The 141,431-nt window shown below is 50.2% G+C and overlaps 3 protein-coding genes across 6 annotated transcripts; 1 reads left to right on the forward strand and 2 right to left on the reverse strand.

Annotated features, from left to right (window-relative positions):
• Positions 1-20,133: 20,133 nt before the first annotated feature.
• Positions 20,134-22,625, reverse strand: CST3 (cystatin C). Its single transcript, XM_074817595.1, has 3 exons — positions 22,348-22,625; positions 21,676-21,789; positions 20,134-20,541 (listed from the first exon to the last, which is right to left on the reverse strand). Exons 1-3 carry the CDS (start codon positions 22,579-22,581, stop codon positions 20,464-20,466), a joined length of 426 nt encoding a protein of 141 aa, XP_074673696.1. The 5' UTR covers positions 22,582-22,625; the 3' UTR covers positions 20,134-20,463.
• A 33,531-nt stretch (positions 22,626-56,156) lies between these two features.
• DSTN (destrin, actin depolymerizing factor) lies at positions 56,157-68,433 on the forward strand. The gene is made up of 4 exons (XM_074817596.1): positions 56,157-56,360; positions 65,159-65,466; positions 65,708-65,784; positions 67,087-68,433. Exons 1-4 carry the CDS (start codon positions 56,358-56,360, stop codon positions 67,194-67,196), a joined length of 498 nt encoding a protein of 165 aa, XP_074673697.1. The 5' UTR covers positions 56,157-56,357; the 3' UTR covers positions 67,197-68,433.
• A 4,588-nt stretch (positions 68,434-73,021) lies between these two features.
• Positions 73,022-100,160, reverse strand: RRBP1 (ribosome binding protein 1). Of its 4 annotated transcripts, XM_074817601.1 has the most exons (24): positions 100,059-100,160; positions 92,884-93,585; positions 88,956-89,104; positions 88,607-88,729; positions 87,435-87,587; positions 86,992-87,110; positions 86,034-86,187; positions 84,037-84,175; positions 83,503-83,690; positions 83,274-83,311; positions 82,003-82,093; positions 81,187-81,279; positions 80,716-80,808; positions 80,531-80,611; positions 80,349-80,438; positions 79,818-79,910; positions 78,220-78,291; positions 77,940-78,035; positions 77,407-77,490; positions 76,008-76,109; positions 75,060-75,143; positions 74,468-74,566; positions 73,824-73,967; positions 73,022-73,552 (listed from the first exon to the last, which is right to left on the reverse strand). In XM_074817601.1, the coding sequence occupies exons 2-24, from the start codon at positions 93,563-93,565 to the stop codon at positions 73,514-73,516; spliced, it is 3,006 nt and encodes a 1,001-aa protein (XP_074673702.1). In that variant the 5' UTR covers positions 93,566-93,585; positions 100,059-100,160; the 3' UTR covers positions 73,022-73,513. The 4 variants fall into 4 exon arrangements, with proteins under 4 accessions (XP_074673702.1, XP_074673698.1, XP_074673699.1 ...); XM_074817597.1 differs by lacking the exon at positions 76,008-76,109; XM_074817598.1 differs by lacking the exons at positions 76,008-76,109; positions 100,059-100,160 and adding an exon at positions 94,683-94,791.
• Between the last annotated feature and the right edge of the window lie 41,271 nt (positions 100,161-141,431).

Here is a 141,431-nt window from a genome sequence, read left to right on the forward strand (position 1 = left end):
ACAGCTAGAGTCACAGATTAATGCAGGCTGCCAGAGAACTCTGGAGATCTTTGGTCTCACACCATGCTCAAAGCACAGCCAGCTCAAGTAGGTTGCTCGTGGACCTGCCTGGCCAGGTTTTGAATATCTCCAGGGATGGAGACCCCACAGCCTCTCTGGGCAAGCTGTTGCAGTTCTTGGCCAACCTCAAGGGGAAATCCAGTCTCATCATCTCTTGTTTCAATCTATGCCTGCTGTCTCTCATCTTCTCGCCATGCACTGCTGTGAAGACCCCAGACCCATCTTCCAGATGACCTTTGTGTAGTGCTGGAAATCTGCTTTTAGGTCCTCTTGTACCATCCCTTCTCCAGGCTGAACCTCACAGGGCAAGTGCTCCAGCCCAACCACCTCTCTGATAAGCATGGTTTAGGACCATATCAGCACCACAGAAATGTACAGAAGGCAAAAATCTTCCCCTGTGCAAAAGGGGCGAGCCAGAATTTGTCCTGCTCCATGAACATCACTGTGCATGCAATCCAGTTTCTCCTGATTCATCCACCACCCCATATCCCAGTTACATTGCAGCAGCCAGATTAATGTGGAACAAGTTTCCCTCTAGGATCAGAAATTTATCTTTCCTTGGCAGCTCCCCAGCTCCTGCCAAAACACTTTGTTCAGGCCTGCAGGGCTGGGAGTTTGGAGAGATTTTACTCTAGCTCCAGCACAGCCCAGTAGATGTGATTTGTGTTGTTGCTAGTAAAAGGCCACAAGCTTGCTACTGCCCTGACATGCAAGATCTCAGGGCGTGCCTTGGCCCAGGCTAACTTTGCCTTCTTTTAGCTGTGACTCTAGATGCAAGGCCAAGCGCATGCAACAGTGATACCTGAGGTCCCAGTTCACAAACACAACCCACAGTGGCCAAAGAGCAGTCACTACTGGAGTGAACACGTAAGAGCATGTAAGCAGACAATGTTAAGAAATTATATAAAAGAAAATCTAGCACTACTCTCAGACTCCTCCATGTCAGGATCGCAGGATAACTCACTGTGAACACCCAGTTTCTCCATGCGGCTCAGACTGAAGTCCCAACTGAAGGACCCAGAGATGGAAGCGTGAATGTGACACCCACAGAAAGGGACAGAGACTCAGAAGCTTTTGCATACCATGTTAACCATTTCATCAATGAAGCTTTTCTGATTGAGTTAGGGCAAAGCCCACTAATACAAGTGGAAGTGCGCTAATAATAACAATGCCGCTTTGTGATATTTGGGTTATTAGGGTTTTATGAAGGACTACAGATAAACACAGTTCAGGCAACAGTTTGTGTATCCTTGCAGGAGTGGTGGCATTCAGTCATGGAGAAAAAGTGGCACTGCTATCCCTGCTCTAACCTATGCCAAATTTGTGTAAACGTCCCCAGAACCCCGCTGCCTCGTTTTCCACCCCTCACAGAACAATGGCAGCTTTAATCACCCATAGTGGCTGGGGGCACCCCTGTTTGCAAGAACAATAAAGTACCATCTGAAATGCCCCCCCAGATAAGATGCTATTTTAATACACAGAGGGCTTCTGCCTTGGAAACCACTGCTACCTGTGTCGGGCTCTGCCTTGCAAGGGAAAGCCAAGAGTTTAGGAGAATCAAGTAACCAGAAACCATCCTTAGACATCCTCCATTCTCAAAACTATTTAGTTTTGGTACAGTCTGAAGGCCTTATCCACTTTTTATGGTACTTTAGGATAATAAAAATAGAACATACCAGCAAAACTGACCTATGATAACATTAACCTCATTAAGGGCAAAATGGGCAATTAAGGTAAAGTTACATCTGAGATTAACTCAAATTAGTGAATTAAGCATTGTTTCAGATCTCCAAATCCTCCAAAAATGGCAGCAGGTAATCAAATCCAAAAGGGGACAAAACAACCCATTTCTTGCTCTGGTCTTCGTCTCCAGATGGGTGTGAAAAGATGCTTTCCCTCTGCTCTGGCAATGGCCTCAGAGTACAACATTAGCTTTGACCAAGTGTCAAACCATTCTGGTCTTAAGCAAGAGAAGTCACCCACATCAGGCACAAAACAAACTCAGCTACTAAACACAGAAACCAAAAGGTTTCCTTCAGTCTCAATGTATTGTTCTCTCCTTAAATCAAAGAGTAGCTAAAATAATCATCGGTCTATCTGCTCTTATTGAAGCTTTCTTTACAAACACAGTAACTTAGGGTTGAGATGCCACTGATGACAAAACAACCCTCAGTATAAACTTTCAGCAGGTGTTTAGTAGCTATTTGGCTTCCAGGGAAGCATGATTTAGCCTTCCACCTCCCCAAGCAGATGTTGAAGAGAGCAGGATCTTGTGGCAGAGCTCTCTGGGGACTCTAAAAATGCAAATAGTTTTCCCAAATGACCATGGGAGGGCTCAGAGGGGATGACCTGCCTCCCCCAGACACTGCCCTTGTAGCACTGCAGCCGGTGCTGTGTCGTGCTACCAGGAGCCCCATGTCTCTTACTCAACATCTTGCGTTCACTCACAAGCTGCCTCATTAAAGTCTGCCTGACTGTTAGCAGAAAACGAGGAATTTAGCCATGCCTGACCTGGGCACAGCCAGAACTATCCCCAGGACTCTTAGCCAAGCACTCCCAATTAATACTTGTACCCTTGCAACCTTTTCCATTTGGTACAACATAATTTGCAGTTTTCCCGTTCTTGCCTCAAAGAGGGGTCTGTCACCCTTACAGGGTAGAAATGAGCTCTTAATTGATGGCACAATATCCCAGGAGCAAGAAAGCAAGCAGCAAGCAAACAAAATATGATCCTGATTTTCATTTCTTCTGCACAATGATCCCAATTATACCATATATCACATCATTTGCATTGCCACAACACAGCCTTTTATATCTGCTTGAGTTGCAAGCCATTTAATCTCAGCCTACCTTTAAAAAAAGGCTTGTGGAAAACTAGACGCTTTATGCTGATGCAGTTAAGGGAGCTAATTGCAATTCCAATGCAAACAAGATTTATGCAAGTTAATAGCCTGAGGGGTCCAGGAACCAACCAGAGTAAAGCTCTTGTTGTTCTGTTTTAATAATCCATGGGACAATCCCAGGTATTTATATAAATTGAATCCTCCAGATCTCATCTATTTTCCAGGTAATAATTTCCTAGTAGGGGAGGACATTTACCATTAATTTCAGGAGTGTGCATACGACTTTTGCTGGCTTTGCACGTGGCCCTGAAATATATTTGGGGCAGCATAAAGAGAGTTTCCCACTTGGTGCTTATTTGCCAGGATTAAATGCCACCAGTATCAAAAAAAGGTGGTTTCAGAGTCTGCAGTCAATGGTTTACTCCCCCTCATTGCAGGATCTGCCAGTACAAGAAACTGGTGTTCAACAGCTCCAAAATTTACAAGCAATGCAGTGGCATGTGTCAGCAGCTGTTCTTGGGAAAGCCATGCAAAGTTCTACAAAAGCATAATAGACTGCATTTCTATTAGGCCAAAGATCTGAAGAATCTGTCATTAATATATTATAACTCCTGCAGTTTGTTGATCATGTTGGAGAAACATCCAGTTTCTGCCTCTTTTCTTATGGCAACAGATTGAAAAACAGTGAATTATTTTACCAGCAGAAGGGAATATTTTCTTATGCAGAGCCTGGTTTTCCTGAGGAGCTAATCACAATGAGATCTCTCCAGTGTAACACTTTTAGCAGAACTCAGGAAAGTTCATAGCCTTTCCCCACAAACATTTATATTGGTATTTGTATAAAATTTGTAACAGCCACAAATGCAATTTGTCAATCTTTCTGTTTGATTGCTTCTCCAAGCACCTGCCAGGTAGGAGGGCAGTGGAGAATCTGTGGTCAAGGATGCACGTATTTCAATATCCCAGGTCTCACGCTTGCTTACACAGCCTCAGGACCTGTGCTCGCAGAGGCACGATCAAAGCTCTGCAACTATTTTTGTCACATCTCGGCTGTCTAGCAAAACACATTTTCTGTTGCAAAATGAATGGAAATCACAAAGCAAATAAAAAAAACAAATCCACATACAATCACTCAACAACCTAGCACCAAAAAATGAGCGCACAAGCCCCTCTGCCACTGAGCAGTGGGGAGGTGCAGGACAAGGCATCTCCCTGCTCACTTTCTCACCTCTCTGATCCAGCTACAGCATCAGTATAAAACTCACGACTCATGGCACACAGCCCTTTGCCCAGTGCGGGCTCTGGCCACTGTCACAGTCGAAGGTGCCACTGAAGCCACCGGAGGGGTTTTGGCAGAACAGAAAAGCCCAGTGTTTGCTCTTGGGCTGCTTCTGTAGTCTTAATGCATGCCACGGGAGGAGTTTGCTGGCTGCAGTGGCATTTGATGCCCCTCAGATAAACCATGTCTCTGAACCAGCAGGCAGGGCTGATTGTGCCTGCCTGGAATGTAGATGGGGAGATGTTCCCTTCTTGCTCCTGTCTGAGCCGATGAATAAGAATGTGCTCACAACACACCATGCATTTTTGAGGGCTGCTGCATGCTAAGCCCCAGATCACAAGCACAGAACATGTTTCAGGGCATACAGCTGTGGAAGACATGTATGTTCATATCAGCATTCCTCAAAAGATGAGGAGAAAACTCAGAAGCACTGAAGACTCAAGAATTATCTGGATCTCAAGGAATGTGATAAATTCTCTTCCCCACCTAGGGACAGACAAATGGGTTTTGCCCTTTATACTTACACAAACAGCTTAATTATCCTCAGAAATAGGACAAGAAGATGGGGTCATAACGTTAAAATAATTTCTTTCAGTATAAGGACCACCTGGGGACAAGATGCTCAGAGGTATCTGTTAGCAATGAGCTGCAAGGCTCAATCTGTAGGCAAAGAGATGCAAAAATGGGTGATGATCCTGCAGGAGAGCATCTGTTTGGGACATCCCGGATTTTGAGGGCCTGACTGAAGCAGTGTCAGTCCCTCTTGTGCCTGGATGATCAAAGCAAAATGTCTGATGCAGGCTGTATCAGACCTTCCTCTGGAAGGCACCTGGAAGGAGGTGAACATATACCTGCTGGGATAAGGGACAGGGTTGTAGCAGATGCCTGGCTCTGCCTTGCTTGTGCTAAGGATAAGAAACCAGCCTTCCTTGCATCCCCAGTCCGGTCCTGCATCCCCTGTGAGATGGTGACCCCCTGTGGAAAGCTTTCAGGTTACACATACGAGGCTGCAAGAGGTGAGAGCTCAGCACTGGGGAAAGGAAAGCTTTACTTAGGCCCATGTATCTGGGACCACTTTTCACTGCTGGAAATTCATCCACTACTTTCACTTGCTCTACTCCTCCCTGTTAACCATGCCATGTCACCTTTCTGAAGATCAGTAGAGACATAAAAGTGGGAAAGGACCACAGCATCACCTTCCACTCATCACCTGTCTCCTATGGAGGCAAGAACCACCAAACAAGTCCCACCACAGGCTCTGTGCACCCAGGATTTGGAACCTCAGCAACCCAATGTCAAACACATCTGAGCAATCACCAACGGGGAAAGTCACATAGAGCCCAACCCAGGGGTTTGCAGCCAAGAGCAGGCCTCCATCCTTGTCCTGCTCTCTGAAAACAGAGACTGGGGTTGTTTCCCAAAGGGCATGAGCGAAGGGAGCCTGCATACTTCATCTCCCTGAAGCTGACCTCTTCAGGGTAGACAACTCTGCAAACAAGATCTTGCCATGCAGCTCTGGCACAGGGACCCGCTCACAGGCAGCATCCCACCCACAGGAGGAAGCACAGAGGGCCCTGCAGCCCTGGTGCAGAGCAGAGCCCAGGCCAGACCACAAAAAGGAGTGAGCGGGGTTTCCTCCAGCCTTTGTGCAGCAGCAGTGCCTTTTTCTCTCTTTCAGTCCTGGGACACACAAGTGCAATGATCAGACATTATTTGTTTTTCAGGAGGGCTTGTGGGACGGCATCTTCCTTCCACAAGACAATACAGATACCCCCAGAAAATGCAGATGGTGATGATCAAGCCCAGGAAAGAGCAGCCCAAATGTCAGCAGAGGGACATTGTGGTCACATCTGCAGCTTATGGGCTGGTTTCAGACCCCATCACACGGCGTCTTCTCTAAAGGTAGATATTCCCTCAACATTCCCTATAAAATAAAAATAAAACTTAGAAAAGTAAAAATAAAAATATAAACCTTGCTTGCTTTTGTCAGTATTTCAGACCAAGGTCCAGTCTATACCTCTCTGATGGCCAAAGCAGGGTTTCTGCAGTACCCTGCTCCCCTCACAGCAGGTACTTTGGCACCATATGAAAGTTTCAGAGGTACCTGAACAACCAAAGTGCTTAGAGACATCAGGTGACATACAGCCCCTCATATGGGGCATCACCTGGTCCAGCAGTGGATACCAAACACAAGATTCAATGAAAGGCTGAAAAACTCTCTGTGTCTTCAGGTGGATTTGGGAGCCCATCTCAATGCGAGACCTTTTGCTGCCTGCACTGCCAGTCCCAGACACCGAGAGCCCTCACAGACAGCAAGGTGTCCTGCCACAGCTCTTGTGTTGGCTGCATGTGCTTTGGGCAGTGTCAGGGTGAAGGAGCAGACGCCAGCCCCATGACCACTCACAGGGTTCACTGACAGGAGTCATCCCTGGGACCAGTCCCTGCTTTCCAGCTCAACTGGGTTAGCATGGTGTGAGATGAGTTGTAACTCCCTGAAACAGGGCCTGAGAGAAACAGGCCTGCAAGAAAAAAGAGCCTGAGAGAGATAAGGGATGGTGGGAAGCAGAGGCCCTGCAAGGTGAGGAATGTCTCGAACATCATAAGTAATGAAGCTATAGTCACAGGGTGGATAATGTGGAGGCTGGAGCTGATAAGGCTGCCTGGATAGCACAGGATGCAGCTGGGGGAGGGAACCCTGTGGAGACAGGACAGTTCTGCTCTGGTGCAGCTTGTAAAATTTCAAGGGCCATCTGTCCGGTGAATGACCTTTGCTTCATTATCCATGAAATGGGTATTAAAGCTGACACCCCTGCATATGCTAATGAAGATTAACAAGATCATGCTACTTACATCATCCCATGAAGCACCTTACTCCTCCCCATACATGTGATACATAGATAAGTAGGTTGACCTAGGGGATGGACCCAAGGAAAGTGTGTACAAATTGAGGAGTGAAAAGGAAGTGAAGCAAAGAAGATGGATGCATCCTTGAACCCTCACTGGTGGGACTGACACAGGGACCTGGACTGGTGATCTCTATTTCTACCTCTCTCTCTATCTCTCTTTTTTTCTTTTTTCCCTTTTTCCTTATTTTCATTAGGTAACACAAGGGATACTATATCACTTGCCTTAATTCGTTATATACCTAGTCAATTATCATGTATCCAATTAGTACATTATGGGAAATTAATAAATGTCTGGGCTTTGAGACTTGTCTCACTGTAGTCCATTCCGTTGGGGATTTACAAATCTAAAAGTCACTTGTCTCCCTCGTTTGAGTGGGATGTGACACACAGCCCTGCTGGCACCAGGAGGGAAGAGGATGCTCACCAGGTGCTGCAACCCTTTCACGGGTCTCCTCTCAGCAGCACCCAGGCAGCACTGCTTCTTTAAAGTAACTGAAGGACAATTGAAGTGCTACAGATTTCTCCAATCCTCTTTAAAAAGTAATTTTAAAAATGTTAAGGCTGACATGCAGCTTATAGCACAGGCCCAGAAGCAGGCTCATTTCCAGGCAAGTCACTTCAGTGCACAGTATTGCTTTAGATCGAAAATTGTCTTCCACACCAGGCTCTGTCATGAGCATCACCCCCAGAGTGGGCAAGGATGCTGGGGACCGCATGCCTGAGACATGGCTTTGCACCAGCCTGGCAGTCCCCATCCCGTCCCTGCGCAGTGCAGCGAGCACCAGTCCTGACTGGAAGCTCTCCAGACAGCCAACATATGGGGAGGCAATGTGGTCATCCTCCTTTCTCCCCTCCTAGCCTCAGATGTGGTGAAGCACTGAGCGCTTTTTCCCTTCTGAGGACAAATAGGCTAATTTCAGTGCATCCAATATAAAATGTGTAGGTATCTGAAATGTGACTAAAACATGTCACTCTGGGGCCAGTGTTTAATTTCTCACTCACTCTCACTACTTCCCAATCGAATTGGCTCTGTGGATAGCCAGAGGATGCTGGGTTTTTCTAATTGCCAGCGCCACAAACTCAGTGGAGGATCTGAAAATCTGTCAGGCATTTTCCCTCCCACCTTCCCCCTGCTATCAGCCGAGAAGCTCTGCAGTTAGTACTGAGCTGACAATCTTTGCGATGAGGTGGAAAAAATTGGTTTACGGCAGCCATGACTCTTCCTTGGAGAATCCTACTGTACCAGACTCAAGCACGGACCAGCTCTTCTTCCTATGAGCCCTGCCTGCACATCAGCCTGTCCCACCGTGTCTACAAACCACGCTGGCTCCCCCTGTGCAGCTCCAGGCACAGCAGACCCCCATGACATCAGCTTGGGGGATTAAATATCCAGCTCCACCTTCCTGTGCTGCTGGCTGCATTTCTCTACAGCAGCTGCTTCCCCCAGTGAGTGCAGGCTTTCTTTATTCCCATTAGAGGTGGCAATCAAGGGGTCAAAACAAGATTTTTCTGAGAGCTCTTGATTTGCGCTGGATTGCTGAAAGCATGTCTTTGCTCCTTTTCCTCTAATATCTGAATTCTGCTGCTTCTTGCTTTCCCAGTGCAAGCATCTGCAAGAAGCATTTGCTATATTTGGGAGAGAGTAGTTGAAAACAGCACAGAGCAAAAAAGTCTCTTGCAGTTGTCCAACTTCCTATCAAACCGAAACCCCAAAGCCACTTTTCTTTGAAAGCCTCTGAGCAAGACAGCTGGGCAGAAAGCATGTCAAATCCATGGAAACATTATGTTTCATTATTCTCCCAAAATTTTGCAGAAGAAATAAGTTTCACTGAGTTACGTGGGGTGTGCAGGAGACGGACAAAGTGTCGGATTGAATAGGAAAAACATTTCCACCAACTATGTTATCCCGCTAACACAGAAAGCAGAGAAAAGACCTACTATTCGAGGAGGAAAAATAGGTAATTAAAAATCTGTAGTCATCTTAACAAGCCCCATGACTTTTAACAAGGAAAGGTCAGTGTAATTAGCCAACCTCACCAGCCAAGCCATGCTCAGAGGTCCAAAGCTAATTTCATTTTATAGGCTACTGCTCTTCTTGAGGGCAGCCTGTTCCTGAAGAGTCCCCAGACATCCCTTCTGGGACGAGCCCTGTGACCCCTAAGTTCACCAAAACGAACCTCTGCACAGCCAGAGCTTGGTACATCCAGCTTTACCCAGACAAGTTGCAACATGGTGTGTGAAGAGTATCTTTTCAAATGGCTCTGGTGCCCACTCTCCTCTGGAGATGTGCTCAGAAATATCATGGCTGCGTTTGCAAACTGAAGTCACCCAAAAAGTCCAACCAAACTTTTCTCCATCCTCTTCCTCATCAGCGCGGTTTGCTACATCCAGCTGTGTTGGCCATCAACAAGCTAACCCCAGGCTCACTAACCACAGAACTCTCCTGATGCTGCTGTGGGGGGGAAAATAGCTGTGCTTTTGATCTTTGCTACACACAAGTAGGAACTTCCCTGGGCAGCTGCTCAGGATAGGCCCTGGCACAACTCATCTTGCACCTTGCTCGGTCCAGGACTAAAACATTGAAAGAGCAAACAGCAGGTGCAGAAATCCAACAGCATCCTGGCTTGTATCAGCAATAGTGTGACCAGCAGAAGTAGGGAGGTGATAGTCCCCCTGTACTGGCGAGGCCATACCTCGAGTATTGTGTCCACTTTTGGGCACCTCAATACAAGAGAGATATCGAGGTGCTGGAGCGAGTGCAGAGGAGGGCAACGAAGCTGGTGAAGGGCCTGGAGAACAAATCCTGTGAGGAGAGATTGAGGGAGCTGGGACTCTTCAGTTTGAGGAAGAGAAGGCTGAGGGGAGACCTCATCACTCTCTACACCTACCTGAAAGGACATTGTAGAGAGGTTGGTGCTGGTCTCTTCTCACAGGTGATTAGTGACAGAACAAGGGGGAACGGCTTTAAACTGCAACAGGGGAGGTTCAGACTGGACATTAGGAAAAAATTTTTCAGAGAAAGAGTGGTCAGACAGTGGAATAGGCTGCCCAGGGAGGGGGTGGAGTCACCATCCCTGGATGTGTTTAAGGGTCGTTTGGATGAGATGCTGGGGGATGTGGTGTAGGGGAGAACTTTGTAGAGTAGAGCTGATGGTTGGACTCGATGATCCCAAGGGTCTTTTCCAACCTGAATGATTCTGTGATTCTGTGATTCTGTCTGTGAGTCCTGCAGGAGCCGTCTGTGCTGGGTCCCCTGCCAAAGGGCTGCTTTCCCCAGGGAAGGTGCCGGTGGAGCCCCCCCCAGCCATGGCCTGTCCCGCTGGCGCTGGCGGTGGCTCAGCCCTGGGGGTGGCCCGGTACCATTTGGGGCTGGCCGCCTTTGCTTTGGGGCTCAGCGGGGCTTTTGCAGCTCTTGGGTGCCGTTTCCCGGTGCCCCCCAGGCTCCCTCTCCCTCCCACAGAGGCACAGCGTAGTTGAGGTAAAAGGGCTTTTAATGGGAAAAAAAAAAAAAAAACACAACAGGAAAGAAAATGCTCCTCGAAGCTCTTGGCTTCTCAGAGCAGGCGGTGACCCGGCCCAGATCCACCCTGCCCACGACACCCCCCTGCCCTCCTTCTCTTCCCTCTGGTGGGTCTAATCCCCCGCTCGGAGCCCGGTGCCGGCTGCTTGCTGGGTGGGTTTGGGCAGGTGCTCTTGCGCTTCTGGCCCCGCTTTTCTAGGCTGGCCCCGGTGCTGGTGTCCCCCCTGCCAGGCTGGAAGATGGCAGGCCGGAGCGGTGGCCGGTCCCTCTGCGCGTCCCAGCACAGGTCCTGGGGCCCCATCCCGATGGTGTTGAAGAGCTGCAGGCTCAGCATGGGGTCCTCGCTGGTCTCTGGGACGCTGTAGCTGGGCGAGAGCAGCTCCTGGGGCAGCGCGAGCGAGCGGATGTCGCGGTGCGGGATGGCTCTGGCAGTGCCACCAGGGTCCCCGGGCGTGGGGCCACTGCTGGGACCGTGGTGGCTGGCCAGGGAGCAGCGCAGCAGCATGTCCTGGAGCAGTGCGGTGTCACCTGGCTGTCGGCAGCGGGGAGCAGCCCAGGGGCTGAGGAGGACGTCACTGCGCAGGGGGCTGTTGGTGCCCGGGGGTGTCCCCGCGGGGGTGGCCGTGTTGGAGAGGCTGAGCTGTGCCAAGTGCCTCTCCATGTGCTGGCAGCCAGGGAAGGCCAGTGGCAGCCCTGGAGGGGCTGGGGTGTCTGCTCTCCCCCGAGAGTTGTGTGGTTGGCTCTGGGGGGTGCCAGGAGCTGCCCAGGCTGGGGGGGTCCCGCAGTCGCCCCACAGGGCAGCCCCTGGCAGAGAAGCGGAGCCTTGGCCGAGCGTGGCAGTGGCTGGTGGAGGCAGGTTGGTGTCCATCCGCCAGCTGCGGGAGAGCGGTGGGGGAAAGCCAGAGCCGCCGGGAGCCCTCTGCAGCCCTGTGCGGGAGTGGAGCCGTGCTGGGCCAGGGGGACCCTCGAGGGGCACCCGCCGAGCCGGCCCCCATTGCCAACATGCCCCGGCTCTGCGCCAGGCCTGTGGGAGCTTGTGGCAGGGGTGCTCCCCCGCCACGGGCCGGGGTGTCAGAGGAGGGAGGCTACTCACTGCTAGGAGAGGAGATGGGCGAGCTGGCCGTATCTGCTGGGGGTGCCATCCTTGCCGGGGTGCCCCCCCTGCGGGGGAAGTGCTGCTCCTGCCCGGGCAGTGGGCACAGCTTGGCCGAGCCTGAGCGAGAGGCAGGAGCGATGGCCGGTGGTCACCTCCGCTCCTCCCCCCCAGAGCGTCCCCAGGCTGCAGGAGTCGGGGTCAGTCCCTACCTTGGGAGGAGAAGGTTTTGGGGAGCCTTTGGGGAGGCTGAAGCAGAAGATGCTGGCGTCTCTGCAGTGGGAGCTGCAGTGGTGGCAGCACCGGGGAGCGCTCTGTCCGTTGGTTGCTAAGGACTCTCCGGGGTTGCCAGCTGTGGCCTTCTGCTTGGGGGTCTGCCTGCCCCACCCGGAAGGAATGTGGAGGCTCCATGTATGGTGTTCCTCAGGGCTCAGTGTTGGGGCCACTTCTGTTTAACATCTTTATTGATGATCTTGATAAGGACATAGAGTGTATCATCAGTAAATTTGCAGATGACACCAAGTGAAGCGGGAGTGTCGATCTACGTGAGGACAGGGAGGGTCTACAGAGGGACTTGGATAGGTTGGATCGGTGGCCAACGTTAACGGGATGAGCTTCAGCAAGGCCAAGTGCCAGGTCCTGCACTTGGACCACAACAGCCCCATGCATGGCTACAGGCTTGGGGAAGTGTGGCTGGAGCTGTCTGGAAGAGAAGGATCTGGGGGTTCTAATTGACCAGCAGCTGAACATGAGCCAGCAGTGTGCCCGGGTGGCCAAGAAAGCCAACGGCATCCTGGCTTGTATCAGCAATAGTGTGACCAGCAGAAGTAGGGAGGTGATAGTCCCCCTGTACTGGTGAGGCCACACCTGGAGTATTGTGTCCACTTTTGGGCACCTCAATACAAGAGAGATCTCGAGGTGCTGGAGCGAGTGCAGAGGAGGGCAACGAAGCTGGTGAAGGGCCTGGAGAACAAATCCTGTGAGGAGAGATTGAGGGAGCTGGAACTCTTCAGTTTGAGGAAGAGAAGGCTGAGGGGAGACCTCATCACTCTCTACACCTACCTGAAAGGACATTGTAGAGAGGTTGGTGCTGGTCTCTTCTCACAGGTGATTAGTGACAGAACAAGGGGGAACGGCTTTAAACTGCAACAGGGGAGGTTCAGACTGGACATTAGGAAAAAATTTTTCAGAGAAAGAGTGGTCAGACAGTGGAATAGGCTGCCCAGGGAGGGGGTGGAGTCACCATCCCTGGATGTGTTTAAGGGTCGTTTAGATGAGATGCTGGGGGATGTGGTGTAGGGGAGAACTTTGTAGATTAGAGCTTATGGTTGGACTCGATGATCCCGAGGGTCTTTTCCAACCTGAATGATTCTGTGATTCTCTGATTCTGTGATTACCAGCCCTATAGCCACTGTGGCTGGTGTATGATTGAGGGGGGTGTTTCATTTTCCTCTCTGTCATGTAGGAATTTGCAGCCTGGCAATACTCATCACTGCAGCAATTCAATCAGGAGACAACAGAGGGTTGAAGATGTTCAGAGAGAAGTGGTTCCTGCTTTCCTCATCACTAGTGAGGGCAGGATGTCTCTGCACAGGAGGTCTTTGACGGTGATCGCAGTAATCTCACCACCCACCCTATAGTCAAGGGTGGGCAACATTACTGGGAACGAGGAGGATTCATGCATGTTAATGTCACAGGTTTTGAGCTGCTCTTAGCCACTTCTGGCACTTGGAGATGGTAACTTTTCTCCAGGGATGTCAAGGCTTCCCTCCTGTCATGGTTTCAGCCCAGAGGGCAACTAAGCACCACGCAGCTGCTTACGCACCCCTTCCCTCTCAGGAACGGGAAGGAGTAAATAAAGCAAAAGGCTTGGGAATCGAGATAAGGACTTAGAGGGGTGACTCACCCATTACTGTCATTGGCAAAAGACAGACTCGTTAGGGGAAGAAAACAAACTTCAGTTTAATTGAAACATTAACAACAACAACACTCAACAGAGGAGGACAGTGAGAAGTATTACCACATCTTAAAAACACCTTCCCCCCACCCCTCCCTTCTTCCCAGGCTCAGCTTTGCTCCAGATTTCTCTACCTCTTGCCCCCTCTGCAGTGCAGGGGGCAGGGAATGGGGGGTGCAGTCAGTCCCACCGTTCCTTCCTCCCTAGGGGGAGGACTCCTCGCACTCTTCCCCTGCTACAGCGTGGTGTCCCTCTCACAGCAGACAGTCCTCCATGATCTTTCACCGACGCGAGTCCTTCCCACAGGCTGCAGTCCTTCCCGAGCTGCTCCAGAGTGGATCCCTCACATGTGTTGCAGTCCTCCCAGCACCGAACTACAACAGCGAGGGCTTCTTCCCACAGAGTACCAGCCTTCTTCGGACAGAGCCACCTGCTCCAGCATGGTGTCCTCCAGGAGCTGCAGGTGGGCATCTGCTCCACTGGTGACCTCCATGGGCAGCAGGGGCACAGCCTGCCCTCTCACCACGGGCTGCAGGGGGGTCTCTGCTCTGGCACACCTCCTCCCCTTCCTTCTCTCTTCCGCTGACCTCGGTGTTCATACAGATGTTCTCCTCACAACTTCTCCTCACAACTCCCACCACTTCTCCCAGGTTTCCCTGCTTAAATACATTATCACACAGGCACAGCCACTGTCACTAATTGGCTCAGCCTTGGCCAGAGGTGGGTCCGACTTGGAACCAGGGGAGCTTCAAGAAGCTTCTCACAGGGGGCCACTGCTGTAGTCCCCTCCCCTGCTATCAAAAAACCCACCACACACACAAACCCAACACACCTCCTTGGCCCTGTAAGGAGGGAAGAAAACCACTGCTGACCTGTACAGATGGGGGAACTTAACCTAGGACAAGGGAGAGGGGTATACTTAGTGTAAACTTCACTACTTCACCTGAAACCACTCTTTTCTTGCTAACTTTTGTATTCAAGATATAAAATCAATTCCCTGGCCAGGCCTGAGTCCCAGTTTCTTCTGCAGCTGGGCACAGTGCCCTTTGTGGTACCTGTACTCCACAGGAGGACAGAGAGGATCCTGCTGGGTTTGGCTCATCTATGGGATCATCTTGAAGCTGAGAACATGCACACACGCACTTCAGAAGAGTCACTTAGGGAGACAGTTTCACTTTTTAGCACTCATATTGGTTCCTATCTGCTCACGTGATTATTTTTTTAATTGATGTAACGCTTACACACCCAGATTTTATTTTAAGCTTCTTTTGCTTTTTTCCCCTGACATTCTCTAGGTTAAGGGGAAAGGATGAAGTGATGTTGCCACACAGTGTCCCCTACAGATTGTTGCTGTGAACAGCCAGGATGGCTGTTCAAGGTGAGCAGCAAGAGCCACCTCCAGCACCACCCACCTGCAGACATGGGCCAGGAGGTAAGTACAGGGAGGAGATGCCTTCGCTTGCTGATGATGGCCTCACCCCAGATACAGCCAGATCACCCCGGGGTGCTTAAAATAAAAGGGGTGGAGATGGCATGACACAAGGTATGACGTTTCTCAGCTGGTGGGGAAGAGGGGACAGTGCCTCCCAGCAAGGCATGCTACAACGAGGGCATCGTGAGTCACTGGTGTTTTTTTCTCCAGCTGGAAGCAGAGAAAGGTTTCCCCATCGTCAGTCCTATGCACGCACATACCCACACCCACCTCTGGCAAGGTCAGAAATAGCACTCAGCACACACCCATGCACTGGCTTATCATGGAGACGAGAAGCTGAGCTTCTCCTTTTCTTCCCTGTTGCAAAACCCTGCAGTAGGAGCCTACCAGCTCACAGAGGTTGAGCAACACCGTGCCCCATGAGTAACAACACAGAAGACAGGCTTTAGCAAGTGTCACCTCGAGCTTCAGGTCCTGTCCCAGGGTCCACCGCCACACTGAGCCGTGCCCTGTGTCAGAGGGGGACAGCAGGGATTTGCACTGTGGAGCCTGCAGGTTGGCTGCTCTTCTCATCAAGCCAGGTGGGCACCAAGAATCCTCCTCACCCCTCCTTGCCAAGCCTGGGACTATGCTGCCTGGAGAGGAGAACCAGGCACCTGCCCTGCCACCTTCTCACCAGCATGCCACCAGCAAAGATCGGCAACAAGAGCCATGGAGGGGCCCAGCATTGTCAGCAATGACCTAACTTCGGACTCTCTCCTTCCCTGCAGAAATGATCTCCAGATCACCATTGCGTCCCGTGAGGAAAGGGATCTGAAGTCTTACCTCTCTGCTGTCATCATCAAGAAATAAAGCACCAAGATTCGAACTGGGATGTGGGTTTGGTCAGTAAATTTGATCTCCTGAAGGATCCACACTACCGTGACTCTAAGGCATTGCATGTTAATGATAAATACAAACAACCTAGCATCTTCAAACACTCACTAAGAGGTCTCTGTGCCTTAGGCTAAGCAATATTGTACATCCCGAGCACATGCACATTGGTGACAGCACTGGCTGGCCCAGCCCTAGGGCTGCAGGGCTGCAGGGTGACCTGGATCCTCACATGATCATTTCCTTTCATAATTGCAGGAAATCGTGATTTAGGCTGTGTGCAAAGGGAAGTGTCCATACCTGGCAGGAGTGCTATTATAGCTTCAAGGATCTCAGAAAGACCCTGCAGGGTCAGGTCACAGGGAGCAGCACGAGGAGGGGATGAGCCAGGAGCTGGGGGGTCTCCAGCGCTGGCCATGCCCTTCCCAACTGGGCACAGTCCCATGGGATCTCAGCATGGCCAGTAGAGCCAAAGAGAGGACAGGGTCCATCAACAGCCCCAGACACAGCGAGGGGGTGAACCAGGACCAGGGTCCCTCCAGGAAGCCCAGCCTGGAGCAGAAAAAGGGGCTGGGAGACAAAGCTACAAGGCAGGTCCAAGACCCATGCAGCAGCCAGGGCAGGAGATACGGACATACCTAATGCAGCTCAGACAGGGACAGAGGACCCAGGCTTAGGCTTAAATGAGGCCTTGAGCCATGGGCAGAGGACATGTGTGGGTGAGGGTCCCAGGTAAGGTAAAAAAGCCAGAGGCAACCTGTACCACATTTCTCAACACTGTCTGGGCTCTTCAGTTCTCGTGATAAAGCTGCTTTTTATCACAGACTCACACATCTAAGATGGTCTTCAAAAAGCTAGATAGGCTGAAAGCTGTCAGGTGGGATCAATACTTCTGCTTGTTCACGCTCGTGAGAGTATAGCCCCATTGTCTTCATCTGAGCATGCCGCAGTTGTGGCACACTGGTAATGCCCACAGGCTCCATAAACACGATGACTTCCACAGGTCTGGGTCTCAGTTGTGCCTTGCAGAGCTGGGAGCTACAAGTCCATGTGAGTACAGGTCTGCAGGTGCAGGCACTGCTAAGGAGAGCTACATTTCTCAGCCAGCTGGCCCTAAATCTCTCCTTGAGTCCCAGAGCCAGAAAAAAACTTTGGGTTCATAATCTGTAGCAGCAGCAAAGCTCTGACCCCCCTAAGTTTGAGGAAGCATGACCCCAGAATCGATCCGTCAGATGCAAGCAAAGCATAACAAGAGACAACATGAAATAAGGACTTCCCTGGTCACTAATTCACGTCTGTCACTGACATTTGAGAAAGTCAGGTAGCGAATGCAGCTAAAAATGAGGGCTCAATGTTCAGCTGACCAAGCTACCACCAGCCAGCCAAGCAGAAAGACCTGCCAAGCAAAATGCTCTTGGCAGGGGAACGTCCATTAATGCTCTCAGCCTGTTGCAAATGCAAAGTAACACAGTCCACAGTGGAAAGTGACTAAATTAGGTCAGGCTTTTTTGGCATTTGCTCCGAGTGAAGAGCACACAGGGACAATCACCAAGGCTGACACTCAGCAGCTTGTGAGGATGGGGTAATCTGTGCCATTCATTCGTGCCCTTGGTCATTGGCATTTCAACACGAAAATGCAATACCTCTGAATTCAGGAGCTCAGAACACTCAAACTTGGCCACTCTTTCCCACATGCTGTTCAGAGCTGCTGGCTAATAAATACAGCTAAAGTGGTGGAAATGCCTGGTTACATCCATCTCCATCCTCATTTCTCTCCTAGTCTCCTTATGAAGGAGACCAGTGCAATCATCCATCCAGGCCTCAAGCCAAGATGATAAAAGGGAAACACAGGCAAACCCACTGGCATAGAGCCCCTTCACCACTGCCTACTGCTTGTATAGATAAACTGGAAAACAGGGAATAAGCATGCACAAATGAAGGGAGTAGTTAGAAAAATGACAAATGAAGGCACCTGAGCGGCTTGGCACCAGGCTTTCCTCGGTCAGCAGGATCACCCAGCGACGTGGCAGACGGAAACCTGCAGTCACTGACCTGGCTGGGAAGAGAAACGGGCCATCTTTGTGCACGGCCTTCAGAGGGAATGGGGCAGTGATGGTGGGGAAACAGGGGGAATAATTCCTATCGGATCTGAGCACGTCCTGGATGGAGATCCTTGGTGTCAGGCAACCAGCTCATCCCCCTGACAACGTCAATCAAGATCTGGCCTTGGGCTCACCAGAAGCTCATCAAACCCCAGCAATGATGGGAAGTGGCATCTCCCTTGGGAGAAAGAGCAGTCCACAGAAGATGCACTCCCAGGGAGCTGTATTTCCACTACAAGTCTGTTTTCTGGTTACTCTCTTGCTTTGCTCTCCTTCAGATCTGAGCCCCCCCCATACCCAAAGATGTGGTTGTGTTAGTTCTCATCGAAATACCATTTTTTAGGCAAAAAATAAACAGCATCTTTACTCTTCTCACCTCAAGCTGCTTTCTCCAGGCATCAGACCATTTCTGCAGCTCTTCTCTGCACCCCTCCCACCTTCCTTTCAAAACAGGACCACCAGAGGTGGACACAGGACTCCTGGGCTTGAGGATTAACATCGGGTGTGACACAACACTGGACTCACTTTATCCCTGGGAGAGATTTACACCAACCAAAAGAAATATGTTTACTTCAAAACACAGAAAAGCAAAGACACAAGATAAAGTAAGAAATGTACTATTAGGATTATGCAAAACAAGGAGCATCCCCATTGTTCACCTCAGCACCTTCACCCACTCCTGAAACTCCTTCTCTTGACCTGGCACATTCCCCTATTACCTGAAGATGAAATTTCTTTCAAGGGGATCCTGCTCCTTACTTCCAGTCTTCCCCCAGGAGTGAAAACCAGAAGACCCCTCTTATGCACGATCCCAAGCTCCAGCCTCACTTGCATTCTGCTCAGGGAAGCTTCCTTGCCTCTTTCGCTTGGGTTCTGGGACATCACATGACATTGAAAAGCTACGGGTTTTTTTCTTAGATCTGGAGCTGTCTGTGTTTCCCTGTGACACTCACACCAGCCCCAGACATGGTGCCATACTTACTGCAACTAGCAGCAGTGCACTTGACTGAAAGACCCCACCAGGCTTGTACACGCACTTGGATTTAGGGGGTTGCTTCTGAGGAATATTGACACTCGCAGAACAAAGCCAGGTTTTGTGGATGATACCCATCTGCTATAGAACTACACCAGCTGATAAAAACATTTCTTTCTTTCTTATCAGTTATCCACTTAACACCAATTACTAACTTTCCCCTTGCTTTTGCACTAGGCTGTCCTCAGGTTATGGGTGTCAGGGTCATCTGTCCCATCCCATGCAGGCAGAGCATCCCCGATTTCTCTGCAATACAAATTCATCCCAGTTTAATAAGAAACACTTCAGCCAGTTCTCTTAAGAGTTCTTGAGTGCTGACCCTCTCTGCCTGCTGATTTAAAGGTATTCACCCAGATCAGACATCATTCAAATTCCTCCCAGTTAATACACAGCCAGAGTGCAGCTTAGTCTCCCTGACAGGCTTGTCACCCATCCACTCCACGCATTTCTGCAGCCATCTCTACTTGTAAACAGAAGCTGTCACGGGTCAGGCACACGTGATGAAGCTGTCCCTCCTGCTCCACCAGTCACCGTTTAGGTTATAAATGAAGTGAGACATGCTACTGCTTGGACTGAAGGGAAAGCCCTGAGGCCTTCCGCTCACAAAAAGCTAGGGATACAGCAAAGAGCAGATGCATCAGAAGCAAGGGTTCGTAACACACCTCAAGGGCAGTGCAGGAATACACTGCCGTGGTTAATTCTTACACAGCACAGTTGCATAAACACAGCCAGCCTTGCAACAGAACAGTATAGCAGCCAGCAAAATGAGCACAGCCTTAGTACAAGCTTTGGCTAATCTTCCCAAGATTAAGTGTTGCATACAGCAGTGTTTTCAAAAGCAGAGTATTTCTTCAGTGAAACGCAAAACAAGAGGACAGGTTAAGGGACAAGGAGGCATGGTTTATATCCCCTGTGATTAGGGCCCCACATTCCTTCCCACCCCATTCACTGGGCATGATAGACTAGGTCACACATAAAAGCAAACCCTCCCTCCAAGACAGGAGAAGCTCAAAGAAAACCACACATCACAGCAAATATTAATTAGGTTTTTATGTTTACAATAGTCACTTAAAGGGATACCAAGTTGGTTTTTTTTAAATCAGAATTCTGATGTTGGAGTTCCTTTATTGGGAAAGCTGTAGGAAGACCAAAACAGCTGCTCTAAAATGTAATTGCAAAGAAAAACAAAGTTGAAATCATACTGTGCTTTAAAGGAAAGTTACATAGTTTAACTTGCATAAGCATATACATAAGTAGTCAGGTTAACAGGCACTGATAAAGCCCATCTCAATTTGTGTTATTGCCTTTTTTTTTTTTTTAAGTCTGAGCAACTGGTTGCTGGTCTCTGCTGGAACCAAGGTAGGCTTACTGACACTCACTGGTCAGTAGTTTAATCTGGTTTAGCCAAGGAATATTGTACACTACGAAGTTGCAAACGGTGTGCTAAGGAGAAAAAGAAAAAAGCAGTTGTCAGATTAAGAGCATAAAAGTGTCATTGACCACTGTTCTACACTGATTTACTACCCCACATGATCCAGAATGTATGATGTCCATGGCTCTCTAGATCTGCACTTGGACTAGTATTCTGGAACACCACTCTTGTTAGTGCCTGCTCAGGATCAATCATCCCTCTCAAATAAGTGCTAACGGAGAAGCTGAACAGTCAGCACTTCTGACCAGGTTACCTCCTTTACCCATTCACAGGCAGGAAAGCTTTCAACATGGGTAATTCCAACATAAGCTCTCAGGCACAGGTAAGCACTCCTGCACGGTTCATCTGTACGTGCCTGTGTCAAACCACTGCAACTGCCATAATGGTACACACAAGCTTCTAGCTAAGTGCTTAACAGACCACTTGTGGGCGGTTACACTTCTCATCCATTCCGGCAGAAAGGGCATGTACACAGGAGAAGCTAAGCCTGTCACTGTGATTAACAGAAGTAACGAAATACTACTGAAGAAACACACTCAGGGCAGATCAAGGCAAAAATATTTGGTGCTCTCATCTGAAAAGCTAACATACTCCTTAAAGAGCATTGCTATTAGACAAACTCCCATGTACAGCCTGATGGGCACAGAGAACAGGGGTAATCTGTCTCCTGTAATCAGTGCTTAGCCCAAAGCACTATTCACAGTAATGTAAGTCCCCCAGGAAAGTGTGTCAAGCCAAGCATGTTTACATCACCATGGGACATGAGGCACTGAGAATGGTATGGGGGCTCAGGACACTGGACTGAGAGCCAGGAGACCTGCAAGTTTGGCAGAATTTTCTCCATATATCTATGTGATCCAGACCACAAGCACTTTTTTTAAGAGGACTGAGGCACACACAGTCTTCCATGCACTACAGCCTCAGATCCCCACTTACAAAACAGGCTAAAAGGCCCTGCCTTCTCTGTCACCATCACCTGGCAAGACAAGTTCTGCAAGGGCAGCATCTTGTTAAGCATAAAGGCATAAGGTCTCTGATCTTGGCTGGGGCAGACAGGGGACACTGCTCATACCTCTCTGTACTAAGCCAGCCGGAGGGAAGGGGCTGGAAACCCAGGGGCCAGCACGCAGTGCTCTGGAGCCTACCTTAGCCATCTGCGGCGCATCATGGAAAGCACAGCTCTGGAGATCAGCTGCTGGCTTCGGGCAAGTTGTCCGTCCAATCTCAACTTCCATTATATACTTGACTCCAGACACAACCTGCAACAAGACAAGTGGGCAGAAGCAGCTTTATTTGCGGCACATACAGAAGGGCTCTCCGACAAGAGAAGCCTAGCAAAAAGGCACACAGTTTTCTGGTTACATGATGGAAAGCAGACTCCAGAAGGACAGAGGGGATTGTTTATGGCAACCTCCACAGAAGAGGTGCTTGGCACACTGTCAAAAACAGGAAACAAAATCCAAGTAAACAAGACTCTCAGTGCAGCTTCCTTGTCAGTAAGCAGAGATGTGTTAGTACATCAGCAACATAAGGAAGTTACTAGCTTCTTTAATAACACACAGCACTCAGGGGCATTCAGATCGACAAGACCCAAGCTATCAAAAAAGCTTTTATTCGTTTTCTGTGGAAAAAAACAGCTTGAACAACCCCTCAAGCTTGAGGCCTGCTCTTTCTCCCAAGGAATCCCACAGGCCGCCTTTTCCGCTGCTCCCGGGCGGGTGCCAGGGCCGGCCCTAACGCACCCCCGGCCCGGGGCCCACCCGGCGGCCGCCGCCGTTTACAAGCCCGTCCCGGGGAGGGGCCGCCCCGGCACCCACCTGCCTCTTGGCGCTGATGATCCGCACCACCCGGCTGGAGTACATGTCGTTGCTGGCCTTGTTGTACTCCGCGATGGCGAAATGCAGGGCCCGCTGCAGGCCCTCATCGTTGCCGGTGTTAGCGATGTCCACCGGGGCCCCCAGGAGCCGCGGGCCGTGTTCGCCGCCCAGCACGGCGCCGGTGAACATCAGGGCCGCGGCCAGCAGCGCCAGGCACAGCCTCACTCCCGCCATGGCTACTCACTATGACGCCCTCCCTGTCGCCGCCGCCGCCATTTTAAAGCCGGTGGGGCGGGGCGGGCCGCGGCCTCGGCCCCAAAACACCCCGCCCCTTCCCGCCCCTTCCCGCCGTCCCGGGGCAGTCCCGCGGCGGCGGCGCTGCCTTGTGCCCCCGCTCGGCAGGAGGGGGCCGTCGGGGCGGGCAGGGTCAGCCCCCAGGCCGCGGAGCAGCCTGTGCAGCGTCAGGATGGCGGAGGGGCAGCCCGAGCGCCCGGCTCGGCCGCCCGGCTCAGGGCTGCCCTGTGAGGGGGCTGGGGGTGCCCTGGGCAGGCTTTATAGTCAGGCAGGGTGCTCCCCTGCGAAGTCCTTGGTGCTGCTCTCTCTTTTCTTCAGAAGGGTTTCAGTAACGCCTGAAACAGCTCTGTGCTGGGGAAAGGCCTGTGCCCTAAAGCCATCTTGCTTGTGGAAACACACCTGTGTCCCCTGTCCCTCAGGGAGGGGACGGAGGTAGGTGAGGGTGTGGCACTGGCATTACACAGCCCACAGCCCTCCACAGGGGTACGGGTGGAGGAGGATGTTTTCCCGCACGGGTCTGGGAAGTTGGAGGCTTTTTTCCAGGCTCTGCCTCCTCATGGGTTATTCTAGCACTTATTTCCCTCTACTGTGGAGGGAAAATAAAAACCACAGAGCATTTTAAGCTACAAATGTGGCTCCCAGCACAAAACACCATGTCATTTCCTGTATCTGCCCCCACAGCGTTGGTGTTACCTCATCTATGCTAATTGCTCAGCTGAAGTTCAGAGGGGCATCTGCGGCAGGGGTGACTTCCCAGACAGATCACTAAACTTCCAGTCTCCTTTCGTAACCGTAAGCCTATCTCCTCCATACTGTCAGGAAACCTAAGTTTGGAAAGATGGGACCTAATGTGGCATGAGGGAGAATCTCCAGTGATCTCCAGTGAGATTTAAGGCCTCGTGGAGTTGTTAGGCTAAGACAGGGCAACATTTTGCGCTTGAATATCCACAGCACGCCTCACAATGGAAAGGAAGGGGTTTGTGCACTGACTGGAAAGGCTGCCTGCATGCTGGCAATATCCAGCATGAGACTTATCACTGGAGAAATCCCCGCGGTTGGCAACAAGCTGTGCGACTAATTCAACAATGACAGGGTGTTGGGGTAGTTTTTACAGCTAGACAAAGGCATGGGCACCACTGAAAGCACCAGAGAGGAGTCCAGGATGTGAGTATTGGGACACGAGCCAGAGCTGCTAGCAGCTGCAGGAGTCTGTCTCCATTTATATTGTCCCTAATTGGCCTTGGATTCAAACTGGATCAGTTTAAAATTCAAGTTTAGAACTTTCCTAGTGTCTTTAGAAGCGAAGGCTCTCTTTTGTGCTGTCAGTGACTGCTGCTAACGGGAACAGCTGGCTCTGGCCTAAATCAGTCACTGCACCTCCAAAGTACCTGCCAGGTCTCTCCCCACCACCCTGCACTGACCCTGCCAGCTCAAGCCTCCATAGAGCAGTGCCCCGGCTCCCAGCCGCTGGAGATGCTCACCAGCCCCATGCAGCACACGCAAGGATCTGTGCCTCACGCTACCGCACAAGGGAAGCACCGTGAGAGTCAAAAATAGTGCCTTTGGGATTCAGGGAGCTTTGACCTTGCAGGCAAACAAGCAAGCAAAGTCCTAGCTCTGCTCACACTGGCAGGCAGTAGGTCTGCTCTCGGTATAGTCCTGGTGATCTCACTGTTACTTCTGCAAGTGGACATTGTGTGAGGTACAGGATGACACAACTCTGTTCCTTCTCACCTCTGCTTCAACACCACAGCATGCCAATTCAACCAGCCCTGTTCTGCATCAGAAGCCCAGGGTTTCAGTTTCTCCTCACATGCCAGTCTGTCACTGGCCCAATGAATAATTGATGCCACAAAACCACTTCAGCAGAAGAGACTGAGGAAGCAGATGAGACTTGCTACAGTAATGTGAGGGGTGGTGACACCTTTTGGGAGGAAAAGGTTCATCCCCCTCCTTAGGCAGATAATCATTCACGCACTATGGAAGAGGCTCAGCACAGAGAGGGACCATCTTGCCCCCAGAGAGGTGAGAGCCTGGGCACAGATGTGGAAAAGTTTCTGTCTTGAGTTTTATGAAGCAGAGCCTTCAGCCTGGGTTTCTCCTCTCCCTGGGAAGCGCCCTGTGTACTGGCTTTGCACAGGTGGGGCAGTGTCTCTATGGAGTTTCAACCAAAAGTTGCCTCCTCATCAAACCACTGCCTACAGCTTCCCCAAGCTGCGGCTGAGGCAAACAAATGTTTTCCGAAGAATAATTCCCAACCCCTTCCCACACGCTGCAGACAGGCTTTCCAGAAATGCTCTCTGCCCTCCTGCTCACACCACCAACTTCTGAACATAGAGGCAATGTTTCCAGTCAGTTCGAGAGAGGGGGAGAGGTCTCAAAGATTGCAGCTTGCTGGCCACAAGTGCTGCATGACAGGGGAGGGCAATCCCATTGCCAGTACCAGCAGCAGTGCCCAGGCTGCCACACCCTGCTTTTTCAAAAAAAAAAAAAAAAAAAAAAAAAAAGTGCACTGGGCACTTAAGTATTACTGTGATACTTAAGGTCACTGGTGATCCCCACTTAGAGTTTCCTCCCCAGGTACAAGTGGACCAAGCAAAGGAGTTTGCTGGATTTTCAGCTCAGAAGTCAGCTTGGCCCCTTTCTGCCAAGTGACAGCCTGGTGCGAGAGGTCCTGAGCACCGATGGTCCTCCAGCATCAATATCAAAACTCCATTCTCTTCCCTGATCCTTCTGCGTTCCTGCTCCTTCCCACTGAAAACAGGCATATCTGGAGACATGGTAGATGCCTGACAGCTTTTTTAAATGTCTGAAAGGGGTTGCACATTGGTCAATGTCATGTTGACCTCTTCCTTGGTCAGCAACACTTCTCTCAGTTGAACACATATAACTGCAGGAAGCAGAGCTGGCCTGTGCTCACCAGTGTCAGACCCTGGAGTTTCTTCAGCGCCAGGATTTATCTTTGTCTTTCCTAATAGATGCACCAACATTTATTCTGCAAAAGGGTGGCTGACAGAGTCCCTCTTTGACACAGTTCATGCCTTGCTCCACTGTGCAGAATGGCTAAAAAGGTAAACTTGCCCTTCGGAGTTCCTGGTTCTCCAGCTTGGGCAGTGCCAGACAGACCCTGCAGACCCACAATGAAAACAGAAGCAAGCTGCATGTGTTGACTATTGCCAGTCCAAATCTCACAAAATCAGGACTTGAACCAAAGCAATTTTGAGAAAAAAAGGCTTGGCAAAAAAATGATGCTCTACAATTGATGAATAAAGGGCACCTGGTTCATGAAATAAAACTGCATTTTGTCCTTTTGTTTCTGAAGGGCACAACCATTTTTCTCTGTCAGAGGTGCTTTTTTTTAATACAAATAAAACAGAAATTCTCAAATAACCAGATGATCAAAGGAGCCAGTAATTTAAGGAATATACCAAGCAGCAGGAGACTCATAATAACATTGCAAAAGTTTGTGATACTGTGTGCTATCAGTATAACAAGAAAAAATAGGTTTATTGTCTTTGTACATGGTTGGTTCAACAGCATTTGTGCAATATCCAATATATTTTCATCTACCCTTTTGTCTATGTTTCAGTTTCACTCAGGACTGGTGATCTTTTTACGTTACCAGGCATACTCATTTCTCCAGAGAACTGCTACATTCCTTGCCCTTGCTGTTGATATCCCTCATCTCTCATTTAACATCCAAAGGAACAATTATAGATGTCTCTACTGGGTAGCTAACTGAAAAGCTCTGTAATACTGTGACAAGTCTTTCTAAGTACAATTAGACAAGGATGTTTAAAAAAGCAGCTAGTCCTTTAATTAATAACAGCAGTTTCTCCACAGAGCTGAACTCTGAATGACCCTCAAGAGAGAGTAATTACTGTGATAGAGGCAGGAACAATGGGAAAAGCATGATCAAACACTAAGCATCTGGTTTCAATTTCTCTTAACCGAGGGACAGCAGGCCAAATCTATGCTGGGGTCAGTGCTTTGCATCCCACAAAGTGAACCTAGAGCAGCGAGGAGTGGGGTGCTGACATGGTTCCCCCTTCTCCTCCCACAGCGCTGCGTAACTAACACAAGGTGATGGAAGGTATTTCGTAAAAGGATCACTTTCGAAGGCTGAAAGCCTCTTGAGCAAGATAGTCAGCAGTTTATGAGACGGGGCTGAGAGTGATTCAATACCAAAGGCAAAGCTGTTTCACTGCTGTTGAAGAGTGCCCTGTGCTTCCCATACCAGCCTATATTCAGTGATGGTGGGAGAAGTAGGAACCTCTGCCTTCCTTCCAGACTCATGGCCACCTCTGTCCACTCCCTGCTCTGGCATGCAGAGGCATTTTTTTTCAGGAGACAAATGGAGGCAATGCCGTGACTTGTCCACACAAGGAAAATCAGGGCCCTACCTTCGCTCTCAGCTTCAGAAGGGGGGCCTCTGCAATCTAAGCAGCGAATTTGAAAGTCCCCAGGGAAGCAGAACCATGGCCCCATCTCTTCTGCATCTACACACACCTTCAGGTGCTGGCAGGCTCTCGCCACAAGCAGCCAGGGGTGGCTTTTCTGGATAGATTGCAAGGCAATTCTTCAGCCAAAAACCATGATATGCCAGGACAGGCTTCAAAAGTACCAAAGGGCTGCTCTGAACATATCTCAGTCCTGGCAGTACAACCAGATTAGCAAAGACCCTCCCTCCAGTGCCTCCGAGACACAACCGTGCTTCCTTTGCTCTTCACAGTAGCCTGGAAGGAGCTGATGACTGCCTGCTGTAAACAAGCTTCGTGCTGAGTGCACCCTTCAGGCAAGTCAGTGGGAACAGAGCTATTAGAAAACAGGCCCTCAATACAGGTGTTGAGCTCTCTTGAAAGCACAGCCCTAGACATCTTAGGAACAGAAGAAAAAAAAAAAACAAAAAAAACCCCACAGGAAGCAAGTGCAAGTAGCACTGAGCCCTGTTCAGTCACAGGCAGTCTCTTTTAGGAATTAAATGCCAAGAACTCTCAGGACTGATCTCAGTAAGGTCAACAATTATCATCCTGCAGAGAGTGACTCCTGTGAGATGGAGCGCTCTCTGCTGAGTCCCATGCTGCTCACTCGCGGGATGACAGCATCGCCGGTTTGAATCCCTTTCCCTTACAGCAATGCAGAAGATAATCTGCCTCTAAGAAATGGGTATTCGCATACAAACATCTGTGGTAGTAATTACTGATGTTAATCTGCCTTTGTGCCCACAAGGGAAGGCATTATTGGTTTACAGGCAAGCAGTAAATAAAGTAATTGCCAGCAAAAAAGATGCATTTCAAATAACTGCAAGCAATCAGTTATGCTCAGATTGTGCAACTGAAGCAATGAAGCCACGGTGTTGATAGTGAATGCTGATTTAAGTGAAGTACTTGGACACTTGGGATGTTAGCAAAAAAAAAAAAAACACCCTACACCAGCATCCTTTTTTACTCTGAGAAATATAAATGCTGGCACAGCGATAACATATATTCAAAATTACTGCCAGAGATTTTATGCAATCTGGTGTCTTTCACTGCTGCATTAGCTCGTATTTACTAAAAATCATTCGGCCATTCCTTCTTCTTCTGTATTCTTCATATGCATTTGTTCGCCTCAGCCTGCAAGAGAAATAGCTTTACTGCTCAAGATTTGTATTCGTTAGTTCTTATTAGATGTTTTTTTCTTCCCGAGGAATTGTTTGGTTCAGAGCTGACAAGAAAATGAGTTCTGTCCTCTGTCTCCAGTCCAATCAGAAGCACAAAGCACATGTTTAAGCTTAGCTTCTGAAGAATACCAGTGACTTCACATGGCTAAAAATAAGCCTAAAATTAAGTGTATTTTTGTGTGCTGTGCTGAAACTGGCCCTCCAGCAGCCTGCTGGGGTACTGTCCATTCCTGCTTCTTCCAGCAGCAAGCTCTAAAGTTGGAGTGAAACGATCAGATGTTTCAACAGAAGTTTGTTTAGTGGAGAAGAAAAGCCAGGCCATAAAGAAGGAGTATTTCTTCAAGTTTGGGCCACAGTCTGCACACGGCAGAGAAGCAAAGCGTAGCAGAGAAGCCTGCAAAGACTAGAGCTCATGCTCTGAGGCTTCACAGGTCCCAGGAACCCAGAGAGGAAAGCGTTTCCTCTACAGTAGCGTGGTGTCTGTGCAGAGCTCTCCCCAGGAGAAGGTGGTTTACCAGCCACACTACTTTTGTCTTTTCTCAATAAATCAAACCACTCCTGTCCTCCCTTGACAACAGCTCATAGCCATAACTTCACCACAGCTAAGTCCAAGGGTGTTAGGACATAGCACAAATTTGGGTGTTCACTAAGCATGATATCACCCGTAACTATACATATACATATTTATGATGAAGGCCCTTTGTGGGGAGCAAGACTACAAATCTCTAATGCTTGCAAGAACCCACAATTAAAGGGCCATCTGGAACCTCAAGCTTTTGTCAGTTGAAGTGAGCTCCTCTGCCATGTTCCCAGCAGAGCCAAGCAGCTGGCAGCCAGATGCCAGACTGCTCTGGGTTGCATGGCGCTGCGCAGACAGACACAACAGTCACAACTGGTTTTTGGTTTCGGTTTTTTGGTTTGTTTTGGGTTTTTTTGAAGAGACAACTGTTGTGCTGTCAAATAATTGCAAGGATTTCTTGTTGGAAGACAAACCAATGGTGCACAGCCTGGGTGTATTCACAGTCTCCATATATGTATGACCTCTGTGTTGGGTTTTGAAGTGGTTACAGCTTCTGCCTGCTCAGCATTTCAGAGCAGCAAATTCTGCCTGGTTAAGGCTTTTTTTGGTCTGGGGAAGCAAAACGCTGGTCTATGAAAGTTCTGAGTGCAGAGAACAGCCTGTTCTCAAGGGATTGACTTGCCAGCATGATTCCTGGCTGCTTCTCATTAGAAAGGACTTAAGCTCTTTTCTACATTGTGCTTGTTGGATTTGAAGCATTGGGAAGGGGCAAGGACATCTATTATGTTTAACAACTGCAAGAGAGAAATCCTAAGAAAGTCAAGGCAGCTTGCAAACAAAACCACAGTCACCCATACCAGACAGACTGGGATACTTGGCCATTGAGACTTTTCCCCCACGAGGGAAGTGAAATCATGAACAACCCCAAAATTCACCCAGCCAGCTGTTCCCATGCTGCTCTACACATGTACATTCAGCAAAAAGACCAGCCCACTCCAAAACATCAAAGGGCCTTTCAGTAGAGTACATATCACTAATTAAACTAATACATAGAAAGTGCCCACAGTTAATCCTTACGCCATGCTGCATCCCACATTTATAGCTAGTCATCCTTCAGGTTTCAGTAAGCTCAAGAGCACAAGCAAAGACTCACTTTCAGAGCAGTACTTTTACTCAAACAAGAACATGGTTATTTGGGAGTGCACAAGACTGCTTCACATCCAGTGGCTGGCAGTTGGTTTGCTCCAGTTCAAAAGTTTTAGTCATCCAAGCAGGAAGACGGAAAGCCAGATCACAGCACGCAATGCAGCTGATGACACAGAGCTGTAAAATGCCACCAGCACAAAACTTAGAGAGGAACCTTAGAAGGGTGCAAGGAATAGCAAAGAATGAGTCTCAGCACCTAGGAGGCCAACACTTACCTGTGAAGCTGTTCAAGCAAAAACTTGCACAACCTTTTCCCAGCAATCTGAGTAACACATACTTCTGTAAAAAAGGGACAGAATGCACTTGGCTGGCTAGTTTACAAGGATCCATTTGAGCAGGAAGAATTAAATTGTGTGAACATATCCCTTCTCAGATTGCCAGCTGGGTAATACTTAAGTTTTTATGAACATGACAGCAGGGCAGGAACAAGAAAGATTTAGTTTCATTGCGATTTATTGGGGGGTCAAGTGCCCGGCTCCTGTAGGAAAAGCTGCGTGGATCAGGCCTTTCACTTAAAATCAGCCACAATGCCATGGTGTTGGTGGACCCCAGTTCCACCCTGGCTGGATATTTTGGCCTCCTCACACACCTCAGTGCACAGACTTGACACAGTCACAGTTCTTTGTTCAGCAAATGCCTTCCACTGAAATAATTAAGATCAGGATTAAGGAGCTTTGGTATAGCTTTGCAAGGAAACGTGCAGAGACCCGCTGCAGAATCCCCTCCATTGTCTCTGGCATGCTGCTGGTTTTATGAGCATTAAGTCTTTCACAAGCATTCAGTAATAAGTTAGGTAACATTTTCTTCATTCTCTACCACTCAAAAAATGTATTTCTCAAACATGAAAGCTTTGCTTTTACAAGTCCAGTTATTAGAATATGTTCATATTTGCAGAAAATCCTTCAGATAAGATAGAGTCCTTTAGCCTCTAGCCAAAGTCTCTTGCCATCTGTATGGGCACAGAGAATCCTGTGAAATACAGTCTGCCAGACCATTTTCCAGTTAGATAGTTATATGGGCAGCTCTGTCTCAGTTGGACTGAAAGACAAAATCCCCAGTTTAATTCAATGGTAAGATTCATAGGATCAAGCACACAAAGACATGGACAATAGAAATGGCAGGTGAAAGCATGAAAACATCAGTAGGTAGTGCTGCTATGGGCCATGTTCCCAAGTTCGCTTTCATAGTATGAAAATAAACATGGGGGCATGTGTTCTTTTGGAAAATAATATATTTAAGTGTGGGAGATTTTGTCATCTGCTCTCAGCCTTGGCGATTGCTAACCTGTACGCAGAGCTATTCTCTGGGCACAGAGTTTCAGAGTTGGGCTGCACTTCCCAGAAAAATCACCATTATTGCAGTCCCTTGCACATTATCTAAGTACCTCCCCTCCAGGCCTGCTATCCACATTTGTCTAAAGATAATTACACTTAGCACAGCCCCGCGCTGGTTCCTGCAGGGTTGGAAAGCCAGCCTGCAAGGCTCTAATCTCTGCACGGCACTCAGGACAGAAACCAGGGCCTGCAAGAGGGACAACAGTTTTTGCCGTCACTAAGCAACGAGATAGCAAACCTCAGATGTTGAAAAATGAGTAATCATGCTCCCTTAAGGTAGGAGATTACCTTTGAAATACCGCAAAACCAATACAATCTAAATGCTTTTTTAATCTGCTTTTTGATTCCTTTTTTTAATTATATCCATCATCAATCAGGGTTAGATATACCAGTTTTCCTCTGCCAAACTGGCAGCCAGAACCAAACGCAGTATAATGAATAACAGGGCTTACATATGTTCACAGAAGTCTAGGGGCTAGAGCTTGAAAAAAAATCTGGAAATTATTGTGAGATCTCTGAGAGGAAACCAAATCCATAAGGGTTAGCAAGGCTGTGATGATACATCACTGCACCAGTGCAGCTGCAACCTGTAGTACTCAGAGATATTTATTAGGGAAAAGGTGTTTCTTGCTAGACTAAGAATAAACTAATAAACCCACGCACATATGAACACCCACACACAGACACCTACCCAATAAACAAATAACTACCTGAGTAACTGAGAGCAGCATGGGGAATAAAAATGATTCATGAGCCTATATTCTTGAGAGATCACTGTTTTTAAAAGCTAAATTACCACTCAGATGTTTAAACAGTTACTTCCCCATCAGGCAGGCAGTCTCATTTGGAGAATGCGCTGACATTACACGTTCAACCCTTCCTCTTTTCAAATGCCAGGGACCTCTAAAATCAGCGGGGACAGAATGAGGAGAAGTTAGGCAGCTGGATGCAGAATTAATTAACCACACTGACACTTGATATTTTCTCTCCAGTTATTCTGCATCATTTCATGTCAGGTCAAAGTATTCCACCGGGCACTTAGACGCTGGCTGTTAAACTTCAGGACTCCAGCTGAACAGTTTTTTTACCTAGTTGGAAATCACTCAGCAACAAAAGGGCCTTATTTACCACGGCTGCACTTCACTGAAAATAGAGAGCAACTAAGCATGCCTCGAGGCAGTCATTACAAGTATGCCAGGGCCACTTCAGCATCAAGCAGTACTATCTACCTAGAAGTCCCACTGTGCCGAGCAAAGCAAGCACAGTCCCGCTGTGCTGAGTCTATACAAAGCAAGAAGCCTGGAGTCTGTACAGTCCAGCACTCCAATTCTGGGCTTGAAAACACACAGGCCACCAAATAATGCCACTCTGCCAGGTGGGGTAATGCTTTCTTGATGCAAACAGCAGAAGCAGGACTAACACCTTAGCTATCCCTCACTTTCAAAGATATGAGGACATGTCTCCTGAACCCTTTGTTGGCTTCCCAAGGAAAAATTCAATTCTCCTCCAAAAGTATTCATCTAAACTACTCCCAAGCCCACCTTCTTTTTCTTCTTCAAATTCCAGGATAATACTTTGCTTTGATAAATAAGGCACTGGACAGAAAGGTAGCACATTAAAGCCCTGTCTTTCTGCTGCTTGCCACTGTGTCCCTCTGCCTAGGTCTTGCTGCTCATGTCACACGGTAATTTGAAGCTCTGAGTGGTAAGAGCTCTCTTCCTTCTCCTCTGCTGGTACAGCATCTGCAGACACAAGCAAGGAGTTTAGTGCTTACGCACCACAATACCACAAATCATTTGGAGTTCACTGAACTGAAGTCAGCTTGCACTGGGTGAAGACCTGTCCTGTATGATCTTTCTGCATCTTTCTTGAAGATCAGAACTTTCCTGGAGAAGTAAACTGTGAATTTGAGGGAGCTGTCAATATGGCTATTAATTGAACTTCTAATACAACTGATGGCTTGCAAAACCAGCACAAGCAAGGTTATTGCTCAAGAACACACAGCATAGCTGAAAACATTTAACGAGATTTGAATCAAGGCCCAGAATCAGAAGAGGGAGATCAACAACATGCCTAATACCTCTCATTTAATTGCATCTTTTCTTTTCTTTTCTTTTCTCTTTTCTCTTTTCTCTTTTCTCTTTTCTCTTTTCTCTTTTCTCTTTTCTCTTTTCTCTTTTCTCTTTTCTTTTCTCTTTTCTCTTTTCTCTTTTCTCTTTTCTCTTTTCTCTTTTCTTTTCTTTTCTTTTCTTTTCTTTTCTTTTCTTTTCTTTTCTTTTCTTTTCTTTTTTTTCTTCCCTCAGCGTATTTCCTTTCAACCATAGGGGGAAAGTCCCTCCAGGAGGTCATTGTTAACAAAGGAAAAAGCACATTCCGTGTATTTCTGATTGATTAACATTAATTACTTGTTGCATGCCACATAGTAATCCACCCTCATACATAATTAACAATGTCCACTTTAATAATGTCAGGAATGCAGGCTCTCATCCCCCCACCCCAAAGGATTTCAACTGTAAAAGGGTCCAATATTTCAAGGTAACCCCAGCAGTCTCAGTTTTGGACATAATTCACCCCTCTACTTGCACAGAAGAAAAGGAGTGGTTCTAACTTAGGTCAAACCCAGGACATTCTCTCCCCACTGCCAGATGAAGGCACCTGCTAGGGCCCTAGTTTCCAGAATCACAGGAGAAACTAAAACAGTCTCTTTCTATTATGAATGCTAGTTTGCAGGCTGCTTTAGAAGAGAAAAAGAAGGTTGCAGACCTCTTACAATGACACAGATTATAGCAGAAAAGATGCAGAGAACATCTACACAGTACTTCTGCTGCCTGAAACCCAGGGGCTCTCACATCTGCTTCTACAAGTCCATTAAGAGACAATTTAGGCTGCTTAGAAACTCCATCTGCCTCATCATGAGCAAGACTGGGGCCCTCCCAAGGGGGTTTCCATAGCCAACATGGGTAAGGGAACATCATGTCAAAGGCAGGTGGAACAATGTGGATGATCAGTGAATTAAGCCAAGAGGCTGTTCTTAAGAAACAGTGTCTGTGTAACTGGACATCCCCTAGCAGAGGGTACAGGGAAGGAAGAGCAGAGAGGGTTCTCACTATGGGAGGAGCGGTACCGGGGGAAGCACAGCCCTTTGCACAAGGCAGAGCCGCGGTTTGCAGGGAATCCACAGAACAGAAGAGGCTGAGAGAGTGGCCATGGGGAAAAGGAAACATGAGGAACCTCTAAACTGCCCCTGTTCTGTTCCCCTCCTGACTCCAGCCTGGGGATCAGGCAGGGTCTGGAGATGCCTCCAACTCTGATCCCTTGCTGTTTTCCCTTCCCTGCCTGGGCCTAACCGGCTCAGTCACAACATGTGACTCACTGTTGGGGTGAGATGAGTTGAAACCTGTGGCAAGCGTGGGCAGTCCCACTGAAGACAGAGTAATTGCCTCTGCAGTCCTCTCTGACCCTGACCCCACATGAAAGCCACTTTCTCCAAAACCCTCTCACCCATGCTCAAGAGAACAACAGCCCAACCAGTCCCCACAAGCAGCCATCCTCTGTTGTGAAGCCTGCACTCTTGGATTTAAGTGGTGAAAGTGTCTGCCACTCTAGGAGTCATTCAGTCGCCAAACAGTTGAGATTAGAGATTCTGGAAAGAAAAAAAGCAAGCAGAAGTAAACCAACAGTTGGTCTCAGGATCACAGAGGAGTCCCAGGTCATGTGGGCATTCGGGGACATGGCCCATAAGATGAGAGTGGTTGACTAGCTCTCAACTTCATGAGACAAATCTTGTCCCAGGGAGCTCCCAGTGTAAGTGACTGGAGAGAATGGGAAGAAAGAAGTGAGATGATTTACCTAGGGCTCTCAGGCAACCATTAGCAGGGCTGAGCCCTGGGACCCAGCTGCTGAATCCCAGCCTCATGTATTTTCTTTCTCTTGGGCACACCATGGTCTTGATAAACAAGTAATACTTGTTTCTGCAGCTGCTGCTTCTAGGCTGGAAGTAGTTCTCACATATCTCTCCCCATGTGTCTATTCCATTAATATCAATTTTAAAAGAACCTCACTGCTTTCTTATTGACATCCTCGCTGCCAGCCATACACAATTAAACAGAAGAAATAAGAGGCTTTAGCTGTAATTACGGTTTTGCCTGTTTTGTAAAGAAGTCGTCCTGTGAAGACTGACACAGCTGAATACCTGCTCTGGTCACCAACCAATTCTGTCAGTGGGAGTTTTAAGAGGGAAAAATTGAATTGCAGTTGTATAATACATTGAGTGCTCAGAGGCAGGCAATGCCAGTGATTATCCAGCAAAATGACATCTAAAAGCACAGGCACCAACAATGATAACTTTCAAGGGGGCATAAAGAATTCTGAAGAGTTACCCTGCAAAGGACAACAAGGCCCTTCAAGAACACTGTCCAAATCTAACCACTGTCCTTACGATAGTCAGCAAAACCTGCCAAGCCACTGAAATGAAGTAGTAACTACAACAAGCTCTATGCTTCATATGTAGGAGTACTGCACTTTCAGTAGACAAAAAAAGAAGGGGCAAGGATGTGTACAGAACCACACATATATTTCATCCGCTTTACTCTTTGGCTTCTCTGTGAGACCTATAGGACCAGACCAGTCCTATAAAACTTTGCAGACCCCTCACATTTGCTTGCAGGTACTCAACACAAGCTGGCAAGTCCCTCCTTTTCCTCTCCTTCCCAATCCATGAAAACACACTGGCTGATGTCCTGGTTCAGTCCCTGCCTTAATTCTGTTCACCTCAGTGCTCGGGCACCAATCGGACCCTTCCTCTGACCACATGACAAGGGAGCACTCCTTGCAACTCCACTGCGTGTCTCACTGAATGGAAGCCTGTCATCTCCCCTTCCCAAAAACCCACATATGTATCTTTTCTCTAAAATTCACAGCATGGCCAGGAAGTTGCCTTCTTTCCCTTCTTGCCCACCCTGGCAATCAGGCAACCCTCCCCGCTGTTGCAAGCGGCCAGGTACGGTGTGATATGTAAGCCCTGTGGCTCAGCCAAGCTCAGCACTCCTCCTCAGCTGGGATCAGGCTGGGTAAACCCACCTGACTGACAGTCCCAGGAAGGCTTGTTATTTACCTGGAGCTGCAAGCCCATGGCAGAGAGTGTGATGTGAAGCAAAGGCAGCTACGGATCTACAGCAATAAACACAAACCAGGACACATGGAGCTGGTCTGGTAACCTGCCACACCCTGACTTGGGACATGACCGTGAGGAAGTGCAGAAATGCTCTCCAGTGAGATATCTTTGCAACACAACATCCCCAATGCCGAGTACAGAGGAATCAAGATGAACCAGGCACAGAAGGGGAGGTAGTGCAGAGAGGTGCCAGATTCTGTAAAGGCATCTGGGGTCATGGGTGAGATCACATTCCTTGCAAAGCCCCAACAAGCACAGTCCTGTCCACAGCTGTGCCAAGGCCAACATTTTCTGAGTCTCCATGACACCTGTTGGAAAACAAGGGAACATAAGACCCACTTGATTATCCTGTGGCAGAAGTCCAGGCATGAGGATACTTCAACAGCATGTCCCATGGCAAGTAAACGATCCAGCCAGTGCAGGTGCCAGAGCACTACTTCTATTGCAAGAACCCACTGCCTGTTTAAGCAAAGGCCCTGGCTTATAAAAGACAGGACTTCTCCACCACTACCCCCCCACACACCCTTAAATGATAAGCTTTTATCATCCGTTTGCCATATATACTTTACCAAAGACAGAGACCTAGCCTGGAAGTTCCCCAGATGCCAACAGGTCACATCCAGCCGGTGTCTGAGACAGAGCTGAAGAAGCAAGCAGAGCCAATTCTCCTTCATCTGGGGACTATCTCCTTGACTCTTCTGGATGCTTCAGGGATATACCTCCAAAAACACATGCGCCCTGGGGGCTACCAGGAGACATAAAAGCTAGGGAGCCATCTGCTCTTTCTGGACTGACACATCTCCTGGCCTAAAGTTCAGCACTGCTCCTGTGTTCCTACTTGGCTCCACTCATTTCAGCTGAGTTCACAGAGTCCCAGGATGCATGCAAAGGTAGATTCCTTTCCTTCCAAACCTACACTTTCTGCATATTACCCTAAAGAGTTTTACTGGAGGCGAGAGATGGAAATAGATTTCTAACAGTTATTTTTTCCACACTTTTTTCTTTCCTGCTACAAATCAAACCATCTGCCTGTTTTTCTCAGGCTCCTCAGACTTCAGAAGATTCAGAACAACGTTCATATCTGCTGATGCATACCATGGGACAACAGGAGCACCCTGGAATGCAAAAATCATTGCATTACATCTCATTTAGCAGAAGACAGAAAGCCCTGGCTTCACCTCCGTCTACTACTTTCTGCCTCTGCCCCAGGTCATGGGGCCTGCGCACCAACCCTTTGCACCAGGTGGCACACAGTCTCCAGGTCTATAGCAACCCAAAACTGCAGTCTTCCAGATTATTGGCCTCCTGCTGTTGCAGTATCAAAGTTACTCCTCACCTGCTGTCCCTAGGACAAAGTCAGAACCCAGCTCCAAAAGCCCTGATCTTCCAATGCACATCAGTAAGTAATCCTACCAGTCAGGACTCACTTCTTAGGCCCAGAGCATACTGCAAATGAAGTACATGAGCTACCTCTAAGCTTAATGAACTGAAGAGGGGCTTGTACAGATAGCAGAGGGGGGTGCAGAGGACAGTGGAAGGAAGGGTGGTGGGAGACATCATGAAGAACACGGCAATGCCTCAGCCACATGTGTATTCTGTAGGACAGAAAAGCATCTCCTAGCCTTAGGAAGGAGAGGGCTAACCTTCCCTCCTTTGCACAGCACAAAATGTGCAAAGACTAGGGCTTACAAAAACAATCCAGACAAGGAATGGGGTCAGAAATGTAAATATTTGCAGTATTACACTGTGAAAATACATCGTGACATTTCACCTGAGCATCTTTGCAGTAAAAACACCCTGCCAAGCCATTCAGTAATTCTCAAAAAACATTCTGCAGCTTTTATCATTCCCAGGTCAAACTTTTCCCCAGCTCATTAGAACAGCGATGTGATGCTCCAAAGAACAATTGCTGACAAATGCTCACAAATCCAAAAATTCTGGGAACACGGAGAGAGGAGGGGACCACCATGAGGCAGTCACTCAAGCACGGGTTTGAAGCACAAACGTGCAGACAAATAAACCACATGCATGCTCAGTTTATTCTGGAATGAATTCATGCCTTTCAGCATGCAATGAAACAACAGATCCAGATTCCCTACAAACACCGCAGGAAGAGGCACATCTGGTTTATCCTGTTCAGATGTGGAGCCGTTTGCCAGGAAAGGGGATGGACTCCATGCCGCTGGACAGACAAACGGCTATTACGAAGTTTTACTTAGGTTAACCCCGCATGTAGACAGGGAAATGGACAAAATGGACACTCAGGGTCTCCTCCACTTCTGATATGAAGGAGTTGTATTTTATCTGTTCTGTCCTACCCATATTCTAACAAGAAACTAGACATTTTAGTAGATCCCTTATACCCCAACACTGAAAAAGTTTCTTACTATACCCCATGACAGAAATTCACTCTCTGTTGACACTCTCAAGTTTGTTGGCAAGAATATTTATAAGACCAGCCAATTTCAAGCAAATATTACAAAACATGGCCAAAAATCAGATTTTCTGCATGCTCTTACACAGCAAACCTGGTATTAAAAGAAAAGGAAAACCCAGACTCCTTGCAGAGAACAAATATCCCCACAGGAGATGTTTCTCAGAGAAGAGTATTCCAGCAAGCCGCTCCCAAACAAACCCAGCAACCAGGCACAGGCATTACTGGCAAATATCAAGAACATTGCTGAGGAACATCACAGACACCTTGCAACAACACCCTGGCTGGGCAAGGAGAAGGAAGGAGAAATAAGCACTGAAGACATCAGATCTGTCAGAAACCACTCCTCTCAGATCTACCCCAGCTCACGGATTTGGGCTCTGATGGTCAAACTTCAACACTTCAGAGTTTGAGGAGAAGCTGAGAAAGCCTGTAAAGAAAAATAAAAATTGGGATTTTTCACTCGTTCTGCTACTGCATCTTGCTCCAGCAAGCATTCTGAGTCCCACCAGCCCCATTCTAAGGTCATGCTTTCTGCAAATTCCTCACTTAGGAATTTTAAGTAGCAGTTCAGAAATGAGTGTTTTGAGAAGTGGGCAACCAGTTGCTCTGGAGACCAGCAGTGCCACAGTATCTTCACAGACCTGGCCATGCCACCTCTAACCTTTCTATATCTCTCTGTGCCTGCTCAAGTGCTTCTAATCACTATATGCCACCCAACAGCTTCCTCTGAAATGTGTGCACACATCACTTACTTATTAAAGCCTGGCAAACACAGATAAGTCAGTCTGTACTATGAGGCACGGCTCAAAGGAATGCCTCTCCCTACTTCTCTCTCTTCCCAGCTATGCCTCTCTTGCTTTTATTTATTCAAGCTGGGATAGCTCAGCCTAGGGCCTGCCACAGCCTCACTCGGTGGCAGGATGCAGGGTCTGTTACCAGATGCACTGGTTCTGTTACAGATTTCCTACGTGGCCCCCTGCAATATAATGCTGCTGAATTTATCATAGAGTAATATAGGTTGGAAGAGATTTCTGGAGGTCATCAAGTTCAGCTCCCTGCTCAAAGCAGATCCAGCTTGATTAGGTTACTCAGGGTCTTGTGCAGTCTGTGGCAGCTAAACTTTGGAGGCACCTCTCTTTGTTGGTTTAAAATGGGAGTAAAGCTACCCCTGCCCCTACCTTCTGGCAGCCTGTCATATACATTGCTTAATGCATGGATCGGCCCTTGCCTTGCACCCAGCACATACAGGGCCACCTGAGGTTAATAATACTGGAAAAGGCCTCAATTAGATGGGATATGAAGAGCTTGACTGCTAATTATCCATATGGCCTCGAAGCCCTGGACAGCCTTGAGTCTACTACAGGATAAACTACAGGATGATAGATACAGATGCTTAAGCTCTGAAGAGAAGGACTCTGACAAATAAGCTCTAGCAAGCCTGCCTATGGTTAAGACATTTCTAGCTCATATATATGATACTCAGAGCTGCTGATCTTATTCTGACCTTAACAAAATAACAAAAGACATCTGGAAAAGAAAAATCACACCAGGGATAGTACTTTATCTCATCTTAAACACTGGATGGTCCAGGTCTAAAAACATTTCACCTAGGTGAAATTTCCCTGGGGGAGAAATGGTCCTAAATGCTGAGATCCTGACTGCAGAAGCTGAGAGATGTCAGTCTGCAAGGGTTGTTGCAGAGTTCAATTGTGTGTGGAAGTACTTAACGCCCACCTGGGGTTTCTCCCCTAAATGCAGACACACGGGAAGCCATCTGCCTCCCACAATCTAGGGGAGAAACCATACCCTTTCCAAAATAGTCCGGGACAGGTTTAGAGCAGGATGACGGTCTCTGGAAAAAAGCCGCTAGCTGTACAGGCTCCAAATAAAGTATTTCATCTGCAGCTGGGCCATGCAGAGATATAGTAGCTTTGCACCATTGTGCCTTTCTTTCATTCATGCATCCACAGCTGTCACCCGTACCTCAGGATCCTCTTCAGCTGGCTGTCAGCCTTGGACAGTGCTATATCCTGGTTCCTCACCTTCCCTGGACCACGACCTCCCCAACATGTACTCCTGCCATGAGCTTCCCATGTAGGTCATACTCATCCCGCTGCTGTTCCTTGGGACTCCACTAACCAGGGCTTTGCAGAGCCTTTATTTTCATTCTGCAAATAGAGAATACAGTTCATGACATAAGATCTGGAGTCAGTCAGTCAGGTCAGAAAAGGGAACTCTTCTGCAAGACAAAGGGCGGGGTGAAGGCCTGGGATACAACAGGGTTTCTGTTCTCATTGCTGGCTGCTAGCTTGAGCTCTAAATAGTCATGCTGGAAGGACTAAACTCAGACTAGCTGCTGTGGATGGGGCTGTGCCCAATCCAGCCAGCTCCTAAGAACAAGACCTTAGGCCCACAGCAAGTGTGTTTAAACCTACATCTTCCAACTTTCAGAAACCACCACAGTGTGGGCCAAGGCAGCAATTGAGCTTGAATTTGCCTGTTAGCTCCAGAAGTGGAGTGCAAAAACAACCTGGTCTGAAGGCTGCAGCATGGATGAAGATACACAATCATCATTTCCATGTCACACAAGTTGGGGATAGGAGAGAGAAAGATCTCTAGTTTTCATCCTCCAACTTCATCCTCTCACACCACCCAACAGCTTCACCAGCCACAAAGTTCACCACTACAGACCCTTAGAGCCAGCTCTGCTTGGAGAACTGAAATTCCCTCTCCATGAATTCCTGCATTGTGCATGTCTTTCACCAAAAATTCAGTCATCTCCTCTGGAAAAACAAAGCAAGACAACTTCCCCAGTCATGAGAAGATGAGCTCAGATGTGACTTTGAGTGGCTGCACTGAGCCACTCGGAAACATCACGCACTCAGCTGATAAAAAGCAATATCCAGGCGCAACATCACCCACTACCCAAGGTGGAATTTTCCAGCACCAGCTCAAAACAAGGCTGGAAAGCAAAGAACAAGATGAAGAAGCCAAAATGAGAAAAGGAAGAAAACACCAAATCCAAGGGCAACATCAAAACCTAACCAAATGGAAATCTCCAGATAGAAAAGTTAAAGTCAAAAGGGAAAGAAGCATGAACCAAAAGAGATTCAGGATGGAATTCTCAACTCAGAACAAAACAAAATTAGTTGAGAAACAAAACAAGAGACAAAATGAGACACAAGCAATGCTAAATAAAGTTTTTTAAAAGGTCTTCTCACCAGAGAAAGACTTTAAAAATATTTTATTTTACAGAAATATTTACTTTTTATAAAAATCAGTATTGCCTAACCAAAAGACTAAACTCTGATTCCAAAATCACATGTGCCCTCATGCCAGCAGTCAGGTCCCAAAAGTCAGATATTGGTACATTTCCAAACTGCAGAATTTCTAAGCCAATCTAAGACTGTTTACTTGCTGTCTGGATTTTAAAGCTATGAACCAAGTTTTCCATTGTGTTTGGTTTTGATTTCAACATCCTATCTGGAACATTCAGCTCATGTTTTCATGTTTTTCTAAGCAACCATGAGGGTTAGAAACTTACTTTTTTTTTTTTTTTTTTTTTTTAATGAGAAAATGGATATTCTTATGCAATAGCTTCCTTCCAGCATCTAGGATTTAAAAAAAAAAAAATATCACAGAATCACAGAATTGTCTAGGTTGGAAAAAACCTTGAAGATCATCCAGTCCAACCATCAACCCCACATTAACAAAATCCTGACACTGCAATATGCCATTAAAAAAATGCTGTCCATTTCCCCTCCACATATAACTCCCTCATCTGTATACTTCAGTCTCTCTTTGAAAGAGTTTACTGCAGTGTTTTCTGAACCAGTGCACTAAAATGAACGATTTGTAACTTCTTTAAAGAATGAGTTTTCATTAAAGCATGGCTCTTATGGCTCAACAAGCAAATATCGATGCTACACCTGTCACAGACAAACAAACAACATCTGTGCTTGGATGTGATCAAGACATTGTTTTGTGGAGAAGCAGTGCTCCCAAGACCATCACAAATCCACATGGTGCCTCTGAGTGCCAGATTTTATGTACACATCTCAAAGTACACTCAAAGATGTGGAAAATCACAAGTAGACACGGAGCCCCTTAACGATTTCATCAACAGCTTAGAAGAGTCTTGTGCTGTGTTTGTTCTGGCAAATACATGAAATATCTAAGCCTCATGAAAATGCAAGTATTGGAGCATATAAATAAATGATGAAGCAAGTTCTCCCACTCTAGAAGAGCCCTGGCTCTTTTATGCCTGTGGATATTCACACACAGATGCACGCTAGCATATGCTGATCTTCCAATATGTGTGTCCCCAAACTCACCCTAACTTTTGAAACATTTCCCCTGACCTGCACCAAGTTTACACCTGCAGGAGTCTTGCTGCCTTGAAGCACCCTTACAGGTCAGACAGCCCTCCAGGATGCATATCTCCATACGAGGTTTTGGTGCTGTGACACAGTTGTGTTCCAATAATGTTGCAAAAGCAGGATACCTCCAGGCTAAGAAGCTTTTTTGATGATCACTGAAGATATACATTCTTTCAATATAAGTTTCTAGTGAAAATCTGGATAGCAAAAATGCTTCAGTCAAAACGCAACCGATTTCAGCTAGAAGTGGAACTCATTTCGCAGCTGCTACAGCATTGGAGCCAATTCTCATTCATGCTAAAGATCCTTTACACTGCTCAGGAGAAAGACAGGACACTTCATATGGCACCAGCATTAATTCACAGCCCATTTAAAGTGCCTGCATGCTGGAGTGAGAATCGGGCTCTGCACCCCGAGCAGGGAGCTCACCAGGAGGGAGAGTGTTTTGCAGATGAGATCTCTCTCTCAGCCGGCTGTTCAGTTCTGCTGGTTTGCTTCTCAGCGAGACGGAGCTCACTGCGTATGTCAGAGAGCGCAAGCGGAGCTTCTGGCTTGCCTTGGCAATTCTTCCTAACCCAGCACTCCCAAGACAAACCCAAAGCCCTGGGGACCGCTTGCAAACTACCGAGAGCTGCTGCAGCCTCTTGTTGCAAACAGGGACATACACAACCCATCTGTACTCAGGACTGCTACAAGCTTCTATTTCTAGCTTGGGGTGATCTTGTTTGATGTAATGCTACTGCCCGGTGCAGCCAGAGCTGGTCGTGACCAGAGAAGGGATAACGTTGCAGAACAGGCTTGTCTCCCCAGGCTAGGATAATGTTTCTGGGCCGCTAACTCCAGCCAGGGTCAGAAGGAAGCCAGGTTGGACTGAAAAGTGCCAGAGCTGTGTCCTTGGTTTCCTGGGATGAAATTATTCTCCTGGTAACCACCTGGATTTTGAAGGACTTCCTTCTCTTCCCTGGCACTATGTGACTCAGTTTCCAACAGACACTGCACAATCTTTGTGGATCCATCACAGGAAAGATCCTAGGCCTAAGATGAGGGGACTTGCCAGGACAGTCTTTGGAGGTGTGTGTTCTTCCACTCTCCTCTCTCTATGCCACAAAACTTTACCTGAGAACATCCTTTGCTTTGACAGACCAGCTGAGGACATGGATGGAAGTTACACTGTTCTTGATGCTGCTTTTTAAGAACCTCCAAGAAAGGACATTCATTTCTTTCCCAGGTAACCTAGTCCACTGGTTTGCTATCCTCAACCTTGGAAACATTTTTCTGATCCCAAACATGATGTCCCTTGCTATGATCTAAGGCTAATACAGCTTGTCTTCAGCTAGCAAGAACACAAAGAATACACTACTCTTCCACAGCTGACCTCACATATGTTTGCAGATCTTTACAACCTCTTGACTCCTTTCTTCCCTAAACTAAGCAACCTTCCAATTCCCTCCATCTTGCCTTGAAGATCATGCCTTTCAGACTAACACGAGCTTTTACTTTTACCTACAGTCCCCATTTCCCCTATCCTGTGACCGCACACCAGTGCTCAGCATAATGAAACCTGCAAGGAACCTTCCTCCCAAGATGACGTGCAAGACAAAGCAGTGAAAAACTAGCCTAGATCTCCACCAGACCCTTTTCAGAACACAATAAATTGCAATAAAAACTCCCACAACAAAGCTGTAGCACAGTGTGCCGCTCCAGGAAGCAGAGAGACTGACGATTCCGCACCATCTTCCCCAAGAGAGCACCCTGGCTTTGAACAGGACTGCCTCTTGGCCCACGCTGCAGCCAACCGTGGCTCTCACTCATCATCTCCAGCCAACAAGGTGAGGAGGGGAAGGAGCCGGTCTTTGGGGCACAGTCGCACAGCTAACACCTACTGGTCTGAGGCTCTAGAGGAAAGGGCTTTTTTAAGTATCAGGCTACTGCTGCTTTTTGAGGTATGGGCTTTAGGTACTGCTGGCAGAGAGGTCCTTTGTTGAAGTGGTTCTAAAGCAGGACAAGAGAGACTAGATCTGGTAAGATGTGACTGTTTTGAACTCTAGTGCCCTATGCTCCCTAACCCTCAGTTCCTTTGGGATTTCTGTCAGGTGTAGGGAACCACAGAAAAGGAGTGTCTGAACAAAAACGGAGGAGATTAAGCAAACTGAGAGCAGTTGCAAGGGCCCTTTAATCTCTGCTGGAGCAGGCAGCTGAGACTATTAGTTTGCAGATTCATCTCCACCAAGATGCCATGGGGGTGGCCACAAAGGGAAGAACTACCTCTCGGCTGATGTCTCACAGGCTCCAGGTGAGCCAGGGCTTCCTCAGGCTCTCAGCACGTGTAAGGGGCGGGGAGGAGAAGTGCAGAAGGAAGGCAAGACATCACACTGGCCCCAAGGAAGGGAGCGCAGTCATTTTTCCAAATTCACTGTAGCATTCAGACTGCTCATTCAGGACTAATTTTTCAGTTACCAGTTTCACAGATTGAGAGAACTAAACCAATTACCCATCTTTTCCTCCAAGTGTGGAAGACTGGTCTCCTCAGCAAAGCAGAAATGTGGGAAGATGGAATAGGTGTTTGTGAAAGTGCCAGGTAAGGGTGGGGAAAGGAGCCAGGCATCGGAAGGGAGGAGAGTGGATGGAAAAGGCCAGAATTACGTTGTCTGGAGGCGTTAATGCTTCAACCCTGTAATTAAACAGGAAAAGTGATATCACTGGTGATTACAAACTCAAATTAGTACAAAACTAAACCTACTGCATGTGCCAACACTCTTTCTAGAAGCACAAGTAACAGATGCAAGCAGAAGTGCCACATTCTTCTGTAGGACTACTAGCAGTGAGGGTGTGCTTCAGGCAGACCCTCTCAAGCCCTGCTATTCCATCAGCAAGAGTGTCCAAAACCACAAGAGAGAGGAAAACTGCATTGCTGTCACCAGATTTCCACACATTCACTGTGTTTTCTCTCATTAGCCAGCCTCAATATTCCCACCCTCAATATTCCCCCTTTCATAAGAAGCCTGCAATGAAGGGGTAAAACTCATCCAAGCACTAGGAGAATCATGTTTTTGTTAAAAGACAGAGCAAGCACAACAGAGTCCAGCCCCTACAAGAGCTGGGATATGGTTGAGACTGTGGGACTTTTTTGCCATGTTGGCCACTATTTCCTCACCCTTGGACTGGTGTGAAGGATGGGAGCTCTCTGGCGGCAAAATGTGAATTTGCAAAGATGGACTTTCAGTGGCCCCACTGCTCTTCCCTGCTCACGTGGAAGGCACAAGAGCGTAACAGAAAACCAGTCCTGTGCTGCCCTCTTCTAGAGCACTGAGAGCAATCAGATCTAAACGCTGGACAAGATGCTTTTTAGTGCAGGGGTGCCGGTTTCAGAGCCTGGCACAACTCCTAGCTCGCAGATCCTCATGACTCTGCAGCCCCTTCTCCAGGCACACAAGCTCTGCTGGGACACACCTTCACAGGCCAGGAGGTACCTGCATTTGGTTACATGACAAAAGCAACAGCAACCAGCCAGACGAGTGTTTTCTAGGGGCTGCTATGGCTCTCCAGTCCAAAGAAAATGGGACAAAACTACTCTGGGAATCCAAAATGCTAGTGAGAGAACAGGAAAGCTGATGGGATGTCTCATGGGAATCCCACAGCAAAATGAAAGAGAAATGCATCAAATTGGTCTGCTTGGAGAAACACCAGCAGCTGTGTAACCTTCCAGCTGAGGGAAGAAACACCTTAATCTTCACCATCCAGGTTTCACGAAACCCCAAAACAGAAGTGAGACTCAGCCAAAACCAAGAGAATTTGGGTGAGAAAGAGCTTGGAGTGCCATGATTTTCACAAAACAACAGGCCTCCACTTTATCAATTTTTGGCACTGCCTTCTGAGGGAACAGTCAAGCTCAAGTGTCCAGTAGCTCTCAAACAGTTGGGGTCTCAGGGGATCTGGAGGAGCCAAAGCACCACATCTCATTGAGGCAGCTCACGTACAAGGCTTGCTCCTTAAGGCCCACCTTGACACCTGGTTCTCAGCTGTGTGCCACTGCTCCTCTCTGCTTGAAGATCGGCAGACCCACAATCTGTACACATCTGGCATATCTGGTCCATCCAAGGGACCTGGAAAAGAGAGACAGCAGTGGCATACCATCAATCCCTTCTGGCATGTGCTCTGAGCCACAAGCCCCAGCACGCAGATGAACAATGCCCTTGCAACTTCAGACAGCTGTTCCCACCTCCTGGCCCAGGGCAGAAGCCTTCTGCCCAGCTGCCCCTCCACAAGGTGAACACTAGGATTCTTCATGGGTTCAGATGGTGACAACCCAAAACCAGGAAGGATGAAATCCACAGAACGTTATTCAAAATAGAGGCACAATGTCAAACTCAAGACATTCCTGCCTGCACATTGGAGGCTGGCAGATCATCTAGCTGATGTCCTGCTGCCAGCTCACTGCCTTTGTCCATCCTTCCCCAGGCAACTGCTGTCAGGAAGAGGACACTAGGCTAGACAGACCTCTGATCTGACCTAGGACAGCTCTAATGGGAGCGGAGCTGTCACATCACAGGCCCTAGCAGAGCCCATCTTTGGGCAATTCCCTCTGCAGCTCTGTAACGCTTCTTCCCAGACTGAGAAAATGCACCATGCTCCAGGAACAACCCAGAGCTGGCCAAGTCTGTCAGCTTAGGCCTCTCTGCAAGAGATGGTCGCACCAGCTGGGGAGAAACAAGAACATCAGGCAGGTGGAGAAAGCCACAGAGGGGCGGAGGAAAAAAAAAAAAGAGTTGGAAACTACTAGTTTGTATCCGGGTGAGAAAGTCAGGACTGCGCTCCTACAGACGTGCAGACAAATTTCTTTCATGCCACCAGATGGTGCCCTGCCTTCAGTCACCAGCAGGCAGATGGCCTGGCAGGGGACAACAGCCCTCGGCTCTCCCGCTCCACCTGCCTTCGATGGACTCTGTCCTCAAAACTGCAGGGAGAGGGAAACGCCAGCCTTGCTTTGCCCCAGGGCCCGGCCTCCCCAGCGGGCTGCAGGGCCACCTCCACTCTGAACTGGGGTGAGGCTGACTTTGCATCTGGGACCGAGAGACTCCGAAGCGGAGAGGAGGGTCTATCACCTGCCTGCCTGGAGGCGAGGCCCCTGGAGCTGCAGCGTGAGAAGCACCTTTTTGAGCACTGAGAGACCAAAGCATCAGCATCGTATGTTGTGAGAAAGAATTCTGTGACAGGGGAAGCACTGTCCAGGAGTTGTGCTTTGGTTACATTCAAGTCTTTTTGAATCAGCAGAAGCGTCAGAGCCCTAGGGAAGGACTGCAGGGTAGCCTGCACAAGGAAGAAGTTGCTCTGGCAAGCCGGATTCACCATCAACTGGCAACCTGTGCTTTCTGGCCTCCTTCAGAAAAGCAGGTGCAGTCATGCTCCTTGCCAGTACCCGCGTACAGCTTGCTGGGTGACTGTTCCCAGCACCCATGTACAGCTTGTTGGCCAGCTGTGCTACTCAAGCAGTACAATAGCTCAGAAAGACACCATAAGTTGCTGAAGACTGGAAACACACAGGCTCACCAAGCTGGTTCATCCCACCAGACCAGCTAGTCTTTCTCTACCCAGTGTGCCGGAGGAGAGCCAGCAAGCACAGGCCACCATCACAGATCTAGGCGCAGCACAGATCTAAAGAGGGCGGTGGGAAAGGGCTGCTTCACTCACACTACCCTGTTTGTCAGTGGAGACTTGCCCACAGCCACTTCATTGGACAAGACCGACGGCAACAGGAATATGCAGCTCACCGTGGCCCAGCTACCAGGCCAGGGGGCTAGCAGAGCTATAGCTATCAAGCCATTCTTGACCTATGCATAAAGACCACATCCTCTGGGCTGATGGCACCCACAACACAGGAGAGAGGTCAGGGATACTGTCGGAGGTTTCCATTCGTGGCTGTGTGCTGTCTGCCTGCACGCTTGCAGGAAACACAGCAAGACCCTCCCCTTTTCCAGTTTGTCTCTCTGCAATACCCTCCTACTCTTCCACCTCACCTCACCCACTCCAAGTGGCAGAAGCGGTAGGAGTGTTGTCGGTCTCTGTGTGAGGCAGGTTCACCAGGTTCACACCCTTCTTTAGACTACCTGATATACTGGAAGGCAAAAAAATAAGCAAGCGCAACCTGGTTGCTTGCTCTCCCCAGCACCCACCCATAATGCCGCTGGCACAACCAGCTCTCATAGCTCTTAGACCTATCCAGTCCCAGGCTGTGGGCAGGAGATTGTCCTGCTGCCTGCCCCAGTTGTGCTCCGCAGGCACTGGCAGTGCCGTGGCTTCTCACTAGTCTCAGAGCAGCCAGGGCTGTGCTTTGGAAACAAGTGCTTACCTCTCCAGACCTGCCTCTGCAACTCAGGCCTCCTCTAACCACCCGAAATGCTCAGAGCACCACCCTTGTACACTACCACGCTCCCAAAAATCACATTCAGTGCTACTTCATTATTTTTGGTCAGTTTTGAAGGGGCTTTCACTACCCCCTAGCAAATCCTTCCCAGTTATCAGGCTGCTGTTGATCAACATCCTTCATGCTGACTAATATGGTCTCATTGCTTCCTTTTTCATTACACGATGCGTTTCTTATCTCATGGTTAGACAGTAAGCAGATTAGGGTGGGGATTTTCCAGTCTATGCCTGTACAGCACCTTGCACGATTGGTGATACGTGTGGTAGAGCTAATTCACATGCCATCTAATCTTACCCTCAGAAGTGCTCCTTATAACGAACTCCTAATTTTAACCACCCCAATAAGAAGAACCAAGCACCCCCCACTCCTGAGAGCTAAACCTACACAGGTTCAACAAGTTGTCACAGCCCCAACAAACACAAACAGGACTGCAGTTCCCAAGCCAGGAGAAAGAGCCATCCTGCAGAAGCAACACGCTGCCAAAAGGTTTCTTTGTTATTCTGATGCAGCTAAGTGCAAACCCTATCATAAAAAAAAAACCCTGCTACAACAACCTTCTGTCTGAGTTGCAGTGAGAGAGGAGTGGGGGTTAATTTAGTCAGGAAATAAAAAATTATTAATGGCATTGCAGATAGATCTCAGCAGCAACCACCTCCACACCTGGAACAAAGCCCACATAAGCCACAAGTGCTTATTCCCCAAGAAATTCATGCAGCCATGCCGCATTGTATGTAGTAGCATGATCATCTTACATGCCCAGAGAAGAGATGGCCTAAAGGTTAGGGTGTTACCCCGTAAAGGCAGTGAAGACTTCAGCACACTTACCACAGATTTCCTGCCCGAGGCTGGGAGAGTCATGCAGCCTCTCGGCTCAGCCCTCCCCCTCTATAAAAGGGGTTGCACACACAGCCGTGTCTCACAGCAAAAGCTCAGGAGCGTAACCACACTAAACCCTGCAAAGCATTCGAGTAACACAGCCAGAGATGCTGCTTAAAGCTTTACCCGCTAGTTAAGAGGCGTTCAAGGCCACAGTGTGCTCAACATGAGCCAACCTTCTCAGACTGGAGGGGATTTAAGATCCAATTCACGTGCACGGAGGGAAATCATTTTGAGTTTTGCTTGTTGCCTATTTCGAGCGTTTAAGAGAGAGCTGAACTGTGGCTGAACCCTCCTTAAACTGATTCTGGAGCAGGATGCGTTTCATTCTCTATATCATATAAAGTACTTCGGACAGGCACTTACGTGGCAACAAAAGCAAAGAAAAAAAAAAAAGGGAAAAAAAATTAAGCCAGGTAGGAGAGTAGCTTGAAGACATTCTTACATATGTAAATTAATATGGGGCTGTTCCATTCCTGAGCTGCCTTCTTGTGTTATTTCCTCCTCCTTCTTTTCTTCTAGTGGTGAAAATGCCCCAGGGGTAATGAAGCATCGGGCTACCTTCCCCATCACACTCAATCCAGAATGGTTCTGACCAGACGCTGATAGAACTAGCCGGGTTTTACAGCAGCAGGGTCAGATTCTGGTCCGGTTGTTCATAGCCTGCAGAGCTTTTACCGTACAGAAATTAGAAGGACTGCAACCTGCATCAATTGTGGAAGTTGAGAGCAAATTAAAAAGAATACGAGTTCTGGCATTCATCCTTACCAATTTAGGACAGCCTTTTCATTACTGTAAAAATAGCACATATTTATAAGCAACATCCAGTTCCAATCTCCACTAAATCTCAAATTGCATTATAGAAAAGGTAATAACAATGCTAAACCTTCACAAAGGGGAAGCTAAGGTAAAGGGAAAAACAGCTTGCCCAGGCTCACCCCACAGGCTAGGGCAGGGGTTTGGATCAGGCTCTGGGCTCCTGGTTCCTGCACACTGCCTGCTGTGCTACACTACCTCTCCAGAAAAGGAGTGGAGCACCACAGCAGTTTCTGGAAGTACCTTTAGGTTCTCCTCCTCCCCCAAAATTTCCCTTTAAATTTTTACTCCAGTGCATCTACTAAGCATAATGTTTCAGCAATGCACAGCAATGGGCTTCTCATGGCTTTGTTTCTGCCAGTGAAGTAGATGACTGTAAGGTTTACAGAGACTTTCTGTTCCTGTCTAAAATTATCTTTGCTGAGCCTTGCGACGCCAAGAGCACCGAGCCAATATTCCATAAGCCCTGAGAAAAATGGACTACATTTCAGGCTCACTCAGCTGGTGTGGTTACAGTAGCACCCATCAGCCATGACCAAAGCTCAGGGCCACCACCGGCCTCTGGCCTCGCACAAGGGGACACCTCCCATTTCATTGCTTTATGAGACAGCGCATAAAGTCAGGGCCTGATCCTGCCATCCGGGCACTCTGCAGTTGCAGGGTGGTTGTCCAGACAAAGAGCAGTCTCTGCGAACCCTGCTCGAACTGCGAGATCAGGGCAAAAGGGTATGAAAAGACAGCAGGTGGATGCAGACAGATGGGGGAAGCGGGGGCTAACAGGGAGACAACAGCAATTAGCATAAGCAGCAGCAGTCTCAGCTCACCAGCTGCTTTGCCGATTGTCAGTTCCAACAGCAAAGAAGCAATTTGCTTAAGAGCACAGTCAGTAGCTAAAACTGCCCTTCAGAACTGGAAGTATTGGGGAAAAAAGAAACGATTTCCATGGTACAAAAGCAAGGCTTGCAGGGCTGTCATGTAGGAGTTTGCCTAAGTAAGGCATGGAGCAGGCGGCTCAAAACAGCCACCAAATACTTCAGAGCGAAAGGCTAAAAAAGGAAGGTTTTAGAGAAGGAAATGAGTCAGTAGCTTGGAGGACGGGAGGGGGAGTTCAAATAGCTGAGGCATATAAAGTAAGCAAGTAGTCACCAGCTCAAATGCTATAAAGTCAGTGAGGTGGATGTATTGATCTTTGGTTTCTGTTGATGCAGGGTGTCATTCACAAATGGGAGTCCATGGGCAATTTTTTATATCGACCATGCTGAGTTTTGAAGCAGGTCCTTCACTGGGCAGAAGCTTGTCGGCTGCAATCCACACCAGTGCTTCAGGCTGTAGCCAAAGCAGTCACCATCAGCTACAGGATTGCTGAAATTTCTTCAGCTCCCTCATGGCTGGCAGACAGATGGGGGGGGTGGGGAGGCAAAGTTTCAGGTTAGTTGCAAATACCATTTGCCTCAAGGGAGGAAGAGGGATTCACCTTTCGAGGTAGTTCGTCCAAACCTCCAGCCTGAGCTTTCAACCTAGCTTATTTATAACGCTAACGCTAGGAAAAAAGGACAAAGCTTATTCAGTGTTGAAAAGCAGCAATGTAAAAAACCCCTCCATCTCCACAATGCTATGTAACAACCCTGTATTGCACTGAAACCCTGGGGGTGAAGGGGAGCTCAGAGTCTCAGCCCCTGGAAGCCTTTAACCTTGCTCGCTGGTACAGCAGCTGGCCGTAACAGAGCACGCCTTAGCGGAGCAGTGAGCCATGAGAAGGTCAGTGTGGCAATAAGACACAAGGCTCAACTTCCTCACCTCTGCTCCATGTCCCTGTCCCGTCAAAAAGGCAGGACTGATGAAAGGGAGCTCCTAGAAAGAAGCACCGAAATTCCCTTCTGCCCTCCCCAAAACTGGGAGCTTCCCCTCGGTTCAGGCACTGAGACGACAGCTACGTAGCTGCCGCACAAGGACCTTGCTGCAGGCCCTCTCTGGGGGAAACCGCAGCGCTGCGAACGGTTGGGGTGATGCTTAAGGTCACAGGCATGCAAGGCACGGGCTGTCGAGTCAGGGAGCAGCACAGGACTGGAAAAACAGACTCCCTTTCCCTTACACAAGCAGCAGCGTGGGATTTACATACAGTAGGGGTTCTCAAACCATGACATAGGTACTGCTGATCACCAGCAGGCAGCTGCCAGTGCAGAGCTGGAGCTCCCAGCACCCATGCTGGTACAGCAGGCAGTCGGTGGAGCTATAGGGCTGAGGCTGCTAAGGCAGGCTGGTACCACCATAAGCCACACACTAGTCTGTGCATCTTGGTGCACAGCTCCTGCCTCTAGCTTCCTCAAAGCACCATAGCTGCTGGGTTTATGCCTCACCGAGCTATGCTGGTTTGTTTTTTGGGGAATTAAACCTTTCAAAAAGCCATCGTGGTTCTTGGTAAGTACGCTTCCCAGAGCAAGCACAATTTTCCCATGAGACAGAAACAAGTAGAGAGATCTCCCTTACTCTGCTGGTGAAGGAGCTCCTGTCCTTGCTGAGGTTCCTTTAACTAGTTAGATACTTTCTCAATCCACTGCAGTGTTTCCAAAAACGCAGTAAGACCTCTTGAAACAGACTGAGCCAACAGGCCAGTTCCAACTCATTTTCCCTTATAAGTATACAACATGAAACAGCCCCAGCCCTGCTCTCATGGCCTTACATCATCCCTTCCCCTCCTCCCCAGGATGTCTTACTTCTGTACCCCCCTTTCATAGTGAAACCAATCTATGAAGAGCAAGTTTGGAACAGTAACAGACCGATCACCCACATCAATTAAGACTAAAAAGCACAGCTGCCCCAGGTCTCTCTTACATGCCACCAGAGATGGAGGTCTGTGCAGGGAGGCCCTATTGCCAAACAGCACCCGCCTCGTTTTTCTCTCCCAGCCACCAGGCTAGCAGCCACCACAGAAAGAGAGGACTGGAACAAGCTGTCCAGAGAAACAGATCTGTAGGACTGAAGCTCTGCTATTACACAGACATTTTATCTGACTCGTTTTAAACAAAAACCAAACACGTCCCTACTCGACTCTTATTATTGCTTCCAAAGTCGGTTAAGACCTTGGTCCAAATTTAAGCATCCCTTGGTTAAATACATCAGAAAAGAGCCTAAGGAAGAACTATCCCCCCCCCCCCCCCCATTTAAGTCTAAATCATACTGGTAGGTCTTTTGCTAGTTTCACCACAAATCTGAAACAAATGCTCTTGCAAAAGGGACCCCTGGCCAGCGTAAGCCACCCAACACAGGAGCCTAATGCAATAGGGCTGCTTTTTCAATACATGCATCTTCAACATGGGGCCTTTCAGCAACTTCTATCGAATTTAAATAGATGTAACAGCATCTAAAAAGGGCATCTACTGTGGTATGCCACAAGGAGGGGAAAAAAATCAAAATATAACACCCTTAATTAGAACAGCAATATGGATGAAAACTGCAAGGTACGGCTCACACATTTAGTACTGAAGCTTCATGCTAGCTGTAACCTGGTATGAACTACTCCTGCCTCATAGCCCAGCCCTGAAAATATGCAGTCGAGTCTTGGTTTTGTTTTCTGCTTACAAGCAGGCACAGAGACTCAATAAATAAGCTTGATGCTGGGGGCTTTTTGCTCATTGAGTCGAGCTGGGAACGTCACCGCAGTCAGGATCCAGCAGTGAAACCTAACTGTCTATACAGTTTTTAACATTAGCAGGTGCTTCTGCAATCTGATTACAAAAAGCCTGAGCCTCACTGCCCCGAAACACTAAGGAAATAATGTTTTCCTAGCATTTCAGAGTGAGCAGTACTGCAATAAACACACAACAGCAGCTTCTCCGAGCCCCGGGGTCGCAGCAGCAGCGCTTTCTCAGCGGTCAGCTTTGTCCCGAGGACAAACCGTTCATTGTTTCAGCCACCTGAAATAGATGACGCTCTGATTCATACGGGGACACGGCGGCGGCTGCTGCTGCTTCTGCTACTGCTGGTGGTGGTGGTGGTAGCGCTGCTGCTGCTGCCGCCGCCGGGAAGAAATGCACAGGGTTTCCTACAGCACGCAGCGAGCGCGGCCGGCCTGAGCCAATCAGGAGTGCCTGACTGAGATCGCACCAAAGTAGGTATTAAAAAAAACCCTCAAAAAAAAAAAAAAGAGAGGGGGAGAGAAAGAAAGAAAAGCCCCACACTTCCTCCTCGCCAGCTCCTCTGATCGCCCGCCCCCATCTGCTCTCTTTCAGGCCGCCTCCCCCCGCGGGCTCCCCTCCTGCTTGCCCCAGGGCCATGGCCGCCCCACAGCCACCCCCCGCTGCCCCCCAGCCGCTCCTCTGCCCCCTCACGACTGCCTCAGTCCCTTCTGACCCCCCGCAGCAGCCCCAATCCTCTTTCTGCCCCACGCCGGCAGCGGCCCAAGCGCCCCCCGCCCTTTCCCTCACGGCTGCCTGAACCCCCCAACTCTCCCCTCAGCGCCCTGCCGCCCCCCCCCCGCGGCACACCTTGGGGCAGGTAGTCCCGCCCCACCTCGCAGAAGGGCCGCCGCCATTGGCCGGCCGGCGCACGACCACCGTCAATCAGCCGGCGGCTCCCCCTGTGATTGGGCAGCCCCCGCCCTCGGCCGGGCGGGAGCGGGGGGGCTGCGGGTGCGTGGGTTCCCCTCCCCCTGGGGGCAGGCGGGCCCGCGCGTGCGCGCGGGGCGGGGCGGGCCCGGGGCGTTGCCACGCAGGGTCCCACCATAGCAACCGCTTCCTCCTCCGGGCACCGCGGCCGTGACGTCGGCAGCGTTTCCGCCCGGCTCGCGCCCTCGCCGCTTCCCGTCCTGCTGCCGGAGCCCGCGCCGCGCCCAGCACCCGAGGGGAGCAGCCGCTGCCGCACCGCGCTCCGCCGCCCAGCGCCCCGCCGACACCATGGTAGGGACCCGGGCGCCGCTGGGGGAGCGGGGGGCGCGGGCCGCCGGGCTTCTCCCCTCCCCCCCTCCTCCGCCTTCGTCCCTGGGGAAATGGGGGAGGGGGCGGTCGGTACCGCCCGCCCGCCGCATCCCGGCCTGCGCTCTGGCTGGTGCTGTGCTCGGCGGCGTGACAGCAGCGCGCCCCCCGCTCCTTCTCCTTCCCTCCTCCCGGTCCTTTCCGTTCGCCTTTGAACTTGAGGCGGCGGCGGATCCGTTCTCCTCCCTTCCCCCTCTCCCCCGCCCCCATCCCGCCATGAGGCGGCGGTAGGTTACTTCCCCCCCCCCTCCCTCCTTGAGGCGATGGAACTGTCCTCTCCCCTTGGTCCTCCCCCCGTCAGGCGATGGTACGTCCCGCGCCTCACACAGGCGCTAGGGGCAGGCGCGTCCATTTCGCCGGGGGCGGGGAGGAGGGCGAGTGAGGCGGGAAGAGCCGGAGGCGGGGGGGGGACACGGCGGCGGCCGCCGCGGGGCGATGCGCGGCCCCTCCCCGTGCCGCAGGGCGCGGCCGTAGGGTGGGGGAGGGGAGGGGCGGTGGCTCACCCCCCCACCCCACGCCAGGGGATGCGCGGGGGGTCGGTCGCAGCCTGGCAGAAAGGCCGCGGGGGGGTGTGGGGTGGCTGGTGGGAGCCCCCCCGAGGGCCGTGGGGCTGCCCCGCTTGGGAGGAAGCGCGGCCTCGGCCGCATCCGCCCCGACGGCGGCCCCGGGCGGGAGCCATCTTCCCCAAACCGAGGGGCTCAGGCCTGGCCTAGAAAACGGCGGCGGCTCCTCGGCGGAGCGGGGCGGCTGAGGCGAGCCCCCGTCCTCCCGCTAGCCAGGGCCCCGCTCCGCCGGCCCCGGCGCGCAGCCTCCCGGGGCCAGGCCGCCCTTAATCGGGCCCGGCTGGAGTCAGCAGTCCTGGTAGCAGACAAAAGGGGGGAAGCAAAACCGGCGGAAGGAAGACGCTAGTCGCAACAAACACGTTTTTGCAGCGGTCGCTCAGAGAAGCTTAAATTTTAAGGTACTTGCCACAAGCGCTTCAGAGATTTCTGGTTTGCTTCTCTGCTCAGAGAAGATACAATGCTGGAAACGTGGTATCTAAGATAAAATGTTGGAAACAGAGGAAGCATAGAAATTATTAAGCGTCCGCACTGACTTGACCGTTTTCTCTGGCTTTCATAAAAAATGCCAGGGAACTCCTTTCGTAAATGGGGTGGAATAGACCACACAGCTATTATGCTCCATGGTGGTTCATTTTTTGTGGATTTGCCTACACTAAAAGTTTGTATCCCTGTTTAACTCAGGCGACTGAGACTGACAAATTCAGTTGAATTATTCACTCATACAGTTTAACTGCTGTCCTGATTTTGCTTGAGTCGTGCACAAAGTGTGCAGCAACAAACATCTGTGTGTTTTGATGCGCTTGCCTGTGTTATTTGCCTTTAGTAGAGGGGCTACATATTGATGCCTTCCCATGGTATTTACCATTAGTTTCTTGAACGTGTGGTATATCCAGTAAATAAAACTTTTAGTCTGTATAGACCTGGCAGACAGGATGTGCTACTAATCCCCCTGCTTCCTATAACACCCGAGTTAAAGCATCTGTGGCTGGTCTGCAGTGTGGAGCAGAGCTAATGGGAGTTGCAGATGAAGCTGCTAAAAGTCTGACGAGACTTGCAGCTCTTGTTTAAAATAGGCTTGTCTGAACAAGCTAGCTACCACCTCTGCAGTACGCAAACCTAGTTTAGAATGACTACTCAGTGTGTCAGGCTTCATCTTGCTTTGGAACCAGAGAATTCCCCAGTCAGTCAAAACTAGTATTTCACATAGTCATCTCCTTTTTGGAACAGGGTCTGTGCTGGCTCTTTTAAGATGCTTTCCAGTTGCGGCAAATGAACTTGCTTTTGGGCAAAGAGTGTAGGCCTTCTGGCAAAGTACAGTAATGCCAGCAGGAGGGCATCATTTGGTATCAAAAGAGCATTGGATTTTCTGCTTTTGTGTCTTGCCACAAGGTTCAGTTTCTTTGCTACTGGATTAAATGAGTCCATGGTCTTTGGAGGACCGTGCAAATTATTTTTCTTGGTTGTTAGTCAATGCTGTTCCCAAATCTGTGTAATTACAAGGTACATATGCCTCATATACAAGATGACAGCCTCATGACAATTGGTAGTGTGGGTGTCTGGCATGTTCCTACTTGCCTTGTCAGAATATCGCTATCAAGAGGCTCCTGCTGGGAGCAAGGGCTGACCTAAGCGATCTCATGCGGGAGAGCCTGCAGACAGCCAGAACTTGCATGTAAAGCTGTTCAGAGCCTTTTGCTCGCCTGACTGTTGAGTATTCACAGCCATCTCCAGGAAGGATACCTCGGTAATGAGTATCTGGGATGCCCAGAGCAGGCCTTCAAAGCCTGTTTTTAAGGGTGAGGTTTAAGCTTTAGGTTGCCATAGGTGCCTGGAGGGCCACAAGAAAATTCTTACAGACATTTGGGCTTATAATAGCTGATTTCTGTGCTGAATGTGTTTCTAAGAAGCTTTGCTTTCCTCAGAGAGTTCTGTTGCATACCAGCTTACACCCACATTACCTTAAAAACATGCATTTAAACACAGGAATGGCTACTACTCAACTTCTGCCTTGCTACTGGCTACTACAGTTCCTGTTTTTCAGCCACATTGCTGGGATTGCCTTTTGTGGGTGTTGCTTGTTCTACCTACCTTGATAATTGTATTAGGAATACCTTTATGGTAGTTTGGGAGAAGGTGATGATTTCCTCTTTGGCTGAAAGCTGAGGAAGTGACCTCCAGGAATTCAGGCGAGACTTTTTTTCTGTTTGGTTTTTTTTTTTTTAAATAATTGCTTTCTTACTTGTCTCTCCTCATCTAGTTGATAACCCTTCTTATTGGCGGGGGGGGGGGGAAGCTGAAAAGAGTTTTGATTCCTTCCCCCACACCTTCCTCCCCAAAAAAGAGACCAAATAATGCAAAATAAAAAACTTGAGTCTAGCTGGCACAATCTGCCTACAAGTGATATGCAAATAAGTCTGTACTTCTTGCTGGTTTATGGTGTGCAAATAATGGCCTCTTACACAACAGCAGTAAAAAGGCAGTTATGTTTCCTATCATGCTTCAGATCTGAATTGAAGCTTTGGACTTTCAGATGCATAGGCTGCCTGGTATAAATGGAGGTGTCTGGCAGGCTGTAGGTAGCAGAGGACATGGGCCTACTGGGACTTGGGGAGTCACAGGTATTCCCACACTGGTGCTGATCTTTGGGATAAAGTTAAACTAGTCATTCCATGTATTGCCTCCTTTCCTACTCAGTAAAGTGGAGGTGATAATATCAGATGGGTTTTCTTGAGTGCTCAAATACCAGATTAAAAGCAAAGCAGTATTTAAGATCCTTGTATTTTTAGCCACCCACATTTTCAGTCAGCTTGTCGGCCATAGCTGACACCTTTTCAGAGGCCTGATTTGGCAAAATCTCCCTCTGTTAGCTGCAGCCGGGCTATGTGACCCTCCCTTTCTGTGAGGTGCTTTCACAACTAACTTGGCTTAGTTTTTCCCTTCAAGGTCTTGGTGCTGATGATGTCCCAGGGTATTGCGTGGCAGTGTAAGGGACAGTTTTGTGAAGGCTGCTGTCCCAGAACAGTCGGGTGGTAATAGGTTTAATTGAAAAAATACTTGTCGCAGAGATGTCCTATGACACATTACTGAGTCAGATGGAAATGCCACATGGTTACACAGGCAGTTCTGGCAGTGGAAGGGGATTTTGAAGGTAGATAAGGAGGGATGGTTTGCCAAGCATAGGGGAAACAAGGTGTCTGCTGAAGAAACGGAGGACCAAATACCTGGCAGTAATGTTACTAGCAAACATGGGAGTACAGTGTTCTCAAATCTGCCTTTGCAATTAAACAAGGCATAATTTAATAAGTTCTTGGTGTCAAATTCTGGAAAAATTGATGATGCTTTTCCAAGAAGCAAAAGTTTCCACTGGAGTAGCTGTGGATAGTCCATGCTGGTGTATACAGTGTGTGTGTGCATGTTTCCCAAACAAAACAAGACAAAAACTGGTGCTTGAAATGTCTGTGTAGATGGCACAGGCACCACTATGGAGGGCTCTTAAGGTTCTGATCACGGGAAATAAAACCCTCGCTGTAAAAAAGCCAATCCTTAAAACCAAATTCAGTCCTTCACACTTGTCTGGAGGCAAACTAAGACATTAGTTTAAAGTCTTCTTGGCTGTCTTACAGCTGAGGAGGGAACAAAGACTTTTCTTAGGTACAATATTTTAAATATTCAAGAAAAATACTGCAGTTCACAGAGCTGCTTAATAAAAGAGAAGGCAAATTTCATTGTGTCCAAGTTGTGTTTCAATGCAGGCTTCCTACAAATCCAGTTTATCAGGCATATGTCTCGCTCCTGAAGTGGCTTTTTGTATATGGGGACTTTCTTGAGAAAGCTTTGGATTATTCTTCAGTCTTCCCCCATATAGATTAAATTTCAGTTGTAGATACTTGCCGATGGAGGCAAAATGTTGGAAGCTATTAGTGGAGGCAGCTGGGGACGGCTCTTGCAGTTGGAAGCCTGCTAGACAGAAGGCTCTCTCTTTGGGCTGCCCTGTGTAGGGACGGCATTCTGCTCTCACAAGACTTCTGCAGTGCTTTGCACTTAAGGCAGGAACGATGGCTTTGTGTAGGGAATAAGAGCTGCTGTGTTACTGCAGCGCATGCTGACAAGGCATTTAATGCAACCAATTACCTCATGTGCCCACAGCAGTCTGTGTGAAAAGACAATGAGGGTGCTGGTAGAAGTGCTCCAGAATAATGTAGAAGGCAACACTGGCCCCAAGACATGCCTCCTTTGCAATAGTTGCATGAAGGTACTGGGGAGAACTCATTTTTGCCGATTCCCTCAGACCAACTTACTCTGTCCATTCTTGCCTGAATGTCTCCCTGAATATGCTGTACTGGCATCGTTTTCCCATCTGATATTTAAGTGGCTTGCCTCCTTGCTGCTGCCTTGTTTCAGGGAGGTTAACTGGCCCTGCAGTTAAGGTCCTCGACACCTATAGAAACTGGCTGGCTACTTGAATGTAGTCTTTTCTCTGCAGTTGCATCCCGAGAATTGTTTTAAGTTGGTGTTGCCTTTTTGTTACAGGGTTGATCTGTCCCCCATAACAAAATGTCACCAGCTGGTGGTCACATATCCGACAAGTACCTGCAACACATCTACCCACGTACCAGTCCAGGGTTGGGTAACTGCTTTCATACTGAAAAAGGTACAGAGCCAGGCTAGCTGGTGTAGCCCTGCAGCGTTCAAGCCAGAATGCACAAAATAATGATGAATGTGCTGTATTGAATCCTCTGAGCAGAGTGATATTGGGCCAAAGAGAGAAAATCCAGGCTAACAAATAAATGTTTATTCTGTCATTACTGGCGGGGTGGATGCTTCTCACCAGCTATTCTGCGCAAATCAGAGACAGGGAAGATGTTGATTGAGGACATGTATTTAGGAGTGTGGCATTTCTCCTTGTTCCTGTGCTCTTAACAGTCATCCTGTTGCTGCTCTGTGCAGGATGGTTGCAACTACCTTACAACAAAAGCTGCCAGGGATTTGTTTGTTTGTTTTTTTCTCCAAGTATGTTTACGAAGACAGTTGTGGCTGGTGCAAGCCCAGGGTTGAAGAGGGAGTCCTACAATTACAAAAGTAGATCCTCTTTTTGCACCAGGGATTTATGGGTTCATTTCAACCCATACTGTGACACAGCTATAGGGTTTTCTCAGATGGAACAAATCTGCATTGTCCCTAGCAATATAATGGCTCCTAACGTCAGCCTGTGTGATGAATCCAGGGGTTGTACAGTTTCACAGCAGCTGTGAAAAGGGAGTAGTACCAGCTACTAACAACCTTTTGCTTTGGAAAGCTAAGAAATAAAAGTTCTTAACTACTGTCCCTTCAGCTTCTGGTCAGTCCCAGTTATCAGCTGCAGTTTAACAGTGAATTTTGAGTTTCCAGACTAAATACTCTCAACATTTTTGGAATCTGAACTGACTTGCCAGCAGTGCTCAGTTTCTTTATAAGGAAACAACTTGTCTCCCAACTTGGAGACATGTTTCTGGCTGTGCAGTAGCACAAGCATATGCTCTGGACTGCACAGTTTGCATCAACCTGCAGCTCCACTGCTGCTGTTTGCTTCTGGCGCTCTGCTCAGCATTAACCTCTTCTTTCAAAGGTAACTTCTTGGCAATGGGAATTAGTGCAGGGGAATTAGTTGTGGTCTTGCTGTAAAGATCAAGAATTGACAAAAAGTAAAGCTAGGTGACATGAACCGCTTTTATGCGATTACTAGACTTATTCCCATGCTAGTTCAGGCTTTCTGAGCATTTTCTACTTAGAATCTTGATTTTTTTTTTTATTTTTTTTTTGTGGCTAAAGGCTGAGTCTTAACACCTATTGTCAGCTACTGAGGTGCCATTAGTTAGAAGACAAACCTGAGGAGGAAAAAAAAGGTTGTCTTGAGTTCACGGTGGGTTTGTCCTTAGTGAATGATGCAATAGTTCTTGTCACTGCACTGTTTGCTTTATTAGGGCAACCTTGTATTATTTAGTGTCTTCCCAGAGAGCTCTTGCCTACACCAGCCACAGGGACAGGAGGAGAAAGACCTGTGTTCCTCATTAGTTCTCAGTCACACGCTAACAAAGTGCAGTCTCTCCATATGGAGGAGGTGACAGAGGAATGAGTCACTTCAAGTCGATGTTTGCACTTTTGCTTGAATTTATCCTGGAATAGGCTTTCTCCGCTTACTGTTCTTGCCTTATTGGAGATACGCAGAAGGGTGGCTGCCTGGCAGGCAGCTGAGACACAGTGACTTACTCCCTATCCCAAAGTAAGTGCAAGAGTTTCTGGATAGATTACCCCTAACAGACAGCCATGCATTGTAAATCTTGAGGGAGGTCCCCTTGTATTTGAGTAAACCCCGAAAGAGTGCTGTTTTCCACGCTAGGGAAAGCTGCTGTCTCGGATTCACTGCTGTATGAGATTGTCCTGGTTTTGCATGACCAAGCACTTGGGAATCTAGATGCCAAACTCCATGGTAATAGGTTCTGCCAGCTATGCCGCCTCTCTTCAACTGGGTTGGCAAAGCTATGCCAGCCACTAGAAGTTACAGGAGAGATGTTGGTAGAAAAAGGAGGATCTGGGCTTATCTGAGGTCCTGCGTGGTAGGCATTGGTCAAGGCTTTAAAAAAAACACACTTAGAAGTAGTTGTCTGATCAATAACTATCTCTCAAGGACAGCCTGTTTGAAAGCTAGCACTAAGCAGTTCTCCTTCACCACTGAGCTACCTGGTTTTGCAACAGAACTCTGCTGTTTCTTTAGAACACTTCCACTCTGACAAGGTACAATGCCCCCCCTCAAATGAATCCATCAAGCACATGTTTTGGGGCTGAGCTTAAGGAAAAACAAAATGAAGAACAACCTTTAGTCTTTTTCAGTTGGTATATCTCACATAATGCTTTACCTGACTGTTTAGTACTGCTGACTGTGCTTGTAACAGTGACGTGTGTCAGTTTACACAGAGGGAGGAGGGTGATTTTCCTTCTGAGATACGAGTTGCCATATCTGAGGATAATGTCATTTGAATTTGGAAGCCCAAAAACCGGTGGGGGAAGAAGCAGTATTTGAAAGGAATCTCACTGTTTACACTGCATACAGTGTGTTGGACAGGCTTCAATTTGGTCTTTGCTGCTGTGGCCATGATGTCCTTCCAGCACAGTGTGCTGGCCACTATGGCTTCTCATATTTGCAGTATTTGCTATTGCACAGCTGCTTTTAAGCTAACTTTGCTGCACTCTGAGAACAAAACTCAGATACAAATGCTTCTACCCTGCCACCTCTTTTTTTTTTTTTCCCTCATTCCCAAAAAAGCAGCAGACTGAAAATGCAGTTCAGCCTCTTGTCATTTTTGCTAGGTCTTGTCCTCTTTATTCTGTGCAGCTGACTTTAACATTAGATTGGTAATACTGCATCTGTACCTTCTATTAGAGCTAGCACAGGGGGATACCACACAGTAACTAGAATTTCCCATCAGACTTCAAGGAGGGGGGCGGGGGGTGGGGTTGAAAAAGGCCCACAGCTTGCTTTAAAAACTGATGGAGGAACTGCTGGGAAGTAAATGCTTAGACTTGCAAGTTCTCCCTTTAAAACACTGATTTCAGAGCAACTTCTGAAGGTTGGCTTGTTCAGCTAAAAATGGTACCACTATGGTCCCAGTACTCCACCACGTCTCTCTTGATCTCTAAATGAAATCCATGTGACAAGCGTGGAATTTGGCCATATTTTACCTCTGTTCCTAAAGCTGCTAGCAAGCATGCTAGAAACAGCTAGGAAACTTTGGACAGAAGATCCTTGATTGTCTAGGCAGCCTGAAATGGGTAATAAAATTAAGCTGCTGTAATGCCAAAGGATCTGCCGCAACTGAATCTCAGAGGACAAGGAGTGGACATGCGTGTAAAACTACCCCAAAACATTGTTCTAATGTAAGTAGGATTGTGCCTTCTTTGGAATAGTTTTGGTTTGGCAGCTGGCTGTGGGCAGCATCGAGACTCCAGATTCTTTCCTTGGCCTGGAAAAAGAGGGCCTGCAGCCTTTTCTGACGAGACTCTCAGGCCACTGGTGACTGTTCCCAGTATTGGTTGTCTTCTAGCCTCAGATTTAAAGCAGTGTAGTAATGGAGTTGGGAAAATTTGTGGTGGTAGCCCTAAAGGTCTTTGCCCTTGTCTTCGCAGGCATCTGGAGTACAAGTTGCCGATGAGGTATGCCGTATCTTCTATGACATGAAAGTACGGAAGTGCTCTACGCCTGAGGAAATTAAGAAGAGGAAGAAGGCTGTCATCTTCTGCCTCAGTCCAGACAAAAAGTGCATTATTGTGGAAGAAGGCAAAGAGATTCTGGTGGGAGATGTCGGTGTAACAGTTACCGACCCTTTCAAGCACTTTGTGCAGATGCTTCCCGAGAAGGATTGCCGTTATGCCTTGTATGATGCAAGCTTTGAGACCAAGGAATCCAAAAAAGAAGAGCTGATGTTTTTCTTGTGGTAAGCCATCTTCCCAACTCGCTCATTCCTAACGTGCAGTCCGAGCACTGCGGGTGAGGTCTCTTGAGCATTTGTATTGCCCAGGCTGACAAGATGGCAAGCTTAAAGTGAGCCGGGCAGCTTAATGCCTGTATTCTGAGCCATGAGACATTTCACTTGTTCATATGCGGTAGGATACTGCTTCTGTCTGTGACGGATAGTAAATGTCCCTAATTGCACTCTTTTTGGTGTATCCCACTAGGGCACCAGAACAAGCACCTCTCAAAAGTAAGATGATCTATGCAAGCTCCAAGGATGCAATCAAAAAGAAGTTTCAAGGTATGTAATGCAGCTAACACTCCTAGCTGTGCCATGCCCCTAAAATGCTTACACAGCAAGGCTTAACTGCTGGCTAATTGGTTTGGGGTGTTTTTTTGAGATACTAGTGAGAGATGAGAACTTCACAGGTGAAATGCCCTGTGACAGAGCTAAAATGAGCTTTGGCTAAAACTTACACTGTCTGACTGAATTTTAGAGGCACTAGAACTGTGCTGAGGACAAGAGCAGGTTTTGCAGTGTGTGACACTAGCTGTACTGTACAGAGCAGCACATCTGCACCCTACAGGCTCGAAAACAGTAGATTCATAATACAGAGCTGGATTTTGTGCAGAGCTGCCTCTGTGACAGAGGAGTTTCAGCCCTGTGTCTGTTGAAATATGCAATTTCATAAACTTCCTGTGCTGTATTAGTAGTAATTAACGATTCACTTGATTTAGAGGTACAGTTATGATTACTCATTTCAAAAGGGCATCGCATCTCCTAAGTGGAGAAGTGAAGTTCTGATCGGCCTGTCAGGCACCATTAACCAAGGAGTAAGCACCTTGCTGCAGCATTCAGAAATTTCATGCTAAGTTAGTCATTATGATGGCTGGTAGCCAGATAGCACTGCCCCCTCTCCTTCAGTTCCTCGTGCTGCGCTGGGCCAGAATCTTGCAGCGTGCAAGACTGACAGGATCATTGTACAGCAGTGCCAGCCTTCACAGGACAACTCACTAGTGGATTGGAACTATCCAGGGAAACTGTTGTGTACTGCACATGTGGAAGTTGAAAAAAGAAATCCTGAAGAAATTCTGCTTTTCTCCATGTAAGACAGGCTTGGGTTGGGCTGGGCTCCCTGCCCTCCAAAAAAAAAAAACCACTGTTGATTCCTTAGACCAACAAAGTCTTTCTGGTCTCCATATCTGAGATTCTCACTCTGACTCTTTCACCCACCTCTCCAGAGCCAGGGGGAGCTGAGTCAGCCATCTTAGTGTGCTTGTGTGTAGCTCCCTCACCTGCCATATCCAGGGTAGCACTAGAAAAGAGAGATTCACTTGTGAGAGAGCCTGCAGTATAAACGCTAACAGTCTGAGCACTGAGCTAGTGAAAACTTTCTCCCTGATACTCTATGTTGATATTTGGTGTGTAGCCAGACGTTTCCTGTGACATATCAAGGGAAAACCATCCAAATTCCTAAGCTAAGGCAGGACTTAACTGCTTGAGTGACCGGATTGCCTCTTCTAATATTACTACCAAGTATGTTTCTTTGATTACGAGCATGTTGAAATACTGCATTATTGAGTGTTTTGCCTCTTTTTTTAGGCATAAAGCATGAATGCCAAGCAAATGGGCCAGAGGACCTCAACCGAGCTTGCATTGCTGAGAAGCTAGGAGGCTCCCTAGTCGTAGCTTTTGAAGGAAGTCCTGTGTAGATGTCATACAGTGCCACAACTCTACAAGCATTCCATGTTTTAATATATCAGTTATGTAAAGCAACCATTCTAGGCAAGGGTTTCACTAACTGTAGGGAAGCTGTCTTGTAGAATAAAGTAGATTTTGGAGATGTAGCTCGTATGTACAAATGACCCTAAATAAATCAAATCTAAGGATTTATCTTGGTGTATTAATATTTGCATTGCTTGTCCAGCCCAATACTGTCCCCAATGGATTAACACTAAGGGTCTCCAAAAATTTTGGTCCAATGCAGCAGTGTATCATGGGACGAAAGGGTGGGGGAGGTGAGAACAATCTGGTTCCTGTTCTTACTTTTCTAAATTGTAACAAGCAAAATTCAGTCAGTCTTTTTGAGGCTACTGGCCAAATTGCCAAACTCAAACTTTTCCCCTGTAACTGTTTAATACAAAACTTAAAACCTGTAGTTAAAGTTAGGCTAAAGCAACCCGTTGGCACCAAAACTGGGTTAAATTCTTAGTGCTTGCAGTTGCAGAGCAGTACTAATAAAGACTAATTCTGAAGTTAAATAGAAAATAGACACACTTCTCTGGAGAAATAGTCCTAATCCACTCTCTTGTAAACTCACAGTGCAGTAATAATATTTAAAAGTTCACTTGTTCTGTAGGTTCAATTTTCTTGTTATGAAGTGTCTTGGTCTCTTCCAGCCTGAGTGATTCTATAAAAATTGCTTTTCTGTTGACATAGTTTAATTTAGAACTACCTTAGATTCTCTAATACACACTTACTAGTGGATCAGATGCTTCTGAGGCTTTAACAAATGCAGATTCTTGTATCGGAGCTCTCCAGTTATGGGTAGTACAGTGAGAAAGAACCACATGTTAAAAAGTGGTATTCTCAGCCCAAGTCTTTGGTCACTTGGTCCATTTGTCCATAATTACTATTGATTTAACTTGGAACCAATCAGCCTGACTAATATGGCTTGATCTGGGCTTTTTGTCTGTTAGCTTCTTTAATTCTGTAGAAATGCATGGAAATATCACCTAGAAAGTTTGACCTGAAATGCCTTTTGTATGGGGGGGGGGTAGAGAACATTCCTGTGCCAGCTACAGAGATCTTAAAAGCTTCCATGTTTCACCAGTGGTTGATTAAAGCTGTTTCCTTTGTGTAATGTGTACATGGGAGTTGCATAGAGTTTTCCTGTATGTCTGTAGAGAAAAAGAAAAAAAAAAAAAAAACCAAAACCCTTAGCCTCCAGTGCGTTACTGTGATATGTTCTGTGCGTGCCAAATTCAAATAGCCTAAATAAATGGGGTTTCCCTTCCCTGGGTCAGTGACTGATTCCTCTCCAGTCTCAGGATTAGCCCTCCTCCAGTGGGGTCGGTGCTGCTGGCTGAGCATGCCGGTGCCCCGCGTAAGCTGGGCGCTCAGGGAGCTCGTACGCCTCCTGCAGCTGCTGCCTGTGCTGCTCACGGGGAGAAAGGATGGGGGGAAACAGGCTGGAAGGAAGAGAGGGAGTTGCGGGGGGAAAGCGGGTCCATCTGTCTGCAAAGCGTGCTGCCCTCCTTGGCCCTGCACCCCTCTCCCAGCTGAGTGGCTGCCAGCCTGCTGCACGCTGGAGCTCCCTAGCAGCACCTCGGCTCTGCCCTTCGGCCTTCAGACCCACATTCCTGTGGGTTGGGAAGCTTCCTGGGAAACATCTCATATTTGCAGTCTGAGTGGGAGGAACCCAGCACCTGTCAGTTATTTTGTGCTGCTTTCCCTGTAAGAACTGAGGGAGCTTTCTCTGGCCAGCCTGATGAAGTCCAGGCAGTTACAGGCTCCCCCTTCCTCCGTGAGCCCTTGCCAGATGTGCAGGGACAGAAAGCTGTACTGTCCCTGCAGCTCCTCAACAGAGCAGTGTGCTGCGCTGGTTTATCTGTGGGGCCGGGGAAATAATGGTCCATTACCTAACTCAGCATGTGCCCTCTCTGGCCATGCGGCATGGTTAAAACCTTTAATTAAAGGAAGGCATTGACTGCTTGCTCTAACTTGGCACCCAGATGGGTCACAGGGTTGGGAGCACAAGGTTTTCTGATGCAAAGAGATCCACCAGAGCAAAGCTTTCTGCTTCTGAGAAAAGCAAACAGGCCTGGTTTCTGCTGGGGCTTTTAGATGTTTCAGTCAACTCTGAGTTTGCCCAAGCAGGTAATCATCTCATAAACATCTTCTTGCCTATGTGTCTGCAGTACTGGCTCTCTGTCCAAAGTCCAGGCTGAGATAAGGAAACTGGAGTGACACAGCGGGAGTGGTGCTGCCTGACAAACAAAGGGAACTCCTAGCCAAGATCCAGCTGATAACTAGCGCCTCCAGACTGCGGACATCTTCAAAGAGATATCCAGCCCAGGTGGCTCCCTGGTGGGCTTCTGCCTGTGATTTCCTTCCTTGGTCAGAAAAGGGAGCAAGAGGCCCTGCAAAGGGGGAAGGATGTCAGACCTGGAAGGTGGGAGGGCAATTCCCACAATGTGAAAGCCCTCAAATCAGGGTACAAAGTGCCTTAGTCCCAGGACTTTGAGGGATGGGAGGTCTGAGGTGCCGTTCTGTGGTGATTCTGAGGTCTGAGGTGCCATTTCAGGCCTTGGCAAGGTGTGGTCCCACAGTTTCAGCTTGTCTAAGAGGCTTTTAGCTGCTTTTAGGACCCTCACAGCAAGTCCCAAGACAGTATACTGGCCTGTCGGGAAGAGTACTGCACTCCAGGGCTGACAGTAATTCAACCTTCAGGGCTTGTCCACATCATGGAGTTAGTGGGCCAAATTTCACCTCCCAAGGTTGGTTGTCCTTCTGCAGTTGGAGGGGATGAAAAGCATGAGATGTTTCTTCATGTGACTGTTTCAAATCCTTTCAGTTAAGGTTTCTCTCAAATCACTCAGACCTTCTGAAAAGGCAAGGGAACCAGGGAGAGATGTGAGGAGTGCTTCCTATAGCTTGGCCAGTTGCTGGGGAGAGAGATTACTTTCTAACAGGACTACACAAAGAAAAAGGTGAAGGGGTTCAGGTGATGGACACAGCTCAGAGCCATGCAAGCTCAGCAGGACCGCAGCCCAGTTAGTGCAGCTTGGCTGCAGCAAGAGCAGAGCTGCTAGAAACCTGTTCAAGTCCATGTGCATCAAGGGTTTACCAAAAGCCACTTTTGTCCATTACACTGGGGAGAAGGTGGGGATGGGAGATGGAGACTGGTAATTTGGGCCTCAGTGTGAGCAGCAGATGGTGTAAACATAATTTAGCTGCTCCAAAAAAGGTGAACTTGAGTGTCTAAGCTGTGGCTTGATAAGCCCATGTACCTAGGCTGAAAGGTAACTCCAGCCATGGCTGAAATCAGCAGAAGGATCCAGTGTTCCCATCCAAAATCACCCCAGCTGGGTGATTGCTTGATCTTTATCAATAAAGTACCTGCCTGCAGCACCCCAACACCCAAGTGGGCAGCATGGCTTGCCTGGAGGAAAAGAGATAACTCTCAGCATGTTGTGAAATCCTTCCAGCTGGGAGAGCAGGGCCTGGCCAGTCCTCAGCCCTGCATGCTGGTGGGCAAGGCCTGGGTTTCTTCTAGCCCCTCAGGACGTCCTTCCACTTCCACCAGCGTCCCATGGGAAGAAAAAATCCCAGCGGCACCACTCCAGGTATTGAAAATGAAGCTAAACATCTTACCCTGAAGAGACATGGTTTTTTCAGCTTTGCTTAACAAGATCAGCCCCTCTCTTTCTTCCTAAAACAGCTAGCTTGGCAACATGTCCCCCCACACTGGCACACTGAATCTGCTTTTGGGTGGCTTTTGGGGCCCCATCAGAGGCCACCTGTCCTGTAGCACCCTTGGGACATGAGCCACCCTCCTTGTGTTGGGGGCTTTGTTACTGCTCGTGTGTTAATGCCTGGGTATCTATCATCTGCTCTGTTTTGCACAAGAGCTCACAATAAAGGAAATCGTTGTTGCAAAAGCAAAAAAACTGAAAAACCAACGGATTGCATCACTTTACTGCACCTGCTGCTCTGGGGCCTTTCCTACTGGTGGCTCTCTGGGAGTGACGGCCACCCTGATAGGCTCAACAGCTCACCCCAGCCTATGGGTTGGGTGGGGTTTTTTTCAATCCTGGTAAAATCCAGGCGTTCCCTCACTTTTGGGAAGCTTAAAAGCCAAAAGGTGACAGGCCAGGTGTGCTGCTTTGTGGCGAGAGGCGATGCTGACAGCGCTGAGGTTGCTGGTGGTCCTTGGTTCGTGAGGTCCTCCCCGTGCGTCACAAAGTCCGGGAAGAGAAACCAGAGGCTGATGGTGGCTGCTGGGCAAAGGTCTGCTTACAGCGAGTTTGTCCCGCTGTCGCGGGGAGACAGACCTGCCAGAGTCCGGGGCACTGCAGGATCTGCCGTGAGGGAGGGGGCAGCAGCTGGCCCTGTAATGAGTGTGTGGGGTCTCAGCTGCCATGCAAGAGGCTGGGGCCTCTGGCCAGGTGCGTGAGCTCTACCAGCTCCCATGCTGCAAGGAACTGCAGGCAGGAGCAGGCAGGGAGCGATGGAGAGGTGTCACCAAGCCACCCACCACATTGGGAGTGGGGGATGGAGGGGGATGTCCCTCCTCCTCGCGGTTCAGCACAACCCCCCCAAGGTGCTCAGCCCATTCCTGCAGTTGAGTGTTGACTGTGCGCCCTGACTTCTGGGTGCAGCAGCCCTCGCTCAGCCGCAGTCAGCAAAGCCCCAGCCAGCACCCAAGGAAAGAGTCCTGCGGACAAGGATGGGGGGGTTTGGCAGGGGTGGGGGGGGCTCGCAGCTTGCCCTTTCCTCAGCCAGCAGTCACCAGGACCCCCTTTTGTTGCCTGGTCAAAGCTGCATCACACACACCCCCTGCCCCCACCCAAGTGTGATTTGCACATGCTGTCTCCATCACAGCCCCAAAAGCCACAGTGCTGGGGTCGGGGGGGGCACACGGGGGCAGGACACATGTCTGCCCAGTCACGCCTGTGGGAAGTCTCTGGTGTCTAATACAGAGGCTGAGAGTGCCTTCCCCAAGAACAAAATGGAAGCAGGTCTGTCCCTCATCCCCCATCCTGGCCTTGGCTCTTCACACACCCCAGAGGGACCAAGCGCTTTGGGGGCCTTTTTTCCCCCCCTCTCAAATCCCGCTGATGTCAGCACCAGGCTCAGCAGCTTTATTGTGGGGAGACAGGCACCGAGCTGTCACGTGGCCTCTGCCATTTCCTAAGAAACCAGCTTGAAAAAAAATAAAACAAAGGGAAAAAAAAAAAAAGGGGGGGGGGTGGAAAGATGAAAAAAAATTAAAAAGGAAAGCCACAAGAAGGGGAGAGCAGAGGGCTGGAGAGCCCAGCAGTGACCGAGGACCACCACCACGCAGCACCCACAGGGACAAAAATTACAGGGGAGTGCTGAGGTTTAAGCAAACGGGAGGAACAGTCCCTGCTGGGCTGGCGTGGCTGGCGTGGCTCACCCCGCCATGCCCTGGCCCCACGCTCGGCCTGACCCTGCAGCAGGGGAGCAGCCAACCCTGCTGCAACACCCTGCCCGCTGCCACCGTGTCCCCCGCGTCCCCCGCCACCATGGCGCTCCCTCCGCTGGGCCCCGCGCGGGGAGCTCGGCGTGCACCGCCAGCGCGAAAACATGGGCCGGGAAGGGAAAGCTTCTCTCCTTTGCTTGTGTTGGAGAAAAAACAGAGGGGATGCTTTTGCAGCACAGCAAGGAGCAGAAGAATAAAGGATCTGCTCCTGGTCAAAGCAGGGCCCTTCTTCAGTGACTCCCAAAGACCTGCCTGGCCTGCAAACTTAAAAAAAAAAAAAAAAAAAAGAAAAATAAAGCAAGGATAAGCTCTTTTCACTACATTTTAATTGCATCAACACCCAGAAATACACAAAAGGATACGTGCCAAGAGCTACCCATCAGAGAGGCTTCCTTCCATGGTGGGTCTTACTTTCACACTTCTTTCACTCAAAAAAAAAAAAATTAAAATTGCACCGGTTGATGTACAAACACAGTCTTCCCTTTTCACACATTCGTGGGTTCTGCCGCGACAGAAGGGTGAAGCCCCAGCGCCCGCCCCAATGCAGCAGGCGCGGCTCCCTGTGGAACAAACAGTTGTACAAAAGAGTATGAAGATTTTCTTACAAACATACGCCTGCAGTGTTTACTGGTTGGGTTTTTTTGGGTTTTTTTGTATATTTTTTTTTTAAAGTTTCAAAACTAGGATTTGGGTCACTAATGGCTTGTCTTTTATCTACAGTAAATTCAGATATATTTTTATTTTTAGGAATGTGTAAGGCATTTTGGTAAGTTGAACAGTAAGGTCTAGGTCACAGACTTGTCAAACTGAAGTCCCTTCCTTCGAACTGTCCTCTTCCCCCTGGAGAAGGAAAACAGAGGTGGGTTACTCAACTGGGTCCCAACCTTATTCTCATGGCAGCTCAAGCATCAAAGCATTTCACAGATGGGCCAGTTCTTGCCTTCTGGGCAGGGAGAACCATGACCACCATCTCAAGTGGTCCCAGGGCTTCTCAAAGGCCACCCAGATGGTTTCAGGGTGCCTCCTTGCCTCTGGTTTTAAACCACTGCCTGACACTCGCTCTCCCCCAGCCTCTGTCAAGGGCAGGGACAGCCGTGGCCACCACAAGTACCGTTTCCTGAAGCTGTTCTTTCAACTTCTTCACCGTTTCTCTCTCTTTGGCCAGTTGGTCCTGGGTAACCTTCAATAGCTCCTGTAGTTTGGTTGCTGCCTGGCCCAGGTCCTTTGTTAATTTTTTTTCTTTTTCAAGTCTTTCCTACATGGGAGTCAAAAGAAGGCATCTGCCTGAGCCTCCCTTTGCCATCTGGCAACCTTCCCCCCTCAAAAACACCTCAGGTCTGCACAGAGCTGCCTCGGTGGCCACAAGCCAGAGCAACCTCCTCGCTAGAGGAGCCAGGCATCACCCTACCAGCAAGAGCTCTCTCTGGCTCGCCGGAGATGCCATGGGCTGAGACAACCTCATGGGAGCAGAACGGTTTCCCAGTACGTGAAAAGCCCAGCCTGTGAGAGCGTTTGCTCAGAGCACTGCCCTTACCTTGGTCAACATGGATGAAGTGGCTGTGACTTGCATCCTGCTGTCCTTCAGCCACGTTGGAGCTCACACCCAGCCCTGGGCAGGGAGCTACCTGCAGGGGAACTATCTACCTTGCCCCACCATCCCCAAGAATGATAAATCATGCACTTGGTCCCGCTCGGACATGGCTTTTGCAGTCTTGGCTGAACACTAAGCACAAGAGAGAAGGGCAGCCAAATCACCTTGAGATGCTGAGCGTCCTCCATGTCTGAAGCTGCTGCATTTTCAGCCAATCTCAGCTTTTCCAGCTCCGCTTGCAAACTGCATGCTGAGCTCTGGGCCTGGAAGGGAGACACATACTCAGCAAGCCCACAAGCTAATGGCACCTCCCGCATCCTGACCCGCACAGCCCCTGGTCCCTGGTGGGTCTGCCTCTGGTGAAGAGTTTAGTTATACAGCCGCTGTCGGACAGTTGGGCGCCAAACGCAGTGCGCTGCTTTTGTTGATCCAGCTTCCACTGAGAAGATGGCATTTCTTGCTGGAAGCAGCATGAAACCCAGCTAAAGCCCTTAACTGTCAAAGGAAAGAGCTGGCAAAAAACATGGGGAGACTGGGAGAGGGGCAATTCGAGGGCCCAGCAATGCCACGTGGCTTTAGCACAGCTGCTGCAGGAAGTTCTTCAGATGTGTGACGGAATGTGGCAATGTCTGAGATGCAGACAGGGATGGGGAAAAGCCTTCAAATTAATTTTTCAGATTAATTCTAGGGCTTCATTAGCAGCCAAGAACCCACGAAGGCTTTGCAAACCTTTGTATCCTCCTCGCCCGCACCCACCTCCTCCAGCTCCAGCGCCAGCTTTTGCCGCAGCACTTGCTCCTTCTCCACCAGTGTTTCGTTTTGCTCCAGCTGGGTTTTTAACTGTGTGGAGAAAAGGGAAAAACACCCAGAAATAAAATTAAAAAAAAGACCCAAGAGATGAGCTAGCGGGGACATTGCCAAGAAAGCTGGGCTAGACAGATGAAAACTGAAGCTTTTCCCAGGGCACCAAAAAGCAATAGGTAACAGCATCCCCTCTCCACATAAAAGCCAGGAGGATGCCAATGGCAAGCCCAGGGCTTGGCCTTGCATTGCCAAATTTTGCCTCCTCCTCCTCAGGGGGGACCTGGGACGAGAGTCACCCCATAGTGGAGGACGTGCCTGGCAGGTCCTTGTGCCCAGAAGAAGGCTCCACACTTAACAGGATTAAAGGAGAGGGACAGAGCCCGACTCGTGGCAGCACTGCCACTGGCGAGAGGTGTTAGCCTGAAAGGGAACAGCCGCTGCTAATGCCCTCAGCCTGGCTCCAGCAAGATTTACGGAGCCTCTGTAATCGTAATCCCCACTGGCTGGGAAGAGATCCCAGTGCAGCTCTGTTGGGGTGTCCCCTTCCTCCGAGGACACCCAAGCCCTGAATCCAACGGGGCATCACTGTGTGGCAATGCTGGCCTAGGGCTTGCAGCATCCCCTGCCTGCCTCCTCCAAAATCCTGCCAGGCTGATGCTGTGATGGGCGGGCTCCCAAGAGGAGCAGCCTGGCTAAAGCTGGCTGGCAACGTGTTCCCAGCAGGAATAGGATGCATGGTTGAAGGGGTGGGGGGCTGGCTTCCCCTCAACACACAGAACAGATGACACAGCTGCGACAGCCCTGAGCAAAGCCATGTGTGGCTCTCCATGCGGTTAGAGACGGTGAGACAGGACAAGGGACATAGTTAAGGGTCAACACCTCCACGGGCAGCAGTCTCACCACCCTAACCTTGAGGGGCGCAGGCTCACTTGGGTCATCTTGTAACCCCACTACTTGTCCATCCTGTACATGGCTCTTCATCTCACTCAACTGCTGCCTGACCTGGAAGGAGGACCAGCAAGCCTGGCTCAGTTACACATCCCTACACCACAGCCGTTACAAGACCCACAAGGACCTACAGATAAAGTTTGCCAGCTCTTTTGCTTGCACACGAGCTGAAATGTTTGGAAAACCACGTTAGTTTCTACTAGACACAGGACGGTGGTACCTAACCTGGGGCAGCCTGAGGCACAACAGCTCCGAGGGGTACAGAGCACATGCTCGCGCCTCATCTGCTCTCCTTTGATCACTCGGTACCTTGGTTTAAAGCCACTGCTGCAGGTTTGCACTAACATAGTTGAGGCATTAAATAAAGCAATCGAGGCAGGGTGGCAGGTCCCATTTTGCAATTGATCACAGCTAGGATGGCTGGGGAGACAGTTATTTGAACACCCCTCCAATTAAAACCCCCACTCCATCTAGCAGAGCTCCATCCTGCATCGCGGCAGCACCAGCAGTCAAGCTGCAAGCTAACAGCGTGCATTGGCCAGAAGAAAGAGAAAGGTTGCTGGATGAACACAAATGTGTTCCACACTCACAACCGCCTGTCCATCTAATGAGATTGAGGCTAATGACGACCCCGCGCCACTTTCCCTCGAGACCAAGGGGCTGCGTCGGCTCGCTGAGCGAGCTGGACGGCAGTGGCTGCAAGGCTGGGAAGAGTCATGGCACCCAAGAGAAACCATATTCCCGGCTCACTCCCCTCTGAGCAGCTCTGCAAGCTAGCAGTACTGCCGAGGATTTTAAAAACAATCTCCTGAGCCTCTCACAATCAAAGTATGGATTTAAAAACAAAACCCCTCATGGTTTTGGCATGTCTGTTAGCTCTCCTGCCTCTATATCCCCATCCTCTCCCCCACTTACCTGCAGAAACCCAGCCCCATCATGCAGCTCCCCAAGCAACTCCTACACACAGGCTGCACAGCCTTAGGCCTCCTATCCAGAGGTGGATGGATGGATGCTTAAGGCACCCAAACCCCTGCCCCAGGGTGGTGCTGGGGTGACCAGCGTCCAGTGGTGGGGCAGTTGCGTTTTTCTGCTACATGCCAGCTTGCACAAGCCTTGGTGCTCTCCCTTCCTTCCTGCCCCCACCATGGCAGGAAAGGCCGGTGAATAAAAATCTCCTCCTGGTTCTCAAAACATCCCCTCTGAAAGCCATATCAGTCTGGTGGCTGGCAGCACCGGGTTTCCCCATGTGCTGGCTGTGCCTTCCTCCCCTCCCTGAACCCGCAGGGAGGATGCCACCCCCACAGCTGGGTTTGCAAACCAGCCCCAGGCAGCTCCAGATATCCTCCCTTACCAGGGCCAGCTCCTTGCTCTGCTTCTGTGTTTCTGTCTTCGCTGCCTCCAGCTGCTCCTGGGACTCTGACAAGAGTTGCCTCAACTGTCAAGGAGGAATAGAAAGAAAAGAAAAAGTCCATTTATGCACTTGGTTTTGGAGCCCTTTGGCCCAAGGAAGCATTTTTACGATGCAACATCTTCTCAAAGAGGCCACGATGGCACCACTGGCTAACCTGACTGTTGATGCCTGCTCAGAGAGAGAGATAGCCAGGAGACAGCTCTGTCTCACCTGAGCCACAGAAATCCCACAGGCCACCAAGGAGCAGTGGACAGCATCTCCACACAGATCTCCCTGTCCCATCACCTTGCCAGCGGATCTCCTGACTTTAAATGTCTACAACCCAGACTGGAGCAAATGCCTCCGTGTGTTTTCTCCTGCTTTGCAAAGCTGCAGATCCCTGGGGCACTCCCCAAATTCCCAAAACATGGATGGGTGGTGAGTCAGGCTTAGAAAAAAGAAGCATTTAAGAAGGTAACGGCAGCCACACTTACGACTTCAACTTCTTTTGTGTAGTTTTGGCGTTCGGAGCTGGCTGTCTCCAAGTGATTTTCCAGTTGTGTTTCCAGAAGAGAGGTGTATTCCTTTAGCTGTATTAAAAGGGAGGAAAGCAGGAGGGGGTTGATTGAGGTCCAACACATCCCAAACATCCCACGATCCAAGCCTGCCTTCCCCCAGGGCAAGTCAGGAGATGGGTCCCAACTCACCCCCAACACAACATGCATCCCTCTGGCACCTGTGAGGGGACCTTCCCCTGTACCCAAAAAGCCTTACTTGATCTGTGCTCTGCAGATCTGCTTTCAACTTCTCCACCATGTCTTCAAGGGATTTCAGCTGGAGTTGCGACTAAGCCAGAAAAGATCAGAGAAGGTCAGCGAACAGCATCTCACGTTGGACACTGAGCATCTTTCATTCAACCAAAAACTGGCCAGTGTTTCACTCCCGCCTCTCCCATTTCATCCTGTACCCAAGTGCGGAAGAGACCTGACACCAAAGCGGAGCTCCACAGCCTGCAGTGCAGGAGCTTCTCTTTCCAGAGAGGATGAATCCAAAAAGTCCAGGCCGTAAATCATGGAGCAAGGTAACAGCTTTTGCCTGCAGGACTTCAGCTGGCTGCAGTCAGCTTTCAACACCCGAGAAACTGGCACCGGGCTCGGTGTGAGTTTCCTACTGAAAGTGCCTTTGGTTTGGAAGCAGCAAGGTAGACTTTCCAATGAGGTGTCATGGGCTTTGCTATTAAGAGAAGCCAAGCTATCAGAAAAAGCATGGGGTTTGCATTTAAACCTGGACTGATTTTTGAAGAGGACTCCATGGTTGCTGAATTCTTCGGAAAGGAGGAATTCTCCTCTTCTCCGCAGAGAGGCAGGACTGCTCTGGAACCTGCCCTAGCCACCAGACGTTCATCCCATCACGCACACCCTGCTGCCAGCACACCACCAGCAGCCACGTCATCCCTGTGCAATCCTACACCAGCCCTCAGCAGCGCTGGCGCTGCAGGAGCCAGCAACGGGCTGAGAAATCAAAGATCTCTTGTACAAGAGCTCCCCCACCTCCCTGCAGCCCCAGTTAACTTCAAAACCCTATGTCATGGGTGGGGAGCAGCCAGACCATGGAAAGTAGCTTCATCTCAGTTCTGAGTTCAAGAGGGAGGAGATAAAACTTAAGTCCGCTTTGCAGAATAGGCATGGCCAGCCAAGTTCTCCTAGACTCCAGCTAAGTCACGAGAGCTCACGAAACACGCTCCCCACCAAAATCCTGGGCAACAACAGCTCTCTGGCAGCTGCCGGCCGGCTTTTTAACTAGGAAGAGCAGTGCCCAGAGCTAGACAGACAGCTGGACCCAAAACTATGTGCAGTACGTGGCTTGGACCTCAGCTCCCTTCTGAAGGCTCAGTGAACGCCAAGGTCAATCTGGGTTTTGAGAGCAGGCCAAGTTCTGCTGAAAATGGGAGTCCAAGAACCCTGCACGTGCTCTCCTCCCGTCAGGCCAGCTCCCTCCAGGAGGGCTCAGCCCGATTTCCAAGTATCGGAGCTTGGATTACTGAAGCAGTGATGTGGTTTCCCAACTGCCATGCCTTAACCAGGGAGCTGCAACCATTCCTCCAGCTCCACTGGCAGGGTCTAGGCACACACCAGGCGGGGAGGTGGGATTCAGGAGGAAGAGAGGCTTAGCTCCTACATGAGGTACACTGCTTCTCTGCTGGTTTGGTGACAGGAGGGGTGGATTTGGGGAGAAGAGAAAGTTCCCATGTCTCACAGTTCAAGGCTGGCAGGAACAGTTAGGGTCAGCATTTGATTTATAGCCAACAGCCCCTCTGCTCCTGTAAGTCCAGCTCCACGAGCGATAAACCCAGGTGTGCTCCAAACGCGTACCTTTTGGAGTTCCTCTTCAGATGCTGTGAGCTTTGCTTTCCACACCTGCTCCTCCTCCTCCACACTCTTCTGCAGGTCTCGCAGCATCCCTTCCTGTTGGCAAAGCCTCAGCTGAGCTCAAACCTCCTCTAGCCCTCCCAAGCCGAGCAGTGTTAGGGCTGTAAGCCCTGGCACACCCAAAGCCTCTCTAAGGATTTGGGCCAAAGAACGGGTGACAGAATTAGGTGCCTCAGGTGGGGCTAGGGGCTCCCATTTCCGAGGCTGGCTCAACCACCCCACCCATGCGTGCTGTGCCACATCCACCCACTACCACCACCAGAAAGGTTTCCAACATAATTAGGCTGAAGAGGAGCTCTAGAAATTCAGGTTTCTCCTATTCCCGTCTCACTGGCAAATAGTCTTCCACATGGCAGCCCCTCAACATACTGAGGGGTGCCCACCATGAGCCCACGGGCAGCCTGGGCTGCCGGGAGACCTCTCAAGAGGTATTTCTAGTAGAAGACCAACACAGTGCAAAGGGCTGCAACTTACCGTCTCTGCAAGGATAGTTCTATACTGCTCACATTCTGCTTGTAAAGTGCTTTGCGCTTCCTCTGCCTCTTTTAATTTAAGTGCTGAATCCTGAAAAGAGAGGGAAGGGATGGAGAGAGAGGTGAGAAAAAGTGACCCTCAGGCACTCCCTCACCCCTCCGCTTTCCAGCCCCTTCACTTACTGGGGGCTCTGTTGTAACTGTCTGCTGCTTTAGCACATCCGCAGTCTTCTCCTTAAACTCTTGTAGCCACATGTCGTAACCCTGAGTTTGAAAAAAAAGAGGACAAGGAAGAAAAAGAACACTTAGACATCTGTCCTTCCCATGTGGTGGAGGCTCTGCAGGGGTCTGAGAAAGCCCATGCCCACCTGCTGCGAGGACACAGTGACTCCGGGGAAGGCAGACAGCAGCGTCTGCTTCGTTCGCGTCTGGAGCGCATCCAGCTGTTGGGCCAGCTCTTCCTGTAAGAAGAACAAACTGGCATGGGATGAAGGTCTTGGGCACCTGCCGGCCAGGCTGCCAATACCGGTCCTGCTTTTCTGTGCCTACAGGGGTGAGCCAGCACAGGGAAACCAGCCAACAGAGAAAACTGCTGCTGCTGCTGCGAACCACGAAAATGTCCCTTCCAGTTCACGCATCTTCCCGGTTCTGACCATGACCTGTACTGAGGATACCACGGCCCTCAAGACAAACTTTGGAGAAGCTGGCAGGAGTGTTGGGCCTGCACTGCTCCCAAGAGGAGGCAGACAACCCAGGGCAAGCATCTCTGGTGGCTTGGGGAGGCTGAATGTTTCCCTTACAACATCAGCATCACGGCTAGAGAGAAATGCCGGGCTCACCTTTGCTTTTGTAGCAGCAAGTAGTTTTTCCTCACACGCCTTCTCCATCGTGGTCAATGCTTCCATTGCTTTCCAGTTCTTCTCACGAAGGTCCTGCCGAGACCGCACAGAGGGCAATAAGCCACACATCATGCCAAAGGCCACCAAGCTGCTTGTTGGCACTGTGGAGGATTTCAAAGCCTCCGCTTAGGAAAACGGGCAGCAGCCCTTTGCTTTTGCCAAGGGTCTTCCAGCCCACGTGCACCCCTTTCCCCTCCACCCTTGCAGCGGCCCAATGCACCGCGTCACTCAGGCGGTGGCCTTAAGGGAGCAGAGCTGGATGGAGGCAGGAGCTCCAGAAGCAGCCCTCAGGATGCCTAGAGCTGCCCGGAGAGGACACAGGCCAAGTGGAGGGCTGTAAAGTTGCCTCCACACAACTTGTACCTCTACACAAGGTACTGATACCACCTTGTAGTAGAGGGACAAGGAGCAATGAAGCATGAGGGACCCTCGCTCGGGGATTGCCTTGATCTTGCTGGGGTAGGATCTCCCTGGCTTACCAGGTCTTAAACCTCCCAAGAAAGCAGGGGACAGACACCTCCACCGAGGCAGTCCACCTGCTGCAGCTCATCAGCCCGAGCTGTGCAGCCTGCCGGGGGGATTCCTGCTCTCAGTCAAGGCAATGCCTCCAGTGCTCTGCGGGGCTGGAAGAGCCTCTGGCCGCACCAGGGAGCCATTGGTAGCCAACCATGATGGGTTGTCATTCAAACCCCAGAGACCTGGGTTTTGGAGGAAAAACTGAGAGCAGCAAAAGCTGAGCCCAGTTCGCTCACGTACATTGTTTTTTGTCTTCTGTTGCTCCACTGCCTCTCGCAGCTCTGTGGCTTCCCTTTCCAAGGACAAGAGCTGGTCTGTCTTCTCCTGGAGCCTGGAAGGGCAGGACGCAGGAGTGAGTCTCAGCATCCACCTCCCTGCCAGGTAGTGAGCTGTCAAGAAGGGGACTGCAACTCTTCCTATCCCGGTCTGCTCCGGGATCTACACGCAGCAGGAGGAGGAGGGAGTAGGACTAAAAATCATGGCCATGGCAATGCTGGAGCAGGATCTCATTTTCTACCAGCTTATCAGCAATAACAAGCAAGCAAGTAGCTGGCTGGCTGTACAGCCAGGCCAAGAGGAAGAAGTAACCTGATTCAAAGGCCAGAAATTTCAGTTTACACAACTGGGACTGCTCCTGACACACTCCTGCCCATGGCTTGTTAGGCTGAGATAGCCCACAGCTCTGCATTTTGAAAGCATCATCCTACTATCTTGAGTAAGCATAAATCAGGGCTGCTGACTCGATGCCTGAGATCCTGCAGCTTCTGTCCACACCTTCAGATCCACCATCTGCCCTGAAGGGAGCCTCAGTTTGAGCAGACCCAAGAAGGTTCAGATCCTTGACAAGAACCACCCAAGTTTCTTGGGGTCCCAGGGCAACTGAACAGCTGCCCTCCTTTAAAGGAATGCTGGATGCTCGCTGGCAGTGGGGGCATCTGAGAAATCCGCCCCCTGTGCAGAGCCTTGAGCCTTCTCAGAAGTGCCCAGCACATGGACAAGGGGCAACAGGCATGAGTCTTGCCATGGGAAACTCCAGTTAAATGCCAGGAAACCTTTCTGCACCGGGGGAAAGATGTTGTCAAACACTGGAACCCAGAGAGGTGATGAATCTCCATCCTTGGAGATACCTGGAAACGTCCTGGAAAAAACCTCCTCTGGTTGGCCCAGCTTTGAGCAGGAGCTTGGATCAGGGACATCCCACCCTCAGCACCAACATCCCCAGAACCTCCTATTCTGCCAGACCAGCCAGCCTCCATGTGCCTGCCAGCAATTACACTTTCACTTCAGAATGGACTGGCTGTTATTTGGGGCCAGAACTGGAGCCAGTTAATATTTTAAACAGCTGTGTTGGCCAGGATTGACCTTCTCCTCCCAGCTTCATAATCCCCAAGCCTGCCTAACGGAGAGGGCGGGAAGCCTTCACCCACAGGGCTCAGCGCCCAGGGAAGCCTGGGACACACAGACAGCAAGCTGGGGGTGCCACAGCAGTCTCCATGTGCACCTAGACCCACCTTGACCGCAGCTGCTTCATTTCTGCTTCATTGGCTGCCTGGAAGAGAGGGAGAGCACTTTTGTTACCTGCCCTGAGGCACGTGGTGCAGATGAGCCCTTTCTGCAGCATCCCAGAGGGGATCCCAGAGCAAAGATAACACAGGTACTGTGTTAACACAGTGCAGAAACACCTGCTTGAGCAGTGTAACCCCCTCTACTTCTCCCACCCCAATTAAACGAGCACGCAACCTGCAAGTCTCTGTCTTTTTCTGCTTCCCTCATCTGGCCTGCCTCCAGCAGAGCTTCGATGGATTTGAGCCTCTCCAGGAGCTTTGTATTCTCTGAACCGGCATCCTGCAGTTTCCCCTTCACATTGTCCAGCTCCAGCAACTTGCTTTTAACCTCCGCTTCAGAGCTCAGCAGCTTGGCCTGCAGTTCTGTTGGAGGAAGGGGTGAGAAAGACGGTAAGGCAGGTGCAAACAGATTTGGAGACTCCCCATCCTACCCTGCCCAAGCAGGACTCTTGGCCAAAGAAGTCTTGGCTGGGGATGCTTTCAGGAGGCACAGGAAGGCTAGGCAGGGATGCAAGACAGCATGTGAGAGAGGCACTGGAGTGGCGCCCTAGAATAAGACCAGTCCCACATCTTTCTCACATTGACACCAGGCAGCCTAACTCATCCCTGCATCTACTTGTCCTGCCCCAGCCAGCCCCGCCAAGCACCCAGCCCTGAGAGCTCCAAGTCTGCCCCACAGCTCTCCCCTATGCCGATCCAAGGTCCTCACCAGCAATGCTCTGCTGCTGTCCTTTGGTCTTTTCTGTGTCTGCTAACAAGCTTTTGTAGCTGGTCTGGGTTTTGCGGAGTTCATCGCTTACTTCGTCCAGCCTCTTCTGCAGCGTCACCTCCACCTCCCTTTGGGAAGCCTGCACAGCAAGAAGAGAAGGCTTTCCATAGCATGCCAGGCACCCCAGCCAATTTGAAGCAAAGCTCTGTGTGTCGCATAATGTTATTTTTAAGCTGTGCTTTGGGGGCTTTAAGCCATCCTTCCCCCGCGCTCCCCCCGTGCACGAAGCATCTTGCCTCGCACTCATGTTTTATCGTTTGCCAGCCCTCAAGTGGGAAGCAGACAACACCCGAACGTCTCAGTTCTGGGCCAAGACCATGGCCATCCTCCCCTCCGGAGAGCTAAGCTCTGAAAAACCTCTTGAAGCCCTGGTCTTAATGCATGGCCTCAGCCCAGCAGGGAGAGGTACTGCCACGGTGCTTAGCAGGATGGAGACACACAGCCATGTGTTTCCACACAGGGAGGAAATTTCTGTGCGGTTTGGGCCAGAGAAGACTTTTTTTTTCCATCTTAGAAAGCAGTGAGGAAGAGGCCTGGCCAAGGCAGGCACTTCAAGGGGGAAGGCAGAGGAGGACAAGGAGCGTGCTGCAAACCAGCAGTTCTATGGGTATGAGTCGCAGATGGAGACAGAGAAACATTGCTTTGCATGGAGGGGACAGAAGAAGGTAAACCAGCAGCCCCATCTCTGTCTGAGTGATGCTTCCAGATCCACCAAGAAAGCAGAACTTCTTTTTTTTGAGGATTTGACCCTGTATCCTCAGCTCAGAGCTTCAGGTGTTACTGTGGAGCACATTCTCCCAAGCACCTTAAACACACCACTGGCTTTAAAGTCTTCCAGCTAGTACGATTAATTATTACTAAGGTGTGCAGCAAGCTGACAGCCCTCCAGAAGTTCTCCTAAAAGCATGCCTAGAATGTGGTGTTTTGAGCCAGGAAGGTGGTCTCTGCCTTCATGCTAGCCATGTGCCCATATCACCCACTTGCTCCTCGCCTGCAAAAGCAGCAGGGGCCAAAACCAACCCAATAAAAGGAGATCTGCATCCTCAGGCACCTGAAAAATTAATAGCAAGGATACTGAAGGCCCCTTGCTCTAGGAACACCTCTACAAAACCATTTTGGCATGCGTAGATAAAGGTCTCCACCACCACAGCCCCTTTGTAAAGAGGCCAGAGCAATTTGGAGACCACCACACATGCAGGAGAGATACATGACATCCCTCACCCTGTCTGCCACCCCCGGGGGAAAGAATTGCAAGTTCCAGGGTCAGGGGTACCCGGGATCAATGCTCCCAGCCTCCGGCTTAGCTGAATTCCAGCAGGAGCACTGTCAGCCCTCCAGAAGATGCTCTTCCCTGCGTGGGTACAGCCTGGCTGCTGGGAACATGCTGTTGCTCCTCTGCTGACAGCGTGCTCAGAGGCTCTGCTTGGGAGGTGTCCTTTAAACACCCCAAACCCAGCCACACCCTGGTGACAACAAAAAAGCCACAAGCTCTACCTCCTGCACCAAGGAGAGAGAGCAACAGGCTTAAAACCAGCGGAGTTGAGAGAGAGCATCCACGGCTGTGTGAGGACAGGCTGGTGGGGGCCAGTGGGTTTCCTCTCTCGCCTTAGGGTATCACCCAGCAGCATGCACCATCTAGGCGTCACACACACACCTTCACACCAGGCTCGTGAGCTTCACAGGTGAGTGAGAAGAATGGCTTCAGCCAGGGCATCAGGCTCCCTGGGCTTTGCTGGTGATGCTGCACAAAGAGTGCATTGCATGTGACAAACTAATGGGGGGGAGGCAATTAAGAGGTCCGCAAGGCAGCTCGCTTTCCAACCGTGGATGCTCATTTCCCTCCAAGCTCTTCCCATGGCCATATCCATGGATCCCATACAATTTAGCCACCTGCCCCATCTCTGTGAGGGGATAGGGTTTGCCAGTGCCTGCCTGACCTGCAGCTGCTCGATTTGCTTCTCCGAGGCCGCCGCTTTGATCTCCCAGCTCTTCCTCTGCTGCTCCTCTTGCTGCAGCACCTCCGATTTGTCAGACAGCTCTTTCATCAGCTTGTTGCACTCTTGCCGTAACTTGGCCAGCTCAGCGTTTTGCCTGCACCAACAGAAGTGGAGTTATTTTAGCCTGCAGGCCAGCCAAACATCCCTGATGTTACCTAGGAGGGAACACATCTTCCTGTGGGCCTGATACAGGACTTGAAGCATCTCAATGGTTGCATTCGCCTATTTCTAGGACACGCCTGGTCCTTCAGGGAGGGAGTGGAAAGAGCTGACAAATCACGTTTCAAAAGCTGCGTTTCAATCACAGGAGACATTCCTTTCTCATGAAGTAGAGGACACAAGGATCTGTGTTCCCAGACACAAGAGGAAGCGCTCTAAGCAGCTGGAGTCTGCTCTGTAATTATTTGACCGCTGTTAATCCCCAGCCATTTCAGACTTCCTAAAAAAGGAGTGTGAAATTCTTATACCTAGCTCCTATTTGTTCTGCATGCACCAGGTAGGTCTCAGTTCTCTGTCGCATCACTCCCACCAAAGAGTCAGCTGCATTTCTTCTGAAGTTTGAGAGTATGAGCTGCCCTAAAGGGGGGAAGTGCCACAGCACCTTCTGGTCCCCGCTCCCCGCCTCTGCTGCCTGTTGGCTCTAGCATCAGCACAGGTGACCCCAAAGCAGAGAGGGTTTTCCCCTGCCCTTTCACTTGGGAAGAACATCCTTGTTTCCCCTGCCAGCCCCAACAAAAGCCATTTGGCAGGCTCTTCCTTGCTCCCTCCTCTACCTCCAGCTAGTTGGGGTGTCTGTAGAACCACCTTCAAGAAAGAGGGTGGCCAAGTCTAATTGACAGCCAACCCCAAGGTTTGCTAGAGGGCAGCCCCAGGCTCTTCCCCCACCCCCCAGCCTTACTTGCTCTCTGTCTGGCTGGTGGCCTGGTTGAGGGCGTCCCTCAGGATGGAGTTCTCCTGCTGCAGGCGAGCCAGCTGCGTGTTGGGGCCGTTCTCCAGCTGCTCCTGCAGGGTCCGGATCTAGAGGAGCCCAACAGGGGTTAACACCGCCGCCAGCCCCTTTGCTCTCCCTGTGAAGCCCACCTCATGAGCAAAAGGGTCTGGCAACATGGGGGGCTGTCTACTGATGCTGATAGCCCCCAGGGATGTGACATCCCATGAGGATGCTCCCACATGCCTCTTCTCCCTCGAACACCATGGTCCAGGAGCACCGCAGGGTCTTGCCCCTCCCCAAGGCTCTGGTCCCCCTGCACATCTCAGTCTTCTCCAAAAGACCATGCATCTGCCACCAAAAGCCACCCGGCAGCCAGAGGAGGAAGCTGCAGAGCACAGCATGGGGCTCACCTTGCCCTGGAGCTGCTGCGTTTCGCTGACGTGGTCCTGGTAGCTGGCCTGCATGCGTGCCTGCACCGCCGTGATCTCCCGCTCACGGGTGAGTAGCTGTTCCTTCAGCTTGGCCTCCACGGCCACCGCCTTGGCTCGCTCAGCCGCCAGTTCCTTCGAGGAGAGAAGTCACCCAGTTAGTCCTCAGCATATGAGTTTCCTCACTTTAAGGGGATGCAAAACCAGTGGCCTCCTAGCTCAGAAGACTTAAAAGTTCAGCCCTTTCAGAGCTGCCCCCATGCCCAGCTAAGCCGTTTAGCACTTACATTTCCTCCTGCATTTTGTTTTGGACTCTGTGGCCACTGGATGCCACTGTTGTTCCACATTGGGCCAGCTAAGAGAAAGGAGTAAGACAGCCTGGAATTTTATTTCCCACCCCCCTAGGATCAAAAACATCACATAAAGTTTGGGGCAAAGCGGAAAAACTAAAAAAAAAAAAAAAACCAACCCACAAAAAATACCTTCCGCTCCCTGCCAAGGCAGGCATGCTCCATTGGCCGGCTGGGCAAAACCATGCCACTGCCCTGTGTAGCCTGCACAGGCAGATGTTTAGCACAGTGCCCAAGTGCATGGGATGGCTTTGCCCTCTCCTCTCCTGCCTGCAGGCAGACGGACTCACCGCTGCCGGGTTCTGCCAGCTGCAAGGCAGGAGGTGCTGAGTCCAGGGTGGTGAGGGTCTGTTCTGACTTCAACACCCAAAAAGAGCTGGACGCAGGGCGCTGAGTCAGGGAAGGGGGCTGTAAATAGTCCTTTAAAAAGGGACTGATCAGCTCCTTCTCAGCTCAGGGGATCCAGGCAGAGATGAGAAGAGATATATTTTCCTCCCTAAAGCAGCAGAAAGGTGCAATCTCTTACAGGAAAGGCATTCCCCTGATTCTCCTGTGGCTGCCAAGAGGCATTACCCAGCGGCTCTTTGGGCTGGTGCCCCCCCAGGCTGGATCAGGCCCAGGTGATGAGATCAAGTGGGGATGTCCTCCCCTTTTTGGGGAAAAAACAGTAAACGGGTGAAGGGCGCAGAGAGCCCCTGAGCTTCACCTCCAAAGGGGATGAGGTGCGGTGAGCAGGAGGCACATGGCAAGCCACGACGAGCAGAGCCCCTGCCAGGGATGCCAGGAGGGCCGTGCGACGCTTACCTTGCTCAGCTCCCGCAGCTTGTTTTTGGCAGCGGCCACATCCTCCTGCTCGGTGGTGAGCTGCTTCTCCTTCTCTTCCAGCTGGCGTTTCAGGACAGCGACCGGGTCACCCTTCTGCGTGGCCTGCCAGTGCGGGGTGGCACATCAGTGAGGACCATCACCTCCAGACCCATCCCCTCCACCCCACACGTGCGGGATCCTGCCCTCTGCTCCAGGGGAAAATTCAGCTGTGGCTTGGGGCCAGCCTGCCTGCAAAGAGGGTGCCTTCCCTGCCCTCTGCACCTCCCGAGGCTTGGCAGAGTGGTAGAGCCCTGGCAGCAGGCGGCCACGACGGCACTGTCAGCCGTACCGTGTGCCACGTGTCCTGGACGATGCCTGCTTTCTCCGTCAGGATCTCGATGAGCTGCTGGGCCTCCCCCTCACTGAACATCATGCTGCTGACGGTGGACACGAGGGTCTTGTAGGGCAGGTAGAGGGGCCCATCCGAGTCCGCAGGTGCTAGGGAGGAGAGAGGAGGGGTTGAGACTGCTCAAGCCAACAGCAGAGCTGAGTAGCCTCATCTCAGTTGGCTTCAACCCCACAGCTGCCATTTCAAACCAGCATCCACCCAGATTTCCACAGTCAAGTTTGATACCTCTCTAACTGAATGAAACATGAGAGTGCTGGAGACAACACTCACCACACACGTGAGCTTCTTGAGTCAGCTGCCACCTCTGCCTGGCTCTACTACTGGTCCCACCACCCTGCCACCATCCTCCATCAAACGGAGTGATTCACAGCTGGCCGTGCTTTGCCAATGCCAGGGAGCAGAGACGTGTTGGGCATCAGAAGCTGGACCGCACTGTGATACCACCTTGCTGGGGGACATCACCCCAGGCAGCGGTGCCAGAGATGCAGAGCGCAGCAAGGTCATCTCCCACCTTTCACCACGCAGGTTTGTTCCAGCTCTTTGCTAAGGGAATGACACAACTTCAATTCTTCCCCCACCCCTCTGCTAACCTGGGAAAGCCAAGGAGCATCAGGGACGGTGATACAACAGTAGGACCACAGTGCACATGGTCACAATGGATAGAGGGTGGAGGGCAGTGATTTAGGAGTTCCTGCACAGTATCTATGGCCCAGTGGGCTTATTTTCCCAATAATCCCAAAAGAAAAAGCAGTTTGGACCTGGCTGATCCAGAGTCTCTAAAGCCATTAACGCCAGGGTCTCTTGAATGCAGAGCTTGGACCCCCCAAGCAGCAAGGTCAGAGAAGAAGGAGGAGGAGGTGCTGCAGGCATCAGATCAGAGACTCCTCTGCAGCACCTAGCAAGGAGCCCACGCTGGAGCAAGCTCATCCTGAAGGACTGCAGCCCATGGAAGACCCCATGCTGGAGCAGGGGAAAGGTGTGAGGAAGAAGGAGTGGCAGAGAGGAGCTGTTATGGACTGACCACAGTCCCCATCCCCCCCGCCCTGTGCCACTCAGCGAGGGGAGGCAGAGGAGCTGGGAGGGAAGGAGTGGAGTTGAGCCTGCAAAGAAGGGCAGCAGGGGAAGGTGTTGTTTTAATTTTGTCTCTCTTTCTCATCTATTTTAATTGGCAATAAATTAAATTAGTTTTCCCCAAGTCAAGTCTGTTTTGCCTGTGGTAGTAATCGTTAAGTGATTGCCCTGTCTCTATCTCAATCCATGAGCTTTCCCATCTCATTTTCTCTCCCATCCTGTTGAGGAGGGGAGGGAGAGAGCGGCTGGGTGGGCGTCTGGCAGCTGGCCACGGTCAACCCACCGCAGCAACAGAGCGGCAAAGCCGGGGAACGCCCAGCAATTCCGGCACACGCTGTTTGCTCCCAGCCTCTGGTAGATCCATTTGGGATGGCAGCGCTGAGCCCTGGCAGCAGCAAAGTCTGTCTCACCAGCAGCAGCCACTTCCCAGCAGCACAGCCGGGGCAGCTCCCCTCTCTTGTGCAACCGGGGCCCAAGAGCTTGGCTCACACTTTACTCACACTGGCAACAGCGCAGAAGCAAGACAACACATCACCTCCCCTGGCCCGGTCCCGCTGGGCGGAGGGACCCACCAAGCGAAATGTTGCCCATCTCCTGTCAGCATTGCGCAAGCGAGCCTTGCACAAGACGGGCACGATGCAAACCCCACCTTGCAGCTGGCAAACGGATCCGGGGCAGCCTGCCAAGCCGTGGCAGAAGGAAGCCTACGCCGCTGCCGAGCCCACTTGCAGAGTCGGAAACCTCACACCTCGCCGAAGGAAGCGGCAAAACAAGAAGCAGCTGCACAACAAAGCTGCCATGGGAAAGCACGGCAGGAACGAGGGGTCTGAAGAGCCACTTCTCAAACCCAAGGGGACACGGGCAACACGAATGGCCCTTGCGTCAAGCCTCACACGCGGGAGGCTGCAGCCCAGATCGGGTACCCGCGTGTGTTTCATGGGAGAGCACGGCGCCTGCCATCACAGATAACGACCTGCGCTCCAAGTACACACTAACCACTCGCAAGCAAGTTTTTGTGTGATGCAGGAGGCTAAAAACGAACCGCACAAGAGAAAAATACCCCAAGCTGCTCTTGTCGGGTTTGCCATCTGTTTCAGTGCCAAGCACGTGTCTTTGAACACTCTGAACACCCATTTTTATCTGCCACAGGATAATTTGTTGCTTCTGCCTTTAAGGAGGAGAGAACACAGCTGCCAAAAGGCTGCCCACAATACCTTGGTCAAATTGCAGCCAGCTTCGTGGCGCAAATACTGCTGAGAGCTTTCCTTTGAAAAACCCCACAGGAGCAGCTAAGACATCAGTCTTGGCTTTGAAGACACGAAGGATCGGCACTTCATACCCAAAGGACTGGATTTTCAGAGCAGCCAGAAAAACTCCCAACTTGACAAGTGCTGAGAGCTCCTCTCCTGTTCACATTTCCTCAGCTGTTACAGCTTGGATTTAGGGCCACCTTTTTCAGTGTTAGAGAAGTGCATCCCTGTGTGCACATGACAAACCAGCCACCTCCAGTTTCCCCAACAGCACGGCTGCAATACCCTCCAGTAGTGGCTGCTCAAACCATTTCACACCTCATCACCATGTGGAGACGGCCTTTAGTGAAATCCTTTCCTCAGAGGAGCAGATACAAGGGTTTTAACCCAACCTTGGAGACCAGCGGCTGCAAAATGTCCTGCTGAGTAGCAGGCCCTCTTCCAAAACATGGGTGTGGAAACTGTCAGGTTACACAGCAGTCTAGATTAGGATGTGCTGGAGAAGGCAAGCAAGTAGGGGTGTCTTTTTGTTTGGTTAGGTTTTTTTTGTAAAGAAAGAAAGAAATGAAACCTATGTGCACCACATCACATCTCTGAGAACACCTGAGAGATTTCTCCCACATGTCCATATAGGAACACTTCTACAGGTCTGAAAGCACTCACACATTTTTAGTGCCTGCAATTATCACTTAACGAAAAATAAAACCCGAACTGTTCATGTTGGTAACGAGAGGCAAGAATCCAGCTACAGAGCTGTTTCTCCCCTTCCTACACCTATTTACACCCTGGAGAGTTCAGGACCACCTCCTTTAATCTCTTCCACCTCCAAGTCAATCAAGTGAAGCATGAACAATGACAGGCAAGTTTCTTCTTCCCTGTGACATATCTAAAGTTACTTCCCTCTAATTATCCTATGATCGATCCCCTGAAGTATAAAACACCTTCAATCCCCTCTCCTCCAATAGGCAGTTTTTCATCTCCACTGAAGAAGAAGGAAACTCTAGCACCTCCCCATAGAAGAGTGGTAGAGCTCCTGTGTGCTTTTAATAATCAGGGGTGGAGGGGGAAAACACCTCATCTTGGCTTTCCACCTAGATGTCCAGCACCTTGGCAGCTGCCCCCTCTCCCAGGACAGGTACACGCACCTCCTGCTAATTCTCAGTGTGCAGATCTCATCAGAGACCTGCAACGCAACAGCAAATCCAAGATGAATGTGTAACTCTCCAACATCTGTGTGCTGGACCAAGGAGCTAAGCACCAAGCGGGGGTTCCTGATGCAGGAAGAAACACATTACAGAGCAAAAACAAGTCGATAAACTTTACTCTATTTCCTCCCTGAGAGAACTACAGTCCAGCACAGGTTTTTCAACCCACCTTCCGCTTGGCACACATGTTCCATCTCACCAGACACAGCCTTTCTACAGCTGCTCTGAAGAAGCAACGCTGAAGACCGAAGAGATCTCAGAATGGGATAGCTCTGTTTTAACAGCACCAAGATGCCCTGCTGGCTACTCAATGGGGATATATGCAGAGGAATTTGGCCTTACCTGGCTCACTCTTCTTCTTGGATGCAGCCTTCTTCTTGACAGGTCCATCATGCTTCTGCTCCTCGTGGGTCGGAAGAGCATCGGTTTTCTTGATGGCAATAGAGCTGACAACTGGAGCACTTTGCTGCGTGCCAACTGGTGGCACGGCCACAACAGGCACCTCCTTAGGGGTCACCTCCAAGACAGGAGAACTTTTGGGGACACTGACAGGAGGCGAAGCCAACACCGGGCTAGGAGCAGGCTCTACCTTTGCCACCTTCTTCTCCTTCTTCCTCTTCTCCTTAGGTGACGGAGCAGGTTTCTCCTTTTCCTGGGGGGCCACTGACACGGCTGTAATCGGAGACTCAACAGTTACGGGCTCAGGCACCACAGAAGGCTCAAGAACCACATCCTTGGGAGAGTCTGTCACTTCCTGAGCCAGCTGCTGCTCTGGGATCTTTCCATTAGGCTTCTCTTCCTTTTTCTTTGCTTTTCCTTTTTTCTCAACAGGTTTCTCTTTCTTCTTTTTATCTATTTTCTGCTGCTGGGTCTTCTCCAACTCTTTGCGTTGCTTGGCCAAGGCTTCCTCGTAAGAAGTCTCCTTCATGGAGAAGGTGGACACCAGGAAGATCCCGATGGCTGATATCACCATAAAACCTCCAAAGACCATAACACCCAGTGTCTGAGGGTCATACACATCCATCCTGCCTTATTCTTCTGTGCCTGCAAGACACCAGAATGACAGTTAGTGGGGGGAAAAAAACAACAATGCAACAGCCTCTCTGAGCAGGGTTCTTCATATAGACATTTGAGTCACCAAACGGCACCGTGCAGGGAAAAGACAGATGTTCAAGATTCACACACCCCTGGTGAAGGCCACTTGCCTACACACCCCCAAGTCTGTGCTCCTCCGCTACGTTGCCTATGCAGTCCAGCCGTACCGCAGCGACTAATTTCACTGGCTGTAGCAATCTCCAGAAGAACCAAAGAGGAGGAAGAAAAAAGAAGGGATGTGATCACAGACAGCCGCGAGCAACTACTCATTACATGTCCAATGGAATGGCTTTTCACGACCGTTGCATGATGCTGCATCCCTGTGGCAGTAAGAGAGCCCCTTCTCAGACTGTTTGGTGCAGCTTGGCCAAGAGCTGGGCTCCCCATGGAGTACCCAGCCTTTTCATTGCACCCAGATGCACATTCAGCTCTCAACTTTGGAATAAAACATCCCCCTGGAAGAAGAAAGCATGCACAGGAGAGCTTTCCCCAGATTTGCAGCAGCCCTGGCCTTCTCCCTTTGCCACCTGCACCCTGCGACACTGCTGGTTTCTGCCCAGCCCAGCGGGGGACACACACGATGACTGTGTCCCAATGGGCAGCTGCTCCCAGTTCACCGTGAAGAGAGACAACCCAGCAATGATGCTGCCTGCACGTACACCACACGGAGAACCAAGTCACGACCACTTCCTTGAGATGCAAATACCAATAAATGTCATGAGTTCAAGCTAAAGCAAAAAAAGCATGGTCATTATCTCATCTCCCCAGCAGATGCCCACAGGAAGAAGTGAGACTTACAAATTGGGCGCTGGATGTGGCACTTCTGTTTCCACATCTACTATTAGCTGGCGGGCAAGCCAGGCACAGGGTCCTTCCCACCCTCAGCAATGGAGCGTCAGCAACACAAGGAGCAGCAACAGAGACCGTACTGCCTGCTCTGAGATCCGGCAGGCAGGGCACAGCCACACATGGAGAAAGGCGCTGCTATCTCCACTCATCTTAATTGCTCATTGAACCCTGTCCTGAGTTTCAAATCTCCCACTCACGTGTTTCTCCCATGAGGGCATCACCTCCACGTGGCTCCGAGGTAGCTCATGAACCCCCAGATGCTGAAGTCAGGCAGTTAATCTGCAAAGGGGCACTCTCCAGGAGGTGCCAGGCTGCGGTTTCTCATCACTGTGCCTCAAAACATAATCAGGAAAATGCAGAAAGTCCTCGGCTATCAGAAGTCCCCATCCCCACACTTAACTGTAAACATTATCAAATTTCCTCTTTAAGAGATTGTGGGTTAAGGAGGGAGGGAGGGGCTGGAAGGGGAGGAGGCAAAAATAAGAATAAAACTAAGGAGATCAGCATCTTTTCAAAACCTCAGTCTTGCAGGGAGAGACCTCGGTGCCTTTTCCTTTCTAACAGTCGGAGCAGCAAACTCGCAGCTGAATCCGAAGCTCAAAGCTGCTCGCGCTTTGAGGGGGTGACAGCGCAATGAAAAACTCTCCTCCCAACACCCAAGCAAGGGGTGCAGAGCTGGAAGGAGATGCGAAGCAGCCATCTCCTACTGATACCCACCTGCCCGGGGAAGGATGTTTTAGACAGCAGCCCAGCCCTCCCTGCCTGCCTCTCCGAGCATCCCAGGCGAGGCAGGAGAGAGCTGGCAGGCAGGAGGGCTGCCAATGCCAGCTGGAACCAGCCTCCCCTGGCAGGGCCAACTTTCTACCCTGGGGCACCGCTCAAGATCCCAGCTGATACTACAGGCATCACTATTTCATGTCCGCCACAGCCGCTTCGGATTGAAACAGCCTCAGCCCACTCTACCCCAGAACATCTGGTGCCAAGTCACTCCCTTCTGACTAGGTAGCATTGCTTTGGGATGGTCCCTACCAGGACAGACAGATTATTCCTAACCTGCACGGTGAAAAGGGCTGGGTTTCCTCTCTCTGGCAGTAAACAAAAAGTAGGGCTGGAGAACACATACCCATGACCTTGGGCTGGTTTTAGGGCTACACTGAAGCACCCAGGAGCTGTTTTAGGGGCAGAACAAAGTGACCTGCATTCCTCGCCTAGAAACCCTGACACTTTGGTAAAAATAAACCCTTCCTGACCTCACACCCCCACAGCTTCCTATTTAGATAAAAATTTGCCGTTCCAGCTTAGGGCAAGGGCATCACCAAGGGCTGGCAAATGTACTCCAACCACATCAGCTGCTACCACTACCTCCAAAAGCAGCTGGATGGAGCCCACAAAGGATGGGAACAGAGGAAAAAACCCAAACCTCCACTACAGAAGCATCCAGCACACAGAGGATAGATGAGAGAAGAAACGGGGGCGGTGAGGTGGGCGAGATGGCAGTGCTGGAGCCCGCTGCCTGCCCCACATCTCAGCCTGCACTGCTGTCCCCACCGAAGCCCTTGCAGGCAGGGTGTTTGAGCCCCACACTCCCTCTCCCCCGCAGGCAGCCTCACCCAGCCCTGCTGCAGTAAAAGCTGCCTGTACCTTGCCTCCTCTCAGGCTTTACAGCCAGGGTGAGATAACGATGCAGATTAGCATTAAAGTCTTTCCTTGCTAGACCAAAAAAAACCAACAACCCCCTCCAAAACAAAACCAACACAAGAAAAAAGCAGCCCAGAGCACTAACCTAGAGCAGCTGTGGACGTGCTGGAAGAGCCATCGCAGCAGTCGGAGCTCGTGAAAGCATCTGAGATGCTCGCATGGGCCATTCGCAAGCTCCCACTGCTGGACCAGAGAAACCCCGTGATGTTCCCAAGGACAGGTGTGCCAGGGGAAAATCCGAAATGAAGAGTGAGAGATACCGACCGGGCAGCAATTACTCCCAGCAGTGCTATCATGGCAAAGGGAAACTCTGGTGCTGTCTCAATGCTCATGCCCTGCAGCCTGCGGCGTGGGGCCGGTCCTGGCAGACCTGGCACTGACTCCAAGGAGCAAGTTCTACCAGTAGTTCCTCCTGCGGTCGAGACTTGGCACAGACCAGCCCAACAACTCATTCAGGGAAGAGCCTATTGCTCCAACGGCGCAAAGACAGTGGCAGGCTGTATGCTACCATGCTTGCTTAAATCAAACCAAGCTGGCTGTGGCATTTGGGGGATAAGGAAAAGTCTTCCTCTGGGAACTTCCTGATGCATAAATGCAAGAAGCAACGTGCCACAGCGTTAGCATCAGGAGAAAAGCTCTGCTTTGGCATTTCCTGACCTCACTGCCTTCGCCCTTTGATGGCTGGCAGTTTGCTCCTGGATTTGTGCAGCAAGACACAGTCCCCTTCGCGAGCAGGGTGGCAGGAGCGCGCGTGCCTTGCCCTTTGGCAGGAAAGCCCTCCGCACTCCCCACCTGCACAAAGCCTTAGCCAGGACATGGAAAAGTAGGGCACCGAAGGTACCACTGCTTGTGGATAGTTTCGCACAAATAGGTTCAGCTCGACAGCCAGGTTTTGGAGAGGCTTGAAGGCCTCGGCATCCTCCCCTCTGTATCTTCTGGTCATCCACGGGACTTTGTCCCTATGACGGCATTTTTCAACCTGATACCCAGGCTGCTTTGGGAAAGGACTGTGTGCCTAAGGGGTGCAGGGACACCACCAGCTATCGGAGTCCATATTCAAAAATCAAGTTCATGTCCAACATTGAGCATATTTACCTGCATGAAGTTTCTTGAACAGGATCGTCGTCTACTCCTCACACAGCCAAACAGTGGAAACCATCAAAAATCAATATATGCAAACTCCTTCCCCAAAACAGCTTGTTCAGTTAAAGCTTTTCACCACCACCAGAGCAGGAATAAGATGGACAACTGGTATTTCACTTGGCCTTCTCACGTAAAGGAGCCAGCTGAAATGCTGGGCTCTGACTCTTCTGTTCCTGTGGCTTTTTCTCGTTCTCCATCAAACTTCCCAACATCCCAGAAAACAGCCCAGGAGACCTGACCTCCCTCGCCACCCTGCACGTGCAGTCAGCTGTTTGCCCTGAGCAAAAGTCCAACTCGCCCTAAGGAAGCAAAACCAGTAAAGCACTCAGCCTTGCTGGTTTTTCAGCACCAATTTCCAGGATAAATCAACCTACAGACACACGGTATGATGGCACCAGGGCCACGCTCAGTGTCTTGTGGTCGCGTTTGGCAGAGACAACTAAGCGTCAAAAACCAGGTTAGAGCCTTCCCCCTTGTTCAGCCTTTCCTGCACTTTGTGACCACTTCCATGAAATCCACATGAATTCGGTATCTTTGTGACTCGGCCCTCCACCAACCCTAGTTTAAGTCAGCCAGGTCAATTGTCAGGTGGGCAAAGGAAGAGACAGGTTGTGTAATAACTACAGAAACCTTATTTCTTTATGCAGCCAAAGGAAAATCTATCTGTTACCTCCTCCTGGACTGGATGGGTGCTGCAGATGGGAAAAGATGCTCTTTGCAAGCAGGACGCTGCTCCCCCTGCAACCCAAAGCTTGCACTTTGCCACGGTGTCAAGGTGGCACCTCAGGTTAGAGCAACGTAGAAGAAGAGGTGATGGGGTGTTGGAGGGCAGAGAAAGAGAGAACTGGGTGGTGCAGCCAGGCTCTGCGTCCCCACGGCAATGCCTGCCTGCAAAGCACTTGCAGCTCCCCTTCCTCTACAGCACCTCCAGCAGGTTAAAAAAAACCCAACAAATAAAAAGCTCTCCCCTCCCTAAACACTCACACACAAGTCAGTCGAAGCTGGCTGACCCAACACACAAGTTTCCAGGATGAGATTTCGGCTTTTTCTGAAATGCAAAATTATCTCCTGGGCCATCAGGGCAAGAAGCAGGCAGCACCTAAAGGACCAGCCGCTGTTTGGGGAGGGCACTGCCTGGCCTCTGGTTCAAAGAAATAAGGTCTTGTCTCCTTCCCTGCCCCTGGTCTGCAGCTTCCCTTGCCAAAAGGCAGCACGGGACCGAGACACGGCCGGGAACAGTGTTCCTCCAGCACAAAGGAGGGAGAGGGAACCGGGTGGCCTGATCCTGCCGGTAGCAGGGCAGCCTGGCAGTGGGAGAAGGCATCCACTCTGCCAGCAGATAAAAGACAAGCACCAGATACTTCTCCTGGAGTTTCTCTCTCCTCCCTGTTGCGATAGACAAAAATTAAAAACAAATGAGAAAAGCCCATGTGCCGTGAGCGGATCCTGCCCCTGTCCCCGGCAGCCACTGTTTAAATACATTTTCTGCATAAGTGACTGTGCACTTCCAGCCTCCCGGCAGCGTGTGTTACTCTGCGCAGCAACTCCAGATCAGCCGCCGCACCGATCCTCAACAGTTATAGCTCGACTTAATTGAACGTGTCTTAGCGCTCCATTAGCTCTTGCAGCAGCCAGGGCCTTTGGCAGCGCTGCCAGCTCCCTTCCTAAGCCTCCGAGTGAAAAAAAAAAAAAAGGCAGAAAAAACATATATATACTCAAGAAGAGCGTAATAGCACCGTAACACAGCTGCAGCTTGACTCATCGCCACCGGCCCTCGTCAGCTTCTGCTCGGGGTTCACACCCCAGGTTGCTCCCGCCTCGCCCGGCGCCTTCCAGCCCCTTCCCGGCGACGCGGGCGAGGGGAGGCCGCTGCCACCGCCGCTGCCAAGAGGAAAGCTGACATTTCAGGCGGGAGGCTCCTCGCTCGCGCCCGGCCACGTGTGCAGGCGCACGCTCTCCCGCCTCCCCGGCGGGGTGACGAGCGGGGTGTCCCGCTGGCGACGTCCAGTTCGGAAAAGACCCCCGAGTGGGGAGAGGGGATCTTCACTTCTCTCTAAACGCTTTGGGCACCGCCGGACCCCGCACTGCCGGGGGTCGTCCAGGGCTGGGAGGGATTTTTGGGGGGGGGAGCTTAGTTAAGGGAAAAAAAAAAAATAAGGAACAACCGGCTGGAAGCTGTGACCTTTTGTAACCGCGCTTAATCAGATTAATGAATTTCATCAGGCCGGCGCCCGGGCAGGGGAATTGGTTTGAGCGCTGCGGGGCGGGCAGCGATGCCCGGGGGGGGCGGGCGGGGACCGGGGCCGGGGCCGGGGCCGGGGGGGGTCGGGGGCGCCGCGGGGCCCCTCCCCTCCCCGGCCGGCCGCACACGCCGCCATTCCGCACCGCCCTCGCCGCGGGCCATTCATCCACCGACCCGCCCCCCCCGCAAACGTGGCCAGACCCCAAACCCGGGATCCCATCCCCCTCCCTTCCCCGGCTCCACGCGGGACGCCCCCCGCGCGTGGGAGCGGCGGGGCGAGACGGGGCGAGGCGGGGCGGGTGTCCCACCCCGCTCCTCGTCTGCTGACAGCCGGGGGGGAGCGAAGGGAGGGAGCGCCGGGTGGGGGGGGGGGGGTCCCCTCGCAGCGGGGGGGCAGGCGGGGGGGGGTCCCACGGGGCGACGCCCCCGCGTGGAAGTGGCCAGGGGCAGGGGCCGGGGAGAGGCAGGGTGCCCGCCGCCGCCTACCCACCCGTGCCGGGTCGCGGTCCCTCCTCGCCGCCGCGGCCGTGTGGAGTCGTGGCACTTTCCGCCGCTGTCTCGCCGGGCTCGGCCGCCCCGGCCCGCCCCGCCCCGGCCCGCCCCGCCGCTCCGCGCCGCGCCGCGGGGCCCACTCAGCGCGGCGGGGCGGGCCGGGCCGGGCCGGGGCGGCACTGCGGGGCGTGGAGTCCCCGCTGCGCCCCCGCGGGGGGAAGGTGCCCCGACCCCCCCCCCCGGGGCCGCGGAGCCTCGCCCGGGGCTGGAGCGGGCGCTCGGGCAGCGGCGGGGGGGCCGGTACCGAGCGGCCCGGGCTGGGGAAACCCCGCGGAGCTTCGCCCCGGCGGGGCTGGAGGGTTGAACCGCCGGGGGTCGGCCTGGGCCGGCCGTGGCTGCCCGCCCGCCCTGCCGGGGGTGTCGGCGCAGCCCTGAGGCAGGGCTGGGGGAGGAGGGGTGGAGGGGTGGGAACGCAGGGAGCTCCCGGCGAGCGGCGGGGATGCTGGGTCACGCTCGGGACCCTTCTCAAGGGCCGGGTGCGGACACCGTGAAACAGATCAAACCCGAAAGACGGCCGAGCCCAGCGGGAGCCTTTTTTCAGGGTTCGCAAATTCTGTGTGGTTAAACGGCGCAGGATCTGGTCCGTCACCCACCAGCTTGTGGGTCCCAGGGTGGGGGCAAAACCATGCCCAAAGCTGTCCACAATGGTCAGTGCCACCCAGCGTGGGGGCTGTCCTCTGGGCACGCACCTCTGCCTCCCTGCTGACCCGGCCGTGACCTCCCGTGCTGGGACGGGAGAAATCAGAGGTGTGATACGCAGGTGCCTGCCTGCACCAGAGGGAGTTAACTAGAGCTATCGGGGAGTGATTTGGGTGCCCCGGTACCTTGGAAATGAAAAGGGAAGGGTTGGAAGGGACTCACTGAGGCTGAGCTGTTGGAGAAGAGCCAGGGCAGTCTGGGAGACGCTGTGCCCTGCTGGTCTGTGCCCCAAGAACATGAGAGTCGTCTCTGACCATCTCCCCTGGAATATGCCTCCAAAACCAAACAAGCACCCAGACACCCAGCCAAGCAGGAGCCATAAGCTGATAGAGCAGAGGTTTGCTGCCTACTCGGTAATTCAGAGATTGCACTGGCTACACTTTTCAGCCAAAATCTCACCAAAGGTCTGGGCTCGGGTGGGAATATGTCTCTCATGCCTCCACATCTTCAGCCAAGCTAAAAGCCATCTCTCCCCTGTTCCTGTTCCTCCCTGGCCACGTTGTGGTGCACACTCTAGCTTCTGCACTTGCTAGGCACTGATGTGTAACAAATTAATTTGCTATAAAAGTGGCTGGGAGGCAGCGATAATTTGACATCACAGGCCAGGCTGTCAGGATCTTCCAGCCTTCTGCCATCTCTCCTTGCAGCCTGTTGTAGGTGCTTGGGGCACCTGTGTTCTTCCATTTCTTGGCTAGACCTTCTCAGGGGGTGGCAATCAGGGCTGCTCTCAGCGGTGTCCCTGGGATTTACATCAGCTGCCGCCACGTTGTCACCCCTTGCGCAGAGAACAAGCCGTGCTATTGAGGCCAGGCTGGGGATGGGCAGCAGGTCCTGCCCGCAGCCTGGTACATCTCGACACAATGGCAAGGAGAATAAGTGACTGTTTCATGCAGGCTGGTGTGATGGAAGAGGAGAAAAAATACACTAATGGAGAAACGTCTGGGCTGATTATGATAATACAGCTTCTGCAGAGAGATCTGAAACAGGCACCAACACTTCTATTCTCAGCACTCATGAGAACTTGAAGACTTTCTTGTGGTTTCTACATGCTGCAGGCAAACCGGGCAGGGCAGGGCTCCCCACCACAGGCAGGAGCTGGACTGGCAAGACCCACAAATGCAAAGGATGGCTGTAGGCAGAGAGTGATCCAGCATTCAGCCCTTCAGGCAAAAAGCATGGAGGTTCGGGATCCCTCCCTGCCCCAGTCCTCCCAGGAGCATCAGCTGGTTAAGCCCATGAAGGAACTTCTCAAGCTGAAAGGCTCAGAAGCAGGATTGTGGGGTCTGAACAGCATCAATGTCCCAAGCCCTGGGGGTCCCCGTGTCCCCAGCAGCAGCCACAGTGGAGCAGGCAGCTGGGCCCCCTGCCCAGCCACCGGCCTTGCTGCGAGCATCCTGGGGAGCCAGCAGAGTTATCTCATGCCTGCCACACGTGGGAGATGAGGGGCTGGGCTCTCTTGAGCTCTCTTAGTGAAGCTTTTGCGGTTTGCCCTGAGTACTTTATTATTCACCAGGGCAGGGAGTGGCATGCACTGCCCCGGCCAAGCACCCAGAGCACAGGGAGGTGGGCTCACTCTTACCATCTCTCGCCAAATGAAACCGAGTGTCTGCTTCAGCATGGAACAACAACGAGGGCAGAGCAAGGGACACGTCTGTGTGGAAATGTACAGCATGGGCTGAAACCCTGGGCAGGCGAAGCTGTGATGTGAACCTGGGTGTCCTCTGCCACGGTGGTGTGGATGTGCTCAGAGGACGGCTCCCCCTGCTCCTTCCCCAGCTGTGTTTTGGGTCTGTAGACAGAAGTCCGAAGCTTGCTCTCTGCTCACTGATACCTATGTGGCTCAGAGCTGGTTCACCCACAGCACTCCACCCAGCAGCCACGGTCTCCAGTTGGTCTATTCTTGGGTTTTTCTCCCCACCTTTTGAGACGTCAAGCCTATACCTCTTACTATGGTGTTGCCCTTTGATTCTTGAAGTGCGCTGCTGATCCAGGCCACCGGGTCCTATATTATCAATATAATTTGCATTCACCCCGTATTGAAGAATTCTCCATAACTACTAGTTCTCCCAACTCCTGCCCAGAGGCAGCACCCAGTCCAAATCCAGAGGTCTGTGTACCCTCTTGTTAAAACAACCAAAGTGCTGGCAATTATCCATGGTCGTCCTCACCGCTAGAAAGTTTTTCTTGGGTTTGATCTGAAAATCCCTTGCTCCAGCTCAAGTTTTTCAGTTCCTAGTTATTTTTGCATCCACAAGTCTTTGGCTGTTGGTGAAGAAGCTGTTGTTTAGCCCTGGAACGGCTCCAAATCTTTCCACTGGATGTATTAGTTATCCTAAATTCATAACCATCGCTGGGGTATTTTTAGCTCTGCACAGCAGTTGTCAAACAAACCCTGCCGCAAGGTCTGCAGGACTCCCTGAGGTCCCTCACAGCCCTGCTCCTTCTGAAGGTCCGGGCTCAGTCATGCAAAGGTGACCACGAAATCCTACCTGGGGAGCCTGCTAGGACTGCGACCAAGTGCATTATCCCGTCCCCATGCGATTCACATCCAGGCTGTGGCTGAGCATGCAGACAGGCACGGCGTGTGTTTTCTTACAGGAGAGTAGTCAGCTTTACCTGGGCTCAGTGGTGCATTTCAATCCTGAGCCCTTGGGGAGGTGAAGAGGTGTCTGCCACCCTTGCTCCCACCATGGGATACTTATTGCTACAGAAATACACCAAAAACCTGGTAGGAACAGGAGTGGAGGAGTCCTTTACTCCAGATTTGGCTGCTGCCTGCGCTATGGACATGATGCTGCATTGTCTATCAGCTGGGATGACCCTCCAAGAAGCCCCACATCCACACTTGATCCCTTCAGAGACTCTGGAAGCAACCTCCCCTTTTTTATAAGAGCAGGAATCAGTATGTCTGGCCTCCCCTTGGCTCCCCGGCGGTCCCTCCCGGCCCGCGTGCCTTGCCAAGTGCTCGCTGGTCTGGGTTTAATAAGCGGTGGCTCTGCTCCAGCGATGGAAACTGGAGGTGGATGCTGCAGTGGAGCATGGCACGGGGCCACGGTGTGACCACAGGGAGGTGGTAGCAAGAGCTTCTGGATTGTTCCTCTCCCTCCTCGCCCATGTTTCTGTAGTGGCACGGCTGAGGTTTGGATTATAAAATGCACCATGCCACAGCTGTATCTGCTTCTGGAGCAGGATACGCCCTGGCCTCTCCCCTTTTTCAACCCAGCTCCACATGGTATTGGAAAATACCACCTGAATATGAAATATGAACCAGGACCTGCAGGATACCCCCACTTCAGTGGGCTGGTAGCCAGAGACCAGCGGGACAGCCCAGTTCCCAGAGGGCAGTACACCCCTGTGTCTCAGCAGCTGGGCTTTGCCCTGGGGGTCTGTAAAATAACACTTCTCCAGGAGCACTCACAGTGTTCACTCATGCCTTAAATCCCTATTCCACTGCTTCCCCATCCCCAAAGCTCTGCTCTGTGAGATGCCACAAATGCTGGTGGGAGGAGTGCTAGCTGGGGAGTCATGGGATGGGAGGTGGGAGTGCCCCTTGGGAGGTCTGCACAGCTCCCGAAAGCCTCTGTCATTTCCCAGCAAGGCATCCACAACTGTGCTACCAACCTCCAAGCAGCTGGTAGCCACTTAGCCAAGGAGGTGCACCCACCCAGCCTGGCTTTCCGCTGGAAAAAATGCAGTTGCACTGCTGCTGAATGGGCTTCGTGTTTCTCTAGGACAGAGCTACCCCGGAGTCAAGGATGCGGTTTGGTGGAAGCCATGTTCCTTGGGTGGTTCCCAGTTTGGAGATGTCTTGTGAGCTGGAGGAAAGTGCTGACATGGCACACATGAACTTTGGAGGTGAGGCCAGAGTAGTTGGCAGTAACGTCCTGCTACTTGCAAATCCACTTGGCACTAGACATGAATCCCAAGCCCTCTCCCTCCAAGATAGGAGTGACAGCTATATAGGAGGAGAATTGCTCTTGGTCAGCTGGGGTGTCATGCGGGACCTGGAGATGGCCATCTTTCTCCTAAGTCACAGAAGGGTTGGATGTCTCATGAGCAGAGTACCAGGCAGACCCTGAGGACAAGATGAAATTCAGTAGTCCCAAGGGCAAGATTGTGTACCTGGAGATATGATGAAGCCCAGGGGAATCCCTGCACAGGAAGGGACTGCGGGAGAGAAGGACCTGAGCATGCTCGGGTGGGGGTGTTCAAGGCACAAGAGAGAAACTTGCAATCCCAGAAGTCCCTCCGGATTCTGGTGGCATTATCTTGGACTTCTCCTGGATGGTGGCTGCAGTTCTAGTTGCTCATGCTCAAAGGAGGAAGCGAATCCCTCCAGGAGCAGCTGCTGAGTAGGGCCCAGGGGCCACTGGGGAATGGAGACCCAGAGTTATGAAGGAAACCAAGAGTTTAGCTATTCAGTTTACCAAAATGAATGCTGAGAGGCAACAGGATGGGAAGCATGCTAGGGAAGAGCAAAGGGTTGAGTCTGTGCTGGCAGGGAAACAAGTGGGTACCAAACCACAGGTTTTCAACCTGCAAAACAAGGTACCTGGTGGGGTCTTGTGCTCCTTGTGCACATGAGGAGTGGGAGCACAGAGCCCCAGCTGCAATAGAGTATGCATATTTATGAGAAGGATGTCACAGCGCAACCATCCCCGGTGGAGGAGTCCTCGGCTGCATGAGCTGGAGGCTGCTGGTCAGCCCCTGCTCTTGTACCAACATCTCCACCTAGTCATGAAGAGCCCATCTGTACTTTAGCTTATTCTATCCCTGCCCTTTCCAGCCACTCCAGTCTGCAGAAAGGGCAACCAGAAGCTAAAAGTTCAATGACTTTGTCTTTGGGCCCACCAACAATGAAACTATTGCAGAAGTAGATGGCATTGATGAGGAGCTTGGACTTAAATTAGCTGATGAAGGTTTTGAGAAGGTAACCTCTTTCTTTTCTCCCCATCTAGTTCCTGCATTGCCTGCTGGCCTCATCAAGAACATCATGTTCTTGTGGCATCCTTTTTCTCCCCTCCTGGCCATAACAGGGGTCCCACAGTGTAAGTCCATCTGAAATCTGGTGGAAGATTGCTCCAGGCCATTTCAAGGCATGATGACACGCGCTTTGCAATGGGGCAAGGTCAAATATCCGTGTGGTTCATGAGTTCCTCGATCCCTCTTTGGAGATGTTTTAAGCAGAACTTAAACCTGTTCTGTCAGAGAATTTACTTAAACAGACTTATCTCCATGGAGGAAGGGTTATGAAGCTACACCACCTCCCACGGCTCAGCCAGTAGTGAATGAGTGTTAACCAGCTGATCTCGGACCCCCGGACACATCTTCTGGGGATAAGACATGACATCAAAGAGACGTGCCAACCAGTAACTTCAGCCTCTCAGTTGCATGCCCGACCAAACCTGCTCTGCAAGCAGCTCCTGTTCTCCATGGCACTCAGGAGCCCCTGATTAATCACTCTTTGTGTGTGTTTGTGTGCATCTTGTTGGCACTTGGAAAATATTTCATATTCTACTCCTAATTTTCTCCCAGAACTTTGCGTTGTTTCAGTTCAGAACGATGCTTGGTGGAAGGAAAGCAGAAACAGCTGAGTGACTGGCAGAAGGCTGTGCCAGACAGGCTAAGACCGAGATACCAGAGCTGTGCACCTTAGCCTGTGCCAGAAGTTAACATTCCCTCTGCCACGATGTCAGGGAAGGAAATGCACCGTTGTTCTGGCTGCTCCTGATCTCAGGCCGGCACATGCCATGGTCCCACAATCCTCACATGAAAGTCTGGGCTGTTTGAAAGTTTCCACCCAGCTATCCCAGACACCGGAGTGCTGTAGGGGTGTAGGACCAGCTCTCTGTAGCCTCAGCATCAGCCTGAGGTCACTCAGGAAGGACTCAGGAAGGGCAACTGGTAGACTGAGAGTAGCTGGATCCATCCCAACATAAGCTGCGTGCTGCGATGCTGCAGTGGGTGGAAAGCTGTATCACTGTGCCAGAGCAGGCTTGTAACAGGAAAAGCCAGCCTAAGGGCAAAGCCAGGAACACAAGCTAATTTGGGAACACAATGGTTATGCTAATCAAAACACCTTCCAGAGGAGAAGGGAAGGAAATTACCTAATCCTTCACCATGTAACATGGCCTCCCACTGCCCAGTCCACAAGATCAGGGCTATGTACAGCTTGGAAGAAAGGGCATTCCCATCTGGGCAAAGAAAAAATGATAGGGACCTCTTTCCTCCAGACCCTCTTCATCCACACCAGATGCAGGAGAGTCCCTCTCTTCCCATCCCCAAACCTGCTTTAGGTCCAGATAACTTCATGCCTCTCTTGAAAGTTTGGCTGGACACAAACTCACATGACTTGGGAGCTGGGGCTTAACAAGAAACTTCTTCAGGACCTACAAAATCTGTGAGATGGGTTGCAGTGATTCAGGGACATGCAGCTTGTCTTGCTCCACTGTCAACACATTGTGATGGGGCAATCGCTGGTTATACTGAAGGAACTTTTCTCACTTTTCATGTATAATCTTAGCAGGGTTCATGCTCGTTGCCTGACTCAACATCTGCACTTGTAGGATTAAATAAAAGGCCACAAAATACCTCTGGCTTAAAAGAAACATACCTCTTCTGGGGGCAGGCTTCTCTGCTTGAAGCTCTCGCATGTTCGCAAGCCTCCTTTGCCTATTGGCACCACATCTCAGACGTGAAATTGGTGCAACACCTCTCCTTCCCTGGTTGAAGCACCCTTTGGGGTGAGCAGAGGCATTTGCTTTTGCAGGTACCTTTTGCCTGGTGCAACCTGCATAAGGCACCAGGGGTAGGAAGAGACAGCCCATCTCTTCAGCTGTGAGAGGGTGAGGGTGTCCGCACTGGTACTGCGTGCGGACGGCAACACTGGCTGGGGACGGAGTCAGAAGGGTGACTGGCTGGTGACGCCAAGAAATTGCAGGCATGGACACAAGGGTAGACACTGACAAAACTAGGCTTACGTGATCCTCACATCTACTTCCCAACAGCAGCTGACCTCCAACCAATCTAGTAACAGGCTGTAAGCTTCGAAATACTGATGCAAAAAGGAGAGGTACCCAGAGAGCCCACGAGTACTTTGGCTGAGTGAAAGCCACCACAAGTTGGGGGGAGGTAGGGGGGTGGGGGCGAGGGGCTGAACACTGCGTGGGAAGAACAGCAGAGGTGGCCTGGCTTCCCACCAGCAGAAGCTGCACAGCAAAACCCAAAGGCCACCAGACACTCCTGAAGGCCAAAGGGAAGAGGGGACTCAAAGAACTGCAGCCATCACCCTGCCACACCAGCTCCTCTTCTCTCTGGGCTGGTTTTGCTGGGAACCAGTGGGGAGGAAAGTGTGAACCGTGCCCATGGTCGGAGGTTTGTATGCACCCAGAGGGACAGCAAAATCTTGGCACCAGAGCCAGGAAGGGAAAGCAAAGACCTAAAGGGGTTCCTTCTGTTCCACAGCGCAATGAAAGCTGCAGACAGAGATAATGCCTCCTGCCTGGATGCTTGCCTCCAGACAGGTAATTTGTTTTTATGTATTGATCTATAACTGCCACATCACCCTGGCACACAGCATGAGTCTCACCTCGGGTTCTGCCCAGTGATGAGAAGGAGGAAAAGCAAACAGCACCTTTCTGAAGTCATCCTCCTACGCTGCTTGGTGGGACTTCAGCACAACCTCGCAGGGAAAAAAAATCTCCCCATGGCTTTGTGTCACATCATGATGGACATGCTACTAACGGCAGTTTCCAGTATGTCACAACAAGCCACTGTGAAGCACTTTGGATAGAAAGGCAGTGCCATCAACTCCACTTTTCAGGAGGAGAAACACAGGCAGAGGGAGGATGCTAGGTCTCTCCTGGTGGAGGCATCTCCCAGATCCTAGCTGAAGGTGCTAACTCCCCAATGGGCACAGCAACATCCCACCATTCATGTCTGTCGATGCACAGTGGCTCCTCCCACAAAATCGCATTTCACGCTCATATAAAAAAAAATGCATCTTATAAAAAAAAAATGCATCCTATAAATGGCATATTTTTCTGGAGGACAAAAATTCCTGTTCTGGAATTCCCTTCTCCCCCCATGACCCCAAATTTTAAGGGGCTTTCTATGGGAAAAATTGAACTTCCAATTTTTTTTCCCCTCTTATTTTTTCCTGTTTGAATGTTTCTCCAGCTGACAGACACCAAAGGGACATCCATGGAGCTGTGAGTCAGCAGTATGAGAGGAGATGGGAAGTCAGCAGATGCCTGTGTTGGAGGAAAGACCGGGGGAGGCAGGTGTCCCAGGACCCTCTCCTCCAGCACAGGACACAAGTGCTCCATCAGCTCCCATGATGCAGAAAGGGCCACGGCCAGGCCCCTCTTGGTCCAGGGAAGCCAGGGCAGGACAGGCAGGTGTGCAGATGTGATGTGGGTGCAGGAGTTGGGTCGTACGTGAGACTGGGTGCTGGGTGTGCCTGGGAGAGGTCCTCCGTGGAACCCGGCCACCCTTCTGCCCCTGCCATCTTTCTGGTCTCCTCAGGGGATAGAAACATAGAAACCTTCACCCTCTGAGCTCAGCACCACCTGACCTTACATAGCTCCCACACTGCTTATTCCTCTGCTCCTGTGCACTAGCAAAAAGCAGACAATCCCTCCACCTGCATTTTGTTAACTGTCTTTATTTCAGTGTCACTTCAAGCCCCCTCCCCTCCACACACACACCGTAGGATGAATTTCTCTTGCTGGGCACAGGAATCCAACACATACCCGCTATTGCAAAGGGGGCTTTGCAAAGGGCCAGCAGTACCTCTGCTGGAAAAACCTTGCTTTAGACGTCCTGGGATCTGCTGCATCAGCATGGAAATGTATCAGGAGGTCTCTAGACCAGACACACCTAGGGGATGGTTATTTACCCAGAGAAGCTGAACCAGTGTAAAGGGAGTGCTCTGACCATACTGCCTCTGTAACGGGACCAGCAAACAAGATCCTGAGTAGAACAAGTAGAATAAGAAGGAGAAAAAAAGAAGAAGAAAAGAAATAAAAATAAAATAAAATAAAATAAAATTTTTTTAAGCACATTTCCTTCCAAAAAATATAGCAAGAAACCTCAGGCTTGGGGAGAGGTTAAATCTGTGTGTGAGTGGCACTGAATAATGCCAAGGTAAATCCTAACTCTGAATTACTCTTCTTAGGGCAGAGCTGTGTACCTGCACGCTGCCGTCCAAGAACACGCTGTGCTTGCTGCCTGCACACAACACTTTGTACTCAGGATCCTGTCTCTTAGCAGAGCAGGACTTTTTTATATTAGCAAATTAAAAAAAAGACCTCTCTGAGTACATACACGATTACACCCAGGTGACAAGCTGACCTTTCAGCCGGATGAGGGGTTTGAACAAGTGCGTGGGTCAGCAGCATTGGACCACACAAGCCGCAGAAGCACGGTATGATGGCTGATGTTGGGGTGTGAAAGCATCAGGGGTCTGGGGCTTGAGGGAAATTTTTGGGTGTGCAGGGAGGAGCTGGGAGGTGTGGGAGAAATTCAGGTATCTCACTTGTCCCCCACCCCGAGACAACAGACTCATACTGAATTAACACACCAGGGTGGCTGCTTGTGCCAGTGATAGCAGCGTTGAACTCTGGCAGGGGGAAGGCAACGCCAAACCCCCAAATGTCCTGCTAGGCTTTGCCCTGTGTCTCCAACGGGAGCTCTAAGGGATGTTTGCAAAACACCTCTTCCCTTGGATGTACCATCACTCATCTTCTGCAGCTTGCCTGGCTCACATTTTAAGTTCCCCAGCTACTCATGCACCATCTAACACACCAGTGAGTTCAACCTGGCCTGAAACCTCAGTGCTATCGCCTTCTCCTTCAGGTGTGCTGAAATGAAAACCACTCTGGAGGGGGAGGCACATCCCCAGCCACGTGAGCTTCGGGTCTGCTCTCCTGGCACGGCCACGAGCACTTGAAAGCCGTTGCCTGCAGTTCTCATTAAAAGAGGACTTTTGGCCAACAAGTGCCTTGGCAAGGGGCAGCGTTATTTGGTATGTGACAAGGGCCTTAAAAATAAAACCTGAGCGAAAGGAGATTGAATGGGAGAAAGCTGGGGAATAAGGTCATCATGACACCGGTCAGTTTGAAGCGCTCTGACACAGCAGAGCCGTCCAGTGGGCCATGGCCTCTGGCGTGCTCATACATCCCAGGGAGCCAAGTGCCCAAACCCGCCAAGCGTGCAGACGCAGCGTGGATCCGTCCCCGCCAGCAGAAGCGGTTCCTGTTTCCACTGCCGGGGGCGGTGACTCTCGTAAAGTTAATTAATCTCTTCATACAGCATAATTAACCTGTGGGAATCGCTTATAAAGAACAACATGTTGTAAAACTGAAGCGTTAAGATGTAACATAAATGCCAAGATTATCTTAAAAAACCCACACTGAATGCCTTCAAGTAATACATTTTGGGGTCTTTCTGACTCAGCAGAGCGTGCTTAAAACCTAACAGAGGGCAGGGGGTCACGCTTTCAGACTTTTTCTCAGCTGTACTGGTTAGAAGTGATCACATACACTGTAATTTCTGCATGCTGCTGGAAGAGCAGACTGCAAACCGAGCTTCCCAGCGGCAGTCACCAGTGCTAGAACTGCGAGAGGTCCCAGCAGCACAGCAGAAGAGAATGGGGTGAGCACTGACCCAGAATAAAGCCAGCATACTCGCTGCCAGAAAGCTGCGGTTTGTCCCCAGCTTTATAGATACATTGCAAGCTGTACTTCGACTCTGTGTACTCAGGAAATATTTGCCTGAGAGCAACAATGTAAAGCTTGTCTGCATAGCTACCTCTGCTCCTAATTGTATACAAACTCATCAGCCTTTGAAAAGTAAATGACCATACTCACACATGAACACCTTCTCCAGGAAATAAATGCCATATGCAAACAGGCTGTCCCTCACGTGGGAGTGCAGGTCTGCTTGGAGGGCTCAGAAATGCTCAAGGGAGAGAGGGGCCTGGTTTAAAAGCTGGGTTTTTTTCCACTTGGTTCCCAAAATTAAAGGACTATCTTCACTCCTGGATGAGATACATTTTCCTAAAAACTCAAATTTCCATTAATACCTAAAAAAGCAAGAATAGGTATTTGTCAACCTGCCCTAGTTCGAGTGGAAGAGCAAGTTACACACTTGCTGCAAGTTTATAGATATTACCGAGGGCACTTTGTTCCAAAGAGCAGCTTTGGGATTAAATGCACTTTGGTAGCAGTTCAGGCAGGATCAGCAAAGCCTTGCTCAACCATCAGCACCTGCGCTCCTAGGTAAGAGGCTGGAGGTGACACAACCACTGATGGCTCTCCATCATCTGCTGGGACTCCAAGGAGGAGGAGCCAGTGCAACACAGTAGCTCAGCCTTGTTCCTCCCCAGTCTCTGCTCTCCAAACCACTCCCTCACTTTGGGTTCCTCTATTTTTAAATGTCAGGCCACATTGTTCTTCAGCAGGTGCTAAACACTTACAGCCAGGGCTTTTATTAGAAAATGTTCCTCATTTATTAGTATCATGTTACTACTAGAAAAGTGAGGGAAAGTATGGACTGTGCAAACTCAGATCCTTGTTGCTGATAAAATGGCTTTTCACTCTTTCCTGACCAAAAAGCTATCGATCACTCCAAGCAGACAACAGACAGGTCTCCATGACTGCACTGCCGCTGAAAACCACAGCACCAAGCTGTACACAAGGTCGTGGGAGAGCCTGACATGAACTCTCCCATCTCCCAGCCCAAAGGGCAAGTTTGTGACCACATGCTATGCTTCCTCCCCAGTCACCTAGAAAAAATACACCATCACCCCAAAATTTATCTGCATCACCCTGCAGTAATTCAAATAAATCCTAGACGAGAAAATCAGAAAGTCTGATTTATCCATGCTCATTTATTAATTGAGTGGATTGATGAAGCCACACTAATTAATCCAGCTAAATGTTCTGCCCTACTCACGCTGCTGCTCAGGAGCAGGAGTTTTGAGCTCAGGTATTCCCATCTTCCCAGGAGAAATGCCTCCCGTTATGCAGGAAGAGGCAAGGCTCACGTGGAGATCAAGGGCAACTACAGGCGCGGGCAGGGATCAGGCACAGGCAGTGCTGGGGAGGCTCCAGCTGGTACTGTGTCTGACTGCAACCAACCTAATAAACAGGTAATAAACTCAGAGCAAACATCTCTTCTGGAGAGCCCATGCCTTTGTGAAAGAGTGTCTGAGGCTCAAAAAGAAAAGAAAAATATTAATAATGCTGCCTGACACTCCTGAATCTTCTTTAGCTGCACCAAATGGTTTGCAAGATGCAAGCTTGGAATGGATGTTTTAAGAGTTACACAGGGCCAGCCAGAGAAGGGGACACCCAGGGACATGCATGGCCAATTTTGAGAGAGCAACACTGCTCCTGTAACCCAGCTGACCGGAACTTTTTGCAATCAAATGGCGGGAGTTAAAGAAAAAAGCAGCCTGGCAGTAAATATACTTAGCAAATTCAAACAGTGAACGAGTTCCAGGAAATTGAGATAACCCTGTAGGCACAAAGATCCTGATCCAAAGCCCACAGAAGTCAGTGGAAAAGAAAATCATATTAGCTTTTAGCAGGCTTTGGATGAAGCCCAAGGAAAGTCAAATAAGCAATCCAGTCCAAATGACTCTGTAATTCTTCCCAATTAAATAGCCACCCAAATCTCACACACCTTCCCTGGTAGCTCCTCACTTGCAGCTTGGCCCCCACGCTGGGAGTTTGTACTAAGCATCACCTATACATACTTTTTTTTACTCACTAACTGCTACTGGGTCCTGCTCTCCTGGCAGCTCTCTGGTGTCTGTGGCTTTGTCACGGGACTGAGCATTTGGCGTTTCTCCTTGAGCCTTCTGTAGTTACAAGGATATCTGAAGATTTCAAAAGGCAGCAAACAAAAACTGAGCAGCCCCAAAAGCAGCGCGTTTCCACGTAAACTCATGGCACTTAAATCCAGGCTGTGGGATCCACAGGTCACCCAGCTGGGACCAGCATCCCACGGCATGGAGAGGACACAGGACAGGAGCAGCCAGTCACCTGGCAGGCTGAAGAAGATGCACTCCCATCACTCTGCACCCATCACAGGGGGGGAGCCCCCAGCCTCCCACAGGCACCCGTTTCCCAAGCAAAGATGGGCCTGAAGGCATCTGTGAGAGGCAGCAAAAGTCAGCTCTTTGTAGACCCAACTGAGCTCTGGTTACACACTCTGCCAACCGGCTTTGCCTTGTGCTTGCTGGGAAGAGCATCACATGCAAGCTGGCCACCGTCCAGAGGTCCACAATCCAGCAGGCAAAGCAGAAGACCCAACATCTCCCCTCTTCCAAAAACATTTAACCAATTTAAAACATTTTAAAAACATTCCAAAAACATTTAACCAATCCACCAGGTTTTAAGCCCGCCGACCCTGACTCAACCACATCGAATGCCAACGGTTGATGATGGTGAATCATTTAATGTCATCCACCCTCCAAGATAACAACGTGGCTGTGAGTCAGATTCTGGTAGACTGGTAGACCAGTAGACTGGTGCCCCATCCACACCTGCAGAGCTGCACCCTTCACTGCACTGGATCTGGCCCTCTCTGCCCAGGGAGTCACCCAGCTTCAGCCTCCCAAAATTCTGCATCTCTCATCTAACCTCACTGTTTGGCTCCTGTTGCTAGCAAGCAGACATCAGCTCCATCAGCTGCTCATCTTTAGGGGGGATCTTACTGTTAGATTTCCCACAGCTGTGTGGCAAATGAGGTTCAGCTGATGGCATAGCCACCCCCTCTAATACACCCATGCCACAAAGGGTTGCAAAGCAGGAATTTGGGTCCGTCAGTAGAAACATCCTTTCAGAGTTTCTCTGATCCAACCTACATTGCCCACAATTTTCTCTGCTGAACCCAGTCTCTGGTGGCATGCACCAGCCTACGTGCACTGCGTATGGTGCAGAAAGACCTCTGGTGTAGCAACTTCCTCTATGAATATTGAAATTACTCAAAAAAGTAGGAATAACTCACAACCCCTCCTCCTCCCAGGAATACTCCCAGCTGATAAACACGGCAATTTCTGTAAGCCTGGAGGTACAATCTTGGCTGCTGCTCACTGGTATGGACAGTATGGGTTGCACGGTGCTCTCCTTCCATGGGCTCAGGCAATACTGGCATAGCCAGACCTTACAGAGGTTCGCGATCAGCTGGATGTATTGCAGATTCCTGACATGCTCACCATAAGGTCACTGGGTTTTTCTTTTTCATCCCTTCTTTTCACAAAGCTCTTCATTTGTTTAGAACACAACATCCAAAGAGAGAAAGTAAAATATCTCTTTTCAAGAGCACAGCCTCAATTTTCCCAGGGCAGGAGCACTTAGGTATCTCTCTCTGCTTTGGGGGTCTGGTGCAATACTCTGGTTTAAGCAGGATCTTCTTTTGGCTGCTCAGCAGCCAGCAGACCTGGCCAGAGTGCTCTACTTTTAAAATAAAACGTGGGGTTTTTTCTTTACTTTCCTCAACTGCAACTGTCTGGATAAAAAAACAGCAGTTACACAGTGCCTACTCCAGAGACCACTGACATCAACAGCAAATTACTCCTGCCTTCAGTGGGCTTTGAATCAGATCCTAAAAATGCAGCCCAGCCCATCCACATCAGCAATACCACAGTCAGAAATGAGTTCAAGCATCCTAGAAATCCAGAGAGGCGGGGGAAAAAAACCCCAAGGTGACATCTAGGAAAAGAAATGTGCCGCAAGTCAGCAGCTGTGTTAGGGCTTGAGGGGGGATCACAGGGAGGGGGACGATCCCTTGACACCGCCACCGTGGAGTTAGAGGGACAATTGCCCTGTTAATACAAACATTATCCTACTCCAGCCAGGCCACTCAGTTTCTCCAAGCTGACAAGTTTTACTGTCCCTGGGCAGTCAGGGCAAAGTTAAGCAACCGTTTTCCAACGTTTTCCTTCTCAAAGAAGAAAGTGTCTTCCTAAGAACAATCTGAGAAAATACACACATTTTTTCTCTGCAAAATCTTATTTTATTACTGAGTGCTCCCTTCCCCCACTGAATTTATAACATTAAAATGAATTGGAGAAAAAAATGAGACTGTTGGGTTTTTTAATTACATTTATCAAAGAGTGGCTTTCATGATGCTGGAAAGGAAATCAGCTTGAGACTTTGGAATACTTTTCCTGGAAACAACTCCTTTTTTTAACATGGTTTTAGTATGGTTTCTTAAGGCCATTAAAACTTAAGCAAGAGCTGCATCTGCTCATCATTCCCCCTTTTTTAACACTTTAACCCACTGAGCCCTTCCAAACTGATTTGATAGAGGGTGAGAGCTTCTGAAGAATGCTATGAGTTTTCTGAGGACAGGAGAGAGCTGGAGAAGAGCTCCTACGAAGCCCTGCCTCCCCACCAGAGAGGCTGGAGCATGAGCTGAGCCATCATTAGACATCAGAGAAGCCAACTCAAGGCACAGATCCATAGAGCCAGGCATCAGACTGTCACAACCATTTGGGATGTGTCCTTGTTGCAAGGGACATGGGCCTGGAGGGGTTTGGTGGATTATTTGCTGGAACCAACTGGTAGACAGCTTGGCTGCAAGAGCACCTGGTGCTGTAGAGCTGTGCAGCTTTGCCACCTACAAGATTTGTGGCCAGTGTCTGCCTGTGGGCAAGGAAAAAAGTTAAGGCTGGATGACACAGCCTGCTACAAGGCAGAGACGTTTCAGGTTTTCTGTGCCTACCATCCATTCCCCGGAGGTCACGTCCTTGGTGAATGAGGCAGGCAGTGGGTTGTGACCCACCCACCATCCTGGCGACTGTGCTGGTCCAGAGCCAACACCAAAATTCATCCCTGTCCAGGATCTCTGTTGCACCCCACCAGTGCAGCATGACCTCTGTGGACATCTGACAAGGGATGGACTGTTCTCTCCCTCCTGCAAGGGTTTGGGCTTTGTGCAACAGCGTGAAGGTCTAGGCAGGGTTCTGCTAATGATGCTGACTCAGCCCTTGACTCCAGAGGAACATCCCTTCATTACGGTCCTCCCTGTGTGCCACACAGGAAAACCACGTGGTAGGTCAGATGCACATGCTTTCACCTCACAGCAGAGATGGTCTCTTCCTGCTTGCCCATATTTGCCCATCATGGAAACTATCACCTGGCTGACAGCAGGAAAGGCCCCAGCAGATGTACTGCCCTAGCTGGAGTTGCCGCTCTTGACTGTTAACATGGAGAGGATGTGGGTTACAGACATCTCAAGGGGACATCCCCTGCTGCAAACTCACATGCCTCTTTCCCCAGTTTTTTCCCCACCACGGTTTACTTCTCACCAAATCAAAGGCAGCAAATCAGATCTTCCACAGCCTGGCCAGGTCTGCTTTGCAGAAGATGGTGGTTATGTGCATAAAGTGAAACTCCTCTTCTCTGCGCCATCCTTCGCCCCAGCACCTCCCAACACTAAACCTCCTCCGAGAGTCAGCTTGAAGGGCACAGTGCTCAGACCTTCTTCTCATTCAAGCCGAGTGACTCTGGGGCGGTTTCTTTCTTTTTCCTTTACTGAGGCACAGTATGATCTTCTGGCATTGGTCAGTATTACAGCTGATCTTCCATTTGACTTCTCCATTCACAAGTGGTATTTGTGATTCTGCCAGGGAGGGTTGGGACAGGCATGCCTGAGGGCCATCAGCGTTACATGAGTGTCTCCCATCCTGCCCATTCCCAGAGCTAGAGATGCCCAGCTTTTGCTATAGGAAGGGCTGGAAGGATTCATTTCCCAAGCTGTCCCTTTGGGTTTTTCTTCAAGGACTAGAGACATACTGGTCAAGGCACAGAGCTAGCCTAATGCTCTGGCCAAAGCAAAGCAACTTCTTGATGTTTGACATAGGCAATTTAAGTCCCAAATACATTGATGGAAACAGAACCAGACAGAGAAATGCCAGACGACCACCTAGAACTAAACAGAATGGCCCAGAAGAAATAGAGAGCCATCTCTTCATTAGAGGACAGATGAGCACCTGGTCAGAGCAGCTAGCTCCCAGGCTTGGTTCAGTATTCCCTAGTGAAAGACACCTCTCCATCAACACAGACAGGTGTCAGTAAGGCTTCTGTTAGTCTCCCATCTCAGCAGTGGCTCAGATCAGGTGCATGCCAGAAATTAACTTCTCTGGAGGCCAAGAACAAAAGGCCTCATCCCTTTTCCCCTGAAGGAGTTTACTACAACTGCTGGCCAGAAGACCTGAACATGGCATCTCCTCCAGCCTTCCAGGCTCATATTTGCTATTGTAACCTCCTCTAGATGTAGCTTAGATGTACAGGTTTTCAGTTTTGAAATATATCTGCACAGAAGAGTCCTGGGCTTCCTCTGTATGAAGATAAGGACCTGTGCAGAGCACTTCTCTTTGAGTGAAAGATTTAGCACTCTGCAGAACACGATCCCAGTGAATGCAAATGTCACGCAGAGACAGGAAGGGAGTGCTGTCACCCACTGCCTCAAAAGTGTTTAAAAGGAAAAGCAAAAGAAACCATCCCCACACCAAAGCAACCTGACCCCAGAGGGTTAAAGAAACCCATACCTTGAGAAGTGGGTGGCAAGGATTCAAGTCTCAAGCCTGGCTCCATCAGGCCAGGCTTATTTTAAGCTCTTGCATTTATAAGCAAGAGTTGTAATCACCACGCTCTCAGCTCTGTGGTGAGCATGCACTCCCCCTTTTCATCCCATCCTTCATCAAACTGGACCCTGCATTCCCAGAAAAAGTTTGGCTGCCAGTTAAAGCATCCACGCAGAGAGTAAGGTTTTCCTGCAAAGCCTCTGCGTGCCTCCCCTTCCAGCGAGGGCTGGATAGCAGGTCTAATGGGAAAGGGAAGGAACAACACTGTGCAGTTTCCAAGGCTGCTTGCTTTTTGAGCACATTCCTGCTTGAATACAAAGGTTTCCAGATTCTTGCAGCATTTCAGGGAGCCACACTAGTAGCTGCTGAAAGGCCTTGGGCCAGACCACCTGCAGCCACATCTCTGCCACTCTGTAAACTGGTGTGCTTCTGCTCAACCACCAGGTCACCAGAGGAAGACCTGGTCTGTTCTATTTTCTTATAGTTATTTCCTCTTTCCCACAGCATTTTGAAGTCTCAGGAGGTTTCCTCTATATACAAAATAATGCTTTTTCCCCCATCCTTGGGCAGCAAAACACCTAAGAGTAATCCTTTTACAGAAGCCTAGTGGTTTAAATTACGTCATGTCTGTTCTGATTGTCATTAATAATACTGGATTAGCTGCTCTGCAGCCAGACCTGTAACGAGGACGAGGAGGTCCCATCATGCCTGGTGCTGTCCAGATGCGTGGACACAGGAGCCTTCACATTTCTCTCCTTGGGAATCTGATCCAAACCGAGGACTCATCCCACAGCAGCTGGAAACTGCTGTTAATACCCTCTGAAGCAGCAGAGGCTGCATCCCCTCCAGCCCCAGCCAGGGAGGTTTGTTTTCTCCAGCAGCTGAATTATCATGGCTGAAGCTGCCAATCTTGCAGAGAGCACAGGCTTTGTTCGTACCCCTGCTCCTTCCAGCGATGTCAGGAGAGAGTTGAGCAAATCACACAAGATATCTCTCAGCATTAACATCCTGGGCAGAAGCTGCAGGGGAGAAGTGCCTTGTAGGGGTGCACTAGAGACTGAATCATCACAGGAGAGTACACTCATTTATTTTTCCAGCACAGATCTCACCATCTCTCCATGTCCTGGGGCTTTCCCAGCCAGCCTGGAAGGTCTCCATGCCGATGTGCATGAACCAGCACACATACTCAGGTTTAACACAGGGCAGCATGTCATTGGGGCATATTAACAAGGGCCTGTCCCTCTGATGCTGCAGGCTTTTCTGGCTCCCACAGACATCCAGGGTATGCAACAGTAGCTGTGCCAGCTCCAGGAGCCTCCAGTGCTTGGGGAGCATCAGTCAGTATTTTTGGTGCTGATTTTTCCAAGAGATTTTAGGAACTCATGCCAGGGGTGAAAGACACCATCTCCTTCCTGCGCGGACAGCTTGGACCAGCTCCTGCTGCTGTAGATGTGACAGACAGAGCAGGCTGGCTGCAGCTGGGATGTGGCTTTAGGATTCAGGAGAGAGTGTAACGACTTGTGGGGTCAAGCGGAGGAGAGCTATTGCCTCTCCCTGCCTGAGTCTGGGAGTGCTTTTGGTAGCAAACCCACCAGGCGGTCCTGTGCCACCTGGCTTCCCACAGCCATGGGCAGCACTCCCCTTCCCCGCTCCCAGCCACCTGCCATTGCTCACCCTGTCCCTGACTGGGGGGACAGCCTGATCAGAGGACAGATCCAGCTTTAAAAAAAAGTCAGGAGAGAGAAGGGGCAGGGATTACTTTCTGAGGCAGGACCTTCCCCAGGTCACAGCACTGCAGTGGCATTACTCCCAACCCGCCTGCAGTGATGGAAGCTGGGGAGAGACAGTGTGGGTTGAGGGGAGGGGAAGGAATTTGGTGAAGCAGCCGAACGATGCCAAGTACGTGGTAAGTATGTGCGTGTCTTACCCCAGCCCCAGCTTTGCACCCTGCCAGCCACACGCCACTCTGGAGATTCTCATTCCCTGGGGCTTTGCTTAACTCATGTGCTCACAATTTCCTATTGGGGAAAAAAAAAAAAGAGAGAGGGATGTAAAGTAGGTCTGAGGGAAACATCATCTCCTCCTCACTGACTAGCCAAGAAGAGCTGGCAATAAAAGGCCAGTTTTGCCTGGTCCCTGGTGTTTTATTTGTCTTTCCAACACGTGGAAAGAGACTTGGCTGGCATGGAAGTATTTTGAAAGGCTGAACTTGCAGCCTTTCCTAGCTTTCCACAGAGGGGAAACCACTCAACCCGTCTCTGGCACCAGCATGTTTGTGGACCCCCCATCTGTGCAGGGTCAGATTTGCATGTCATCCTTCTTTTCAGCTAGAACTACTTACCCAAACATCTCTCTAAACACTACTAAGCTCCTTTTTATCTTGGATTTCAGCTCACAAGCTGACACAATACCAGAAACTGCAATACTAGTCCTGAAAGTGAAGCCCCACAGGGATCCTGAATGAAAGCGGCTTCAGAGCTGAATGAGACCTGCAGATGTGGCAGGAGACAACAGCGCAAGGCTCAGGCTCAGCATGGACTCCCCCACGCTGGAGGACAAGTTCATGCTCCTGCCACAGCTTGGCCATGTTGCTCACGCAGCACGTACCACAAACATCCAGCCGGGAGGCTTGAGGGGAATGGCAACACAGCCATATACAGATGTCGTAGAGAGGGGCCAAATCCATCCCACTGCTACCTCTGTGACCAATCTGCACTACACTGATAACACTGTCCAGTGATTCTGGGGGCACGAGACAGAAAGCAACACCCTACTTGATGGAGAATGGGAAGATGAAGCAAGAGCTGATGGTGGATCACCGAGATAGTGAGTGGCCCTGCTCCTTATGGTGTGACTCAATGATCTTAAAGGTCTTTTCCAACCTAAATGATTCTATAATTCTAAATGCCACCTTCCAGCAGCTCTGAGTGATCAGCGTATTGACATGGTTATCTTTAAAAACACAGGTTACATATCCACGAAGCAGACACTGTTCAGAGTTTAAAACAAAAAAAGTGCACAAAAGTGAGTGTAACTCCCCACCAGAGATGCTTCTGCTCAGCTCTGTCTCCAAAGGGATGCAATACATATACACATTAGAAGACACTAGCTCTTCTTAGGGATTTTTACCCATTCAAATTAAAGAGCATGGCATACTATCATCTGAATTAGCATGTTGCAACCAGAATCAGCACCAATAACCTGTTCTGCCGGACACTACAAACACACACACAGCAGAGACAGTGACCAAGCTGAATGTGAAAACAGACACAGGGAATGAAAAGATGTGCAGGGAAATGGAGGTGAAGTGCCTCTAAGCAAACCCAGTGGCATGGAGAGGTTTTCTAGGCTCAGCCTAGCATGTACAGATTCTGCAAGTGGGTGCATCCCAACCAACCCCAGGCTGCAGAAGGACAGATCCACTCTTGGTGCCAGCTGCTTGAAAACTGTGATGCTAACCCTGTTGATGGGCTGTGGAGCACCCCAGGACCAGGCATTTCTGCTGTCCCAGTGTATCACACCCTCAAAGGCAGAGCCTGCTGGAGTCAGGCTGCTGGCCAGGTCACGCCAAAGCATGCTGAGGCCTGCCACACAATACGGTGTGAAATGCTGGCGGGCCAAAATTGAGTCCACCATATCCCTGTGGGACACATGATGCTCCTTTGGCAGCACAGCCACATCTGAATGAAATCTGAGCAAGCTTGGTGGCTGCAAACATGGGTCCACAGCCCCTGCCAGCAGGTCTGGGGAACCATGGCCACAAGGCTGCCTCTTTTGAAATGCAAAGGTTTCCAGGCAAGCAGGGTGCTGAAGGGAGGGAGGCAGAGGGATGTTGCTTCACCACACCTCCACATCCCACAGGGACTCATTTCTCCCCATTCAGGTGGTTGCCCTGATGGGCATCCTCATGCCAACCTCATGCTGGGGCCCAGGTCTCTACAGGCATTTGAGTGTGAATTCACCCTTGGGTTCCTTTCTCCAGGCCTCAAAACCAATCCTGGGCTTCCCAATGGTGAGTGACCGAGAACTAGGGAAGATTTCTGTTTGACCTGCTTGATTCATGCCACAACAGTGTCCCCTGTGGTGGACCACCATGACCCAGAAGCAAGAAGATGCAGAACTGATGTTATTTTAGCAGCTGCTGGTGTGTCTCCAGAAGCCAGTGCCCTTTGACCTCCTCGCAGTGACTGTGCATTCGATGGCCGGGCAGGGGTCTACCAAACGCCTGGTCTTTCATGGCGGTCACTGGCAGAGCCAAGATTTCTGGAGCCACTTTTGGAGACAGCTGTTTCCCTGCCTGCCTTCTTCCTCTTGTCTTTCAGAGGTACTCCTACAAAATGTGGAGGGGTGTAGAGGGACAGCCAGAGGTCAGCTGATCCCGATGTTGTCTGGAGGACATTAAGTTCACATTACCAGATTAAAATTGTCATTAGTGGCTCCTAATGGGGTGCAGTCTGTAACCCACAGGAACCATCCAAATCTGCTAGCAAGACTGGAAAAGATGATTTTTGTATCCAACTCACTTTGTGCATGTTTTCATGAAAATTGTCACTTAGTAGAGAGTTTCAGGTGGTTTTGATTGGGAAGAGGAAATTCCCCACACCTGTTTTGGCTAACGCTCCAAAGCAGGTGGATGCAAAACATACCACAACAGTGATTTACAAGATATGTAGTCTGATTCTCACTTATCCCTGTTCTCCACAGAGAGAACCCATCTCCCAGGATGGACTCCTGTGAGCAACTTCATGGTAGTGTTTCACCTTCTCCAGAGCTAAAAGCAAAGCACCTCATGGAAGATGTAGTCATCCAGAGGGATTCAGCCACCTGGAAAGATCGGGAGAAGACGACACCTACCATGCAACTCCTGAAAGGCATGAAAAGTTTGAATCAAAACTATTTTTGTAATTCTTTTGGTAAGATGCTTGCACTAGCCAGGAAGCTGCCTTCAATGGCTGGCAGCAGCTTTCCTTAGGGCTAGAGCTGCTTTTCTTGTTCCTTGCCTGGGAGCGACTGACTAATGTCAAGCCACAACATGCAGTTTAAGAACAGGAGTAGGAGAGAGAGAATAGCTGCATTTTCAAATACAGAGAAATACTCATCTGTGGACTGTACATTGCTGTGTCAAATCATATCATTTGAGTCATTGCCCAAAACAAATCACATCAGAAGGTCTTGTCTCAGGTTCTCCAGATTGAGGTCCAGCCTATGCCCAGCTGGCCCCACCAGTTCATGTGGGCATACCAGAAAACACTGCAGTGTATCACTGCCTGTTTCTCTGCCCAGCTGCTGTAATAAATGTAAGTCCTAGGGAAAAGGTGTACCCTCCAGGGTTGGGAAAGGTATTTATATGAAAGCAGCACCCTAACAGCAGAGCACAAAACCAACTAATTCTGGTCAACCCTGCCAAAAGTCTTGACTACCAGAGATTTGTAGCGTTGTTGCTGGTATTCCCATGAGGAACTGGCACATAGAGCAAGAGCCTTCATGTAATCACACAGCCAGCCCAAATCCTGGTCTCTGCCCATAGTCACTGACAGCCCAGTTATAGAAATTTGCCTTTCTGGAAAGAGGAAACAGGAACTGAAACAAGAACCGCATCACTGCCAGTAGCCGCAGCCATCACCCGCTGCTGAGCTCGTTCACTTTCTGTGCTACAAAGGAACAGGCAAACCCAGAGTGGCCAAAAAAGATGCGACCGAGTTCAAATAAGCCTGCGAGCAAGCAGGTTACCAAATCTGCAAGGCCAGCCTGCAAGAGAGCTGGGGCACCCTGCCCAGGGACAAGAGCAAGCCAGGCTGGGGAAGGGAGTCCTGAGCTAGAAAGATAGGTCTAGGATAAGGGGTAGCTTCCTCAGAAAGACAGAAAAAAAAATATTAACAGGAAATAGTTTAGTTAGGAATACAGCATTTAGCTAGCGAAAAGCACAGAAATGGTTCTGCCCAAATATCTATTAGCAGCAGGGAATATTGCCATAATTAATAAGAATTGCAGGTTACACTTGGGTAAACACAAAGGAAGCAGGCACACTCACACTGAGAATCAGTCAGCCCCTACGAGAAGCCTCTGCCAAGAAAAGCCTGTCCTGTACCTAGCTGTGCACACCTCGCCATCCCTGAGCTGTGAAAGTCTGAAGCTTGGTTTCAAAAAGCACAAAAATCTGTGTGAAGGGAAGACTCCTTTCAGGAGAAAGGATGACTCAATGGGAGGACCTTTACCATAACAGTTCTGTCCTGCTTGCCCCAAATTCTCCCTCAGGGGCAAGCAAGACATCCAAAGGGAGTAGAGGTGTTCACCTGCCCATAAAGCATCATGAGCAGGTTTGTGCTTTTGTTGCACTGAACTGACGAAAAGGACTTTGGCCACCATGTTGCATCAGTAAGGAGAGTCTGCCCTCTGCTTGCTTGGAGAAAGAGGGGGTCCCCAGCAGGGATAAATCACTGCTCCCCACTGACGTTCAGAGCGGCAGTGATTCCTGCCAGCTGGCAATAGCGATGGCCAAGCCTGGATCACGCAGGTGCAGAGGTTCCCCTGGCACCACCTTTGCTTAGGAAAAACTTTATGAAGAAAAGAGCACTGGTGAGAGCCTTGCCCCTGACACAGGGGTGAGTTTTTTCAGGGCCTGGCACCGGCTGGGTACAGCTGGAATTAAACTGTGTGAGAGGAATGTTGCCCACAAGGAGCTAGTCTGTCCTGTCCTGCTCTCAGGCCCGTGCTGAAATTCAAAGTGGCTGCCAGCACACCTGCAGCCAAAATCACCCCTGTGATGGGAATATCTGAAGGTCACAGATGCAAACAAATATTTGATGAGCCAATACAAGGCAGCCTTGAACACTGCACCTCCAGCATCAGGGAGGAACCCCCTCCGCCATGCCTGTGTGTGAATGCCCTTCAGCATACCACCCACGCTGTGTTTGAGCTGCCCCGCTGTGCGCACACCACTTGCTTTGTTAATGTTTAGACTTTCTCTGAAAGTCCTGTCTAGGCTCAGCAAGCGGGAATCAGTGACATAAATCAGCTGAAGACAAAGTGTTTACCTCAAATACCGCTATCATCTCTCTTTTCCGTAGGCAGAGGAGCCACGTTCCTCCTGGGCTTTTCTACATGACCTTTCCTCCCCAGCCCACCTTCTCCTGGGACTGTCTGACCCACGTCTCATCCACGCTGGGGATGGCCAGCAGAAACCTGCCTGGCCATGTTCCTTCCAACCCTCCTTCTGAGCCCAACTGGGCTCAGCCCAGGCCCTTAAAGCATCTGAAGGGCATTGAGTGGCAAATGCATATTCTGACTAGAGCTCTCGCAGTGGGGCAGGGGACCAGCTGAGTGAGAGACTCAGGAACAAACCTCTGGGTGGAAGCCCTGGTCCATGTGGCAGCAGGACATGAGGTTGCTCACAGGACGACAGCCCTGCTTTGATGGACCTGCTCTGCTGACGCACATGTGACTTTACCCTCAGGATGCATAAGACTGCGCTCACGGGAGCAGGAGGGACCAGAGCAGTCTCAGGGTTGTACTTAAACTGCTGTAGCTGTTAAACTGTGGATAGTGTCCCTGTAAAATCATTAGAGGTTTGTACAGCATGCCAGGAAACACGATTCTGACATGCTCAATAGCCTGTTCAATGTCTCAAACAGCCCCTCCTCGTACCCAGCTCTCCGTCTCTCTCCATCTTTTCTTTGTCTCTTCCCTCCCTGTCTCATTCCAAGTCCTGTGGAATTTCTTCCAGCCCAGCTCGAAGGAAAACCAGCAGCCTTGGATCCCAATGCAGAAATATCATTACTTCGCGTGTAGACCTTTAGCTCCATCAGGACCTGTGAAACGGGGGGGATTTTCCTCCCCTCTGAATTTTGTTGCAGAAGACCTGCAAATCGCATGGCACACTGCTCTCACCTGAGGGAAATGCTATTCATGACATGAAGAAGAAGAAAGCGTTTTACTGAAACCTGGGACCTAGCAAGATGTTTATGTCTTGTTTCCGGACTCAGCAAGCCTGGGTGGACCACCTGCGTATGCCCCAAGTGACTGCTTGCTCTGCAGGGAGTTTTGTGGAAAGCTGGGAGAGGGAAGAAGTTTTAGGGTTGCTTTTTTTTTTATTCCTGTAAATTTTCATGTAGAAAAATAAGCCCGGCCACCCCACAGGCCCTCTAGCCAAATTTCCTGCCCCATCACAGCGTGGCAGGAGAGCATGAGACCCACCAGCCCTTCCAGCTCCCCACCCAGCATCTCGGCACAGCTCATCCAACTGGCATGGATTCAGGGCTCTGCTGCAGCTAGCCTGAGAAAAGTCTGGTTTAAAAGGAATTAAGAGGATATTGCAGCAATTTTACAGGATTAGTTTAACTGAGATAAACACACCACTCCTCAGAAAGAGGAACCTATAAGACAGACCTGCTCACAAATCTCTCTCTTATACAACAGTTTGTTATTTCCCCCAGTTATTTGCCCCAGCTGGGCAAAGGCAAGCCATTTCACAGTGCCAGATTAAAACTCCCCTCCTTTCTCAAGAGCTCAGCTTTCATCACCCAGACTCCATGTACCACCTAAATTGAGAGCCACAAGATGTTATTTGCCCTGGTGAGCTGTGATCCCCCTTGCTGCAGGAGCTGGGCATTTATTCTCACTAAATACCCCAAACCCTCTTCAACAGGAAGGTGTGAGAGCAGCAAAATGCCCCATTAACCATTTTTTCCCCAGCCCTGCCTCATCTTCTCCACGAACGAGGTTTGCAACAGGTTTTGTTTGAATTCTCCAGCTAGGTGGCTTTTTCTTTTTTAATGCCTGGCTGGCCAAGTGCAGCCACAGGGCTCAGTAAAGCAGGCTTGACTTTCAGTCTTTGAGGTGGTTTCGGACTGAAAACACCTAAAATCCTGGTGCTAAAAATATACGTTGACACTTTCAAGAACTAAAAAAGTCACTAGTAGTTGTGCTAATTTACCTGTTGGCCTGGATTTAGCATCCCCATATGTCCGCAAGTGAGCTATTTCCCGCTTTAAAAAGGCGAGTTATCTCGTATCTTTTTCACTTCAACTCTTAGTTTATAATCCACAGTTTTTTAAGGGGCCACTTAAAAACCAATATCGTGCTCTTCTGCAGCAGTTTCAGGTGCTCCGGTTCCTCCCAGCTGTACAGCTGCATGGGTTTCTGGGCAGAGGCCCATGTATCATAGCTATTTCTCTAAAAAGACTCTCAAAAATGCCAAGGGGTGGCCCAGCACCAGGATTTCCAGGCCTGCAGACAGATGTGGTCCCATCATGCTGGCCTTGAGCACTCTAGGGCTGGTATCTCCCACCTGGGCCTGGGGCAAACCTTTTGGTTATGGACTCCGTCTGGTCCAGAAACATCAGGACTAACCTGAGACAGAAGGAAGTCCCCGCAACTCCCCTGTACGCTATAGCCTGTATATACTGGGTGGTCCAGCCAAAGCTCCACAAGCTTGATGCTCCTAGCGCAGCTCCGTGAAAGGTTACCCAGGTAAACCCTAAAGAAGGGGAGAGTCCCATACAGTTTTGTTCCTGCACACCTCAGCACTGCTCTGGCCATCCAGGCTCTCGCCTGAAAAGGCTCAGGATGTGTAAGTTCGGTAACGCAGCAGCTTGGGAACAGTGTGGGTGCCATGTCCAGCTGTGCAACCACAAGTGCACTTGTACATCACCTCCCAGATAGGTACCAGCTCCCACACTGCTGCGAGTCCATCAGTGTGACAAGCTCTGCACCCGCTTCTGGTGCAAGAGCTGGCCCTCAGAGTCAGATGCTGTGATTTGAGGCCTGAAAATGCCCCCAAAGTTGCTGGTACACGTACAGAGTCACCACCAGGGTAATCAAGCTGCTGCGCTGAGACCTGAGCAGCCACCTCTGCTGGCACTATCTGCTGCTGGACTACCCAACCATCCTAATGCACCCACAAATTACTCTTACCTGGGACGTAGTGGTGTTTGAAGGACAGGGATATGACGTGACTGTCATATCTTGTTACCTTCTCCATGAGCCCTGCACATGGCTTTCTCTCTTAAGTCATATCAGGATTACCTTTATTATTCGTACTTCCTCTGAGCAAAATGCTTGATTTTAAGGAAGGGACTCACCGACCAGGACACCGCCTGCGTGGCTGGGAACTGGAGGCATACGTTAGCATCTGAGTGCAGATGTGAGCTCCAATCCAAGCATGCCATGAGGTCGGCAGAGTAGTTTACGCTTGAGGTTGGGGGTCAGGGATGCCACACAGCCACTGGCTCAGAGCACTGTTGCAGACCCACCCCAGGTCCATGCTATCATCACCACCGCACCCAGCTGCAGGGCACAGGGAGGACTTGAAACCCAGCCTAAGATCAGGATTTATAAGAGGGAGTATTTCAACGTGCCGATCACTGGCGCTGCCCACTCCCACCTGGGCACCCTCCCGGCACTGGCAGGTCTCAGCACAGCTCCTACAAGCACTGCTGTTATCACAGAAGTATTGTCACAGCGTCTGGCAGCCCGGTCTTCGAGCTTGGTGGCATATGTAGAAGACGAATTACCCAATCATCTCAGCTGTTTCTACACATGTTTAAGGCCAGGTTCATCTTGTGTGACTCCAGGCTTTCTGCCATGCAAACGCCCTCCAGTTCCTGAGGTGACAAGGGAGAAGTGCTGGAGCACTAAAACTGGAATAATGAAGCAAGGGGAGCAGGCCGGTTGCAAACAGTTTAAAACTTCTTGTATTATAGCTCCTTGCCTGGGAGTTGTTGTGGAGCTTGGTGGAATTCAAACAAAATGAGACAAGAGCTGCAGAAGGGACACTTCCTGCATCTGTGTTGCAATAAACCCCATCAATAGGCAGGTATCACCCTGGCACGATGCAGTCCAGCCCTTGAGGAAGGAGACAAGTCGATCAGCAGCGGTGTGGAGTAACTCCGTGCCTGGACACCCTCTGGCACTGCATAATGCAGGCTGCACAGTGCGTCTCAGCATTTGCAACCTCTGTAGCACCACTGCGGCAGTGGGCTTAGGTCTTAGGTGGCCTTAAGAGGCAGCTTAGTTGTAGAGGCAGTCTGTGTGCTTTATCACCCCAGCATGACACCGTCTGGAAAAACAGCAGCAGATGTCTGCCCGGTGAGGCTGAGGGAGAGATTAACACACTCACAGCCAACAGAGGAGGCAGTGAGGGGGACTCTGGTCATTGGGTTTCCCAACAAGGAGCTTTGCACAGACATGTGAGCTGTGCCACCCAGTCAGAGGCATCAGGAGGAGAGATGGGCGATCATCTCCCGCTCTCGTTACCCAAACAAGTAAAGGGATGAGAAAAGAGTGAGAAACCATCTCCAGAAAGAGTAATCCAGAAACAATTTAGTTCAGACAAACCAAAAATTGATATTTCAATTTGAGAGCCAAACTGTAAAAACAATTGTTCATACAGTTGTCCCTGCAACTGAGAGACAGAGCAGCTGCAGAGGGTTTGGTGTTTCGTTTTTTTTGTTGTGAAACCAAGCAGCGGAAGTGCGAACAAAAACCTTGCAGAGCTGAGATTTCACATATTTACATTAAGAGACTCTTAGCAAGGTGCTTTGCTAAGTATTCCTCCATCATTTCTGGGACCTCTGATGCCAGTGTGCAAGAGTTGCAGTCTTTGGAGCCTAACGATGCATCCGGTAACTCTGAAGTGCCATTCGGGGACCACTGTCAACCCAGGGCTGAGCCAGACCCTTGGTGTACCCTTAGGGCATCTACCTCCCCTCAGATGTGATGAGAATTAAGCATCCCAGGGGCCTCTCTTCCCCATCCTGGCTCTCTCCCTCTCCCAGTCTCAGTCCCTTCCCGGGACCCTGCCAGCAGGGCTGCTCCCCACCTCCCGCCCGGCTTCGCCTCCACCCCAGGACCACGTCACCCCCCCACAAAGAGGGGCCTGTGCAGGAGCCGGGGCTCACGCCATGCAGAGAGGAGTCATAAAGCTCCTTTTAAGCTGGCCAGCACAAAGCCAAGCCTGTTCCGCCGCAGGTTGGGGGCCGCCGCCTGCCCTCCCTGCCTCTGCCAGGCACTGAGTCATCTCCCCGATGCGGGGCTGCCAGCCCAGTGCCGGCGAAAGGGCCGGGGCTGGCGGCCGAGAGGCGGAAACCTGCCCCACTAACTACTGCAACAGCCAAAACATGTGCCCCAAGGTATTGCTTTTTCCCAGAGACGCAAATAGGAAATATTGTGGAAAAGACTCCAGTCTACCAGGAAAAGGGGCAGCCACGTGGAAGGGGTCACGTGAAATCTTCCTCACGTTTGTATTTTCCACCACAAATCCCTTTCAAAACTGTTTTTGACATAAAGAAAGAAGCACGGGTTTATACTTGCTTCCTTTTACAAGACAAGGGAGGGATAGTGGAAGATATTTTCCAGCTTGCAACACTCACAACTCATGGTGGGGGCTTCTCCCTCAAAGACTTGGCACGCAGAGGCGGACTGCAAAGAAATCTCCACTGTTGTCTACAGCAGCACAAATACAAGCGACACACAGTCTTCTGCCCACGGAAAAAAAATCGTAACTGGGTCTCAGCACTTTTTCAAGTTTTTAAAGAACTTTTATGATGCTGAGCCCCTCTTTTTTTGACACTCTGAGCTGGCAGCAAAGCGATGCTCACAGGTCAGGGGTTTTACTGGTGTCCAAGGAATCAAGGTGTTGGTTCTCTTTAACTCCCTTGAAAAGTACAGCCCAATTCCCTAAGGGTAAATGGAGACACAAACCTCCTGCACAGATTTGATGCGTATCATTAGCAGACAGGGAGGAGAGCTAGAGATACACATCATGATTTCCGTCTCCTGTCTCTTAAGTCATAGCAATATAAAAATTAAATAAAAGGCGGGATAAAGCTGGGAAAAGGGTCCTGTCCAGAGCCAGGAATATGAGGTGTGTTGGACAAACATACTCCCAACTCTTTTACCCTGCCCATGCCCGTGATCCAGGTACACACTCTCTTAAACGCCAGTTAGCACCAGCAGGAAAGAGCAGCAGCCAATTTAAAATTGAGGGAAATAAGAGACTTGGAGCCAAAAAAAGAAAGCCCTTGAGCACCTCACCTGTGCCCAGCTGTGCAAGTTCAACAGCTGGGAGCCCTGGGCACTCGCTGTTGCAAAGGCTGAGTCACATTACTAAATATGTCCCAACTGGCTGGTTTCGCTTAGTAATTGCCTTTTTAGATCGAAGAAGAAAAAGCAGGGGGTGAGGGGGAAGACAAGCCAAAGAGCTTGGAAGTCTGCAAGTTGAGAGAAAAATAACTTCAGCACAGGAAAAAAAGACTCAATGCAGGCAGGAGACTCATCATCTTTTCCATTTACTTTTTGTCACCCTGATGTCCTTCTGAAAGTCTAAACCCAGGGCAAGCGCCAAGGACCAATCTGCAAATTGGCATCAGTGCTGCGCAGACTGACGAAGGCTTCCCACACCTCCACCCTGTGCTGAAGCCAAATTCACTCCATTTCTGTCTCCATAGATATCATGGGCATTCTCCAACAAATAAATGTTTTTTTGTCTGACACACTAGCTAATAGTGCGGTGATCCCGCCTGGACTCACCTTCTGGTCCTGTTCTTCCTACAAGCATCATAGATTTTAGTATTGACCTCCCTGGTCACAACAGGCAGATCAGCTCCACCTTTTACATGTGTGCTGAGCTGAACAACGTGTATTTGCTTTCCCCAGAAAGCCTGTGGCCTTGACCAGCAAGGAGAAGGCTCTGAAGGGATGAGCAGACTTAATCAGCACTTGAAATGGCTCAGCCTCTTGTACCAGTCTAGACCAGGACTGCACCTTTCAGCCATGCCAACCGAAAAGCTCCAAAGCTATAAAGAAAAGGGGTCAGACTTCTTTAACAAAAAAAAAAAAAAGCAGCAAAGGGCTGCTACTGCTGTTAAGCAGAGAGAAGAGGCTCCCCTCCCTGGCCAGGGCTGGCCAGTTCCCTGTGCAAAGGGGATGGGTACCTTGGGCACACCGGGGCATCCCGGGGATGCTCACTGCTCTGACTCAGCCCCCAGCCAGCCTCACGTGGAGCGGCACCAGGCATTCCCTCTCCACTGCCCGACCACCGGGAAGCCCTGTGCCTCTACCCACCCTCAGGTCTGGGGAATCAGGCCTTCACATGCACCCCTCTTTTTATTTTCTGAATTGGATTAGCTGATTTTGCAGGGACGCGGGCTGGAATGGGTCTCACTGACAAAGCTATTTTAAACTAGGCTTCCCTTTGCTTTCCAAGGGCCAGCAATTCCCTCCTCCCAGTAGGATGCTCTGCCCACGCAGCCCACAATGCGCTTGAGCACCGAGGCACAATGGGGAGGAAGCACTCCGAAGCTGATGGGCCAGCCGGGACTCCCAGCACGGCTCTTGGCTCAGCCACCCCTTCCCAGCCCCCAGCTCCACTGTCTGAGCCCTGGGGACGCTGGCCCTGGCTGGGGATCTCCAGCTGCAGGCGTGCCAGCAAGCCTGCTTGAAGATCCCTTAGCCCCTCCATCTCAGCCAGCCGGGAACGGTCTCCCCTGAAACACATCTCACAAATCTAAACTGGATAGTTTCAGGCAGACCAAACCAGGATTTGCCATTGAATAAGCTCCTTCAACAGCACTGCAATGTGTTGCAGGCACTTGAGAGCAGAACAGCCAGCTGAATCACCCCCAGACACTCTCCCATCAGCTCTGAGCCCTTACTTTGCCCGAGGTCCAAATTAACCTCGCTGCAGTCCTTCCCCCTCTGCAACTTCTGGAAGTCACTGTGTCCTGCTCCCTGAGTCTTGGCATCTGTCTCTCCCAGGGCTCCTCTCAAACAGCATTTCCTTGCAAGGAAAAGCACAGACGAACCATATCCTTTCCCTCCCTTTAAACACACTCCTGTTTAACTTCATAACTCTGTCGAGGCTGGCTGTGCTCCACAGCAAAGCCATGTGGGTATTCCCACCTCCCAGCAATGCTTCACCTAGTAGGAATGATCTAGGAGATTTTGTAGGGTGGTCTACACTACTTAGAGCCAGGCACTTGCTAGGGGAGAGAGAGAGCGTGGATTCTCATTTGGTTTAAGCTTGCTCCAGGTGAGCACTTGGTAATCAAGTTTACATTAAAAAATACTTGATTTTGGTGACAATTCTTTCTTTCCCCCAGAAATAAAAAGTCAAGCCAACCCCTGCTGCTCAGGGGAGTAACTTCCTCTCCTTAGAAATGGGCTTGCATATATATTAAATTCCAGGCACACAATAAACACAGACGTTGGATGGAAAACTGCTCAAGGAACCGCCAGACACTGATGCCCTGAAAGTCCTCACCCAGCTGAGCCCCCGGCGAGGACCTGACCTGCAGCCTTCATGCAGCACCGGCATGGAAGTGACGCCAAGCATCAGTAATTGTTCCTGACAGCCTTGCACGAAGTCCTCGTCAAGGTGTCAGGACCAATTAGTGAGCATGCAGGAGCCAGGGCAGAGAGTACTCTCCATGTTGGGTGGATGCAGTCTGCTCCCAAGGCGTCTGCAGGCTGAACGCAAAGAGACCGAGGAACTGCGACCCTTGTGAGATGCTCCAGTAGGACCCTTCAGCAAGGAGACCCTGCTCCATCACACACCCCTAAAAGCTACACTTTGCCAGCAGGTAGTGGGGGGGGAGGATCTGCAGCTTGGCAGCCCTGGGTTTGGTTTCCTGCATAAGTGACCAAATTTTGCAGGGTAAAAGCCACCAACAGACTTAGGTTCAATGCCAAGAAACTGCAGCATTTCTGTCCAGGTGCTGCAAGGGAGAATGAGCTGCCCAGGCTCAACATTTGCAGAAGCCACCAAGGCGACGAGCTTAATCCTTACCCCACAAAGGAGGTTATCTGCTAAGGGAGGAGACACTGCCCCAGCTCCCTCTCTTCAGGATACCCAGCTGAGAGCTCTCTTCCAGACATAAACACCCAAGCAAAGTCAGCCCTGATTTAGGGATGAAAAAACCTGGTCTTCTGCATCCTACTCACCCAGAAAGTAACTTTGCCTAAGGGAATTAAGAAACTCCCACCCAGAGTGACTGAAACATTCTTCATGCCCCAAAGCACCTCCTCCAACCCTGATATTGATTGCTTTCCTTCTTCCCCCACTTTCTCCCCTAATCTTTACTTTTCACGCAGTCTCAACCATGCTCACTAGGGATGCTCTGTCTAACTAAGACCTCTTTGGCAGCTCAGGCATTCTCATGGGAGAGGGAAACTCCACCTCAAGCAGAACTAGGATCTTAAAAGAAGCCATCATCCCCCCCAACAGTGGTGCGGGGGCTGATGGGACATGTGTCCAATGTCTGTCCGATAGCAAAGCCTGATGTGTGGTAAACCTCAACCTAGTCTTCCAGAGGAGCTGGTATGAGCAGCCTGACTAGGATCCTTGGTTTACAGAGACCTTCCTGCTCATCCCCTAGGACAAGAGTGGCCCTGTTCATAGCCCAGACTCCTTGAAATCCTGCTTTTGGGCAATAAGCAGAGTGGAGTGGACCTCCCTCCAGCTCTGGTCCAGATGAGAGGCGAAGGCAGCAATTCACCCACAGTGAAGATGTGCCCCATGCTGTTCTCATCTCCAGCTGGCTGGAGGTGAGAAGGAAGGACCACAACACAGTGTCTGTCAGCCAGAGATCCTTCCCTTCCACATCACACTGATGTTGGTAGTTTTCCTCAGCCTTCCTTCCCCCATTTTCCTTTTTCTTTTAAAGACTTTCTTCACCTCCCCTCATCATTCAGGCCTCAGATCACCTCTGTGACTCCTTGCTGGGTGGCAGAGGGGCCGGGGGGGGGGCTTGAAAGTGATGGGACAGAGGTGGCTTTTCTCTGCACGAAGGTGTTTTTGCAAACCAACCCTCATGTGTTTCACAACAGGCAGACTGCCACCAGCAAATGGTGTAGTAAGTGCCTGCAATCCTGGCCTGGAGAAGACAACGCAGTCTGTTTGGCTGCAGAAGGATCACAGGATGTATTAAAAGATCTTATTAAACTCACTTTGGTTGTGCTCCAAAGTGCATTGAAAGTCAGGGGAGAGTCTCCCGTTGACATGAATGGGTTTTGGATCAGTGTCGATACCATTAACCTGTGCTTGGGAGCTGCTGCAAACCCAGCCGAGTCCTGTGGTTATTACTCTGTGTGTAAGCTGTCCCTAATAAAATAAAGAAGACAAACTGGCCTCCTGTGTTTAATAATCTGTGATGACTAATGAATCGTCTGTGTTTGTTAATATCCATCTCTTACACAGCCTCTTCTTTCTCTAGCTAGCGCCCAGCTCGTCCTTCGTTACTGAAACCACAGCCAGCTTTCCTGCAGAAGGTGAATTCCTTTCAGTTGCATTTAATTTGCTGCAAGCTACCCCTTTAAATCCAAGCTTTTACATCCAGTTACTCCAGAGAATATGAGGAATGCCTCTGCTGGTTTTTCACTGAGCCCATTTAGCCTTTTTTGGACAGAAGGAAGCATCTGAGAGGGAGGGCACATTTTTCCCTCTTTGAATCACAGAAGGAACACCGCAGCTCATTCCTCATGTCCAGGCTGCTTAACCCTTCCCATATCCAAGCAGCCCTCAGCCACTCCTCTGGTGGCATTCGAGTTTCTTACTATCACTTTGCACATATTAGGTACCCCTGGGAAACAAAGGTGTGGGTTTTTCCATCCTTTCAGAGCTACAGCCAAGACAGTTGCTCCGACCTTGATCCCATGATACAAACCACAGCCTGACACGCAGCCCCACAGCTCCTCACACGGCAGGGCCCTACCCAGAAAACCCAGAGAGATTCTTCTCTCTCCAAAACAAGGAAAGAGTGTTTTTTCCTTCCCACTCATTTATCTGCTGCCACAACAGCTGGTCTCCACAGGCTTACTGTACAGCCCTCCAGCTTAGCTCAGTTTTCAAGTGCACTAAATTTGCATCCACGCCACATGACCCAGGCATTAAGCCTACCCACGCGGCTGGCAAAGAGTTCGCTGGTATAAGTTTGGCTACAGGGACTGACTGTCTGATGCTCATAACATTGCTAAGAGATTCCCCTGCCCCCTCCTCCTCCTCACACTCCCATGGGATGATGTGGCATGCCAGATCATTGAGCTGGAAAGCACAGGGAAGGTCAGAGCACTAGCTGTGGGACTCAAGTTTTATGTATACACAGAAAGTGTCCTACATCTTTTTTTTCTAGTGGTTGAATACAGGTTAAATTATCCACATAGGCAAAGTCAAGGATGAAAGCAAAGCAGATCTCATCTCTCTGCCACCACCTGGAGAGTGATGAAAGCTGGTCACATTTTTACAGTCATAGATGCTGGGGGGTTTTATACGTCATCCTTAACCTAAAACATTCTCCAAGATGACTTTAGGCAAGCTGACCTTTAGATGTGCTTTTTTAACTGAGATGGTGATTGAGATGCTTGTTTGGTAAAAGCCCCACTCTTAGTAAAAAGAAAATCCCACATAACAAAACACGGAAAACATCAAAATCTGGAAGATGTGCCTATTTGGAAGGCTGCAAAGTGAAACTACATTGCAAAAATTTTACAGTGAAAGAAACAATTGATTTCAGATGCTACAAACTGTGGGGACTTAGAGAATTACCACATCTGAGCTGAGCCACGTCAGCATCTGCACCTGCCCCCCCAGCGGTGGAGAAGACCCAGGGATGGAGCAGCACTGCCTGCCACAAAACAGGATTACACCCAGTCTCCCATCCCAGCAGGCTGTGCCAAGACACAGGGAGAGCGTCTGAGTGCTCAGGCTACACTTCTACCATCAGGAATATAGCATCTGTGCACCAGACCACTCAACAGCATACATTTCATCTCAGTTTTGCAGGAGCAGAACATCTGATTTCTACCCAATTAGCCACAGTGATGGAGTTTATGCTGTCTTTGTGAAGGAAAACAGGCAGTACGGAGTCCAACATGCAGTTAGCGGGGCACGAAGAGAGGCAGCTCCTGATGTGGCACAAAGTGCTCCAGTCAGCCTGCCAGAAATATTTAACAAATCTGAACCAGAAAAGTGAGTTTGCATCGGTCATTAGTGGCTTGTGTCATGGGGCTGGGATATTTTTTGATGTGGTTACCAGGAGCCCTGAAACCACAGCCTCCAGCCCAGGGCACAAACATCGCAAAGGACAGGAGGTGGCACAGGATTCGCCATGTGATGAGCAGCACCGTTACCCTCACTTCATTCTGGAGAGCAGAGCCTTGAAATATGGTTGTGCGAGGACCACATAGATGAACGGGCAAATCTCAGCTCCTCCAACACGCTTCCAGAAAAGCAGAAGAGCCTAAGAAACTGAAAATATGACAGTAAAAAAACAGCATGAAAAAAGACCTACATGGTTTAACGGTACCCAAGATGCTAAGACAGCAGCTGCGCAAGGGGATAGCAAAACATTTCTAAACTGACCAGACATACTTCTGCAGTTGTGATGGTTTCTGCACGTGGTCAAAAGGACAAGGGTATTCCATTTCTCTTGACAGCTTCATCAGCCTACAGGTGTGCCAGGACTCGCAGCCATTTCTCCAGAAGTTTAGTGTTCTCCTTGTGATCATGCCCGAGGCCAGGACTGCTTTCTGCAGCGCTGTTCAAGCACACACGGCAAAGAGCCCCTATCTCAAGCAGCTTATAGGCTGAGAACAGATGGATCATGTTGTAAGGAATTAATTGGTAGCCTTTGGAGGAGAGCAGAGCACAGCAGCTGTTGACACAAGGTTTCTTTGCCCAGCACTGAAATATTTCTGCCACGGGGAGGAGCATGGCAGCTGCTTCTGCAGTTATCTCTGCATAGCCACAGCTGGAGCTGGTGGTGGCAGCTCATAGCAAGCTGCCATAACATTCCAAGAACCAAGGACATCTCAGCCCAGACACCAGCCATGTTTTACACCTGTTGAAAAGCACAGTCCCGAGTCCCCACCATTTTTCAAGGATGAGCGCAGAGCAACTGAGCTGAGAAAGAAACAAGGAAAATAAAGACAATAAATGGGCATAGTCCTTTTCCACAGTCTCAAACTGTGACATCCCTTGGTGCGTCTGGCTGGTCCGGAGGTGGCTGTGCTGGACAGCAGATATACTTGGCCTAGGGAGGTGCAATGGATTAACTCATCTCAATTAAGCTAAAAGATGCTGCCCAGCACAGGTGGAAACTATCATTTTCCTACTGGAGAACAAGAGGAGGAAAGGTTACAGCCTCCAGTGTACTCTGGGATCTCCTCTGGAAGAAGAGAACCTACTAGAGAATGGCAATAGCACTTCCAGCTCTTCCCAGGGGTTTCCATGCTTCCTTTGATCCTAAATAAAGCAAGGATGGGGATCAACCTCTGGTCAAGGCAGAGATGTGGCTTAGCTGCGCCATGCTACAGCAGGCAGGAGTCCCCCTGAGCCCCGCACAGTGCTGTTGTGGCCTTAATTACCATTTCCTTAAATCATATGAAGGCTACAGCACTTCTTGCAAGCAGGTTTTATAGCCCTGGTGTGGGAGTGATTGAGGGAGCCAAACCTGGGGCAGTCGCACACATACCACCCCCCTGAGCAGCCTGCTGTGTGCTACCACCTCCAACCATGCCCCGGCTGTGTCTGGGAGAGCACTGCTCAGCCTCACCGGGCTATGAACCAAGCCACACATGCAACCAGACTGCAGACAAACTGACCTGGTCCCATTTAGCAGGATGTGCAGACTGGACCTTTCACACCCAGGCCAGTCTGTCATTCCTCACATTCAGGCAAGGGAGAAGAGTCAGTTGCTCACCCAGGTCCCCCCAGGTTGAACACATAAGGAAGGTGAGAAATTGTGAGAATAAAAAAAGAAAAGTTAAAAAAATGCTTCCTTCCAGTGCCCTGAGACAAGCAGGACATGTGGGTAGAGTGGGGCTGGACTTGCCAAGACAGAGCTGTCAGTTGTCCTGCACTGAGCCAGAAGAGTGACAGCCCATTTCTGAACGACCAGTACCCCTCCTTCCAACCCAGCAAAGCCATTAATAAAACTGCTATTACAGTCAAAGGAACAAGCACTTCCTGAGGAAGTGGGAATACACAGCACGAAAACACACAAGTGGAGGAGGCAGGGACTTACTAGTAAAAATGCCAGCTGCCTCCTACCTCTCTGGGGGCTGACACTGGCTAACCCCCTTTTGCTGCTCCCTTTATTTTGACCTAGCCAAAGGGAAGCGTTTCTGACTCCGTGCCAGCGTTACACCCCTCTAACAAGGGCAAACATCTCCCCAAAGTCAATCAAAAAATGGAACATCAGACTTGGGCTGGTGCATCATTCACACTCATTTTGGCCAATTCGGGCTGTGATTGAGGGTTTGGGGCTTTCTTGCTCTGAAATATGCTGTTATTACCTTCAAGAGCCGGCACGCCAGCAGAAGCAGCAGCATGTTTCTCAAAACCGTTCTCTGATACCAGTCCTGTAGCTTTTCACACAAAAGATGCCTGTGCCCAAAAACCTAGAGCAGTTCTTGGAAAGTCCACCTAACTTCTCTGATCACGGCCACGGTTTCACAGCAGTGGCGGCAGCAGCAACACCTAAGCCATCAGTTTTGCCAGGTTATTTTTCCCCGGGTCAGTTCCCTGCTCCATTTTACTCCTGACCCCACAAACTGGTGATGTGGATAAACAGGGAGGCAAGAACAGGGAGCATTGCTTAAGCCTGTATTGCTGCAAAGAGAAACATTTGGCAAACATTTCCCCAAAAGCTTCTTTTGTTTGAGCAAGGAGAGCATGGGTATTCCTGAACAGCATCAAGAAAAAGGCTGGAAATTAAACCTTGTCAAACAGACCCTGGCAGAAGTTAACAGTGTATTAACACCCAGGATATAAGCAGGGATGCTTCCCTTTGCCTCAGACAGATGCAGTAAAAGAGTGCTCCCCTCAACATCAGCACTGGAGAAACCATCCTGCTGGGGATGCTCGATATGCTCTGGGCTGCTGCAAGGGTGGTACTAGCAGTCCACACAGCAGTCTGTTTCAAACCAGCTTTGTCCAAAGACTGCAACGTAGATGTGCCCTTAAGACACATGTTACAACTTCTAAGTGATTGCAGCAGTTTAGACATGAAGAAATTAATCTAATTACTTTCACTGTGCCCCATCTTTCTCCCTTTTAACACCTCTGAGAGTAGGATCAGGAGACCACTACAGTTTGAAAACTATCAGACACGTTTTGGTATGGTGCAACAAGGTGTGTCTGGGTTTTTGGGGGATGATGGAGGATCCATCAGGAGGGAAGAGGGCCTTAAGACAGAGCAGATCACTGGTCCAATCCACCACACAGCCACTGATGGGGCAAGGCTGGGCAGAAATCACATGGGTGATGACCTCATGCTGTGGAACTGAAGCGGTGTTGATGAATCCACACACATGATGGATAGGGTGGTATTCAGGCAGGGACAGCCACGCAAGGCCCCCAAGAAGTTAAGGCTGCTGAGACTCCAGAGGGAGACAGAAATCAGGGCCCTGCTGTCTCCCTTTGCTCCACGCAGCAGCAGAAACCCACCCATCACACTGGGAGTGGAAGGGAAGACAGCGTGTTGCAGATCCCGGAGGGGCCGTGGCTCCACAGGAGTGCCAGCAAGAGATGCCTGCCCACCTGTCCTGCTGCTGGGCAATCAGGCCACCACAGACCCACAGTGAGTCTTAGAAAAAAGAAACAGTCAATCTGTAACCACTGGAACTGGTTGACTCAGGAAAGTATTAAAAGATGAGAGATTAGACACGTCATTAGTTTACGAAAAGCCCTGTTCTTTGTAGCAGCCTACAAACCAGTGCTTCAAACCAAAAGTGCCTCTTGTCTTGCAGGCAGTTGCTAGATAAGCTCAGTGCCCCATAAGTTCCCAGATGAACATTGCTGAGACTATGCCCCTTGGCAGCATTACACAGCAGAAGGGAACACTGCTGCTTCTTCTGCTTTGCTACACCACCGTCCCACCAAGCAGCCTTCCTACACAGCTCCTGTGAATGGGCTGCACAGAAGATTGATTCTTCAAACATCTGTTACCTTCTCCCTGCACAAATACCAGGCTGCTGATGGACGAGGGAAGGATACAAATATTTACAGACAAGGTG

The sequence above is a fragment of the Strix aluco genome, chromosome 3 (assembly GCF_031877795.1).
Source record: "Strix aluco isolate bStrAlu1 chromosome 3, bStrAlu1.hap1, whole genome shotgun sequence".
NCBI classification, from domain to species: domain Eukaryota; kingdom Metazoa; phylum Chordata; class Aves; order Strigiformes; family Strigidae; genus Strix; species Strix aluco.

What these genes read in the sequence shown, in the direction of transcription:
- CST3 (XM_074817595.1), bottom strand. Translation starts at nt 22,581, where the DNA reads ATGGCGGGAGTGAGGCTGTGCCTGGCGCTGCTGGCCGCGGCCCTGATG. An exon ending in TCATCAGCGCCAAGAGGCAG is followed by an intron (nt 21,790 to 22,347) that starts GTGGGTGCCGGG and finishes GTCTTGTTGCAG; the next exon opens with GTTGTGTCTGGAGTCAAGTA. An exon ending in ATGCGCCGCAGATGGCTAAG is followed by an intron (nt 20,542 to 21,675) that starts GTAGGCTCCAGA and finishes TTTTCTCCTTAG; the next exon opens with CACACCGTTTGCAACTTCGT.
- DSTN (XM_074817596.1), top strand. An exon ending in GAGCTGATGTTTTTCTTGTG is followed by an intron (nt 65,467 to 65,707) that starts GTAAGCCATCTT and finishes GTATCCCACTAG; the next exon opens with GGCACCAGAACAAGCACCTC. An exon ending in AATCAAAAAGAAGTTTCAAG is followed by an intron (nt 65,785 to 67,086) that starts GTATGTAATGCA and finishes CTCTTTTTTTAG; the next exon opens with GCATAAAGCATGAATGCCAA.
- RRBP1 (XM_074817601.1), bottom strand. Translation starts at nt 93,565, where the DNA reads ATGGATGTGTATGACCCTCAGACACTGGGTGTTATGGTCTTTGGAGGT. An exon ending in TGGCGCTGGAGCTGGAGGAG is followed by an intron (nt 74,567 to 75,059) that starts GTGGGTGCGGGC and finishes TCTCCCTTCCAG; the next exon opens with GCCCAGAGCTCAGCATGCAG. An exon ending in AAGAACAGCTTCAGGAAACG is followed by an intron (nt 73,553 to 73,823) that starts GTACTTGTGGTG and finishes TTCCTTCTCCAG; the next exon opens with GGGGAAGAGGACAGTTCGAA.